Below are 113183 nucleotides of genomic sequence, written 5' to 3' on the forward strand. Positions count from 1 at the left end.
GCCTGGTGTATTAACTGTTTCAAGTTTAAAAGGACAACTGAGACAACTTACCAGAAAAAAATCATGGGGAAAAAACCTTTTCATTGCAAAGAGAAAACACTGAATTAAATTCTGCTGTCTTAACTGCTGTAAATTTACATTGTACCAATGCACCAAATTCTGTTTTTTATCAGGATGAAGATTATTAAGTCATCAAATTATTCTACAGCTTCCTTGAATTCATTATGTTGAAAAATTATGGGACATCCAGTAACATTGTGAACTGGTAAACAGAACGACAAATGTCTTTCTGACTATGTTGAACGATCCTGATCACTAGAAAAGGAATCGCCTGAAACCTCCCAAACTGCAGAGAGCACTGGATTGTTTGAAAGTTAAGTTTAGGACTCTGAACCTATACTGTAAAGGTAGAAATATGGACAATACGCGCATAAGCCTAAACTACTTATTTTTAGGCAGGCTTTCTGATTGCTGCCCAGAGCATTTCCTATTGCTCTTAAATGCCCAAAACACTTCTTATTTTTCTTTTAAATAGATTTTCTGAAGCTTGCATTCAGCGCTGCTATAATAGCAAACTCGCTAAATAGCCAGCAGAACTATCTGTTGGCGATAGAACAAAAAAATGGGAAAGAATGTTGGGGGGGGGGGGGGCAAAGCAGAAGAAGGAGAAGATATTTTAGGGAAATACCAATGTATATATCACCACTTGGACATTTCTTATAATATGCTGAGTAAAACTGGGGTTCAGTAGTAGTACAAAAGGGTAAGTAAAGCATCCTTCAAAGAACAGTCTGCATCTCATGTTACTCTGAAGCAAAAAGAGAAAAAACTATTATTATGATCAAAAGACAGGCTGGATGAGTCACTTCAGGATCTCTAAGTGCAACTAATTCCACTGCCCCTTCCCCCCCCCTTAATTTTTATGGCTCTGTTCATATAGATATGTTTTAGAAAAATTGCTTAGTTTGAGCATAAACAAGCTTATACTGTTTTCCACAACATTTATACATGGCACTTATCCTTTCTGCCCTTGTAGTCTGCAGTCTGGCAACCAATGCTAGCAGGAATTTCAGGGATTCAGAATCTCAAGAATCTCAGAATCTCAAGACTGAGGCCTTTATTTTTTTCTGCCTCCTTTCACTAAAACCTTTGCTCTATCAAACCATCTTATTACAAAGAATGACTTCTGCTACGTTGCACTTTGATAAGATCAACCTTCTGCCCACCTCCATTCTTTCTCCGTCCCCCTCAAACTGTCCTGGTAGATGTAAACCATTTGATTCCGCACTGAATGGAAATCACCGACCGTGTAGCCTTGTTTAACTTTTTGCCTTCTCCATTTCATTTGTAGTGAGCTTGAGAAGCATAAACTTGAAATCAAATATCCAACCATCTGCAATTAATACCATTACTGAGATACACACTATTTCTCAGATTAAAACTACCTGCAATACTTTGTACCACAGAATATACAATTACCCATGATACATACCAGCCATCCTTGTAGTCAGAGACTGTAATGCTAGAAATCTTGAGTGCGATCATGCCTTTCATTTCAGCAATAAGTCAATAATAAGGTCCTCATGGATGCAATATCAAAAAGAAAATTAAGCACTTCTTGCTGAAGAAACGAGAAAGTTTGCTAGGAGATAAGTCAGTAGGGGTATGATCCGCAGGCCACATAGGTGGGGAAGTTCAAGAAATTTTTTTGTAGGAATGAATCATGAATTCTTCACTAACTGATTCATCTGTAACACAAGAAATTTTAAAGAGGACACATACAGAACACTCTGTGTTCTTCATGGAAGGCTCAGAATTGGAGAAGAAAAATAGACACTCCAGAGGAGAACTAGATTTTTTAAATTAGTGTGCTAATCTTGGGCATGATTAAGAGAATGTTTGTTTAACTTTTTGCCTTCGGAGAGCAGACCATAACTCGTCACAAAACAGAGACTGTTTTTAAAGTAAGAGTAATTGTTGCAGACTATACAGCCTTAAAATCATCTAGAGTAGAAATTCACGTTAATTAGAAAGCTGTTCACATCTCATGCACTACTGCTTGTTCTGTGTTGCTTTTGGAGAAGGGAATCGATTTCGTATTTATTTATTTATTTTACATACCTTATTTAGGTGTAATTGATTCTGTTATTTCAAACCTGTGCAAAATTAAGTGTATGAAGTAACAAGGTGATGGAAGCTAGTATTTTCTAAAAAAGCAGAAGTCTTAAATATTGGGCTATGCCACAATTCCTTCTATGTGCATTTTGAAAGCTGGTTTTGTATATTTAACCAATGGCAGGCAATAGGAAATTACAGAGATGGTGCTGATTTTTATGTGCTTATTTCTTTGTTTAACCAAGCCTGTACAAACAAATTCAGTGAAGTCCAGACCAGAATTCTATGTGAATTTTTAACTCTTTTCAAACTTACTGAATGGAAAAGGACATAGACCAAAATCAGGAGTTCTGCTGGAGGGCTGTGCCCAGGTAGATCGCTACAGTAGAGTGGCAAAAACCCCATCAACGACAAAAAAAGACATAACCTTCTTCACAGTAGGTAGGTGTAGGAACTCTCCTTTTCCCCCCCTACTTCTTAGTTGAGCTAATCACAGCTTATAGTAAACCCGCAGAGGAAAGCTAACTACTAAGCACCTCCTGTGGCATAATCTTATCCCAGTGCACACGCAGTGGTCTTGCTCTACATGGTTACAGAGCGGAGAGCAGCATGAGAAAAGCTTCTGCACCTCCCACATTGGGACGCCATGTTTATACAGAGAAAACAAGGAAGAGGTCACCTCCGTGCCCCTTGACTACAGAGCCTATAGCTTTGCTTGCCCGGACAAGGGGGAGCAGAGCTCCCAGTATTGTTCTCTTCTCTTTACCCATGCACACAGACAAGGGTTAGGTACATAGGGCCACTGAGGGATAAGCAGATGAGGGGGATAAGCAGATGAGGAGGAGAAGCGAGCAGAGCATTCTTCCCTGCAGCCTTTGTTTTGAGAGGTCAAGAAGGCCTGACACATAGTGGTACCAGTCTCCCAAAACACAGCCACGGACACAGTCTTCCTAGACCTCATGTGGAAGTGCTTGTGTGTGCTGGGTCAACCCTGGCTGGATGCCAGGTGCCCACCAAAGCTGCTCTATCAGTCCCCTCCTCAGCTGGACAGGGGAGAGAAAATATAACAAAAAGCTCGTGGGTCAAGATGAAGACATTCACCAATTACCATCACAGGCAAAACAGACTTGACTTGGGGAAGTTAGTTTAATTTATTACTAATCAAATCAGAATAGGGTAATGAGAAATAAAAATTAAATCTTAAAACACCTTCCCCCCACCCCTCCCTTCTTCCCAAGCTCAACTTCACTCCCGAATTCTCTACCTCATCCCCACCAGCAGCACAGGGGGACGGGGAATGGGGGTTGCGGTCAGTTCATCACACGTTGTCTCTGCCACTCCTTCCTCCTCAGGGGAGGACTCCTCACCCTCTTCCCCTGCTCCAGCGTGGGGTCCCTCCCACAGGAGTCAGTCCTCCATGAACTTCTCCAACGTGAGTCCTTCCCACGGGCTGCAGTTCTTCAAGAGCTGCTCGAGTGTGGGTCCCTTGCACGGGGTGCAGTCCTTCAGGAACAGACTGCTCCAGTGTGGGTCCCCCATGGGGTCACAAGCCCTGCCAGCAAACCTGCTCCAGCATGGGCTCCTCTCTCCACGGTTCCACAGGTCCTGCCAGGAGCCTGCTCCAGCGCAGGCTTCCCACGGGGTCACAGCCTCCTTTGGGCATCCACCTGCTCTGGTGTGGGGTCCTCCATAGGCTGCAGGTGGCTATCTGCTCCAGTGTTAACCTCCATGGGCTGCAGGGGGACAGCCTGCCTCACCATGGTCTTCACCATGGGATGCAGGGAACCTCTGCTCTGGCGCCTGGAGCACCTCCTCCCCGTCCTTCTTCTCTGGCCTTGGTGTCTGCAGGGCTGTTCCTCTCACATATTCTCACTCCTACCTCTGGCTGGAGTTTCTGCAGCTTCTGCGCAGGTTTTTTTCCCCCCTTCTTAAATATGTTATCCCAGAGGCGCTCCCACCGTTGCTGATGGGCTCGGCCTTGGCCAGCGGCGGGTCTGTCTTGGAGCTGGCTGGCATCAGCTCTGTTGGACACAGGGGAAGCTTCTAGCAGCTTCTCACAGAAGCCACCCCTGTAGCCCCCCTGCTACCAAAACCTTGCCACACAAACCCAATACACTGTGGGAACATTTTGGCCCTTGAAAAGGGCACAGTGGAAATCCCTGGCAGACAGCTGTGTAAGTCACAGCCATGTTGCCAAGGGCAAAAAGGTAACCCCACTTACTAGAATAGGTCCTCTTTTAGCCTAAGGCACCATTGCTTGAGTCACTCTGCAACAGCTTAGCTAGCATATCACCAGGGCATCTGCTGAGTTCCTGTGAGCCTAACTCCTCTGCTACAAAAACTGAACAGAAGACAGCCTTTAATTTCAGTGAAATCAGGGACAGATCAGTCCTGGGGAAGGTTATGCTTCCAACATACTGAATCGCAGTTGTTTCTTGCATGCTGCTTTTACTTGGTCCTGCACAAATTCCTTGCCAGTTGCTCTAGAATATTCTGGTCTAGCAGTCCTCTTTCCTTAAAAAAAGAGATTTCAGTAAGTTTAACTCAAGAAGTGGTATGGAAAAGGGAGGACCTGATATTTTTTTCAGATACAAACAGTATGATGCTTATGTAGTAAAAATAATCCTGGGATATGTCATACACATTGTAATATCTACCTAAGATATGAAAAAGGAATGTAACAGTTCAAGCAGTAGCTGGAATAACGATAGATGGGTTGTAATTCTTGAGCTGCTTCCCACCATTGTAAAAGTTAAAGTCAAACTATTTCAACACTAAGTCTACTCTTTTCCCCTCTTACCTAACCTTACTTATTTACACTTTTAGGTTTGCATTTCATAGATGTAACAACTTCCAGAAATAGAGACTTCTTGTTTGAAGGACTACTTAGTGGTCATTGAGTTACTTCTTGCCAAATTCTCGAATAATTGCCTCAAAGGTTTCTGTAAGGTAAAATATATTTGGCATGCATAGTTGGAAGAGAAAACATACAACATACATTGCATCCTTTAAATAAATAATTAAAATATTATTGGTTTACACAAGACTACATAAACAAGTATGCAAGACTTTGCTGGCAGACCTGGCTGGCTAGGTCATTAAAATAATTCTACTTCCATGCTTCTATCCTTCACTGAGAATCAGGCTTGGTTTTGTTTTTTTTTTAAATATAAAATGACTACTGTTATTCTTGCAGATAAAAACTTGCCCCAGCCTACTGATGTTAGACATGAACGTCACAGGAACACGCTTCTTTTAAATGATTCTTGCAACATTCTGAACAGTGCCTTTTCTAACCTAGTTTAGATTTTAAAAGCTCCTTCAAGATTTTCATCTCATAATGAAGTTCCAATAGTAAAACACAGTAAAACAAAGGTAACTGACAATCAAGCATGATGTCAGAGAGTAAGTACACAGTAAACAGATTTTTAGTGATTCTAAATTAGTTGATGCTTGTATTTCTTCAAAGAATCTTAGATCATAGTTTACTTACTGAGAAAGCATTCCTTCCTTGGATGGGTAAGAAAAAAATGTGTATCTGACAGTTTTGCCTTCCGCTGGGATAGTACAATTTACAAAAGAGTGAATTTTCTATTGGTATTGTTCTATCAAGATTTTCAGCAATAAAAAGAGCTGTACCATTAACTCTGACTTGTACCATATCAAACTAAGGTAAATTCCAACAGTGGAGCCTACCACATGCAGTTCGAGAAGAGTGTGGCTGTACATTCAACAGCCAGGACTACCCAAGTCCTTCTCTAACCTAGTAGAAATATAGGCTCTCTTTGGGGGAAAAAGATGCCTCCTGCTGCAGTGAAAGCTTTCCTAAAGCACCTACATTTGTATAATACACAGTGGGAACTAAGGGTCCAGTGTAAAGAAGACCAGAGCATATAACCATAGCTACTAGGGAAAGTCACTGTAAATTTGATGTGATTTCAGACCAATTTAGTTAGCAGCACACTAATCTGCACAAAACATTTATGTCAGTGAGTGTGACAGCAACATTTACAAAAAAATGAGTGTCTCATGCAGGTCTGTGGATTAGTCTAATTAAATTGAATTAACCAACTCAAAGTTTGATTTTAAGTACAATTTTCTCATGAAGACAAGCCCACTTTCTTGGAGTGTTGCCCACATTTATCACACTTGGACATTTTGTTCAGAGCAGACATAACATTTTTGATAATTTACAGTATGTAGGATAAAGGCGCAGCAGTTTGTCATGGGTGGGCTGATCCTCGCCCACTTGAGTTAGACAGGTTTTGGAGGACTTGTGAGAACAGCAGAGAGCTTCTCTCGTGATTAATAAGCATGCAGCATTGTTCGATCTCCCGGGAAACGATGCTGTTTGATTTGGGGACGCTGTGATGAAATGGCAGTTGGATCAGCCCTGTCCTTTGTTCCACTGTCTCCTATCAGATGTTTAGGAATCACCACCACTTCTTATATGAACAGCTTCTTATAAGATTATCATTACATCCTCTCTCACTGCACCACCCAGACCTTCAAAATAAGCGGCAGCCCTGATGCCTTTTTCTCCAAAAGAATAAGTGCATGAGATTTATGATTCATCAGTGGTAACAGTCTTCAGTTTCTCCTCTAACAGTCATCTTGCCTAGCGTCTGTGGTCAGCAATTAGGGATCTAGCTCAGAGAACAGTAGGGAACACAGTGTTAAGCAGCCCACCAATATTAGCATTTGGTGGCTTGTTATACTCCACATCCACAAGAAGCCTGTTTTGCAGACTGTAGGAAAGAGAAGGAGCAGTCTCTTTCCCAGCATAACTTCAGCTGGTCAGCTGGTCACAGGAATGAAGAATTCTGGTGATGTCCTTCACTCCTGGAAGTCAAGGCAGGCACACTGTATAAAGCTAGTAGCAAATTTAAGAACTGGGTAAACACTTGTCTCAGTCAAGCAGTAAGAAGTGAATAAACTCTTCTAGGCATTAAAAACATGGAAATATTCTTCACTTGTGTTTACCTTTGATCACCAGATCTGTACAGGGCAGTAATTTAACATGAAGACATTTCAGAAGATACAGTAGGAAAGCTGATATTAGAATTCAGGAACCAAATGAGCACTACTTTACACGTTTAAACTGGACACCTCTTGCTTGCAGGGTCTCTTTGCGCATGGCTAAGACAGAGCGTAACAGTTTGCCAACCGCACATATTCCCTAGCTATGCTTCATCTGCCACCCCATCCTCCTCCTGTATTAGGTATTCTTTTATATTGTCAGTAATACAACTGGCTTTTTATCTCATAAGCCCACCGAAATACTTCTTTAATGCAGAAAAATCCTTTTTACAGTTTTTTTAATGCAAGCATCTGATTTTATTTTAGCTTCATCCACAAGCTAAGAAAAAATATTTTAAAATTTGAGTCCTCACTTTTAAATACAGTAATTGCCTTCAGTGTTTAGAACATACTAATTACTGGTAAGAGACAGAAATGGGATTTCTTAATTTAATCACTGGATTAAATCATTAATCACATCTATGTTTGATATATTATACAATGCAGAAATAACAATAGCTATTCTCCCTCAGGATCTATTATTTCAACTAATTGCAAAAAAAAAAAAAAAAAAAAAAGAAAAGGTTTTCCAAACGTAATAATGCTCTATGTATGCACTTTTTTCTCTCTCTGTTTGTGAAATAGAGATCAAAATAATTACACAAAGGTGTATATTAAGTACTTAAGCTCAAAACCACTGGAAAATCAGACAATGGTACAGCATATAAAAATGAGCTTAAGAGAAAATATTTTTTTATAAAACATACTTTGCCACTTTCTCTCCTATAATTCAAGTTTGAATCGTGCTACATTAAAACCACAAGGTATTGGTCAAATTTAAGTCTCTGTAAGGAATACATTTCTGGTCTTTTCTACACATCAGCACTTACAGAGAACTGGAACTTTGCTGCAAGATTCGTGGAACCTGCTTTCTTCTCCTTTTGGAGGTCATCTTTCATAACAGATATCACAGATCTAAAAAAGGGCAGACATTTCTCTATCCTCTTCATATTTTTTTTTACAAGAGTGAAACGCAGTGTTCTCATCTCTTCTCAGTATTTCAGGAAAATAATCCCAATGACTATGACAACCAAATAATGGCCAGCTTAGCAGAGCATCTCATTGGACGCCAGTGTGACTTTATTCATTACCTAACATCACTCTTGAGGGAGTCTGCTCCCTCCCATGGAATCACAATAAGCAACTTGCACTGTAGCTAACACTCAGTCACGGTAAGATGCACTCAACGTTGTGCAAAAACCAGGACAGTTCCATTCTGGAGACAAGTCAATGCTAGCACCTGGAAAGCTGTCCCCAGGACTGTTTTCTGCAGGATTGTTCAATAGCCTCTAAAATGCTGCATTCATGAGGTGGCTCTGTACCTCTGCCACACACGTAATCAACTCACCTCCTCGTGACCACTGCTCCCTCCTCATCTTCCCTGGACTATGAGTGTTTGGCTTTAAGAGAGAGTTTCCCTTTCTGTCATTCAGGAAGTCTACAAGCACAGGAGAATATAGTGGTTTTCCCTTTTAATACATCTAGTATGAACCCTACAGGTATACAAAGCAGACTTGGCCTCCTTCCAGATGTCTTTTTTTTTTTTTGTCTCCTTCAAAACATAATAAGCTCTAGTGCCTTCCATTAAACACTGGAGAAGTAAATCTTTGCCCACTGGTAAAAAGCAAGATTATTATTTGACTGTTTCAAGACTCATCAGTTCTCATTCTCTGGTTCCCATGGAAACTATCCCCAGTGAAGTTTGAGAGGGGCTATGTGCGCAGCAGAAATGCCGATAGTAATGGAGAGAATTAAGTTTCTGCAGGGGAAAATCTTAAGTCATTTTCAAATTTTGTCCAGGCCTTGGATGGCAAATCATCTGCTCGTTTCATTTTTGCCAAATAAAAAAGTAGAAATGAGTATTTTGCCATGTTGATTTTTAGTTCATGAGATTTTTAGGGGAAAAAGGTACTGGAATAAGGAAGTGTATTTTCTCTGAACAGAGACCGATGTAATCAGCATAAAATAGAGAGTACACTATTAGGCTTAAATTAGTCCAGTAAATACACGATGTTTTCTGGGAGATTTTGTATCTAAATTTATGGATAAAGTTCTGTCAGCAGAGGTACATCTACAGTCTCCCTTGAAACAGTGAGACTGTTTCACTGAACCTGTACTATAAATTAATTTGATGGAGCAAGAAGTAATAGATTGCAGTTGGAACTGGCCCAGCATCCTCAACAGAAAAATACAGAGGTAAGGGGATACAGTAAAAAAATGAGAGGAAAAAAAGTGTTCACTTAAATATACAAAATTTTGTAAAACGTATGAGCACTCTGATCCTTGATGAATGAAAAGCAGTAGGTTCAATAATGACAGTACTTCATAAAAAAATCCTATGCTTAAAATTAAATCTAATTATCTTCTGTAGAAAGAAGTTATACAGATTTAAAACAAGCTGGATGATTGAAAGAAGTGGTTATAATGATGAGAAGTATTACAGAGACATGATTATCAGGTAAAGTATTTCAGAAATTATGATTAGCAACTATTTTATATCTTTTTTTTTTTTTTTACAGATTTGGAAATAGAATAGCAAAGAAACAGGAAAAGGAGCAAGGGCACTAACATGGGGCCCTAGGCAGTTAAGGCTACATTCAACAGAGAACTTAAACACCTACATAATTGTATAGGAATTGAAAAACCACAAACCAGGCAGCTGCAAGTGCCTACTCCAAGGGGCACCTCCCACTTAAACCTGAAAGTTTTCTAAAAATTCTGCTTCTGTGCAAGCAGAAAATGAAGCATCTTGGCAGCTGTGTCATTTGCCTATTCTAACTGAAGACCCCAAAACCCCAGGTGTCACTCTGGCCCCCGAGGAGCCCAATACCTGTACTTAAAACATACCCAGCCTACAGCAGGAGCCCAGAGTACTTCACAAAATGAAGAGGTGAACATTTTCTTTTAAAACACAGCCAGAGAGGAAGAAATTGTTGCAAGTGTTCATTTTCACACAGTATCCTGCTGGTTAGAGCACTCACTGGAAAAAACAGGAGACACCTGGATTAAAGGTCTACTTCAGCAAGAGGAGTTTCCTCTCCTGCTTCTTCTCTGTCTCCTGCCTCAAAAACATGCTTAAATACCAGGCTGGAAGGTAGGCTGAGCAGGGGGAGGGGAACAGAAGACATGAAGGAGAGTATGTTTAAGCCTGAGTAGTTAGGGCTGGCACCTGAATGACAAAAATACAGACTGCACCCCTTGGATTAGTTTTGGAGTTGCGTTTAAAATGCACAACCAAGTCTGGAAGCTGGGAGCGGAGTCCAGAAGTTACCCCTCCCTGCCGGGAGAGCCAGGCCAGGAGTCATTCTCCTCCCAGCCCCAGGAATCCCGCATTCCTCCCAGCCTGCTCACACAGCCTTGGCAGCACCGCTCCCTCCCCAGCTCCAGCCTCCCGGGCAGCCCGTCCCGTTGGGCACTGCCCCAGGACCCGGGAGATGCAACTTCAACGTGCTCAGGTGAGCAGCAAGCCCTCATAAACTTCTCAGGTTAATGCTCAAACTACTGATTCACGTATAAGCGGTGTGAGGAAGAGGGAAACCACCATGGGTTTGGTGGATTTTTGTGGTTTGGTTTGTTTTGTTTTTTTAAACGAAAGACATAGAAGGATAAAAGCATGGACCAGAGCTCATAGAACAAGCCTTGCATGCACTGGAGGAGAGGCGGTGTGCCAAGGGAAGGAGGTGCCTATTGCCCACAGAAAGCTAAGTGCCAAAGCTGCAGAAGGAGGCAGGATTTCAGAGACATCCCGGTTCTTGTTAATTGGCTCAGAGTGGCTTCCTGCTGAGAATGCCGACTCTTTCAGATCACCCTTCCCCATACGCAACACCCATCACCCCAACTGCTTAACAGAGGTAATTAGGGTGCCAAACACCTGAAAGTTATGCACAGGAGCCCATTTTCCATTTCTTCACTCTGTTTCATCTAGCCTTCAGCCTCTACGGACCACTGTTTTCCATTTGTTACAAGCAGACAGAAATAAGCTTTCTGTTCCACAGGGGTGGCAAGGATAAATGTACTGAACATTGAGATGCTCAGACGCTACAGTAATGAGGGTTGTAGCACAGCAGAAACCTCACAGAGATAAGATCGCTGTCTGAAATCTCAGCTATGCAGGCAACAAACCTAACCAAGAAGAAAAGAGTAATATGAAGTAATACCAAATGATTAGAATATTCAGTTGGTTAAAAAAGACTGACCAACCAATGTTGTGGGAGGAAAATATCCCTACAGACTACGCTAAAACCACAAGCTTTCTGCACAAAAGCAAACAGCAGCAAAACCACCCTCAAAATTCTCTCCCAGTTCTGCTGCCTAGATGAAGGAAAGACAGTAATAGCCTAGGCCAGTACTTATCCCTCCATAGCGGTGCAGCGCAAGTAAGGAAGGGGAAATCATAAGGAAGTGGCACAACCAAAATGAGATATAAATTTTTTATCCCTGGAATGGGGAGGGGAAGAAGCAGATGAACAACTGCAGAAGTGAAAAGCTTTGGCATAAAACAGAGTGGGGCTCAGACTTTGACCCTGCTGCTAGGGCTGCCTGGAGAAAGACATTTCTGCTTCACAAAAGCTGAGATTTCAAAATCTGGCTTTAAGCCAAACCAAGATGGAATTTTCCAAGCTAATGGTTTCCAAACATGACTTTTGGAAAATAAGCAAGATGTTTGATTTTCCATCAAGTAATGATCCTGTAATACAAAAGCAGCATTTGTTATAAAAACACAGAATTTAGACTTTAGCATCCGATTTTTCTATTTTTGTCAATGCAACTTCAGTCAAATCTACAATTTGATAAAACATTCTAAAATAACTGCATTTTTTGATTAAATGGTCTGTGATGTTTCTGTCCTTACCTACTCACAAGTAAAATTCATGATGAAAACAAAACCACAAATGAAGCAGGAACTGGACACAAAGATCAAATCAGAAAATAAGTACTAACCCAGAAAAAAGATGGATTTTTGAAGACATGAGAATGAATGTAGTATGAAGAGGCTATGTACCTTATCATGTCTCAAGTGAAAGAGTATATGCATCCAGAGTTATACAGGGTTTCAAAATGGTAGCGATTACCATTTAAAGTACACTGATACGGACATGACTAGTGGACTGTGTGTATAAAGCCTTAATAATTCAGTAAGATAAGAGCAAATATACTACAGTTCATCAAATTAAATATTTCCTTTCTCATGCTTTTGCTGAACTGTCTCTGCTTTATCACTGTGCCACAGGAGCATCATTTCAGCACAGATTGATAGCAGAGCCTCACTCCTGTAGATAACAGACGTCACAGACTGAAACCCAGAGACAGTTGATCTAAGGTTTCCTATCCTCCCCTTCCTTCAGGCACAGAAATACATTTGAGAAGTTGCCCGTTTTTTAACTGAGTCACATAAATTCTGTTTTATATGTAGAAAAATATGGAAAATAGGATAGATGGATAAAAATAAGCTCAGTCTGGGAGAACCCAGAATTCTCTAACATTCACCACTGTGAACTGTTAAGAGCTGCAGAGCTGTTCAGCAGAGGCCCCAGTTTGGAAGCCTAAGGTTGCCATCTTTTGGAATTGCATGCGAAGTGTGTAGCTCCCACTCAGTGCCATTTCATGAGGTCAGGAAACAGCAGTAGCTTAGTGAAAGAAATTCGGGATCAGACAAATCGTGTATACTGCTAAAAAGTCCTTAGCTCAAAGTGTTTTAACCAGTAGTAGCATCTGACTTCAGAGGAAATTGCTATGCTTTTTTTGTCATCAGTACTTACATCACCTACGTAAGTTCAGTAATGGTTCTACAGGTCAGTGAGAAGGACCCCAAATCAGCCCGTGCCTTACGTGGAAATGCCACACCATCTACTTTTTGAAGGGAGCTTCCTCAGCAGCTTTCCCATCTCCCTCCTGGTATGGGGTTCCTGCTACCACCCTTACTCCCTCCCTTGCATGTCCCACCCTGCACTCCAGCCTCCCCTCATCGTGCAACTTGCGCTGCTCTCACAGAAGGTGCCATCTTCACTCTCCCTCATCCAGTGTGCAGCAGATGGGACAACAGGCAGCCTGTTTTCCTCTCCTGGCCAAGATGCCCCCTTTCCAGCTCAGGATCCACAAACTGTCAGCAGATTAACTAAACTATTTTCCAGAATCACGAGATTCAATTCTGTTCCTCAACTTCAACAGGAGTTGTTCCTGAACCTAATGAAATTTTCATTTGAAGACAGTATACAAAAGTCATATGCACCACCCTAGTGACAGAAGTAATATCTATATAAAGCAACTTTTCTTACTAACACCTCATGGTGGGTATGCCTGGTACAGCTGATGACTGAGAAAATTGGATTAAAAATGACATGGGGATAATACCACCCAAAGTTCACTATATTCATACTTTAATTCAGTTCTCCAGCTTCTGTCAGGCCAAACTTTGTAAGATTTTGGCAAAAACAGCCAATATCCTTCTCAGCTGTATTAAGAAGATCATTGCAGCAGGCTGAGAGAAGTGATCCTTCCCCTCTACACAGCACTGGTGAGACACATCTGCAGTGCTGAGTCAAGTTCGGGCTCCCCAGCGCAAGATTAACATGGACAAACTGGAGAAATTCCAGTGAAGGGCCACAAAGGTGCCTGAGGGATTGGAGCATCTGTCATGTGAGGAGAGGCTGGGAGAGCTGGGGCTGGTCAGCCGGGAGAACAGAAAGTTCAGGGAGATCTTGTCAGTGTGTATAAATAATAGAGGGGAGGGTGTAAAGAAGATGGAGCCAGGCTCTTTTCAGCGGTACCCAGCAACAGGATAAAAGGCAATGGGCACAAACTGAAATACAAGAAATTCCACTTAAACGTAAGAAAACACTTTTTGACTGTGAGCGTGGCCAAACACTGGAACAGGTTGGCCACAGAGGCTGAAGTCTCCATTGTTTCTGATACTCGAAACAGAACTGGACATAGCCTAAGCATCCTGCTCTAGGTGACCCTGCCCTAAACCAGGGTCTAAACTTCCCATCAGTTCATAGCGGCCATGTATTTGCTTTCCAAACATATGTCTCCATGCCTCTTTCCCCTCAGAGGCACTCCTCTGAAACATCCTCAAACTTACAATCCTATCTAACTTCCAATTCACTCTGTAAAGCTCTTTTGCTATGAGGTCTGCAAAACTTTATCACGATTATTGGGTTGTTGATGGGTTGTGACTACTACTGACCCAGGCGCTCTCACTGCCCCTTTTAATCCTTCCGTGTTTCTGCATTCTTCTGTCATCACAGCTTCAAACACCTTATGCATACCTAGAGTTCCTAGATACTATGGTAAAAGCAAACAGTAGTAAAACTGATCCGTTGATGTGAGTTTAAGAACGAACATTATCTATCACTTTTATTTTTAGATACTTGTTCAAGAAGGTTTTCATTGTGGAAGACATTCATTTCACTTAAGTTTAGCCATTTAACTGCCACAGACCTCATGGAAAGACAGATAAGCATCATTAGCAAGGCATTCATCTCACTTATCTCAAGAGACTTATCTCAGCCTGGTATCATCTGCCTCTCTTCATTTATTAGAAAAGGAGCATAGAGACATAAAATTTAGTCAGCTGAGATTATGCAAAAAGACAACCTTTTGACTAGACGTGAATCTACATACTCATCAGTAAGCATCTAGCTTTGAAAATTTTTATTTAGATGGCCTGGACAAAATCTTTTCTTTTTTCCCAAAGAATGGCAGGGAGAAGAAATATCAGATCGCGTATAATACATCATTCATATGATTTAGTTAAAAGATTATGCTTTACTTCTTGCAGTCTTTCTTCACAGAAGCTAAGAGGAGATTCCAGTGTGCATCTACTTCTTGTTGTACACTGACCCCGCTTTTTGAGAAAACAGCTGTTTTTCTCATCGGAGACTGTAAAGCTGCTATGAAACACAAAAAGCCACTCAACTGAGCTATTCAAGTTTCAGTTAAACACGCTTAAGATCTGGCTTAGGCATTCCTAAAAGATACTTAAATGTTTTGTAACTTAGACGATATTGGAGTGGCACCAATAACCTAAAATTCTGTTGAGGACTCCGAAAGTACTGCTAGAGTAACTCCAATAGTTCCGGTAATTAAGTGCTCCTGTAAATGGCATTCAGTATTCTGACATTTATGTTTGGGTGAGGAAACAGCCTGTTAGAAGTAATAATGGATGACTGTTGTGATATAGAAAATACTCAACTCCAACAGTCTGTTTTTAACAACTTATACAGCCATGCAATTAATATCCTGCCTTTTCAATATAACTTAAGTTACACAATGACAGTGAGAAAAATGAGTTTTTTCCCCAACAAGCTGACCAAGGCTGTGCAGTGTCCTACACAATTTGTAGCTAATATTGAGTAAAAGAGCTTGAGAGAGAGAACTTTTTGTTTCTTTGTTGTGAAATTCAGTCATGCAGAGAGAGAACAAGTGTTTACTATTCTTTCAGAAAAAAGAAGCATCTGTGATGATTGCCAAGAAGGACTCGCTTGCTCACTTAATTATGTGCAAAATCTTGTTCAAGGGCTGGAAATATTTTAAGTTGCATTTGAATTTCAGTAGGAACAGTGCAAAACCCCCTTTGTGGATATATAGCGGTCATCTCCAGGGCTGGCTACTCAAAGGAGACTGAATTCATTTTGGAGCTTGCTATGCTTTGTAAGTTCATAATAATGTAACTGCACCACTGACAAAGATTAGACCTCTTCATTATTTTTTGAATCGGTGGAGGAGGGGAAAAGGGGCAGGCAGGATTTAGGTTCATTTTCAGCAGCTTTAACTCATATCTAAGCATGATTTTACTCACTAAAAAGTCTTAGTGATCTGAACATTTAAGTAGTTACAAAAGAGTGTAATTCTTCATAAGTAAATGTAGAGGGAAAAAAAAAACAACAAACAGGCTTTCAAACATAAATATCAATTCAGGATTTAGTGGCACCTTAAAATCAAAGGACAACTTTGCTGGCAGCACACTGCTCAAGAGTATTCTAAAGAATCTCATTTTGGAAAATAATTTATGTTCTTCTTCTTGATACGCACTCATAAGGCCAAAGCTTTGCTAAACTGTTTCAAGACAGAGTTCAAGTTACAGACATTAAGAAGGAGGTGGTGAAACAAAGTCTTTTGTCTCTGGCAAAAATACTAAATATTCTCATGAATAATGGCTAGGTGAACTCAAAGTAGGGAGTGAAGTGAAATCAAACATTATTTCCTTGGTTTTGTTTCTTTAGTAATTATAGAAGTCTGTGAATCAGTGAGATCTTTTAGAGAGAGAATCCACTGTATTCTGTGAATGTTCCCATCCCAATATTTAAAGCTTTAAGACAAAGCTCAGCCATATTCTGGCAGTCACACTACCAACAGGTAGCTGAAGTCAGGTGTTACTATTACTGAATAGTAATTTGATCATGTGAGCTCTTACTGCAAGCTAGGGCCTATCTTGTCACACTTACACAAACTTGCTATACTTTCTGCTTGCACAAAAACTATGCACTTCGCCTACACAAGCCAAACACTTCTGTTACATGATTATTAAAGGTTCTTTGTACCTAGCTCCAAAGCGTAAACAAGAGAGAAAGGCACAGAAATGCCAGTTAAGAGCCATAATTTGCTATGTCACACCTACTTAAACATCAGGATGTTCAATCTGGCAATTCCAACGGGAATATTCAGCTCTGTTCAACTACACTTACCACCTGACTATGTTTATAATATCACAGCAGTTGTCCCCATTCAAAAGCACTTTTCTGTGCTTTTGCAGCTACAACATCCTCCTGTTTGTCAGAACAGCACATCTATCATTTTGTAGTCATTCTTCTCTCCCACCACTCAGTATTTTGCCAAGTCCTGTCGATTCCCCCTTTACAATATGTCCTTGAAAAATAAGCAAGTCTTTTCTCTCACTCTCTGTGGTTGAAACCTTTGAGCTGTGATCGTCTGTCTTCTGACTGCTACCTCCTCTCTTGCTTTTCCTAATTCCTACTTGGTACTCCCACAGTTGCTACAAATCCTTTCAGAAAAGCATTCCCTCTTACAAACCATGATTCACCTCACTAGCTTCCTCCATCCTAGCAAGCAAAGATTTCCAGTTTTGCTTATCCCATTCTTTCTGATATTTCTGATTTTTCTTTCGATCCTATATTCAATTGTATTGGCATTTCTAATCTGACTCCATTCTGGCATTGGTAATGCAAAGTCACTTCCTACCCACTGCAGCAAACTTCCACCATCTCCTTCCCAAAACATATCACTACCAAACATATCATTATTCTACATACATCCTTCTAGGAATATTTTTTTGCCCAAGAAAAGTTGGGTTTGAGTATTCCTGAACCAAACAACAAGAACTTCTGCACACAGCTTTCTACACAGCCTGTGCGACAGGCTCACATTAGAACTTCACAGTGAATTAAATACTGTAATTTCTAGCTTAATGCAGCTGATCTGCTACATAAAGGTCCTCCTACACAGTAAGATCTCTCATGCAGAGACTTTGTCTTTGTTCTGATATGTTGCTGAGAACATATGTGTTTAGTTCGTATAATATAGGACATTTATTCCTTGTAAAAGCAAAATAACTCCCTGCCTTTCCCTTCCTTCCAAAAATGCAAACTATCCTCCTCCTCCCCCCCCTCAAAAAAAAGCTAATCAACAAACCTCTAATTAAACTAAAGGACTTGAATCGTTAGCTTGCCTGGTGGCAATAATTTTACAACACAGGGGATGGTACATGCTTAAAATGGAATGTTACTTTTACAGGGAAAACATTCAAATTTGTTCTTCAGATAGACAATTTGAAGTGGTCTAGCCTTTATAAAATCGTGTATTCACAATAAAATATAAATTTATCTTCTTGTATTCTAACTAAGCTTGTAGTTTCAAATTAAGCTACTTGTGCTTTACTGAAAAACCCACCAAAAATCTTCTCTGTATGACACTGCCCCAAAACTCCCATAACTGGGCAGGCTGGCAAGGATCCAACAACTTTAAAAAACAGTTGGGACTTGATGATCTTAAAGATCTTTTCCAACCTAAACGATTCTATGATTCTATGAAAACAAGGAGGACAGGAGTGTTTCCCCGCACTAGGGCAAAAAAAAAAAATTCAGTGTACAAAGTCACTTCTTTGTAACTGGACTGGAGTTTAAAATACTTCAGTTCTACTCTCTGTCTGGACCCTTACAATCATAGAATCATAGAATGACTACTACAATGTAGTGCAACTTCATACAAGTCACATCATTGAATTCCTCTCTGCTCTATCTTCATATACTCTGTGTGGACTCTTCTCCATAGTTAATATACATACATCGTTACTACAACAATAGGTGGCAAAATCCTGGGCTTTGCAGAAATGACTGATCTGCTTCAGAGTATCTACTCTCTTTACATGTATTTTTAGGATTCCATTTACTAACTTGTAAAACACAACTGAAAGAAAGTTTTGTAATCACTGCTTTCCCTGAGTTCCAGAATATCCCACAGGTTGTGTACAGCTCATGATTTTATTGGCAAAGTTATTATCTGTCTGCTGGTTAAAACCTTTTAGCCTAAAGATAAACAGAACTGTCACCTTCAGTACTGTAAATAAACACTTTTGTCTTGGCATATACAAGGTGCCTGAGACTTTTCTTCACTTAGTTCACTCCTTCAAGCTTGAAGAACCAGACTGACGGTGTGTATTCACAAGAATATACAGAAAGGGACTGTATCATAGAAAGGATGAAAAATACAAATGAGTCAGGCTAACCTTCAAAACTTGGGCACTAACCCCTCCCGCCATCATTCTGGGCATACAACTCCCTCCTCCTGGCAGCCAAACTACATTCTCTTAAAAGAGTGCCCTACCCAAAAAAGGTTGCCCTGTGCATAGTTACAAAGCAAATGTATTTATGGAAATGCTATTGTTGTACAGAAGTTTAAAAGCTGAATTTTATAACATGGTCTGTTTTCCTCACCCTTTTTTTATCTTGTCCCCTCTACGCATTCCCACCTGCCTTCCCCTACCTAGCATGTACTGCTTCCAGCTGGTGTTCTCACACCTGTAATCCTTCCTCACATGTTAGCTAGACAGTCATAACTTGTCTCACCTCAGGAGTCTTCCCCTTTTGTCTATGCAATATTAAAGGGTACAATCTAACCGGAAGAACAGATATATGCAATATTCAGTTCCCTCTACAATCACATATCACTTCTAAAAAAAATATATAGCCTTTCTTAGTGTCAAGAAATGAACAGCTCAGGGTACCATGCTTCCTCTCACACAGCAGAGGTTGGCAGACACTACCATTTGATATGTACCAGTAGCCACTGAAGAAAAACAGCAGACGTCCTCTAATTTTTGGTGATAAATTATCAAGTAGGACATTTCCAGTAAACCAGAGTAAATTCCTACTATAACTAGACAGACTCCTGTAAGATAGAGAAAAGCTGTTCACAGTGAGCTATTGCCCTTTAAACACAAACACTAAGCGCCCCTAGAGAGTTCACATTGCAAATCTGGACATGCTTCACACATCACATCCTTCACTTGCAGGGATGGTAACTGTAACTTCCCTGACACAGCTCTTCTAGTCTAAACAGCATCCCATCTACCTGTAACACACAACCCTGCAAAGAACCATGCAGGGCCAGCCTGTTGCATTGCTTGCCAGCATCTTTTAGCAATTGCCTACTTGCTGCAGCTATTCATTAAAAGGTCAGAGCTAGCACAGTGCTGACAAAAGGTCTCTTGCTCTTCTCAAGATGACAGCACAATGACAAGCCCGAGAGACTCCAATCTCACTGTGAAATCTTGACGTGGCAAGATGGTTTGGTTACCTCTAAGAGAAGGAGGAAGGAAGAGGAGGACCAAGAGCGAGAGGAAAAAAAACCCAAGCTTCTAAAAGCAGCTTGGAGGGAATGGTCATTCTCAGATAAGAAAGGCAGGCTGGGGTGTCAGACTATGGCCTGGGAAACATTTTATAGAGGAATAAAAGCAGCCCTGCTTCTCTCCTCTGCCTTTGGATTTTGGCAAACCAGAAGCAGGTATGCTATCGCCAGTTCAAAAGTCATCTGAGCTGGCTTCTGAAGCATGGTGATAGAGGGACACCCCGAATCATGTCCTGACTACAACCAAGTAACTGCGAAGGGTCAAACGCTAGCAGGTATGTGCATGTCTGTAACACTGACCTGTAGGGGGTATTGAAGATGGTCAGCACGGTCCAGCCCAGACTCTACGCTGAGGTGCTTATTATGCAGACTCTGGTTGCCTTGCCTGCCCTAGGCTGGGTACTCAGCCAGTAACACAGAAGCAAGATTTAAACTCAGAAACACTGTAAGAATTCATCATGTGGTAGAATGTAGCTAGAATGGATTAAGTTTTATAGCACTGTGTTAATTTCCCTCCAGTGGACAGCATTACCATACCACAAATCAGAAAAACACAGAAAAGCAAAGACGTTCCTTTAAAATGAAAGCAGAGCAGTGGCAAGAAAGAGCATGAGAGGTTGCACGCAGACAAGCAGAGAGGTCTAAATACTGTTCTGCACTTTTTGCAAATCTGTACAGAAAAGAGCAAAACCGTTTTTGCAGAACATGTTGAAGAGAGCACGGTACATTTAATACATTTAAGGAAATGCAGTACATACACTATCTTGCAGAGTTAAAGAAGGAAGAGATTGACAAGGAACCCATAATTAAAAATTGGAACATTATTTTGAACCTTTCTGTACTAAAATTTTATGCATAAATTAAGGTTGAGTTTTAAATATTTGAAGAGGAGCAACTGAGAGATTTAAAGGTAAAAGTTCTAATCAGATGGGAGAGGAAGATACGCATGTGCTAAACAAAGATTTAAAACAAATCTTCAAAATAATTCAGAGTTGCTGTGGGAAATTGAGGTCTTACTCCATAGTTAAAACATGCAAAACATTCAGAACATCAGCAAAACCAACCTATAATATTAAATCAGGAAGATTTATATCTATGGTCTGTGTTTGGCAAAGAATTTGTTTTGTGGGAAAAAATGGAACAAATCAAGATTTTCATTGTGCAGAACAACACTTCAGAACAATGAAACTCAACCTCATTTAAAATCCAGATTTGCTAACAATGTAAAAACTACGGAAATGACAGATCACGACCACAATTTGACTTAAAAATCTGTAATAATGCTGTGCTTAAGTTCAATCTCTTGCAAATTACTTCAAATCAAGAGACAGCTAGGGTCTATAAGAAAATAATATGAAAATGCTTAAAAGAATTCTTATAAAAACCCGAGGAATCCATTGTAGATCTTATTTGGAAGTACTACATGACAACACTTGTGAAATCAGGCCTGTCAGGTACTAATGATGTTTAGTGGTCAGATTTATTACCCTGATGTTGTTGCAAGAATTTACAATACTCAGCTTTTTGCATTAAAAAATCCAGAAAGATGATGTATAATATGGGTTCGCATAATCCAAAACCTTTGCATGCATATGAAGGCAAAAACAGTGGGCTGCCAGGAAGGTGTAGCTTATTTCCCCGTGACAATTATAGGAGCAAACCTAGAAGAGTCAGAAAACACCTTCCTTCTCCTGTTGCAGAAAAAGCCGAAAACATTAATTTTGAGTCCTACAGATCTGAAGCAGAACATGCCAGCAGCATGTATGGAAAGGACTAGATCCAAATATCTGGCTATTAAGAAAAGCTTTGCCAAATTTTCAGTCCTGCACAAAACAACTCTAAATGTGAGGATCACAGACTTCTGACTTCCATATCACCCCTTCCTTCTCCTCCTCCTCCCTATTATTATAGGCCTAGATTTAACAGCATTCCCAGTTCACAGTGGTCATGCCCACCTTCATTCACTAGATAAAAGCACTATTTGCAGTCTACTGCAATAACTGTCCTTCATCTACCTTGGATACTTCAGCATTCACATGATTTACTATCATCAGATATGAGAACTTTACCCACAGAAAGCAAAAAGCCTGTCCAAGTGAAAATCTTGAAACATGAATGCCCAGGAAAAGACTAATGCATTAACTCTTTGGTCCCCAAAATTTGAAATGATCTAATTTTCCAGGGTGCTAAATTCTCAATTCCTACTGAAGTCAACGAGAGTAGTAAAGGACAAGACCCTGTGTAGGCTGTTCCTTCCCAGAATCATTTCTAGTTTCTCTGATCACCTGCCTTTAGCTGGCTGGTCCTCCACCTCTCCAGATGAAACCCTGCATTTCCATAAATCTTTATGTTACATTTTTCCCCTCATGATCTGTGGTATTTCATAAGCCCAGAGGTTTGGCAGCTGCTAGTTATTTACTTTGCCAGTCAGATAACACCACAACACAGTGATACAGGATTAGCTTCTCCTAAACAAAATATGGCTTACTTGCCAAAAGACATAAGCACTCCATGTGCGAAGACATGGAGTTAAACAACAGAGTCACCTGAGCACAGTCTTGTTTATATGTGGCATTTCTCGTGAAAACTAAACACATCTGGTACTTACTCTCTGGGGAACAAATTTGAACGTTTGCTGCTCTCAGTCAATATACATCCCACAAAACCAAAAACAAGACACAAAACTAGCCTAAGATCCTGGATATGAACTCCACACTACTCAAAACTATTTCAGATATGTTTAGATAAGGCACGCCTTTGGATCTCAGTTTAGACAGAACCTCATTCAACAATCCTGAAACTACAGCTGCATTCCACCCTTCCAGCGTCCATGTTCTCCTTGCTGCAAACTTGATTATTGTACTCTGTGGCATGCTCTTTATTTTTTTTAGTCTTTCTTAACTGCTACCCTTAAACAGCCACTTTCAACCTGGCTCTCTCCACATAAGGTAGTACCTCCCACAAACACAGTGGAGAGCACATGATACTTATTTAAAAGAAAATATACAAGTATTTCACTGTTCTTCCAAGCAAAGCTTGCTCTGGAACAGAAAGAAAACTTGTTCTTTGTTCTGTGAAAACCTTGGCCCTTCTTCCTAGCGTCACTTTCAAATTTCATGCCTTCAGGCTGAAAACATTCCATTTTTCATCAAACTATTTTCTTAAATGTGCACATAACCCTCACATCTGTCACAAACATTTGCTCTGATCCTTTGAGGTGTTTCTGCAACTCCCACACTCTTGGCAAGGACCGACTCCAGGTACAAATCCAACACCCTCCTTTATTCATCATCTAGGATGTACGATTAACTTGCATTTTTCAAAGTTGTTGCCTTAAGCTCTGGGTGTTGACTACCCCCCATATAAGGAACTACACCTTGTTCAGTGTTGGCCCATGTTTCCGCTTCTTTGGGCTGAGAATTCATGATGAAGCTGGATCTGTGTGTTGCATAACCTGGCCAACATGATACTGGCATCCAAGGTTTGGCACCTGCAAGAGTTCCTGCTAGGTGTGTTCTATCCCCTAATTTATTCATAGACTCCATCTTGACATGGAAACTATTTCTCCAAAGCACCACTGATTTATTGCATCAAACATAATAAAGGATTTAAGTTCACAGACATACGCCGTCTCACCTATGTATGACAATACACATGAAACCCCTCAACAGAACGTGCAATGTTCAGTATAGATCACGTTTCACAGGTGCTCAGTTACATTTGCTACAAATCCTGGTTCTAGGATAATGTCTGCCCTTTCCAGTAAATTTTGTAATAAATTATTTGGCCAAGGGAGAAGAGATGGACATTAATGCACAGAAAAAAAAAACAACCAAACTTATTGCCAGAGATGAGGATTTACTCACTCAGCTTACATTTGCCAATGTGCTCATCTAGCCCATTGTTTTCTCTAATAATTTCTTTTGAGCTACTTCTGTGCATCCAGGGAGTGTATCATCATGCAGCTGCATTGCAGGGCCTATCCTCTGCTAAAAGGGGGGGGGGGGGGGGGGGGAGTTAATTCAAAGTATAAATATTCTCTTCTTTCCACAAGCAGGACCTCTGAAGTGCAGAGAACCTTACATAGTTACCTTATCCACCAAAGGTGCATAGCTTTGGGCAACCACATGTTAGCAGAATTTAGACGTTCTCATTTTTCAGCCATTAACTCTGATAATTGTATTTCACATATGCTTTTGAACAGACACCCACTCTTACCTTCCCAGGTGGGGGAGGTTTGCCTTGATGTGGATTACAAAAAAGGCTGAAACAAGGAATTTTTGTAGATAACTTAAGAACTGATGAACAAGACACAAGAATTAGTTCAGAATTTTTAACTAATTCAGTCATCAAACTAACTTCTCTATGCAGAATTTACAAGAAATTAAGCCAAATTAAAACCTAGAGATTGAAGAATGACAGAGCTCACAGAAAGATGAGGAAAATATTAATTTAGTGATTCTTATACTGGACTAAGTAGCTTACTAATCTGAGTACTACAGACAGACATTTCAAGAGATTCAGATAATGGTTCTGGCACTATTTTTTCCCCCATGATAAATCAGTATATGTACAGTATTTATTCTCTGTGCCATTCTACAAGATGCAGCCTTTGCCAGTACAGAGCAAGGAGAGAAAAATCAAACTTACCACTGTCTAGCTATTTTTGTATCTTTCTAGAATAGCAGTTAGAAACACAGATAGAAATATTAATTCTTTGAACCAACATGCTCCCTAAAAGCTTTGACCACAGGAAAGATTGCGTTACGGAAATCCCGGTCAATACTTTTTTCTTTTAAACTAAGGCATACGCCATCAGGGAGCACGCAGCAGCAAGTATGTTTGAAATGGAAGTCTCTCAAAAAAGAAAAGCACACTTCAATATTGTTTCACTCACTACTGCCCGACAGTGCCCTAAAGAGGGAGAGAGGGGCAAACATGGGCCATTTGTACATATAAAGAGAGTGAAAGCTCTCCTATAATGTTGACAAGAACCAATATTTCAGTTGTGGTAGTGCACGTCTGAAAAGCCACAAGAACTACTCGGACACGTGAAACTATAACCTCTATAATAAGGCCAAAGCCACTGACACAGAGGGCTACTGGCTATACAAGTGCTGGTTCAGCAAACTGAAGTTGCCTGTGGGCTGTTTTAACTTACAGTGCGCTTCTTATTTCTTCCAAGTTCTTTTTTTTTAATTTGTTCTTGTTTATCACTTCCATATTTGGACATATATAACCTCCTTTCTCTGAACGCATGGTATTTTCCGGAATAGATGCCAAATTCTAGACAAAACTACTACATTACATAATTCGATCTTTTGAGCTCCTCTTAACCATTTAAAATTCCAGGAACAGATAAAACACATGGGTTAAATCAGCTAAAAACACAGCTCATAAAAATTATTTCTGTTCAACTCTGGAAGTTAATTTTGAATAACGTGCTTTGTTTCAATAAGCGTCTGTTGGTTGTATTTCATATAATATTAAAATTCTTAAAACCTTAATTTTTGAATAATTTTGTTGTGTATAGTGTCCTGTAGCACTGCTGCATATAAAATACATAGTTAAACACTACATAAAAACTAGTAGTATACTGCAGTCACAAATTACCACATTAATATGCCAAAAGGCTTCCAGTAAACATTAGAAAGACAGAAGTACGAAAGAAGTAAGAATCCTTGGAATGTAATGAAAGGTGGCGTTACAAACTCCTCAGGACTTGCAAACCGGAACAAGAATTATAGTTGTTCTTTTTATGTCTTGCATAATAAGTTGGTGTACTAGTTGCTAACCTTACTAAAAGCTATATAGACAGATATACAAATATTTTCCCCACAAGAGTGCCTAAAAAAAAAAAAGGAAGAAAAGAAAAGAAAAAAAAGACTACACTTCCTTCTTTTGTTTAGGTGGGCTGATCTTCAGAAGCACTGAACAGTTGCAAGCATTCAGTATCTATAAAGATGAAGCTGGAAGCAGCTGTGCTGTAAAAGACAGAGAGGCAAATGGATTAGGTTGTATTCCTTTGGCATGAAGTCGACTGCCAAAAGTGTCTGAAGAACAAAATAAACCTTTGAACCAAGTCTGCAGAATGCATGGGGAAACAGTAATTGTCACTATTGCATCCCTGAAGAATGAGGGGTTTATACTCTGGAATTAAAAAGTTTTAGCTAAAAACTGTTGTAGTAAGTGTTAGAAGCCAGCTCTTCTACTCGCCAAAGCAAATGCACTATATATGGAATATAGAACAATTTCTGTAAAAATGTCTCATCGCTGCATCCCTTTCCATTCATTTCTGTTACAGGTAGTCTGTTAAATTATAGTGCAAGGAGAAAGAAATACAGAGGGAGTATTTCTAACCACTGTCAAGTCATTGGTGGCTGATTTAAACAAGTTGTTTTGTCCATATCACTTCATTTTATGAATGTAAAGGCAGAATTCTTAAGAAGTGCATAGCATTACCCAAAGTTTCTCAGGCAAGTCGAAGTCTGTCTTGCAGGGCTAGGTCAGTGCTGTATGCTTTGGAATCCCAGCCTCAAGATACAACTAACGAAAAAGACATAGATACTCACCCACGCCCAAGGGCTGCTATGAAGGAAGCAGTGGGATAAGGCAGGCCCTTGTGGCTCTTCTTTACATATCAATGACACATAACCATTTCTTCTCAGGCAGCGTATCTCGCAAACATGTTTTAGATAAACATAGCCTTCTTTCTATGCAGAGGTGGCAAGCGCTGAACGCTACTACACTGCTGCTACTACATTAAAAAAAATGATGCTGACAGTTTTACAGTGTCTATAGGAATAATATCTCAACGTGATATTACTTGGAAAGAACACAGTAATTAATAAGCTGATGACAATACAGATGTTTACAAAAACGAGACACTTTGTTAGCATAAAAATTATTGTTGGAAAGCTACCAGTTTTCTCACTCATTAGTCTAAACATTACCATCACAGGATGAGCTAGCTATCCAAGACCGCTATGGCACAGCTGCACCTGTATGGTTTTGTACGCTTCCATAAGGAAATGAATCAAAAAATTACATATAACTTCAGAGTGGAAGCAGGCCTACTCTAAATTATGAAGGGCCATGAACAAGAAAAGTACTTCTAGACAGAGGTAAATGAAGGAGTGTGATTTCTGCTCTTAAATATCTATGCAGTCAAACTGAAAATGTGAATATATTCTGAAATAAAGTCTCAGTGGAAAGAGAATAAAAAATCCTTTATCTGAGATAATGAGCTGGCTGACTAAAACACCAGAGTATTTTGCACCTTAACGTCAGGCAGAATTTCTATACTGAAGAGCCTCTTACTATGTAAAGTTCCCCTTCATGAGATGGATTAATGGAAATTTAGAGCTGTAACAAGACTGAAGCCAGACAGGATAGTTTTCTACAGTTGTCTTTTTCCCCCCTGCTTATAAAGAGCTCAACAGGGTCAATGCAATTTGAGTAAGCCAGATTATATTTCTTCCTTCCAAACCTCAAAAGCATACAATTATTATCATTTTTCACAAATGCATTTGGCTCGCAAGAGTGGAAATGCATATATGAAATTTCATGAGAAATCAAAATTCGCTATGCAAAACAAAGGAAGGAAGGTTATTTCTACGGATAATGGAAGACTTCCTGCAATTTGCAAATATCAAACATGACAATCCACCAGAAGGAGAAAATAAAAGTAGAAACAGATCTATTTGTTGAGCTGGGGCTTTAGTTGTGGAAGGCAAAAATAATCTTCAACTGCCTTCTATCCAATTCCAAGCAAATATTTCACAGAAACTCTCCATCCAAGTCTTGTCCCTATTTAAATGTACTTCCATATTAGCCTATACAGCAAAACATTTACAAAGGATTTGTCAAAAAATCTACCCTCTCATGCATAACTGCCCTAAGATATTGCAAGTTTAAATAACGAGTTAATCAATCCTACCAAATAATACATAAAAGCAGGCGTGGCTCTAGGTGTGGTTCTATATGTGGCTCTGGTACTGGGGCTACTTTTATGTACATCATATAGAAAGCTGAGAGCGTAGCTGCCTATAAGAAAATGCTGTATTTACATAGCACTGTGTCTTAAGTGGTTATATATGACATATACATACACCTACCCACAAAATACATCACCATTGCCAAGAACTGTATTTGACAATATTCTTCCTTCCTACATGTGGGGATTTGCTTCCACAGTGGAGCAAATAGTGTCGTAGCTTTTGGGCTATGCTGCAGACATGAAACGGCAGTGAAAAATCAGCAATTAGTCCGGAAAGCATAATGCAGCCAATATGAAGCGAGACAGCACGGAATGATCAGACCTGACGTAGGAAATCGGGCACAACCTTTAATGGAGGCCACAAAGCTGCAGGACAGCAACGCAAGTGGAATGACAAGCCTTCATGCACAGGGGAGCCTGGGGCTCGGCCTCCTGACCACCCCCTTCAGGCTCCCTACTCACAACGCCACTCGTTGCAGGTGCAGCTGCTGAACATTGGAAAAAAAAAAAAAACACTTTGGATTTACGTGTAAAATAGGGATATAGACTTAAAAAGGGGTAAGATGTTCAAAAAACTGCTGTTGCACGGACTTTAGCCACGATGTCCTCCAAGAGCACACCACACCCCTGTGCACCAGGCAAGCTGGCGAGGCGTCCTGCCCTGCCCTGCCCTGCCCTGCCCTGCCGCTTGTCTCCCGGCTTCAAGGGAGGGAGCGGGGCTGCAAGCAGCAAGGTGCCCCAGCCGCTGCCCTCCCCTCCCCTCCCCGCCGCCGCATCAACAGCGCCTCCCTTCACCGCGACTTCGTTCCCGCCACCTCTGCACCGCGGGCCTGCGGCGAGAGCGGCCGGGCCCCGCCGCAGCCTGCGCCCGCCTCTCCGCTCAGAGAGCGCCGACCGCGGCAGGGCAGGGCAGGGCAGGGCAGGGCAGGGCAGGGCACGCACCCGGCCCTGCCGGGGCGCACAGGCCAACCCGCCCCCGCCTTCAGGGGAAACGGGTGCTGCGGACGCCGCTCGCCCGGAGCCCCGCACCGGGCAGCCCCGCTTCCCCGCGCCTCCCCGCAACATGGCCGCCGCGGCCGGGGAGCGGCGGGCGGCCCCTCCCGGCATGCCCCGCGGGCAGCCGCGCTGCCTGGAGACCGCCGGCGGGGCGGGGCGGGGCGGGGCGGGGAGGATGCTGCGGCCGCCGCGGGGCGAGGTGGCGGCGGCGGCACGGCACGGAGGATGCGGCGGCGGTGGTGGCGGCGGCAGGAGCAGCAGGCGGAGGAGCGGGGAGCCATGCGGTACTGCGCGGCGGGGCCCTGGCCGCACAGCGGAGGCGCCCTCACCACCCTCCTGCTGACAGGTCGGTCATGGCGGCGGTTCGCCGCGGCAAGCGGGCACGGGCCTCGCCGGCAGCCGCCGGCCTGCGCCGCGGTGCCCCCCTCTCCTGCGGGCTTCGTGTCCCCTCCCGGCGGCGCCGCTCCCTCCCCGCGGTGCCCTCAGGCTGCGGCTCGCTGTGCCCCCTTCCCCCCCACTCCGTGCCCCCGTCGGTGCGGGGTCCGAGCTGCCCCGGCATCCCCCCCCCCCGCCCCCCCCGCCCGCCGCGGCTCCGGCGGCTTCCTGGCGCGGCGGCAGAGACACCCCGAAGGCGGCGCAGGGATGGCGGCCTGCCCGCCCCTCGCCTCCCCCCTCCCCCTGCGGAGGGGACCGCCGCAGCCCGCCCCTCCCAGCGCGGCGCCGCGGGGGGAGCGCCCCGAGCGGAGGGAGCCCCGCCGCGGCGGGGGCGGCCGGGCCGGGCCGGGCCGGGCCGGGGGACGAGGCCTGGCGGTATGGGAGCGGGTTTGCCGGCGGGGCGCGGGAGCGAGGCCTGGCCGAGAGCCGCTGGGTGGCGGGGGCGGCTCCGCTCCCGGGGACAGGGCCGGGCCGGGCGGCAGCGCCCGCTGCTCTCCTGCCCTCCCTCGCCCTGACAGGGCTGGTGCCTGTCCCCGAGGGTTGGGCTGTTCTGAGCACAGGGGTATCTTTCGTATCCCCCCCCCCTCCCCCCCCCCCGAAAATTATTTCCCAGTTTGACCGCTTAACCCAACTGTGTCAGAATTAAGACTGCAGAAAAAGTCTTAATCCTGCTCCCTAATGCAGGTAGATAATAGCTGTCATGCAGTAGGCGGGTTTCACACCCACAAGGTTCTTCACAGTGCAGTACTTCAAACGAGTAACACTTAGTAGCAGCCCAGTCACAGGAGTGCCTTTCTGAGACCGTCGCTACCCCCAGAGCAAGTTAACAGCAAGAAATCTATGTCTTTAGGTTATTTTGTGGTCTCAGAGGTTGGTGGTGTGTCATCTGAAAGCTAACAATCCACTCAGTGTCTTCTCAAATAATATCTAGGTACACTTCTAATACTTTTAAGTATATGGCCATACTTGTCATAGCGTACTGACAGCAGAAATGACATGAGGCACTGGATATATTAAAGATGCAGTTAGCAGCTAAGCGTTAAGTTGTTCAATGTGAGGATAAAACTTTGCATTTGTTAGGTGCAAGATACTGCTTTCTCCTTATGTGGAAATTCATCCTGCTTCTTCTGCCTCCCTCTGACAAGACCAGTTGTGGGATAGCAACCAAGAAAGAACTAGGACGGTCTTAGGATAAGCTCTCAGTGTCAACTAAGATATTAAGTTTAAAAAGTTCAACTGAAATGAGCTTCTAGAAGCTGCGTTGTGATCTTAATCCACAAGTCCCTTCCAGGCTGCATGGTAAGGGAAGAGATCTTAAGGATTTTTTAGTGTTAACTTTTCCACTTCAAATTCAGACCTTTTTAAGCTTGCTTCAGTTGGATTTCATTAGTTAAAACAGGAGAATACACAGTTTGAGACTGATGTAAAAAAGGAAGCATGAACTTAAGTTCAGTTATTTTAAGAGATATCTATATAAAATTTATTCTTCATCAAGGTGGAGTTTTGTAGTATGTTCCTGGTCTGAATTCAGGTCCAATACAAGACAGCTTGTAGAAGTTGAAAGATGCAAACTGTCACAGGAGCTCACCTGAGCTCCCCCCCCGCCCCATCCCCCTTAAGCAAAACAAACCCCAAACCACCCCAAGAAAAACCCCGTTGTTTTCATGGTAGCATCTTCTTGCTTTCCCAGAGCTTGACATCTCAATTGTGACCATGTGAAAGACCTTCCAGCCTCATCTGCTGGCTCTGAGACGAGATTTCAGAAGTCCAACATTTGCTGGAAAAAAATGGGACATTGTTGTGAGAAGTGACATTTAGGGTTAAGCATTGCTAATACAAACTAGGTAGTTGTTCTTTGACTCTAGCTTCACAGTAACAGACAGGGTAGAAGTTTACTAGATTAAACTAGTAGAGATGTCTGCCTTATTAGTTTGGCAGAGCAACGAATTGCCCCTGTATTCTGCTTCTGCAGAGAGTGATCATCAAAATGTTGTTTGAATGACTGTGGCCATTTTATGGTTGTTGCCCTGTATTTCTCCACTTAAAGAATTAGTTGTCGGTGCCTGTGTTGTCCCTGGAATCCCTGTTTTATCCCAGGAATAGGGAGTTGTAGAGCAATGGAGTCATATTCCCTCTTCCTTATAAAGGGGTCAAAATGGGGAAGGAAGGAGCTCATTAGTTCTCACTTTGGAAACTGTGATTACGTGGTCACATTAATTTGTCATAAAGCTGCGCTGCTGCCAGAAGACATTCTCCTGCCCTGCCACAGCTAGGCATTTTTCACTGCTTCCCTTGTGGGTGCCGAATAACTTGTACAGTGATACTGTGAATTGGGTCATCTGGCTGGAAGCTAGTCCACTCACAAATAAAAATTGTTCACTGAAATCACTTTACTGACCAGGACTGGTACGGGATCATTTACACTGGTGTGTGCTGGGTGGCCAAGAATGTGCTGGGAATCCCCCCTTTCAGCAGGGCTGCAAACATACGCTAGTTTAAAACAACTGAAATCACGGGCTAGGACGGGTATTCAGGAGACTGAACTAGATCCCTGCGCTCGTCCTGCTGTTCACAGCAGAAGTGCCATTGGCAACACGCAGCTTCTCAGCCGCACCCTGCAAAGGCAGGCAGAGCATTTCACGATGATCTAGTGTTTTCAAACTAATGGCATATCTATCCTTTTTTCTTTTGTGTGTGCAACCATAAGGGCAAAGAAACAGGTTTTCTTCATACAGGGCTCTGAATCTCTGTCTGTCAAGATGTTGCCTGTCAAGTCTTTGTACTAATCTGACCCAGATCAGTAAATAAAACCTATTGTCAAGGTGTACTTGCTTGAATAAATAATTCTAGGAGGGAAAAGCTAGCCATTCTGTTAGTATGCTTTTCGTTACAGAAGCATGTTATTTATAGGTGGTATAGCTTACATGGAGACATCTTAGAGGTCCTAAAGCAGGACAATAAGAAGTCAGCTTTATAGCAGGAATTCATGTTCTAGATGTAACTTTTAGTGTGTAAAGAGAGGCTTATTTTTGCTCCTTAATGTTTTTAGATTTGGTTAGAAGTTGATTGAAGTACTTCAGGAGTTACAGTCACCGAAGCAAAACCCTTTCTTTAGAAAAAAGAGTGTTTCCAGTCAAACAAAGAAGAAGAATTTCAAACCTAGACAAGAGTATCTATTTCAGTACAGCTTTTGGGCTCTTCTTGAATAGATACTGATAGATTTACAGCAGACACTGTCAGTGTAGAGTGCCTTCTTTTTGGCAGAGCTCTAGAGGAAAGGAGGGAGTTGCTAGTTTTAATTACTTCCGTAGGAGTTTGAAAGAAACAGAGGAGAAGAGCCAAAAAACCAGAGAACACGTATTAGTTTTCCTCCTAGTCAGTTGAACTGCTTTTCAAGCAAATAGTAGCAAGAAGTAATAGAACCAAGCAGTGCTCTAACCTGAGAGGAGTTTTTACATGACTATCTTGCTGAAGTGTTTTCAGTGCAAAACAGGGTGCTACAGATTGAGGGCTGAAGGTACGGATTTCAGTATTCACTGGTAAGTATTGCTGTGTTGGAATTAGCATGAACATATTACATAGGTCGAAAGTATACATTGTTTTGTTAACAGCATAGTTATGGTGCTCATTATGTAACACTAAAAAAATTTGTTTACGTAAACATTGACTGTGTCTAAATGTTGTTGCAATTGCTACTCAAACCACCAAAATGCCTTTTAAATGTAAATTATTTTTAGCAGCAGTCCAAGCCATGAAGATGAGAAGTTAGAAGAACAATCTAGTGATCAGACAGAAATCTCAGCGTCTTGAAATCTATAACTTTTCTGAATTCCTTTAGTCTTTTAAATCAATTGCTACCTCAGAAATTTGGCATGTAATTGCAGGGATACCCTGATAATTCATATCAAGAGATGATAGAAATGGAGGGGGCATCCTGGAATAGCAGGCTTACAGGGTGACCCGGCCGTACCCCTTCGTTAGGCCGTGGGCTTGGGGCTGGACTGCAGGAACTAGCCATGTTTTCCTAACCTTCATGGAAAAGCTAATCTAATTTGGTTCCCTTGTCAGGTCTGCAATAGGAGGGAGAATAGCGGTGGGTAAATGTTACTATTAATAAAGCATGAGGTTTTTGTTCTCTCAGTACTTAATTTGCAGCATTCCCAAGAATGCAAATGGCAGAGCTTCACAGTGAGACTGACAAAATGCCTTATTCAGTTACTTTTCTCGAATGATCTTGGAGAAATATTCTGATATTACAGTAATCAATGGGGAGCACAGAAACGGGTAGAAAACCATTACCTACTGAACAAAGATGAATAAGTATAGAGCTTAGAAACATTTCTGGGTTTGATTTGAACTTTTACAGAGTTATAATAAATGGAGTGCAGAGGAACCTGAGTAATCCACAATGGAGAACTAACACAAATTCATTCTTATTTCTTGTGTAGTAGCTATCGCTGGAAAGGATCTTATCTGTTAGAAAATACCCAGTCTCGATGTGAATTTCCACTGAGGGAATCCACTGTAATTCATAGTAAATTTCTACAGTGATGGTTGCTTAGGTACTGCATATTAGGTAAGAGGAAGGGGTGTGGAGGTTGGAAGAGGAGGGTGAGTAGGTGGTGGTGCAACTTCTGCCTCCTCTGGTGGACTGTGTGACCAATTGGGCAAGTATCTCAGTGCGGACACCAGTGGATCCTCAGTAACTGCCTGGGTACAAGCTCTGATTTGAGCTGTGGGCTAAGCACCTCCTTGCAGATGGTTCCCTCTTGACAGATGTTGTGTTTCAACTCGGTGGTGTCAGTTTCTAACTGCTCTGCTCCACGGTTCTCAGCAGCCTGTCCGAAATCTGTGCCGTGTATGGACCTGTGCTTCCAGCTCAGGATGCAGGAGGGACTCCGAGCCAGATGGGATGTGCGGTAGAGGAGTGCAGGGGTAGTTTTTTGGAGCAGGGTTGTGTGGTAAGAGAGTAAGGGGTAGTGGAAGCATGGCCTGAGGTCCTGGTCTGTGGCGTGAAAGTAACAAGCACATGTTTAGGTCAGGTCCCAGGTGGAGGTGTGGGAGAGAGGGGAAATGGTGGGGTTTGAGAGCTGGAGCTGTGTGCCGCATTAGTAGCGGGAGAGATGGGCTTGAGATCCTACTTCAGAGAAGCAATAAGGAGGGTAGGTAAGGGTGCAGGATGGTGTGTGGATGTTAGAGTGCAATAAAGGAATGGGGAAAGTGAAGTTGGTCCATGATACTTAGGTCCTTTTTTGATTGTGAGGTGGGCAGAAATTCTTGTGGGTATCTTCTCTGTTAAATATTCTGCTGTTAAACATTAATACTTAACACCTTTATATAAAACCTATGCAAATATAATTAAAGAGAAAATAGTATAAAATAAATATAATTTATATTTATAAAATAATACAAATATAATGGAAGAAAAATAAAAAATATTAGGGAAAATCAAATTAAAGGATTAATTAAAGAAAAAAGAAAACACTGTAGATGTACTTCACCTGGGCACGTTCAAGTCCTAGGCACAGAGCTGAGTTTCTCCTGCTGTTAGAAGCGCTGGTGGGTGCTGCAGCAACTGTGGCAATACATGTAACAAACTGAAGAGCCTGACACTAGTCTCATTTTTTTTTCAGCGTGAGTACAAGGCCGATCAAATTAATTCTAAACTGTCTCTTTGATAAAATGCATAGTTTGAATCCATGCATTCTGTAGTATAAGGCCTCTTTTGTCATCTTTTAATCATATTCACAGATCTTCCCTGAGCTTTCTTCATGTTGTCACTATGCTTCTTGAAGGCTCTATGTAAGTACTAGACACATATTTGAACAGCAATCATATCTGTGTCAAGTACAAAAAAAAAAATCTCCCTGCTCCTCCTTGATGTTGCTGTTTATGTATCAGCCGCTCTACCCAGTCTTCTGCTGAAAGCCTCTGTTCAGCCAGTTATTACCTGACATATGTCCCTAGTTTTATATAAAAGTTTAGCATCCCTGAAGTGCATGCTCTGTAGCGTGTGTATGGCATGCCGCCTTTGTTCCTGGGTATGCATTTACATTTATATTCTATTGAAGTGCACATCAATCATCACCTTTTTACTAAACAATGCAGACTGTTCTGTGTTAGTAGCATGCCATCTCCATTATTTGTCAATCTCCTAGCTTTTGTTTTTACCTGCAAATTTTATCAATATATATTATACATCCAGGTCATTTTATTGCAAAGTCAAATTGCATAAGGCCAATGCCAGAACCTTGTGAGGCCCACTAGAAATCTCATATAACAAATTAACTATCCAGTAGCCCTGTTCTCTTGCTTGAGACTGCCATTCCTGTGGTGAAAGCTGTTGAATGGGCACTGTGCTCCTGAATTGTTTCATTTCACACCTGTCATTTGAAATCAAATAGATGGTGATATATATTTATATTAAAACATCACACTGTAAACTCTAGGATCTGAAAACAGGCATGCTGGTTGCTTTTCCAGTTCCCCTGTGAAATGCAGTGTAGGATGGAGAGGTGGACAGGTAACCTCTTTAATCCCCACAGCTAAACAACTTGTCAACCCAAATCAAAGACACTTACTGATCATTTATATTAAAAAAATACATCTTGGAACCTGTCTTTCTTTTCTTTTTATTCCATTTAAATATGCTAGAATGATTTTGTGTCTAGTTTCTCAATCAAAGTGCTAGGTGATAGGCTATATATCTAAGGGTAGCGTCATTACTGTTATCTTTATCAGAAAAATCTTGTAGGTTCAACAAAAGTGTCTGAAAAGATGCATTAAATCCTTGTTGACTGTGATAAGTATAATACTCTTCTCCATTTAATAATTCAGTAATCAAATCTTGTATTAATTATTTTGCTTGGTGCTGGTTTGTAGCTGACAGGCCTCTGATTGCCCAGTTCATCCTGTTGAAATATTGGAACAACTTTATTTTACCTTTTTGGAATTTCTGGAGTGTTCCAAGAATTATAGAAAATTTACACTAAAGGTCATGTGCAGTACTGAGTTGGATAATCCCTAGGATGGTATTATATTAAGACTTGCAATGTATGCAGATCAGTTCAGCAGGGAGAAAGTTGTCCGTCTTGCAAGACAGATGTAAAACAGTGGATGTGAATAACACCTTTTTGTTAAATCAGAGCCTTTGTGTATATTGAAAGTCTAAAGAAACTTAACAGAAATTCATAATTTAGAAACATTATTGTGTTGGTATGATAATTTGAACATGTAATTTTTTTATTATACTTCATCCTCAATTATCATTAATAAATGGCTCACTGACATGCATTGATGGAGTATTTGTGTATCTTGACTACTGCTTAAGCCAGCTCTGTTGGGCCTCCAAAATTCTGTTTGGAGAATGCAATATCAGTAATAGCTGACCGGTGTAACTATGTCGGCAAAAGTTTCCAGATGTTTAAGCTTCTAGTGTAAACGATATTTGCAAACTTTGAGTGTTTGCCAATAGCTGTTGATTTCTTCCTGCAAACTGGTGTATCTGTATGCGAGTACTGCTACTTGATGTTTCTGATATTGCTATTGTTACAAGGAAGTTAAGGTGTTAATCTGACAGCATTTTTTTAACTGGGGTTTGACACGAGTTCTGGCTCCCAAACTATTTCAAAAGAAAGACTATTTATTACGGCCACTTTCCCTTTCCTAGCATCTGACTGGAGCTCCTTCCCTCTGCACTTTTCAGATGGCATGTAACTATACAAACAGCTGATTTCTCTATTATTCATCACAGAAGAAAGGGAACAAAAGAACAAAAACTGGGGAGTGAGAAGGGAGCTTTCTCAGGCAGTTCTGCTACTGGGGAAATGGAGTCTTTCTGTCAGCTCCACAGCTGCTTTCTGTCTCCTGTAATCATTTGCTCCTCACCACATTTAAACCTTGTACCTTCAGCTGCACTGATCCAGCTGTTTTCAGGCTGTGTTCTAGCTGAGTGGGTTGAAGACCACCATTTTTAACTGGTTCTTTTTTCAAAATTGGTTATGCCTACAAGGCCAGGCAGTCAGCCCATGTGTCTCTATACAAGCAAAGCATCCTTATATAAGCAAAGCTGTGCCTTTGGTTATATTACTTTCCCTATTTTGGCCAAAATATACTATGCCAGTGAAAGTAACTTCATGTGTGTCTTTGCCTGTATATGAGGTTTTACCAGTGCAAATATATTTATCAGAGAATGCTCTTCATCATCTTTATTATCAGTATAATTATGTCAGCAAAAGTGTCTGCAGAGGTTTAAGCATTTAGTGTAAACTTAGCTTATTTGGAAAAATGAGTGTCAGAAAGGTGACTGTCAGAAAGATTATTATATGTTTATTCAAATCAAACACCACCATTTTTTTAACCTGAGGTTCCTAAACTCTGACTAAAACCAAAACCTGGTTTAGAAGGCATCTGATCCCATTTGATACCGGTTTGGGGGAGTCTGTTGATCTGACTAATTTTTTTTTTTGCATTTGTTTTATTCTGAAAAGCTTTTTTGTTAAGCTCTGCTGATGGCAATAATGGAACAGTTAACTGGACGACTAAGCAAGCCCACAGTTATATTATCAGCAGAATAAAGGCTGTTGAGAAGAATGGTGAGTTTAGGTTGTAAATTTAAATCCCATGTTGGTTCAGTCAAATCTGCTTTTAATATTACTCTTGCTTTTTCAGTCATGTCCTTGTTTTAGCAATAAGGTGTCATTTCAAGGTAAGTAATTTGGAAAATTTTACATTTCTTCAATCTTTTAAACATTCATAGACCTGCGTGTCTTTGTGAGTCTTCCCCAACTTTTCCTGTTCCTATAGCTTTGCTTGAAATAATGGCTGTGTGTATACCTAATACTGCACATTTTCTTATCACAGCTGGTTGTTTGGAGTTACCTTTGTGGTTTGCTTAATACAATAACTTGTCTGTAACAATTTAGAAAAATCTTTTCATATACGTATGTAAAAAGACTATTTTACTGTCATTTATACAAGTACACATAGAATATTTTAGCTAGTGTACACTAGCTGAGAAAAGGCTTTGCATTGATTGCCCATGCAGGCAGGCAATCTGGATTAGCTCCCAAGTCAAGTTATTCCTGGAATTGTGCTTCATCTGCTAAAAATCAATGGGGAGAGAACCCATTGAAATTTCCAGAAGAAATTTCCAGGTGGATTTTTTTGTGAAGATCATCAACATACAGGCTTCAATGAACATGGTAAATCTTCTGAAATTTCTGGAAACGGGGCTCATCTGTATCTGATAACAGGCTCTGGGCTTGGAGGGTGATATAATCCTAGATGAATTCCTGGCTGTGCCCATCTTCAAGACCTAAAAGAAGAACAACTGGGACAGTTTCTGTACATGTTTCAAAAGGAGTGATGTGTGTTTTCCAGCCTTCAGTTCCCAATTAATCTACTTCTTTCCCAATCTCCAGAACTTCTGACCTTTCTGCACAGATATATCTTGGGATCTACAGAAAGTCTTCCAAGGGATCTGGAAACAAGAAAGAAGAAAATAGTGCTGTCAAGGTAGCTCATACTGTCTTTTTTCCTAGCAGGGATCTGTTGTGATCCTATGTAGTGAAGATTTTTAATTTCCCATGGTGAGTTTTACAGAAGCCTTTCACAGTCCCCGAGATTTTTGTCTACCATAGGGAATTTGCCCAGGCAATTCACATCTGGCAGTCTGCTGTATTAGATTAGTATCTAGAAGTTGATAAGTATATTCGGTTTCATCCATAGATCACCTAAGATGATTACACATTCATCTTCAGTCTCAGGCAGTCTTATGAAAATAATTGTGGGGTTTAAAGCTTCTGAAGAAAATAGCATTTCACTTGTTCCATTATTGAAAAGCAGTGATTGCTGTAGTGGGCTGAAGACACATTATTCTCCTTCTGATTTTGAAGGAACTTCAAAAAAGAAGAGGGCTTCTCTGACAAGGGGGGCGAGAACTTTTGAATTCTTTATCTCCATATTTGTGTCATTACAATGTGTTTTCCATTACCAGATAAAATAGGTTTATGGGTTTGTTCCTTCTGAGAGGCATTTTTAGACTTCCCCCAAGATCACTGTTTATATCTGCATGAAATCCTTATTGGTATGCTTACTTCAGCAACAGAGAACATGTCATTACTAGGAATGGGCAGGCATTTGGTGGTGGCAATAGATTTCCTCTAACCGACAAAAGAAATATGTTATATGGGGTTTTTTTCAGTAACTGCTGATTCTATTATCCTTCTTCCTTTCTAAAACTATTGCTTATGGAGAAAATACACATTACTTTTTCACTGTTCTTCCTGTTTGAAGTGGATTTTCATTGTGGAGTCAAAGTATTGGAAATGGAAAAATGGATTTTTCTAGATATTTGATGCATTTTCAGCCAGCCATCATATTTTTGTCAGCTTTTCTGCTCTATTAATCTTATAAATTGCTTTTTCAGCTTTTCTTGAAAATATTTTAAAAGAAATTAATCATTTTCCTTGCTCTATTTGCAGGTTACTCACAGAAGTGAGTGCAAAAGGTTTTTTTGGTCATCAGTTTACTAATTTTAATTATACAAATCAGATAGCTATGTTACTGTACTTAAATCAAGTCTACATAATTAAAATTACAGTAACTGGTTTATTAACCACACAAAATTGTAAAAAACTATTTAAATTTCAGCATCCATTTTAATTTTGTCTTTAAGATAAAATTATTAGAAAGATATTCTGTTCAGTACCATGTTAAAAGCGTTTTCCAAAAAGTGGGAAAAAGCAGCTGCTGTGGAATTTGATCAGTAGTATATCCAGAGCTTGAGACTATTAATTCTGCAACATCAGGCTCAAAGAGTGGGAAGTATGTAACTAAATGTAGAGGTCTACATTACAGATGTCTGCAGCTCCTCTCAGCTGCCTCTGCAGTCAGTGGAGATCTAGTCAGTGCAGTCAGGAATCTAGGCCATGATTCATCTCATTTTACACGAGAAATCAAATTAATCAACCGCTAGAAGCATCTGTTTCTTCTCCGCTGACTATAAAAGGAGCCTGACTAGCTCAGTGGTGGATGTTGTTTCTGTAGGCATCTAAAATTAGGTGAGATAGATTCCACACGGAGTACGTGGTGCGAGGGATGGAATGTCTGTGATTAATGCCTAATTAGCAGTGGCTTTTTAAGCACATCTCAAGTAAGAAGGCTGGTATAATGATAAGGCTGGAGAAATTATACCAGGATTAGAAAACTACATGAGCTTGATCCACATTTCAAATGTATCTCGCTTATTGATCCCAGTGTTGAAATTAGCCTTTATACCTTCCAGGAGGTACGAGATTGTTCCTGTAACTTTGTTACGACGACTCTGAAATCTCTTTCAGAGTTGCTGTTCCCTATGACAGTACCCCCATGCTGTATGGCCTATAATCTTTCTTCAGAGATGTGACTTCTCATAGCTTCTTTCAGTTTAGCAAGCGAGGCAGGTAGCTCTGTGTCTCTCTATCTGTAACTTATCATCTTTATTTACCACTTGTGTAATCCTCATCTCATTGACAAAGTTTATCAGCAATTACTGATTCTTTCAGGGCATTGACTTAAAATTCAATAGTAATATGGAATAATAATATGACCTACAATCAGTTCTGTTAAGACACCATGAGAAACACCTATTCGATCAGTTTTCTCCATTTATGCTTAAATTTTGAAACTTGTTGATAGAGTGGTTTCTTATTTAATGTATCATAATGATTTTTTATTCTTCTGATTCATTAAAATGTGTATCATCTAGTACTGCATCAAATGCGTTATACCCAAGTAAGATTTGCTTTTATCAACTAAATTTGTAATTACATAAAAAAATAGCATATTGCTTTTACATATGCTGGTTGTTCTGAATTAAGTTTCCTTTATGTTTTTAATTCTGAGTCCTGTAAAATGTGGCTTCATTTTTTTGTTTGGAATCAGTGACACCTGATGGGCCTATAATTGCTTATGTCCTTCTGTTTTATCTTTCAATACAAGCACATCATCTTCAATAAGGAGCTCTCTAACCAGCTTTTTAGATGTACATTATCTGAACTTGCTGGTCTAAGAAAGTCTAGCTTTAAGGACTCACAGAAATCCTCAGCTGAAGTGAATTGCTTTGTCCTTTTCTGCACAAGATCTGAAAAATCTGCCATTTCCATTCAGTGAGGAATCAGTACCATTGATTGGTAAGGTTCCTCTGTATTTCTCATGTTCCTTATTTTTATGTAAAATATCAAGAAAACATGATTGTATCAATCATTTAATGTATTTTTATTCATGTAATATTACAAATAAACCAACTATAAAATTACAATAGCGTCCCTTGGTTTTTTTTTTTAATTGCAATAAAAATAAAGGGCTCGTGCAACTTCTGAAATCCTAACATAGCCAGGTTTGTTTATTGGAATGTTGGAAGGGATCCTGTTGGGCAAAGAGAGGGTTTGCTCTGTGTTCTGTTCTTAAATCTATGCAACCTTTTAAAAAACTTATTAACAGTTATCTAATATTTGTTGCTTTCCTTCTCCCAGATTGCCCACATTGCTGTTGAAATGCATGCTGTATTATCCAGAGCATGTCTCATTTTTGCTTTTTTCTGTCTCTTATCTTTCCTTCCGCTTTTCAGTGTACACGATTCTGTCTAAGGCGCACTCTGATCGGAATGTATACCCTTCTGCTGGAGTTCTTTTTGTTCATGTTTTGGAGAGAGAATACTTTAAGGGGGAGTTTCCTCCTTACCCAAAGCCTGGTATGAGATGCTAAGATCTTCCATATTATATAAAAATGTAGAAAAAAAATTGTTTAAAAAAAATCAAGTCTATTTAGCATACCTTACAGTTCAGCATATAATATACAAAGGACAGTTTTTAGTTTCTGTTGAAATATCTTCAAATGAAATAAAATATGTGGTCCTACAAGTTTAAAATGTTCTGGTTTGTGATCATCATTTGTGAAAAGATGCATATAATTGTGGATTGTGAAAAATGTACTTAATAATTTGGGAAGGTGTAATAACACATTGTATATCTGAGATTAGGAAGTATACCTTTTCTTCACTTTCGCATTAAATATGAAATCATGGAAGTTTGATAATTATGTCTGTTAAAAATGCCATTTATTTGATCACTGTTTCAGACGTATGTATCAGGCTATATGAAGGAACACTTTGAAAGCGTATCGTAAATGTGAGACAAAATATTAAATTAATATAAAATATTAAATATGAAACTATGTAATGATGTTTTCTTTCACTTAAATGCTCCTTTGGATTCAGCCTTCTTCCTATCTTTAGGAACAGTTCAGTGTTAGTAAGCAGGTTTTTTAGAGAAAGAGCTATGATTTGCTAAATACAGTGGTTTGATGTACACCTAAGGCAAACCTAAAGGACTGATCATTGGTGGGTTATAATGTGTATAAGCAGTCTAGGGGGGAAAGAGAAAGAGAGAACATTCTGCCCCACATGCTTATTCACAAAGGAAAGGAATAATAAATATATAAATATATCCTATTTCCCTATAGAAATTAAAAAACCTATAATAAATGTACAGTGCACACATAATCAAAACCTGTTTTATTAATAAGCTTTTGAATTGATTTGAGAGTACTATTTTCAAAACTAAAGAAAAAATAAGCTTCTGTTACCATTGGTTAAATTTTGTCATGAATAAAACCAAATGTATTAAAAATTTCCTCTTCTTGAAAAATGGATGTTTTTCCTGACATGCATACCTGAGTGTTCATGTCATGTAATAGTGACTGGCAGAGTGAAGTTTGCCTCCGTCCCAGTTTTCTCCCAATTTTGGCACATAGATGGAAGGAACCTGGAAATTTTACTGAAGATGGATTGTCTTTCGAATCCTTACAGCCCTAGCCTGTCTTGACGTTCATGTGATTCAAAGACAGTATGAATCTGATTTCAGATACTGCTGAAATTGTTGTACCCATAGATGATGGTGATCATATCAGAAATTCACTGTAAGGCCAGCTGTTACCATGGTCCTTTTATTTTGTCTGCTGTGCTGGGTCATTAGCATGGCCTACCTTGATGAGGGACAAACCACAATGTATCACAGGTGGCCTTCAGATTTTTCCACAAATCATTTGCGATGCTGGGAATTTTATTAGAATGGAATAGATTAGATTACTGGGACGTCCCAAGAGAATTGCGAGGAAAGTTGCATTACACCCTGCTGCTGGTTTGGTGTGGTTTTGGTCCCTTTTACCTACAGCCAGATGTGTAAATGCGTACCTGAACACTAGTTAGCCTTTGGCAAAAGGTCTCAATCTCTTTGTTCCTCTCTGGAGGAGATGACAGCCGTTCTTTCTTCACTGGGCTCAGTTTCTGCCTTCCGTGCCAGCCTGCCTGTCATCTTCTCTTGTCACTTGTCCTACAATTGCTGCTGTTGCCATTTCAATGGCGAGTTGGAGGAGCGCAGTGCAGAGATGTCTTCGCAGGCTCAGACCGGATTTGGCCGAGTTCTGTGCCTCAGCTGTAAGGTGGTGAGGATCTGTTAGTGCTTACAAAAGCTAAACCAAACAGAAGTAAAATCCGCCCATTTGTAAGAGTGTCAATAAGAACCACCAGAACTGTTGTACTGGTTTAACTTCAGGGGCTTTTAGAGATTGCACCTGGACCATTGTATTTAGTAGCCATCAGTGGATCCATTTTGCAGAGACGTCTGGTCCTTTGTTGAATTTGTTCTGTAAAGAGAAAGTACTGCTAGGCTGTTGGTGCTGAAGACCTGTATGTGTATCCTGATGCGAAGAGAAGCTTTCAGACATTGATGATGACACAGCCACTCTTTACAGTAAGCCCGCCCAGGTACATTGGGTCTTCAGAGCTGTTACTGAAAACATAAATAAAAGAAGGTTTTTTGGGGGAATTAAAGGACTAAGACCTTTGTGCTTTTGTCAGTAAGGAGGTTAGATGCTTCAATTCTAGGTGGAGCTGACCTCTAAAAATCAAACCTACTAGTTAACGCGTGCAAGCACACAGAGGTAGCCAGGACTCTAAGGAGTAGAAGCACATTCATCTCTGCAGTTGGTTACACTTTCCAGATACGAATTTCTTAATACTTGGAAGTGCTGAGTAGGAGTTCACGTATTTCTGATATGTGAAGATGAGCAATTTTTTTTTTTCTTTTTGGAAATGTTTAGAAGACATAACAAGATTTTCTAACAGAAACATCAAAATCAACGTGTATGGTATTTTCTTGTAAATACTCTAACACAATTTTTCTTATCTAGGTGAAATAAGTAATGATCCCATAACATTTAATACCAACTTAATGGGTTACCCTGACAGACCTGGATGGCTACGCTATATACAAAGGACACCATACAGTGATGGAGTGCTGTATGGCTCACCAACTGTAGAAAATGTGGGCAAACCAACCATCATTGAGGTATTTTCTTTTAAAGGTTCAAAAAGATTTATTTTGTTTTAGAGTATAAGATTCAGAATTGTCGACAAGCATTGCTTCTTCTGTTGACAAGTTAATTACAATTGAGAAAAAAGAAAGATTATAAGGCAGGGAGAAGGACTTGTGACATTAACATTTTCTCTTAGGTACCATTGTATTCTCTTTTGAGAGAAAGCCCAGCTGTATGACATTTCATGTTTTACTTTTAAGGTATAACTAGTAAATAGCAATAACCATTTAAGCTTAGTATTCCTAGATGAAATACCTTTAGATTCTTGCCCTTCGTCTTTCTAAGAGGCATTTCATTTCAGTAAATTATGAATATATTAAACTTGTATTCAAAATATAGGGGGGAAAAACCCTGTTATTAACCACTGTACTTGAAGAATATCTGAATTCTGAACTTTGTAACATTCTACCCTAAATATGGGCCAGACTTTTCCCCACTGGAAAACATAGTGTTCAGTCAATAAACAGGTTTTGGGTTTGTTTTTTTCTTTTTAATTTAAATTTTTTTTAATCAAATGTTATCTGGTTCATTATTCATGTTTATTGATTGATTTAATTAGCACTTACATGTATTTAATTCTATTCTTATAAGTGTAACAATGACAAAACCCACTACTTTATTTTTGACAATTAGCTATCCAAATGTTTAAAAGCACCAATTATTCGTTGAGCAGCAATTGAAAGGGAAAAAGGACTATATTTTCTGCCATGCATATCATACACAGCAGGCTGAATCAGACACTGTGTGGTTCACAGCGTTAAGGAAAATCTGCTCATTAACTTGTTCCAGCCGTTTTGCTGCTTCAGCAGTGTATTTGTCTTAAACGCTTGATGAGTTTCTTTTTTTCTAAATTGCATTTGATATAGTTGTTCTTCCTCAAGAGTGATATCTCTAAATGTTAAGTTATACTGTAGATAATTTCACCCATGCTTAATTCTATATACATGATTCAGTTCTGATTTCAGCAGGACTAATCATATCTGTAAAATTAATCATGTGTGGAAGTACTTGCAGACTCCGCTTTGCTTTCTGTAGAGGAAACCTTTATTTAAAATTGCCCTTTCTTTAAGTGGCATACGCTTTTAGATTCTAGGATCTATATCAAGACCTCCATTATAAGCATGACCCCAAGCCTATATTTGAAGTAAATCTTGCCTAGCGTACAAATTAATTCATTGCAGTCCCCTCTCAGATGTGGCTTTTAAATTAATTCTGTAGTACATGAGGAGGGCAGATTGCATTTGATCCACTTCCTAGTGCTGTCTGAGAGGAGCGGTTGCATATTCCTGGCCTGAATATAACTTTATCATGTTGTGATTCCTGAGGTGATGTCGTGGGTAGGTCAATTAACTGAAGGAGACCTCATGATTGGAAGAGCCTAACATGCATAGCACTGCAATAGAGCGGGTAACGTTCTTGAGTTCAGGCTCCTTTGAAAGCTGCGCAAAGACAGTTTGTGTCTGAATGAATGTTCGGTACAGAGGCAATCTCTGCCGCTGTCACCATTACTCCGTACAAGTGCATGGTCCACATGGGCAACTCTGGCTGCTGGACTGCAGACTCAAAGTGGGTACTGTCATGTTCCTGTAGAGAGCTTGGACAACCAGGGAGTTAGGTTCTCTAAGTATTAATGTTTAAACTACTGTTGAAACAACCCTTTGAAAAATTAACAGAATCGAGGATTTGAAAAATCTCAGGAATTTATTTTCTATTAATTTTATAATGAAATTGTTACATTACGTAAGATGTAATTGTGTCACGTAAGCTTTTCCCTCTACACTTAAATGAACCTGCAGAAGATATTGCAGAGCATTTTTCCTTTTCCTGTAAATCCCTTAAAAGAAGTGCAACGTCTATTACTTTTGTTTGTTTAATTATCAGTGTCAGAATGCTTTGTAGCTCTGTTTGCTGCGAAGCAACATAGTTCTGTTACTATTGCCACTCCTTTGCCTCTCCTTTGTCCCTGAAATGAATGAACTAAAGTCTAAAAATACGAAGAAAGTTAGTCTTTTTCAGTTTGTTTCGTGAAAGATTTATCACCTATCAGGAAAAAAAAAGAGATGATAATACATAATTATACTGATATCCAGCCTCGTTCTGTATTTCTTACGAACAAGCACTTAATCACAGTGCAACTTCGGAGTACAGTCACCACTGAGGAGTAACCACTTGCGAGCATTTCAGGCTTCCTGTACATTTCAACTATAAGATTGCTATCCTTATGTAATTTGATCATGAATCATAGAATCATAGAATCGTTTAGGTTGGAAAAGACCTTTAAGATCATTGAGTCCAACCGTAAACCTGACACTGGCAAGTCCACCACTAAACCATGTCCCCAAGCACCGCATCCACATGTCTTTTAAATACCCCCAGGGATGGGGACTCAACCCCTTCCCTGGGCAGCCTGTTCCAGTGCCGGACAACCCTGGCATAAGGTTCCAAAAATAAGAGTCATGAATGTTGCGTCTCCCTACTAGTTTTCAGTTCCCCTACAGTTACAGATTCCATGATTTTTTTAAAAACTACTTGTGTTGGAGCAATGCTTGTAAATCCATTCATGGAGTATGACTTCAGTGGGGCTAGAGCTAAAACTAAATCCCAGTCCCAAAGATGAGAATTCCTGGGATCCCGACACTCTCCTTTGAATGTCTCCATCTAGTTTAGTTCCCTAGGAGCTACCAGTGAATCTCTATCAGATCTTACCAGATCTAGTGATCTCTATCAGATCTTAGAGTATTGGTGGAGGAGGGTGGAGGGTGGAAGGGGAAATGGAGAAACCAGTCTTTGCTTATGGTTGTTCTTAAATCAAAGATAGCAGAAAAAAAAGAATACGCATGCATGGCAGAACACTTTCATCTGGACCAAAATATATTATATTCACATATATTCCTTGGATAATTGTATTTGGCTATAGACTGGTCGAGAAGATTCCGGTATCCTGACTTGAAGGTAGTACTGCATCAAATAAATTGATCTTACCTTTCAAATTTTATATTAATGAATGAATGTTCATACATTTCAAAATAAGGAGGCAAAGCATTTAAAAGGTGATAAGGATTTCTAAATTATCAATTTAATTTTCATTGATGTTTCATTTATCTGATTTTCATATTTGCATTGTTGTTTTGCAATCATATCTTTTTTTTACTCTAGATCACGGCATATAACAGGCGTACCTTTGAGACAGCAAGACATAATTTGATCATTAATATAATGTCAGCAGAAGGTATGTACAGAAAATAGCTTGTTGTGTTTTGAACTGAATAGGCGAAAGCATGGGCTCCTGTTCTTTTAAGATTAAAAAATTAATGTAAAATAGTTGTCTGGTGTTCAAGCCAAATCTGGGGGCACAAAGAGGGGAAATAAGAGAGTTTTTCCTCTTTTGATTCAATTTGTTATCTAAGTTATTTCTGTCAGGTAAGACTATTATTCCTCATTCATTAAAAAAAAATGAGGAATATGTTTCCCTTTTTTTTATAATTAATTTCGATTTTTTTCCCCGTCTTTTCAAATGGACCTTACATGAAGGATTTTACTCTCTTTCTGCATGTTTAGTTTGCTTAGTTCTGCATGTTCTTTATGCAGAGAACAATTTATAGGCAGATTCAGAAAACAACAGATTATGGTATATATTAAAAAAAAAATTAAAAAAAAAATAATAGTTTGTGTCCTTAAAATCAGTTCTCTGCATCATATTTATATATTTATAGTCTGGAGTATTACAGGTTGGAATCCATTGTCACTGCTCATCAGTTTTGACCCCAAAATTAGCATGAATGTAATTTTATCTGTTTAATGAAGATTTACCAGCTGAGACTCTTTTCCTCTACTCCACTGCTTCATCTCTCAGTTGCTTATAAATAGCCAATGGTTTTCAGCTTAAGTAACAGTTAATAGTACTATTTAATTAAACATAATCACATTAGGTTTAAAATGAGCTAGTTCAAATATAAGATTTTTGGAAGGGTGTATCAAAGTGGTATTATGTTAATCATTACTTCACATTCTTTGTTATGGAGCCTTTGTTTAAGGCAAAACTCTTCTATTTTCGTCACAACTAGATTTTCCTTTACCGTATCAAGCGGAGTTCTTCATAAGGAATATGAACGTAGAAGAAATGTTAGCAAGTGAAGTTCTTGGCGACTTTCTCGGAGCAGTGAAAAATGTGTGGCAGCCAGAACGCTTGAATGCTATAAACATTACTTCAGCCCTCGACAGGGGAGGGAGGGTTCCACTTCCTATTAATGACATGAAAGAGGGGTAAGCACATGTGTCAGTCTAATTTCTTTGCTTTACTCTTTTTTTTTTCCTCACTGAAAAGCTTAATATTTTTCCCGGTTTTCTAGAAACTTTGCAATTGCTGTTTTATATTTTGGAAATCCGGATTGGTATTAGATATGACCAGTTTACTGATGTTCCGAGCCCCCGTTATACTATGGGTTTATCGTGTTAGGTACCATTTCAACAGGCAGCAGTTGCTATATATTGATTTTACAGTCCAAGGAATACTAATAAATTCCATTAATTATAAAACAGTTGGTAGCAAATACGCTTATTTTGTAATTCCAGTCTTACTTCTGAGCAGTCGTTTGGCATACTTTTCGAGTATTCAGTAGTTCCCAATTCACAAAACTCAAAATTTTGAAACAAGGTGTGATAGAGCATAGGTTACAAAAACACTTAGATTTCTAAGAGCATTTAGCATGTAACAGTGTCATTTGTAGCTGTACTCTTACTTAGTGAAATTTAGTTACATGCTTCAGAAGCACTGTGGACTTTCATCTGAAAGTGATAAGCTGAGGTATCTGGGGGATTCAGGTTACTGAGTGTAAACTGCAGGAATGCACTATTCCAGTTGCGATTCATAACCATAAATTCTGTTCTGAAACATGACACTTCAATTAAAAACTAAGAAGGATTCAGTCTTTTCAAAATATGGTTGTGGCAGTGCTTTTCCTTGGCAAAAATAAAGATGCTGAGTTATTTTTAGATGTTTTGTGTCAAATAATATCTCAGAAAGGGCTGAGGGTTCAAAATCCGAGATGTATGCAGAACAGGTTGTTGTTTCAGAGCGCTTTTGTGCATCTGGAGTTTCTGAGCACATCTAAAGAAGGAAAGTGACTTCTGTACTAGCCAGAATAATAGCAGAACCACAAGCAGCTACACTGCAAACATTTAGTCAGGTAATGCCTTGTATACCAAATGGCAGCCATGACCTAATTTACGTTTGAGGATCCATTGATACGTGATTACCTGGTGCAGCAGACTGTATTTTCCAGCAGCATTCTACATACTCAAATATGGAAATTAATACTACAGTTAGTGCAGTAGCTCTTATTTTGTGTACTGTAATGTTAAATGAAGTATTAAGTTTACATTCAGCTTTCAGTATTCTGCAAATTTTGTTGGCAGTGCATAGATACAGTATGGAATCTTTTAGGAGAAGCTGGGGGCTTTGGCGGCTTCATGTTAGTATTAGGTTTAGAAATAACTAGTCCTTGTGAATTTTATTTGAAAATGTGGGGAGAACTTCTTTAAAAATACTATGCTAAGCAAGACTGAAGATTTCCTTAAGATAAAATTATACACTTTTAATGCAGTTTTCAAAAGTAGTACAGATTTACTTATGTGAGGAATTTACACTTGGAGCTCTGGGATGTTATGGAAATTGACAACTCTGATGGTGAGCAAACATTTACATTATGCAGCAAAACAGAATAAGTTGTAATAAGTAGCTAGAAAAATCCATTTGATTTCAGCCAGTTATTCATATGCTTAGATAAAGTATACTATCAAGAAAAATGATAAAAAAAGTAATTTTAGTCTTTAAAGCACAGCTGAATGTTACCGCGAACAATAATGATGTTTGGAAGAGTACGTCATTGTCCTTTGGGGATCTGCATGAGGTGTCCTGACAGTCCGTCACTCTTCCTTTCTGCAGGGTGTATGTTATGGTTGGGGCAGATGTTCCATTCTCTTCCTGCTTACGAGAAGTGGAAAACCCACAAAATCAGCTGAGATGCAGTCAAGAAATGGAGCCCGTAATAACCTGTGATAAAAAATTTCGTACTCAATTCCATATTGACTGGTGTAAAATCTCTCTGGTGAGTTATTTTATTATTGCATAAAAATGATGTTTGTAGAAGTACAATATTTTATGCCAGACATGATTTAGGTAAGAATTTTTCCAGCCTGGCCAGACGGCTCTGCCAAATTCCACTTTTTCATGACTGATGGACATTGTTTTCCGTCTAGCAGACACTCTTAAGATAGTGAAAGGATTTTGCTGTGTGGGCTGAATTCTATTCGAGTTGAGCACCAGTGAAACCACCATATTCATTTTCGGTAGTGGTGATTTATATAAATGGCCAGAGAACTCTAGGGCTTACAGAGCTAAAAGTAATGAAAGAATTATTTAGATAGGTGTAGTTCATTAAATCAGCATGCTAATACTGCTAGTTACACTTTCTTTCCTAAAATGTGTGTGTGTTTATATATGTTTTCTCAAATATTGAGTCTACAGCACTGGCCAGTTAAATAGTGCTTCTCTGCTGCTAAAAAAAAAATCTTTCTGAAAATTGTCTGAAACATATTTCATGTTAAAAACAAAATAGACAAAAAAAAGAAACCAGTGTTGACTAATGAAATAAAAATAAATGGGAACATTCTTCGCAGTCAAATACAAGAAAAATGATAACTGAACACTAATCTATTTGCCATGGAAGGAGTATAATTCCCAAAGAGGCTTTTTAAGTTTATTTTTGTTTAGTTCTGGTAAGGAAAATCAACAAATGATGCAGTATTGGAAGAGAACGTTGCAGATGAGTTTGAACAAAGACGGTGAAGGTACATACACTTAGGTCATTGTTGAGCTACTTCAGACATCACCCTGAAAGATTATTTACTGTTCATTGGCTTTCTGTTGAGAAATTGCAAAAGGTACATGTGTACATGTGTACACAGCAATACTTACCAGCACCTGAAAAATAGTAGAAGGCAGTCAGTCTTCATCAAGAACAAACTATTTCAAGTCTTTGATTTCCTTCTACAAGAAAGAAGTAGAACTTCTTTCAATAGAGTAGTGCAGCAGCAGATGTTATTCCTTTTTGGTAAGGTTTTTTGATGCTGTCTCATAAGCAAGCTCAGGAACATGGCCTAGGTGAAGCTAGGACCTAGTGGAGAGCTGGTTGGATAGCCATAATCATAGCAGAATTATTAATAATTCCTTGCCATTCTTCATTAATAAGCTGGGTGATGGATTATGCTTTTTAAATTAAATTTGCAGGCACCATGAAACTGAAAGCATCTGCAGGTGCATTGAAGGACAGGTTAGAATTCAGAAAGGTCTTGAGAAATTGGAGAAACAGCCTTGGAAAACAGGGTGGGTTTCAAAAGGAGCAGCAGAGGAATAGTGCGCTAATGCAAGAATAATCAACAGTGCCCATGCAGAATGAAGAGCAGCTGGTTAGGAGTACTTCTCCAGAAAAATTGTCCGGTAGCAACAGTGGCACATAAACTAATCATGAAGCAGTGTTGTCGTGCTGTTTCGAGAAAAGCAGAGATTGTGTAACAGGAACAGGCTCTCAAAGAGAAGCCTAATTTTCTACAGCAGCCTATAACCCCGCCTTCTTGAACTTGGCACTTGTTTTGGCAGCATGCCAAGATAACTGAATTTGAACAGTCTTAGGGGGGTTTACTGTTGCCAGTAGCATTGCTGCTGCATGCTGTAACCAGGTGGATCAAAGGGAAAACAGAGCCAAGCTTCCCTCTACGAGGCAAGCCAAGGGGCAAGAACTCCCTCAAGATCCATGGATGGGGACGGAGCTGAGCTCCGTTTTCCATAACCACAACAAAGACCAGTGAGTGAAAATGCAGCCATCATATCCTCTTCCTCCCACTTTTTATAAGGTGATGTTGGCGGTTAGCACCTAAATGGGAGTAGATTTAAGCTTGTGGGTCCCAAATACTGAAAAGAGGGGCAACTTAATACATGCTTCCTCTTAACGCTGCTTTCTGATAGCTTGTTCTCACAGTGTGTATGGGCTTCTGTCAGTCACATCAGTAGCTGCATACATCTTTTTTGTGCCTCTGCTTAGGGCTTGAGATTCAGCTGAGCAGGCAGGTAGAATTCGTAACATAAAATATACTGCAGAATTTAATGAGCGAAGAATACGTAAATTAATTTTTGTCAAACTCCCTTGCACTTAAAATGTATATATACCTGTATATGCATCTGAAGCTCAACATAACATTATTTCTAGCACTCCATTAAGACCTGTTCATCCATTGCATAAGTTTTAATACAGCATTTTAGGACTTAAAGTGTAAATTATAAAGAAATGACCATCAGTTGCAAGATTCCTCAATGAACAGTCAGGAAGAAGGTCAAGCATGTAAGCAAATATAATTTATTTTCATTAATGATCTGGAGAGAGATTTAAAACTAACACTGGTAAAATTTAACAGTCATATCTAACTGAAGATAACAAGAAAATGGAGGCAGAAAATTGAAAAGTCATGTGGGAAAGGCAGTCAATTAAATGAAATAGGAAATTCAGTAGCAAAAAAATGTTGTGTTTCTAGGAACATTAGATAAGGACATAAAAAAATAAATAAAAAATTACTTGTGACCAGAAACGCAGCCTTCTGGAGGTTAGTTGAATTAGGAGACAGAAAAACCTTGGAACTCTGGCTCTGATCAACTAAATGCCCATCTCATGTCGGGGAGCTTCCTGCAGCGGGTGGGTGGGGAGGCAATAGAGCTGCTCAGTCCTCAGCGGCTCTGTTCATGCTTCTTGCTTTTTTGAGCACTGGATGCGAAGCTCAAGAAGAAGGAGGAGGAAGAAAATCCATAGGTGCTCCACTCTTCGTATCTACCACCTTCATACAAGAGAGGGCAGTGTTGTTATTTAGGAAGACTAGTAAGAAATGGATTAATTAATCAAAAAGAAATCAGTATCAAATAATTAGTTTGCAATAAAAATGTTTACTGAATTTTTACTCAAATAATGTTTGTGTGAGGTATCCCTAAAATTAATCTGTAAAAAACATAGTTATCTCTGGTAGGCACAAAATAAAGTAATAATGTGATAATGTGATAAAGTAATAAAGTGATATTACATTGATCAGAAGCTTTCAATGAAATGTAAGGTTTTATTGGTTAAAAAATAGTGATTGGATGAAATTGTGTAGCATTTGTCAAATGTGTAATATGGATTCTTTTATATGTTATGGCTGGTTAAATACTGCCTGATTTTACACTCTGTTATTTTGTTGTTATATAATTGTCTTTTTTTTTCTTCTTTTTTTTTTTTTCCTGGGTATCAGGTTGACAATACAAAACAAGTATCCACCTTTCAGGAAGTGATCCGTGGAGAGGGGATATTACCTGATGGTGGAGAATACAAGCCACCTTCTGATACACTGAAAAGCAGAGACTATTACTCGGATTTCCTAATTACACTGGCAGTGCCCTCGGCAATAGCACTGGTGCTTTTTCTAATACTTGCCTATATCATGTGCTGCCGACGGGAAGGAGTGTGAGTACTTTAACACACTAATAAGTAATTGTAGATTTTTCTAAGATTATAATGCATAGAAGACTATTTATTAGAAGAATTCCATTCAGTTCATTAAAAACATTTAAAACAGGCCAAAAGATATCTGCTTGAAATATTGAACTGTTTTTCATCTAAGCACATACAGTAATTTCCAAGAGAATGGATATAGGGCCTTTAATTGTTCTAGCTGAAAGGGTTAAAAATCTCAACATATGCACAAAACCCCACAAAATCTCCACGTATGCACAGCTCTCCAAAATGCCCCAAACAAATAAAATACTAATAAAGGATCATTGATTCAGGAAAATATTAAGTAATTTCTAAAATGCTAACTTTTATAAAATAAATCTGATTGAGGATATGAACTGAATTTAGACATATTATAAAAGAAAAACATAAAAGGAAAGCAGCAAGTAACGTAATTTCTGCCATTTCTTACGCAAACTACAATTTCATTTTGTCACAGAATTTATTTTAGCCAGAAGCTTGTTCTTTAACTTGCATTTTCATTTCTCTGTGTGTGTGTCTGTGTGTGTGTGTGTGTCTGTCATCAGTATCACATCTCTGTACGTGCGTTCATCACGGCCTCGTCATAAACCCAGTTGCAAATGCTGCCAAGTTGCGTTTAGCAATAACCTTGTCAGCATTTCTACATCATGTACTATTTTCATCATCAGATAGATTTAATGTTCCAACTATCAATGCTATTATTTAATTCATAAATTTTGTTTTGTTTTTAGGGAAAAGAGAAACATGCAAACACCAGAGTAAGTGTCTTCTTTCCTGTTATTTTTCTTTTACCATTTAATTTTCATTCTCAGTAGCTTGTCATGCTTCATACATGTGTGTCATAATCTTCTTTCATTCTCTCTAATCCATGGTTTAATTCATAAATGTGAAAGCTGCTTTTAAATCAGAGTCTTGGCAAGGATAGAAGACCAGAATAAAAAGGGTTTGAAATTAACAGCTGTCAACTCAAAATAAAATAGTGCTGTTAGAATAAATATGTTAATATATAATTTATACTCCTGGTTATTGGACTTCCCAGCCTGTATCTTAAAGGCAGTGGACAGGAGAACAAATATCCGGGAAGGTATCCGGTGCCTATACTATGGAGTGTTTTAAAATTAACCTATGAGTTTTTATGAATCTACCACAAGAATCAGGAGTTAACCAAAACTTTTATTTTAACTGCAGCAAATAAATGGAACATTAGCAGTAAATTGCACAGTCTTGGATCCTAGGAATCATACTTATCCAGACAGCAAGATCTAATGGAATAATTACTGCCTTAAAAATTAAATAAATCCAATATTTATTAAATTAACTATGTAAAGGTTTACTGTAATTGCTGCACTACAGAGTCTGTAGCATGCATCAAAGTCCTTGTATTTTTAAGAAGAACAATTATGAAAGTCTATCCATTTTGATGGAGCATTTAAAATATGTATTTACTGCTTTATTTCCTTCTGTCATAGCATCCAGTTGGTCCACCACAGCGCTATACAGAAATCAACCAAAGAGCTTCGTGACATGTCTAAGAATAGAGAGATAGCATGGCCTCTTTCAACGCTTCCAGTGTTTCACCCAGTTACTGGTGAGATTGTGCCGCCCCTTCACACAGACAGCTACGATAATACCAGTATGCCGCTGATGCAAACACAGCAGTAAGTAGACAGATGTTATTTTATTTGTTAATACTCCCTACGTTGCACAATTTAACGATGGATTCCAGTGCTTGTCATCAGAAATGTGTTTATTATGGGGGGATCGGTAATGATTCTGTAGTTGAAGATTGCTCTGGTGTTTGCATTTCAAGCAGAAAGAAAGGCCTTCTGTTATAAAATCAAATGGCTGGGTTTCAGTCTGCAGACTTGGCAAGAAGCTTTGCATGGAACAGTTACATTTCTGCATATTTTGGAGAAAAACTACTTTTGACAGAGGAATCAATTAAAACTGTTCTATTTTAGACACCCTGCCTCTTAACCCATGTCTTTGGAGTTCTGATATAAAACTACCACCGGGTGGGTGGTAGTTTCATACCAGAAAATCCAGACTTTGTAAGTAGTTAGTCATGTTCCTGTCACAAATGGTTTATGTTGGAAACATTACCATTGAACAGAAGAGCATATTCCATTACGCAGATAATAAATACAGACTTGCCAATGAAACCGCTCCGAGCTCTCAGCCGTTTCCATTGTTGCCAGCCTCTCTCCAAGACAGAAACCAGAAAAATATTCATTTCTTTTCCTTAAAGTTCATTTATCAGTAACTTAATGAAACTGTCGAGACAGACCCATCTAGCGGTTTGCACGTGTTCTAATTCAGACAAGTCGGTTGTGCTGTAGCAAAAAGGCATTTCTGGAAGGGCTTGGTGGAAGTGTCTGGGGTTGAGCAGATCTGAGGCAGTGGTCTCAGAAGTGGATGGCGTCGTTTTTCAGTGCCGTGTTACGACACTAGCTCCAGTCGGTAGCTCCTCAGCGGGCCGGCCCGCATGGCCCCAGTGATACCAGTCCAGTGCCAGCACTAACTTGGCCCTAATTCACACATGCTTGCCCTGACTTCCCTTCATAATGTAGATATGTGCTAGAAGAGTGTTTTCTTCTCCCTATCCCAAAGCTAAATTCTCCAGAAAGTACAGCTGTATAAATCATCCCTGGTACAACTGCTGCAAGTGCTCTACCCTGTCTTTTACGGTTTCTTCCCTATTCAGAATAGCAATTTTTTATGACTGGGTGCGAAAGCCTGTACTAAAGGCTTTCTGAAGTTGTACATAGAGTATTTATCCACTTCACGGACATTCCAACCCCTAATTCCTTTCTGTAAAAACAACCTTAATATCTGGTAGCTGTTAAAATAAACACTTAAGCAGGACGCAAAAATGTAATTTTGCCTTGATAAGTGGACTGCTCTGATGTGTAAAACTAGTTGAATGTTCATTCATTCCACAGTCAATAATTAAGTAGCAAAGACTGTCATCTTTTCTCTATTCATCACTTATGGAAACCAAACTTCGCGTAACAGAAACCTCTGGTGACTCTTGTTACCTCTGGCATTTCACCGAGTCTGAGCCTTTGAACCTACTTGACAAGTAAAATAATAGGAATTACCCCATAACACTCATTTTCTCTTTCATTGACTTGGCTAACCTTTTGACAACCGTATTTGCATCGTGAAAGCGGATTATTGCTTTGCAAGCAAAACCCTGAATTTTAAATACTGAACTTTCATGTATAACATACTTCAGAGTTTGTCTGGAAGCATTAAAGATACTCAGTTGTTTTTTGTAGGAACCTGCCACATCAGACTCGGATTCCACAGCAGCAGAGTGCAGGTCAGTACTGAGAAAAGACTGTGACTAGTAAGTGACCAGTGCGGAGGAATCAGTAGTCAAAACACATACAGTCTATGGACAGTGGGAACCATTTTCAAATACAGTAAAGTATTACAGCATTGCCATTCTAGAATTTTTTTGATACATCGGTGAAAATTTTGGGATGGAACTGATTGAACAAGTAGGAGAGATGCTACATTAGGATGCAGCATGAGACACTGGAATCTGGTACAGCTACATTGGAAAACTTGTCATATAAATAATTTTTCATTGCAACATGAAGCTACAGCCAGATTCCCAAATGCAGTTACACTCTTTAGAGTGTAACACTCTTTAGAGTGTCTTTTAGAGACTCTTTAGAGTCTCTAAAACTTGATAGGAAATCAAAATTTCTAATTCCTGCCAATACTAGTTAAGCTCTGAAGAAGGAGCTTTTTATTGCTGTAACTGAACATAAAGAGTTGATATTGGGGAATCTGTGGTGAGGCAAATACCTATGCTGCTGGTTTCCTGTGTCTTCGTCATCACTTTTACATCATTTTCACAAATCCTAGTGTACTGACTGAGGTCATGAATGATCCCATCAGAGTATCGACTAATGCTGATTGTTCTCCCTAGTTAGCCTGTCAGGTCTGAGAAAAAGCTACAGCCATCGCCACGTGCAAGGGGATAAGGATCATACAAGGAAAATGTAGAGGCCAAAGTGTAATTTTGAATATTCAAGGAGGTATTTAGGCAGAACTCCAGGTATATATGTATTGAACATAATACGGGAACTACAGCTCCAAGAGGAGGACTTGTGTTAACTTAGGAGTTACATAAGCAACTCTTTCTTTTCATTCAAAATCCTTCTTCTTCATTACTGCTTTCGGGGATTAAAGGAGAATTTCGTATGACAACATTTCAAAGATTTGAGGCAAGTATATAATAGACGCTTCTGCCCATGTGTTTTTTTGTGTTACCTGGAAATTAAAAACACATTTATAAAAAAACCTGACTGCAGTTCTGCTAGCTTTGCTACTTGTGTGCTTTATTATACGTATATTGGAAATGGCAGATGGCCCTGGCACTGTCCGTCCAGAGCCTCCAGCACCGGTTTGGGTTGACATTTAGCGTAGCTCTTAACACTCACTACTGCAGGCATTTAGAAGGCAGAATAAAAATGTCACACAGTTCAACCCTTCTGTTATGACTGTTTTGTTACAACAATTCCAGTCTGTCTTGCAGTAAAAAAGATGCAAAAATCACCTGGTAGTACTGCATGTACTGTGAAGCGGTGAGAAATTTTTAAAAAGGTATGAAATACAAGCTAGCATGGGTTTGCTGCTCGCAATTCGCAATAAAGAACTGCCATAAAACCAGATTTTAAAAATCCTCCCATGTCTGTATTTTCTGTAGTACATTATTTTGGTAGAATACACCTGTTCTTCCATATTCATCACAGACGCTGCCTGTGATAAGCTCTCAGAAATTGGGGCGGGGAAGGAAACATATTTGGGACAGACAACGCTTCCTCCTCTTTTCTTAGTTTACAATGACACCTTCCTCCGTAGCACAGATACGCAGATGACACTGCGAGCACTTCCATGACGTGATGGCATGTGCCTCTTGCAGTTTATCTTCTAAAGGATATCCATGACTTGTCAGAAGGTTAGATTTTTAGAATGTTACGATGTAAAACAAAATTCAGGTGCTCCTAAGATTTTTAGTAGCATCAGTACAAACTTAGCAATCAATTCTATTGATCTGTTCAAGTAAGAAGTTTACAGAACTAAAACACTTAAGGCCAAAAAAGCTATAGAACTGGACATTCATTGTTTCATTTTTTTCCTTTCCTAGAGAGAACTCCCAATAATTTACTCAGGATTATTAACGTACTATCGGTCACCACCATAAATAAGAATATATTTCTATTTTAAAGCTCCAGTAGACCATGCTTAGTAATTTGAAGAACAGACTGTGTCTAATAACCACTGCCCCCTTCAGGAACTATCCGAATCCCCAAAAAGAAACAATTTTTTTTTTTTAACCTTATTTAAAAATGCAGACTTAATAGCTGACATAATGCTCAACTACTTCACAAAGTTAAAACATAATTGGGAAAGAATTGTATGAAAGATGACAACTCACATCTAACGTTTGTATTACACTGCTGAAGATTGCTACTGGTCTCTAGCATGAAAAGGTATATTAAGTTTTGTAATTGTCCCTCTGTCGGTTGGCAAAATTCATGAGGACTATTTTAAGGTGCTTAGATGAAAAAGTTTATAGGATATCCCTATAATGCAAAAGACTAAATAGTGCATGCACACTCTGTACTGCATTTTTCATTTTGAGCTTCACAGTCTCCCTGTGAAGTCTGTTAGATCTCAAATAGAGAGAGAAATTCCCAGTTAAACAATCTTTTCCCAGGTCTCTCCTTTCCCAGAGGAAAGCAAGCAAAGCTTTTTCACATGTATGTTGTCTTTTGGTCCAAGTCGTACTTGTGGTGTTTCTCCAATGTGGTTCTTGATAAAGGACTAAAAAATACTATTTATGTGCCGTGCTGCCAATTGACAGTTCAGTATTGTTGAAGCAGCATCTGCCACTGATGGACTGTATAAATTCTCATCTATTTGCAGGTAAATGGTATTCCTGAGGAACGAAAACTAACAGAAGCAATGAATTTGTAACCAGAGAAAGCAGCAAACGGTCTTATTTCCTTTTTTGTTCTGATTGATGCATGAGTTTTTCTGGTGTATATTGTGCATGCCCACAGTATTAGGATGGTTTCAGTGCCAGAGAGTACAATCACTTCCATATAACTAATGTACTGTATCCTTTTGTACTTTGGACATTTTTGACAATTTGTAAACACTGATAACTTTTTATATTTGTTACATTCAGAAAATAATCTTTCAAATATATGTATTAATAAATACCAAACTTTATTCCGTCTTGTGATCTCTCCTGAAAGTTTTAACAGGGAAATCAAAACTTCAAAATAAGCACCAGGTTCAAAGGATTTCAGACCCTGTTCAGTGGGATGATACAATTACCTTACATTTGCACACGGAAAGCAGTAGTGTGTAAGCATGGAAACTTGTGCAATGTGATGAGGCTCAGAAATAGTATTCCAGATCTACTAGGCATTAATTTTTTAGAGATTATAAAAATTTAATGAGCAAAGTTATTTTTTGAAAAAACAAAAAAACAAAAAACAAAAACAAAACCCAAAAAACTAAAACGATTCCTGTTGAAAATTGGATTTCTGTTCCTTTACCAGATATTTAACCTATCTGACAACTTGTATTTATTGTAAGCAATAAAACGTTTAAAATCTGTCCATTCATTCATCTGGTTATGTTAGAAGAAACTGTTACAAACTACTGGAGGCAGAAATTAATGTCTGCAAGTAAACAAGGGTAAATTTTGTTATGCAAAATTTAGTTGTTGTACACGCACTTTTAACTCTTTTAAAATATTTTCTGTGATGTTCCCGATGCGGTTTATTTTTTATATCCTCCACATTCTTTGTTCTTTCTGGAGCAAAAAGAGTTGTGGGAGAACTAGCTATCCAATAAACCAAGGATTGTTTTTTAGCATCTTAAAAAGGAGTTGATTAAATAAATACATACTTTCCTGGAGGTGGTTATTTGTCTGTACAGCTGGAAGCTTAATAATATGAAGGATCTGAACTGAGGTTTCCTTATTTTTTAATAGATGGTGATAATTTATCTCCTGACACTTCTCTGCGTATTTTAAATGCTTTTTTCTGATGCTTCTTTAAATCCTCAAATACAGCACAACACAGGATTTCAGGGTCTCCAGCTGTAACAGCTCACACCAACAGCTCTTGGGGTTTTACCTCAAAGCATCATACGGTTTTAAGCTGACTCTTAAAGCTTTGTCTTTTTTTCTGTAATATCGTCTCTTTCAGAAGCTGTGTGTTCATCAGGACGTTGCGTTGTAAGCAGAAAGCTGCATCTGCTTTAAAATTGCTAAATGCTGGCTACATTGCCTTAGCTGCAGTTTCTGAAGTCTCTGCTAAGAGAAACTGAGTAATTTAGAAATTTAAGACTGAGGCTAAAAAGAAACCGTAAAACAAGGTTATTAGAGTTTGTAAAAAGACCTAAGTAGTCACTGGCTTTTTTTTTTTTCTTTTCACAGTTATGACCCTGTTCCTTCACAACGCAAAACCTTATTTTATGTTCGTTTTTAAGCAAATGATGATGTGTTTGTAGGCTTGGAGCTGAATGCAACACCTCGGCAGATAGTTAAGTCCTGAACTGCTTTTTAAACCCATTTTGTGCAACAAGTGTGATAACTATTGCAGCAAAGTATATAATCAGTGCTCAGTACATCGTGCATACTTCTGTATTGTCAAGCTGCAAACGTCAGAGTTTGCAAGGCTGCCCTAAATGCGAAGCACAACCGGCAGCACACCTTAATAAATACACCTCGCCCCAGGAGTAGTGCCGGTGGTTATTACACTACCAGAGGTCGCTCAGGCTACAGTCAGAAGTTGAAAAACTAAGTCAGGTTCTGGAACAGTTGGAATAGCGAGCCATTCCTACGCACCGTCAAAGTGGCACGCGTCACGGCCACCTACCTCACCCAGGAGGTACCAGGGCACAGATTTCACCAGTCAGCCTCCTAAGAGACCCCTCCTTTTTTTCCAGCAGCTTGGATCATTATCGCTGAAAAGTAAATTAGAAAACTGCACATGGAGATTTACAGTAAATTAAAAATTTACATCTTTCATCCAAGCTGTGAAAAATTTGAGTACAATTGGCATTTGGTTTCTATTGGTTTCTACTACTATTTTCAAATGTATGAGCTGTCAGTGCTTTGAAACAGAAATGAATGGAATGGATTTTAAATATTGATTTTTAAGCAACATTAAACTTTGTAAATAGTATTGGTTTTGGATCATAACAATTTCGGGTAACTTGAGGATGACATGACAATCAATTAACTACCAGTTGAGCTGCTCCTGTCTTATTTGTATTAATATGTAACAGTGCCACTATATTTAAGGAAATTTCTTAAACTGTTAGGCACACGCATCGAGAATCAGTTTGTACCAGTGGGTGCCCCACCTATTCCGAAAAGAATCTAATGAATGGGTATTAAGCACATAACTATTTTACGATTGAAAGCTTCATTTATTTGAGGTAAGTTTAATAACAAATTATTTATTTTTACTTACTAAAACAACTACTACGGAAGCACAGATTTATAAAGCTGGCTGAAGACACTTAATGGCTAAAGAACTGGTAGGAGGTAAAGGTGCTGATAATTAAAACGGTGAATTCACAGCCTCTTTTAATGATGTACAATGACAGTATGAACTGATATTGTATTGATTGACAGTTGCAACCAAATTAAATAGAAAGCACTACAGGTGTCTTTGTAAATATATGAAATGTGAAATCTAATAAATAAATAGGAAAACATTAAGTAGTGCTATTGTTGCCTGATTATTTTACGTAATGATGCTGAACGGCTTTTTGTTACAGGTGTTAACATTACGGACAGTGATACTGGACGGTAAGTGTCGAAGAATTGAAGTGGAGCTGATTGATTGTGCAGGGTTTCTGTTTAACTGGGGGAGACGCCTAAATAGGTGGTGGAACTGGAAAGCATGGAGAGTATTTGCACCACTTAGTTCAGGTGCCCACGTTCGATATTATCTATCTATCTATCTCCCCAGTTACACAAGGAGCTGCAGGGATAGGAACTACCACTCTGAATCCTTTGCTTAAGGAGCCCCTTCTTCTATTTACTGCGGGACTTAAGCAGCTAAATTAAAAGCTAAATTCCTTAATCCAACCAAAGCTTAAGGGTGGGTTTCTTGAAGAAAAGCCAAGTCAGCTCCTCTGCTTTCCTGCAGAGCTCTGCCGCAGCGTTTCTAGCTTGTAACCCTGGGGGGAAAAGTGTCCGAGGCCTCCGCTGTGGCGTCCTGCTGGAGGCCCCCGAGCTCCAGGGGCGGTCTTGGCTGCTGGAGCTGCGCTTCCATCAGGCCTGGGACAGTGCGATTTACTGCAGAAGGATCTTTCCTCCTGTGTTGCACCTGAAATAACTTGTGATACAAGTGAATATCTGCCCTGCATTTGAAGTAACGGTATCCAGAATATCACTTTGGAGAAACTGCAACACTAATCTGTAACTTAAGGTAGGCATAACAGTGAACCGTAGCCCAGCTAGAGTCAAGCAATTAAAAGTTTCTACTTAATTGATACTGCTCCCATTACAAAAATAAGCATCCACAGCACATTTATTTAATGTTTAAATTACTTCATATTTTTACATAACCTGAAAAGAAAATATATTTATCCCACATACAGTAATAGTAAACAAGTGCATTATTTCAAACATGAAAAATAAATCTTTTAACCAAGTCTGTACAACAGATAAATAAAATTATATCTACAATACTTAAAGTTGTGAAGAACAAAACAAAGATTATCCCTCAAACTCACAGCTCCCCATTGCTCCTAATACTGGCATAGCTGAAGGTTACGCGTCCTCTCCCCCACTGCAGTGTTCACCTATATCGTTTCTTTCAGCCCTTCAAATGTCCTGATCCAGGAGGTTAACTCTCCAAACACTGGAAGTAATGCACAGAAAGAACAAATAGTAGCTTCAAAATAGGTGGCAGACTTAATAAAACTGCTGAATCGGGGGGAAGCGAGTGATTTTTTTTTTTTTTTTATGGTGAATGACTGGTCATTCTTTAAAAGAAACTGTTCTCCACCAAAAAAAAAAAATTTGAAGCCATTCTTTTCACAAATTTTTTTTGCACTCATTGGTGGCTGCAAGATTGAATTCAATTTTTTAACTGGGATAAGATCAAAACCAGGTACATGATAGTACATATGGTGCAAATTAGGATTCATATTGTTTATAATCATATGTAATTGCACATATGCTTGGAAAACAATTTGTGCTCATGCTTTTGACTGCTAACAAGTAATCAGTAGAAGAATAAAATGAAAAAGCAAGTAGAGGTCAAACTATCACCCGAACCAAAACCACAAACAGCAAAGAAATGACCAGAACTTCACCCAATAAGTGGAACAGAAATGACAGCTTGTCAGCGCCACACTGAAGGGCTATTTCTTTCAATTTTACTTTTTATGCTAAAGGAAGGCGTTAATAAGAAAGATGGGCACTGCTAAAAAAGATGGGAAAAAAAGGTTCCTCCAAACAGCTCCCATCGCCTTTCCTTTGTAATTCTGAGACTCAGCCACCTGCACGCAACAAGATGAGCACTCAATCCCTCCTCCTCACGATATCAACAGCTTGTCCTGCATCCTCGGCGCGCATCCTTTTAAATGAAAATATTATTACAGGATAGAATATGGCACCAGTTCCCTACTGAGACCTAGTTCAAGGTCACCTACAAACTCAAGAGAGAGGTTCGAAGATCACCGTTCCCGTTCTCCCGCTTCCTTAAGATCTGACGGAGTGGCTAGGATGGGATTGCATCTGACTGGAAAATGCTGGAGGTCTTCCAAAAATTCTCCATCTTGAATTGAGTCTCTGAAAATTATTCACCTGTTTGTTCACCGGGGCTGTACAGAGAACTGCACATAGTTAAATAAATTAGTGGAAAATTTATGAAAAAGCATTTTAGGGGGGAAAAATAATCAAATTTTCTTTATAAAAATATTTCACCTCAGAATTCACCATATTTCCGAAAACATCTTAAATTTCTAAAAAAACCCCCCATAAAATATTATGTAAACTTGTATATAGTCTTAATTTACTGAATTGGCGATGACTTTTTATTTCCACATATAAAGGGTTTCATAAAACATATACTATCTTCACCCAAAATACTCACTTCTAAACAAAAAAGTACCATTTTGTTCAGAAAAATGCCCTGGTTTACCAGTAACTTCACGTCTCACATCAGCTAAAGGTGACCATTAATGACGCATCCCAAGTTTGTTCTTTTTTGTTCCTTGATGTGAATGATTACAGCACGTGTTATGTATAGGCGGTACTTTAGTAATATCCACTCTTCATTCGGCTGACCCAAGGTAAAGTTAATGCCGTGATATGCACATGATGTTGCTAAACCATTTAACTTCACTTCTTCATGTCACGTTTAAACAGATATGTAAACAGGAACATATATCCAGTAGAAAAGACTCATTTTCACATGCAATTCTGTACAGTGCATTCTTGTTTCTCCGATTATTTGAGAAGGCTATTTCCACACAAAATATGTACATTCGCACTATATACATTTTCCACACACTTAATTTAAATGTCTTCTTATACCTCCAGTTGAGAATATTTGTTCAGGCAGACACAAAGTAAACCTGAAGAAAGTTTCTAAGAATCTTTTCAAGTTAATGCCTTGCCTGATCTTGCATTGCTGAGAAGAGGAGCAGTCCAGAAAAAAATCCAGCTATGCATAGCAATCTTTTCAGCAGAGTTGAGTTATCTTTAGGAACCACAATCTGTGCTAGATCATTAGTGATCTGAGAAATTTCATGTGCCACACACACAAATATAAAAGTGCTGACAAGAACATTGAACATCGGATATCCAGGAATGAGCACCAAGATCCCCTTCGTGTCTGCTGCCAGCCAAATATGGTATTGGCAAATGAAAAGCTAAAAGAAAAAAGAGTTTGTTTAATAATCCTTATACATAAATATTTTTACTTATATAAAAACACGTAATTATTACTATTGCATCAACGGACACGCTGTACTTCTGCTTAATTCAGACATTTGTGATTCAATAACGTACTTGAGAAGCGGTTCTCCACGTGTCTATGCTGTAAGACGTCTGTTACAGTACACAGTAAAATGGGTTTGCTTAGCCCTTAACCACATACAGCATAGGGGAGCATCATGTACATTATGTCAGAACAGATGAGGAATATGCCTCCGCTCAGTTACTGTATCTCTGGTGAGGGACTGAACTTTAAGGGGCTGCTCAACTCCAAGGACCTTTGCATTCAAATTTCCAAAATTGCAGGCAAAATGCCTGCAAATAAAAGATGGTGCTTTAACTGCTGATGACTGCAAAGGTCCCTGGAGTTGAGCAGCCCCTTAAAGTTCACCAGGAATCTGAAGGGTGAAAATGTGATCCTTTAAAAAAAATTCAAAATCATGTACTACATATACATTGTATTACAATGAGTTTCTCCTGTAAGTTCCTTTCCCTTTTTAAAATGTATTTTAGTAATACAATAAAATTAAACATTTAATATTACTAAACAGCAAATAAAATGGAAAGCAAGGTAATTCCTACTGTTTCAAAATACACACTCAATGGAACAAGGTAACGTTTGCACTAAGAAGGGTTTTGTTTGTAAAGTTACATTTGTACTGCAGGAAAGCTTTCTAGGGCAAACCCATTTATAAGTGTACTTATACCAGTCAGTATAATTCATGCTGACTCTTCAGCTGGCTTAAATTTTTATCTTCCAACTGCATACACACCACAGCTTACTCCAGCATTAAATCCCCACTCTCACAACCCTAAACTCTCCCCCTGAAAACAGCCTAAGAAATAAGTTTGCTACTGTGAGACTGCTACTTCAGCTATGATTTTTAAGTGTAGATGGAAGCTACAATGCTAAAAGAGGTCAAAACCAACAACATGGTATTAAATAAGCCAATAAATGTTTTCGCTATTTATGTGTTATACTACAATTTAGATAATAAAACCACCTTACATTTCTAAGTTTCAATTCACTGTGCTTCTGATCATTCTACTTACCTCTAGAGAAATTTTGCCAAACCAGGCAAAGAATGAGCTATACACAGATCGGACATATCCAGGAATGTTCCTGATGAGGACGAAAGCTAAAATCTTTTTTTAAAAAAAAGTAAAAAAAGAAAAAAAGTGACTGTGAATGACAAGCAGATTACACACACACACAAAAGGTTTATTCATTTTCATTGTCTAAACTGAAGTGCATCATGCATTAAATTCTCTTTAAAATCTGATAAATATATAAACCAAACAAAAATCCATGCAGTTTATACTTAACAAAGTAGGTCTCGAAAACTGCAAATCTCCTACACATTCTTATAGCATAGCAAGTCACATTTACACCTTCAGTAGAATCATGGCCTTGATGTTAATACGTATTACTATACACTTACTAGGCATGGTCGCAGAACATGTTATACCATGCCAGACTAAAATGAAGGTGGCCACAGATCTCAGTTAACCCTCAGTTTTCAAAGAGAAGGTGTCAAGATGGACAAAGTAATATTAAAAAACTAAGTCACACATGCTGCCCCACAACAGTGCAGGACAAACAATTAAAAAAAAAAAAAAAAGGAATCGGAGGGATCAGAATCAGACAGCTGGGGTATAGCGCGGCAGGGGACACAGTAAAAGGAAAAATCTAAATTTAAGAAAACCACATGCTTGCCCCTGTGGCCCACCTCTTCTCTGCCTAAAAGTGACTACAGGGTCCCATAGGTTGCTTCCTACCCTAATACCTCCCAAACAGTCACGCTTCCCTGCAACTTTCTTCTTTTCCACTGCTATGCAATTAGCTAAAAGTTGGGTTTGGAGTGAAACAGTGCACATGAAACCTACACTAAGGACCCCAAGGTTAATCAAAAGCATAATCACAGTATGTGATTTCAGTGCTTAAAGGCAATGAAAAACAGCAAGCAATGTAGTTAAACCCTTTGTCCCTTTCAGACATGAGAATGAAGCTCAATATCTGTCATTCCATGCTACCGCAAAAATGTTTTTAAAAACAATTTTTAAAAAAGCCCAAACGAGAACAGACTAGATTCTATCACTGTAAGGAAAAGGATGATAATTACAGTTACCTGCACCACAGAAACAGAAGGATGTAGTTCATTGCACTCTGTCTTGTTTTTACAGCTACTAGCCCAAATAGAGTAGGTCTAAAAGATATAAGAATCAGTCTGTGTAGCAATTATATATAACATTTAAAAATGAAACAAGAGGTAAGCAATTTTGAAGTGCTTCAGCAGTAGCTGGTGCACTAAGATGCAGGACAGTAACAGAAAAAACTACATTGTACTTAGTTTTGTGTTTCCCTCAAATTCTTCTTTGCAACTGATGAATACCATACTTATTCATACCCTAAGATACAGCCATACTGTTGACAATTTTTCCATCAGAAATAAACAAGCAATCGAGCGGAGATAAGCGCTGCGTTATCTACTGTGTTATATCTATGATCCAATTTTCTTGTAACCTTTGCAATGAACTGCAAGAGTAATGATGTTCTCATCTACAGTTAACTGCAAGGAAAAATATTTTAGTGAGTAGACAGGTAGGCCTTGCACAAAAACACAGCTGAAGTATCTCCAGATCAAGATTTGATTTTTTAAATCAATATATTTTCTAAACAAGAGCTTCGGAAAACTTATTCTTTAGAGATTTACAAACCTGATTATACTAGTTATACTAGGTACGTACCAAAAAGGATACAATTGAAATAAATAATAAAACATTTGAAACTCTGTTGGAGAAAAGAGGATCCCCCTTTCCTTCTGATATCATCTGACGTTTCTGCAATGCCAGATAAATAAAAGCAAACAGCATCCCATGAAAAACCACCTGTAAAAGACAAGCAGAATGCAATGAATATTTCATGGCTTTTACAAGTACTTCAGGTACAAACCCTTAACAGAAATGCTACAAGATAAACTGTTGGTAATACCAAAGCTTAGGTGTCAAAAGGTCCTTTTCCAGATTTACTGAAGCAAACAAACACAGGCTTTCTACACTATGTTGTCATAAGCTGCATTTTTAACTCAAGTCAAAAACTACAAATAAAGTACTCTTACTAATGCTTCACAGAGCATTAAAGACATGACAACGAAATTTCAAGAAGCTTTCAAGTACCTACTATCCCCTCCGCAACCTATGCCAGCATTGAAAAGGGCTTTCTCTGGGGAAAAACCATGAGTCTCTGGCCTTCTTCCAAGCTGGCAGGTGAAAACATTCAAGAAGCCCTACAAGTGCTTCCCTCTCTCACAGACACAATTCTTCAACAGTGTTTTATGATCTTATGCCAAGTTCTCATTAGCTAGCAACACGATGCTGTTTCAGGCCCATGCGGTGCTTGTCTTCTGTATTTATTTTGGGACTTTGTCTTCAGCGGCATCACAGAACACACACTGTTCACAAGCAACAAAGCTCCAAGCCTGCAACGTCGCAACGCAGCGCGCACTGCTGATGGGAGCAGCCCAGGAGGTGGCAGCTGTGTGCTCCGCAAATTTCAGTTACAGAAGACTGCCAGAGGGAGAGGCGTGCAAGTGATCCCCTTAAGGATAAGGTCAGCAGATAAATGCTCCCATCTTAGAAACTCCACTTACCTTACCAAGAAGGCAAAAAAAAAAAAAAAAAAAAAAAGACCAGTGTTCTATGGTCCATAGACCCTGTTCTATGCCCCCACATTGTAGGGTCAGTAACTGGAAAGAAAGCACTTTGCCACTGGAAAACCATTTAAAAATACATGCAAGAGTAGTACGGTTTGGGCATCAAGACCTTGGTTTTAAAAGTGTTTTAAAGGTTACCTTAAAAGAAATATATGCTTAATTGATACAGTTTTCAAAAAATATTATTAAGAAAGCCACCACAATAGTTTGCCTTGTATTTCAATAGCCTGAAGTGCTACAGGTGTTAAATTTTCACAGTAAAATTTTTGAGAAAAGACAAATCTGGGTCACTTTATGACTTTATTTTTTAAAAGCAAACTAAGCAGGATCCAGCAGCAAATCAATCAACATCCATCTTTTGAGCTGTGATATTTTGACAGACATTTGCAGAAGTAAGGTGGATGCAGCTTAGTCTTCTATTAAACAATCCACTGGGACAAACTCCTATTTTCTCTGAAGGAAAGGAAAACAACTCCCCCTCCCCCCAAATTAAAAAATGCACTTAAAAGACCAGTATAAATTTATGTAAATGTTACGTACATAGCGATCCAGCTTCCACCTGAACCACCATTCATAGACATTCCCATTCAGTTCAAAACACTTGGACAGTGGCCAAGAAGAAAATATCTTCTCAAATGCGCCCTGTAAAAAATAAACATGGCAAAAGCATTAACACTGATGTCAACCATGTTTATTACATTTAAACCAATATGCTGTCTTTTAATATTATCACATCCCTATTTCACTAGCTACATGGCATTACCAAAATAACAGGCTTCCTTGGAAGGCACTCCCCGCTACAAAAGAAAAAAAAAAAAAACCACAACAAAAATACTTCTTCAGATGAGAGAGGGTTTCAGTTTTGCTTCCCATATAGGTATTGGCACGCCCTCCATTTTGTACTACAGGCTTAAACAGGGAGATCCACTCGTGTTGGGATAGCAAATGCATACTCTACAGAAGACTACAGTTCAACAGGCTTAAAAGCAATCAGAGATTAAAAGCACACACCCCCCCCCTGTAAAATCCTCCCTGACAAACTCTGCCCTTATTTCTGTCAGCTTTACTTACAGCATGCAGTAAGGCGCTCTGGTTTAGCATGAGAACCAGTCTTTGATAAGGTATCAAAGCCAACACCAGGTCTCTAAGAGACACAGATCTTCATATCACTATACCACCATATGTATCACCATATGCTAGCAAAACCCAGCAACTTTAAGCACATCAGAAAAACCCCACCCCAAAACCAAAGCATAGACCTTTGTATTTATTCCATTTGTAGTAGTATACTAAAAACATGTCAAGCGTTACAAACAAATGAGTAACACAGAGAATTGTGTTTTTTCCAGCATTTACACCAATTCAAATATGAAAAGAAACTGAAAGGTTCCATTTTTTTCTTCTGTATTTATGATACAGAAGCAACTACACAAGTCATGAGCACATTAAAAAGTAGAGAAAGGTAATATACTTTTAGGTCGTTAAGGATAAAAATAGTCAAAACTTACAAACCTGAGAATATGACAGAAAATATATACATGTCAGTAAGCAAATCAGTTTCAGCAGTAAACCAAAGTGCCATAAGCAGTTCCCTGAGGAAGAAATAAATTAATCAGTACACAGTCATCCATTTTTCAATAGCAAACCCCAGGACACATTAAATAATAATTGCCAGTTATTTAGTGTGGCTATGCTTAGCAATAGATACATTCATAAACAAATTTTCAAATATTACCAGCCACATTTTATCACTATCACTATATTAAGTTTTATTTTAAGCAATAAAGATAAACATTCACAGCAATTAACAACCTATTAACCCTAAATTAAGCCTCATGTCTAAAACAGGGACAACACACATAGAGGAAGAAGAGAATTTAGGTGTTCAAACAGAAATACTATTTTAAAGCCTCTGCTTTCCCAAACATTCTGCACAGGCAGTCCTTATTCTAGGTGAATGTAAATAAATAAATAAAACAAAATGCCCAACAGCTTTTGTCATGTGAAATAAGTAGAGCATATATTATTAAACTTTGAGGTACCAGTTGTACTCCAAAGCTCAATTGCAGGTCATTAAGGACAAGTATCTTGTTAAGACAAGCCTGAGAAACTGCTCCTCAAAGCTGTCCACTGGTACTAAGCTCTATCCAAGCCTCAACATTGCAACAGAGATCATCTCCCTCTCTCGCCATATAAAACAGGGACATAAACAAGTGAAAGTTGTCATTGAAAAATTTTCTAGTTTCACAGTACACTATTGCTCTAAAGTACATAATCATCATTTCTCTGTATCTGGAACAGAAGTGCCTTTGTATTAAAAAAAAAAATAATATTGGAGCTATTTACCTTCAAGATATCTTGTAAAACTACTCTCCAATTATATTTTTGCAGCATCTATTCCTAGCATGCATTTGGTATATTTCATTGTCATATCTGCAGACTATAAAATTTGGGTATTACTCCATCAATAGGGAAGGAGGATCACAGACTCTTAAGGTTTTGGTTCTAATTTAGGTGAATTAAATAATAAGCATTTACCACATGATGACAACTCTTCAATGAACTGCAATGCATAAAATAAACTGGGATTTCACTTCAATTTTTATTTAAAATATCCATATCACAAGACATAGTTCAGATAGTTCACTTAATCTAAGATACTAACATAACAAACCCCACGTTCTTATTTGGCAGGATATAGAAGAATTAGTGCTGAAAATGGATGAGACATGTTGGCAATGCAGAATAGGAAAGTCTAAACACTCACTGTTCATGTCGTGCCTGTTAGTACACTACAGCAACAATCTCAGCTAGCACAGACAGCGTAACCTATGTTTTTAGTTTGCATTCAGTAATATTACAACTCTTGATAAAACACATTTCTGATGGTCAAAACCTATCAAAGAGTATTCTAATATGACTGCCACCAGAGAGAGACTTTAGTTATCAGCTGTTACATTTTTCAACTGACATATAATTCATCTATGACAAATCATATTTCTGTGAATAGCTGTTTAACATATTTTGACTATGTTAAAAAGAGACCGAGATGTACTAACAATATCATTTTCTGTATGGTTATCATTTGTAGTAACACGCAAATGTTTTATAGCAGAAGAAAAAAAAAAAAAAAAAAAATCTTACCATTTGCTTTCTTCTGGACTATCTGAGGCCATATAGCTAAGGTAGCATAAATGATCATAAACCAGACAGTAACTAATGGCACAAAGTAGTAGAACTGGTAAGGTCGGTCCATCACTATGCACAGTACCACAACCAAGAAATTGAGACGAAATAAAACCTGGAAGGAGTCAGAGGAAAGAAGACAGAGGATATATAAACTGGGAGGCAAAGCTAAGAGAGGTGGGGGACATGTTTCTTTAGCACTATATGAAAACATCTACATATTTTACATCTTACATGCCGATTATATTTTAGTTGAAACACGGGTAAGTATCTCAGGGAACATCAATAATGCAATATAAGACTGCAGGCTGATTATGTAGTACTGGACCTGTCCTATGCTGGCCTACTTGGGTAGGGAAAGCGATGAAAACAGGGTAAAATAGAACTGACTCCAGGCTGGGGACTGAGTATTCCAGTTGCTGGATGCTCTGAATGCCTCTCTGCTTTCACTCCCATAGCACCTGGGCTGGCTCAGTTAAAGCAAGGGTAATGTCATTACCAGTACCGCAGTTAGGCTGCAGCCATACCTTTCGTAAGCACGATGACCTGAGGTACATGACAATATAACGCTTAACAGCAGTTAAAGATCTATTTTTATTTTTCAAACTGCTACAGCACACACTGCAAAACCTGGGAGGGAAACCACAAAAATAGGTATGTTCTCCAGTACTGTCACAGTGCGAAAATCATTTTCTTTGTTAATAAACGTAGGCTCCAATACACCGTCTTTGGAAAAGAGAATAACCCATGGAATCAATATAGCTGACTAGAAAGTATTTGTTTTCTCGCTATTTTGCACTTTGATCTGAAAACTCAAACCCATAACTGAAAAGGCTTTTTTGGACCAAGAAAAACAGCAGTTTTTAAATGAAAAAAAAAAAAAAAACCAAAACCAAAACAAACAAAAAAACCAAAAACAATTAAGAAAACCCAAAAACCCCAAACCTTGCATATTTGTTTTTCAGACGAAGCAGATACATCTGATATGTTTGTGAAATTTTCATCTGTTTCTAAAGAAAAACTGTAGAGGGGCGTGGTATTTCTGACCACATTCTATTTATCAAATGGTTAAACATTCTGTACACAGAACAAACTGTCCCAACAAGAAAACCAATCCAACAAATTTTCAGTTGAGAATGAAAGAAGTAATGTACAATATTTGGCGACACTTCGCTATGTCTTGAAAAATGTAACAAATACTACAGTGATGCCTCTTGTTCATGTATTAGCAATCTACTTCAATGCAGAACAGTTGGATACTTAATAAAATAGCAACGTAAAGAGTTTCTTTAATGGATCCAAACGATCACTCATCTGAAAGAAAGAAAGGTACCACAAGTGCTTTGGGGCACTATTAATGGCCCCAACTAACCAGCCAAAAAGTTTTTCATTTCACCAACAAGTGAGGAAAAAATGCAGAATGCATACAAAAATTAAAAGCTTTCACAATTTAAGCAAGTGGAAATTACTTCAATTTAAATCAGAGACAAGACAACATCTGTTCCATCTACACTGCCATGCTGGGAGCAAGCAAACCAACGTGCTGGATAACTTGTTTCATCATTACCTTTACTCACAGAAGAAGACAAAGAAAGAAATTCCGTACACAACTGTCTCTTGGATTCACCAAACATTTATCTACTTGTATAAAGAAAACTCTAACAGACACATACTAATAATTAAAAAAAACCCAAACACAGGGAAAATATCAACATGGAGCAGACCCATGTTGTAAAAACAAAGGCAAGAGAAGCAAAATGAAGTACTTCCAATGGCTAATTTGGAAAACCATATTTTTTTTGCCAACGGGGAGAGCCAATGAGAACATTCACACCACCTATCTATTTTCAATAGTAACTGGAGAAAGGCTGTTCCAGCGGGCGATTCAGAACATCACAGCTATCCACGTAAACCTCTTACTCACCAGTGACTACAGAATAGATCTAGGAAGATTTAGCAAATAAATTTGTTGTCAATGATACCCCTCTTTATTGCCTGGATTATTACTTACATGTTGCTATATATTGTCAATTGCTACTGCAGTGAAAAGTCCATTGCTATATATTTGAAAATATTTGTCTTGATATTTTAAAGCCTACATACTTGCATTTTTTACATTGCAAGTATCATTTATATCCTAGATGTTTGTATTAGATAAACACTACCGATTAAACAGGTCAGATTACATAGAAACAACAGCCATTATTCATGTGCAAACCTTGATTAAGTAATCTCATATCACATTATTTAGGAAGTACGGATATATTATGGATATTCTGTTATCTGAACAAATTTCTTTACAAAAATGGCAAGTAGATATTCTCACCTGACACACCCTGTACACACCAAAGTCCCCTTTCATCCAAAAATATGAGAAGTGTCCATAACCTGTCTGGAACAGATATGCAGCAACCAGAACTCGAATGTGCATGTATACAGGCAAAAACTGTTGAGAAAAATAAAGTACCTTTTATAAATGGCCACAGAAATGCTTTTAATTTTCCTTTCTTCCCCCCTATTTTATCTTTTTTCTGCATTGCACTAAATCAGGCTTACCTAAGAAAAGAAACAGTATGCTGCATTTTCCTGTTTCTTACTAAGCTCTTTTGTTGCCCTAACCTCTCTGATGTTAAAATAAGTTTCTGCTATTTATTGCTCTACACTTTCCATATTCTGTAACCAGTTACGAGAGAGTTAAGACAGGATCTTTGAAAGCTTACCTTCAGCGTTTCAAGTTCTGAACATAAAAATAAAGTGTTGCTAGCAATTAAAAATAAACTAACACAATATTTGACACCGAGGAAACAAGTATATTTTTTCATTGGCTAAGTAACACAAAATGCTCTTATCAATGAAATCGACACTTAGAGAGAAAAACTAATTCTGCTAATACCATTTTTAAAACTACAGGAACAAGAGAATGAGTTATTAATTCTATTCAACTCTAATATCCATTTGCACTATCTTTCTTTTGAAATAACATACCCAAACTGCATTCCCACTTAAAAAAAAATATGAAATTCTAATCACTTACAGTGCTTGCTCCAGACATATGATAAATCAAAATAACAAGTTGCATCCAGCCCTTCCATTCATCAGTCTGTTCTCTATTTAACACTTTAGTCTAATGCAAAACAAAACAAGAGTGTTGCTATTCCAAAAAGTACAACGAACATCTACAAAATGAGGAGAAAAAGTTCAAAACAATAAACCACTTTATGGGTAAACAGGTCTCAGTTGTAAAATACTTCTGTCTAGTGGACACAGGTCTATCAGATTTTAACGGGCTCTACACTCTCTTGTATCTGAGCTATGCTCACTTCAAATGTCACTGAGTGGCAATAGCTAGAGGCCCTCATACCCATATGCTTTCAAAAAGCTTCTGCATCTAATTCCATGCAAACGTCACATTGCTTGTGAGTGCATTTTTTGCAGATGAGTTATACTGACTTTGAAAATTTAACTTTCAATATTTAGTAATTAGTTATTTACACTCAAACTGGGAAACAACATTTTAAGTAGAATGTCAACATGATCATTACCTCTTTGGTATTTTCGGTGTAAAATACCCCCAAAACCAAGATATAGACGATTGGTATGAAGAAAGATGAATGTGTATAAAATTTATTTTCCTTCATGAAAAGATTTGCTCTGTCACACAGATAAAAATAGGTCATGATTAGACCAAGTTTGCAAAAGGAGTGTAAGAGCATCTCTAAAGTAGAAACATTAGGAGTGCTGATGGCAGGTTTCTTCTCCTCTCCACTTTCCAAATCGGTGCATGATTTGTTCTTCCGAAAATTATTCCGATGAATTAAATTGATAATTAAATATCCAATAATGGACAAAGTAAAAAAACAGAAAGCTAACTTCTGTATCAGAGTGAGAGGAGGTTGAGGCTGGCAGCAGGAGCCATCAATGGGCTTCATTATCTTATTGCAGTAGACATTCATAAGAATCATTGCATTCTGTCAAAGAAATAGGCATTTTTGTCAATCTCTAATAAACACGTTAACATTTTCATCATAAGAAATTTTCTTCTAGATCATGCATTGACAATAAAACATATGCATTTCTCCCTTATCATTACATAGATAAAATTTCACAGTACCCCCATATACCTAGTTGCATTCAACAGTACAGTCAAAACACCTCTTCCAAACAGGAAACCCTGGAGCTTCTTGAGGTACGCAAAAAGAGCCAATCCTAATCCTTACAACAGAACGGTTCTCTCTACTGGCTATAAAAGGAGCTATAAAGAGCTAAATGGACTATACGTGAAAAGCAGCTCATGAACTTGGGTCATGGTAATGGAAGTCTCTAAAACATGACAATGAGACTGAAATCTGTGGTGAGATGATGTTTAGTTCATCCAGTACTTGAAAGCAACTGAAACCTGCAAAGAAGCGGTACTAAAAGTGACACGGTGGGAGAGCTCAGTCACAAGAAGGGCAGACTGACAAAGCTCAGAGGGGCTCACTGCATGCATATATATATAGGTAGGTTAAAATAAGCAATCAAGTCAGTGGCACTCCATGCAACCAGGAAAGTGTGTATTTTGTGTTTTCTTATCCTTTTCATACTCCTTACTAAACAAAATTATGTGAGCACACAGGGGAAAATTTAAGACTTATTTCTTAGCACTGCTTTACAAATCATTATCACTCTAAGTCAGGCAGAGGAAGGCAAGAAGTTTGCACTCAGGATCTAAAAGATCTAGCAGATTAACAGCTACTTTAAAATAGCTATGCACTAACGTGTTTGCTATTATGTTTTTTAAACATTCTATATAACTAACTGCCCTTCCAGCTAGTGAGATCTTTGAAACAAAATTTCCTGAGAATGTGTAGGTTCTCATTATATTCATTATATTGTCTGCCATTTCAGAACATTCACTGAAAATCCCGTTTTACTATTATTACTTTTTAATGTTGACCAATGATAAAAACACTTACTGTGTCTCTGCTTGATTCGGGGAGATGCAGGCCATCTGCAGACTTCATGATAGTTTCTTGCGCTATCAGTTTTGATACACTGAACATTTTAACTTTAGCTTTGGAATTTCGGGAGCTGCTGTTCAGAATACGAACAGCTGCTTCATTATAAGCATCGATTTTCTCATTAGTGATCATTTTCCGACTTTCACTCAGCATATCTTCATAAACAGGGTCTGAATTTGAAAGGACAAAGAACAGGCACATTAATCCTCTACTCGACAAATACTTAGCTCAAGTTGTACAGGCTGCTTTCATTTAGATAGTCACGATTGTTTAATGGTACAGAAAAAATGTACAATGACGAATGAGTGACTGTTACAGTAACTAGAGCAGTAACGAGAGTTGTTTATGATGAAATGTTCTTATCACCATTCCCTAGTCATGCATATGTACTTACACATTAGAAAGCTTTAGCCAGACATGAATGCCTGTTTTCATTTCCCCAAACCCATGAAGAGCGTATAACGTTGGAGTGCAGAGCTGTTTATGCCTTCTCTCAGTAATGGAATCCCCCGAGGAAAGACTCCAAAGCCAAGAGGACAGAAGGCAGGCAGCAGAATAGACACGTTGAAAAAAGATATCTCTCAAACCCTCTAGTTACTGCAGAAGAAACCAGATTCTCATTTCTTTAAGTCACAGTCCATAAGCATATTCCACTTTCTCTTGTTGATTCCAGTTTAACTGATGGCAGAATTTCAGCTTTTCAGAAGAATGGAACACCACTTAATTGCCTGCAGGCTTCAGGAATTATGTAGAGCTTAACACAAGGCTACACGGGGTTCTAGATCAAAAGGTCAGCCGGAGATCAGGAAGTTGCTATGAAAAGCTACTGATGTTCATAACTCTGGTGAAGCACACTCTACAAGCTCTAAGTTGACTTACTTTAGCTACCTCAATGCCTACTTTTGGACAATCAATGTTTAGACAACTCAATGTGTACAGACTGCTTTTCCTCTTATTTGTTCCGTTAAAGAGCTCAGAGGTGACTTAAATGGATGGCATCTTTATGAACAGAACGTTGGGACATGTCTGACAACTACCTGCTTCTGTTATAGATAAACATGGTTTTGAAAGGAATGCGAGAAGATTAATCTGTTGATTCAGGTTAACCCCTAGAACCATCTTTGATAGGAACTTGGATGTGACTGTAAGGGTACAGCTGGGTATATTCCTATCTGGGCTCAAAATCTGCCTATGTTTCTAACTAAGGTGATGATAATCTAAAATGCTATATTCTATGGCAGATAAACCAGGAGCACATTCTACCTATGAGCTCATTGCTCAGTGTCAGACACACAGCCTTAGTTTTATTCAAGAAAAGCAAAAGAATGTAAGCTTGGTGCCATAATAAAAATATCACAGACTCATTTTGAACCATGATTTCTGGCTCCTGATCTTAACTCATCAGTGCTCAGTGTACAGAAGCAAGTTTCATTCTAGAGACGTAAATTCTCTATATTCTCTACAGCATGTCCGTTCATTCTAGACACACACAGAGGATGCACTTGTTGAACCTCTCCTACTATTTATGTAATCGGAAAATTTAATTGAACACAAACACAGGAATACTGCTGGTTTGTGCACTTCTGCTCTTGAACCCCAGGAGGCACGTATGGAGCACAGCACAGGGAGAACAGGCCTGGCATATTGGGTCTGAGAGTAAGCTAACAAAGAATTAAGAGTTCAGAAGGCAAAAGATTTTCCTGAGAGAGCTTTAAAATCTCCACTGCTATTAACAGCTAGTTAGGTACCAGCCAGTTAAGGCTGCAAGAAAGGCCAGATTGGAATTCAACCAACACCCTTCTTACTCGGCAAGTAAGCAGTATAGACTAAGTTTTCCATATCCTACAAGATAATGATTCAACAGACAGTGACAGTACAAATTGTTACCTACTGTTCATTACTTTACCTTGTAAGACCCAGTAAACGTCACTACTTTTTGCTAATTTTTCCAAAAGAGGTGCAATTGAAGTGATATTGATTTTATATTGTGTCAGGGCTTCGTTGCTGCCATTGTGAATCTTGATAGACCACTGGAGAAATAGAGAGATATTCAGAACCTGTATGTCTGAGGACCCTTAATTAAGAGATTACATTGCTCCGTTAGTAGCTATTTTTCATTATTTCTATAAAGCTAGATTACTTCTTTAGTCTTCACTTCTAAAGTCCTAAAAAATTTCTTTTGGATGAAGCAGCTGTCTAGACAGCTCATTATATTCAAACAGACCATTTAAATGTGGAGTATATAATATTCCACTTAACATATATTGGATTTTTCATAAATTAAATGATGCAAGGTGTTTTAATTAAAAGCCCCTTGACTTTGAACAATGATGAAGTAGCAAAGCCAGTCACATTATATAAAAATCATGGCCAATTTGGTTGATTTTACTCTAGGAAAACTGACCACAGCAACAGATGCATGCAAGCAAAACTTGACGGTGGTATCGAGTTCCAATATTTCCATCTGTTTTGCAGATATCCACAAAGAAATAAGAAAAGAAAAGAAAAAGAGCCATTTTAATTTCTGATTTAATCGTCTATATGAAATGATTGGGAGAACGCTATAGCCACCCAAGAATTTCTTCTAACTTCTGAAAAGAATCTCCCATGCTGTAGGAAAAACAGATTAGCATTTTTTTTAAATTATTATGTATCTATACTGATTTAGTCAAAATCTGTAAAAAAAATAATAAATAATTTAGTCTGAATGTAGTGAACTCTCTAATTATTTCTAAATACCTACATAAAAATTTTGATGTAAGCCAAGTACACTGCTTAATTCACTTCTTGAGAATACTATTGAATATAAACGAATACTTCATGAAACCAAATAACATGCAGCTGCTCTGAGAATTCACACTCTGGAAAAAAAGCAGTTTCTCCCAGTAGCTAAATCTTTACTCATGAAACACTTACAGTATTTAAACAGACGTTTTAAGAAGCATATTCTATTCAACAGGAAGTCAGGAACTAAGAAGCAGAGCACTGCAGTGACATTCTCAGAGCATCTCCTTTTCCCAGAATAAGCAAGCAACTGAGTTTTGTATTAGCTGGAGCTCCTCCAGCTTATAAGACTTCACTTCTATTTATAAATGCAGTTGACATCTTAAGACAGACACGTCCAGACCAAAGTAGCACGACCCAACCGAGAGCTAAATTAAAGATACAGGTAAGTTTCAAAATGCTGACAAGTCCAAGGGCACACACACCAGCTTAATCTAGTAGCAGGTTACCACACTAGTGCTAGCCATGGTAATGTTGCTGATGTGTCAGATTTTTGAAGCACTTTATTCTTCTGTAAGTCCCTTAAAATAGAGGATGTTTTAATCTTTGGCCAACTCTAGATATCACTATTAACATTTTGTGTAAATATATTAGTGTTATAAAGAGCTGAGCATCACATACATATTGTTGGTTCATATCTCCTGCTGTCCACGAAGGACAACAAGCTATGACTAATGTATATATATGAGTAAAATGAAGTATTTAGCTAAGAGTCCTGTAGTTTTGCAACCTGACCTTCTGCATGCGAGAACCCTATCCACGTATAATGGCATTTTCTGTGTGAAATACGACGACTCATGCTAGTAAGACATGCTAGATTCTCAGGCTGAGCAGAGATATTCTAGGATTGCCAAGATTCCTAAAGCTCAAATATTTACGCGGATCCTACAAAGGAAGAGAATTTGGGGGCTTTACCTGTAAGGGAACAGAGAATTTCTGATCCCTCAGGAAATGTGTGGAGGTCTGCATACAAATATGACCTTCCCCTAAAATTGGCGGAATTCACCGAGATTGGCAAGCCCAGGAGCTTCCAGATTGGTAGAATGCCTGAACTGTCTCTAAACCAAACTGCTTTCAAAGGATTTTGTTTAAAATGGAACACATTTTTCCCCTTTCTACATTTGAGCTGGTATGAATTTACAGTTGCTAATTCCTTTCAAATTCCAGTTCCAAAATACTTGGAAGTAAGGGACATTAAATGTAGAATTAATGACACGAGCAGTTGTTCAACGCTTGACCCCCAGTACCAGCTACTGGAACAGACTACTTAGGGGGGGCTGTTGAGTTCCATCCCTGGAAGTTTTAAAGAATTGCACTGACTCTTGTCAAGTACCACACAGGTATAACCAATCCTGCCTTGTGGCAAACTGGTGGGTTAGGAGACCTCTTCAGATCCTTGTCAGCCCTGTTTTCTGTGATGCTGCAGCTCTTAGCAGTGGTGGAAACTTCCAGTGGAACAAGAATCAGGAAGTGCAATCTCTTTGGTTGTTGAATTATTCTTGTAAAATTCAGGGGTTTGCCCACATAAGTCTAAAAGAAATATGTGCACTCAAAAAGAGCGTTCCAGATTGGGCCATGCTCAAAAGCAGCATTTTGTGACTGCGTTTATTAAAAATGCATCGCAGTTAATACACAAGTACTTTTATTTAACTTTTTAAATTAATAATCTGCTTTTAACAAAGAAGCTACTTTATTTATTAGCTAGGTTCAAGCTAATCAATGCTTATCAACCAGTATTGCTGCCAAAAAGCAAGTACTGTACATCACACAGCTATAATAAAATGTATCTGACATTTTAGAACTACTTGTTATAACAGAAAATTCACCGAGAGTATGTTTTTTATTATAAATTGGGTTTAATAACTTCATCATGTAACCAACTTCAGAGCATAAAAGTTATGCTACTAGAACTTCCTTCTTTACTAAAATACCCCATATATGTATAACTTACCGTGGCAGCTCCTGCTACAATTATATGAGGTTTTGCCACAGAACCCTAAGACACAAAGTAAAAATATTCACAAATTATTATTATATTGAGCAGGTTAATTAAGACTCATATCTTAATTAACTGTGACTCAACCTGTCCATCAGTTAACGGTTACAAAAGAGTAGATTGCAGATATATTACAGAGAACATCAATTTGTGATATACCAGAATTTTCACATACCAGAATCTGCAAAAGTGCAAAGCATCAGTAAGTGCTTACAATCACTATCAATTTAGCAGCATAAGTTTAAATGCTATCTAAACATCTCCTAAGGTCAAGTAAACTGTAGATCATACTATGGAAGTACTTTTTCTCTCAGTGTCTCTCAGCATTCTCAAACATCTGTTTGGGCTGTTCTACTGACTGAAGTGACTAAAAACCCACTCCAAAAACAGAACAAGGACAACTGACAGTTGTTGCCCTTGTCTGAAAGTCACGTCTAGGACAAGGAACACAATATGTACTCAAACAGAAGAGTACAAGGAAACAAACAGTGCTGATCACCTCAGTATGAGTTTTGCCTTGGCACAGCAAGGGTTTAGCAGTTCTCAATTTTTTGTGGTAATCAGAGAAAAACAAATAACTTCAGCTATCTCGATGGAAGGTGTTGTGCAAGAATGACAAACAGGGTAGCAAAAGAATCATGGGGGGCTATTGCTAAATAGTTCCAGGCTTTTTAAAGGTCATGAAAGGAAGAAACACGAAAAATTTAGTTGCCAATCTGTAAACATATTACTCATTATCAGAATTACATATATAATTTTATGCTGAATAACATGACAACCTACATCATAACTGAAACACGTAAAGTAATTAGTACGTAATTTGAGGGAAATATTGGGGAAAAAAAAATCGAGGCATTCTTGACTTTCCAAATTGCCTTTGTCCTTCAGTTTGGAACACTTAAACATAAATATAAAATCATACAATCACAGAATATCTCAAGTTGGAAGGGATCCATAAGGGTCAAAAATGTTTGGTCACATAAAAGCAGAGCCATCACAGACACAGACGAGGAATGTCACATCAGAGTAAAATCCTTTCAGCTCTTAATAGGATGAATCAACCTATTTCTAGGAAGTAGGGTTTTCTGGTTTGGTTTTTTTTGGCCCAAGTGAAGCCAACCTCGAGACCAGGAGATGCACAGAAACATATACACCAGTAAACATCCCCCCTTCACTATTTTGATGTCAAATTTCAGATCTCTGGTACATAACTGACTGAATATGTGATACGCTGCAGCTGCTGGACTCCTAGTAATTATAGTTGTGTGTAGTAAAAAAAAAGAAAGGTAGCAGTCCTCAGTCAGTTGCATATTTTCCTAAAATAAACTGTTTTTAAGACAAACCTCAGTCCAAGATTTGATACGTTGCCTCATAGAGCCATTAACTTCTGGATACCACAGGAAATCCTGTAAAATAAATGCAGGTTTACTCTGTAAGCTTAAATACAAGCAGTAGACTAATAATAAAAAATAAAAAAAAAAAAACAAACCTAATTGCCATCAATTCAACCATGAACGAAAAACATTTGGCCCAAAGTGAGATTTCCTTTATAGTTAGCATGAAAAGCCTGACATCTCAGTCTAGCATTGAAAACAGGAAGAAAAAAAGAAAAAAAAAAACAACACATAAACCCCACTTTCCCCCACGAAAAAAGGAAGAAATCTTCATTTGTATTTCAGAAGTTGGGATTTCACCAAGAAGGTAATTTTTTAGCTTCTGCCAAATGAGATGTCCTTGAGCTTCCAATGCAATCAGGGCTAAAACCAAGCTCACATCTATAACTTATTTATTACAACTTGCTTTTTGCTCAATTTCCTTAAGTTTTTACCAAGTTTGTTTTTTTTTTCTTCCAGAACTTCACATACTATGATTGATAGCTTGAAATCACAATTTTCAAACAAAAATAAATCCTAATATTTTACATTACCACTTCATAAATTATTAGCTGTTTAAATCTAATAGTGCTATGGACATTAAATGCATTACCTACTGACATTTTTTTAGATACCAGGAGTAGTGCCCAACCTTCATCTAGAAGGACAGTCTAGGCTTTTACTAGTGCTACTATGTCTCCCAGGTAAAGCTGAGACTACCTAGCATCTATTTACTCCTCAACTGCAGAACTATCGGAAGGACTACAAATACACATTAAAGTGAAATGGCAGGGATTACATATGCAGAAATTACTGTGAGGAAACTTTATCATGCAGAATGCAGAAACACTACCATCAGAGAGGAAATCTCCACCTGCACAGACCTAAAGATTTTGGTAGTTCCCTTGACTACTGTCAGTTCACTATTTGGCAGGAATCTGTGAGCAATCAGGCAGCCATCTTGTCGCAAATGGGTGACTTAGATCACTTAAAAAATCACCGTCAAAGGTATTAGCAAAAGTGGGTTTAATATGATGTTGTAAAAGTGTGACTTAACAAAGTTCAATGGCAAGGTTCACTCTATTACTCTACGGCACAATCATTTGAACAGTGACTCAAGACTACCAAGGCACAAATCAAAGTTACCAAGGCACAAAATCAGCAGTGGCTGAAGGACGGAAGGGTCAGTGCAACGACTAGAAAGGGCAAACTTAAACTCTCCACTTGTTCCCAGTGATTTTTGCTTTTGTTTGTCAAGTATTTTCTACATTTAGATTATTGGGTCACAGCCATGCTCAATGTGAAAGTTCAGCTACCGTGCCGATAATGTCAACAGAAATATGACATCAAAACAAGGCAGCAGCAGACTAGGAATATATTCTTAGCTACCCAGACATCTCCCAAAAGCCCAAACCTGCCATCTCAAATCTTGGTGGTTAGCCACCTACCAAGGCTTAAGGAGTTTTGAAGATGTAGTTCTGTGTCAGACTACATCAACATAAATCACATTGCTTTGTCCTGCCTTGTGTTCTGCCCCTCTTTTCCAGCATTCGCATAACCATATGATGAGCCACACCAGACCTGACCAAAAAGGAACCCTACAAGGTAAGTTTTTGCCTGAACTGACTTCTAAACCATCCCACTCCACAGCTGTACCAGGGCTAGATACAGCAAAAACACGGGAACAGACTGTGAAGAGCAACAGAGTGGGACAATATAGGCTTAAATTGCCATGGGCTCACACCATAAAATGTTATTCTGTACCCTAAATCTTAACCATGTACACAAACAGGTACTGAAAACTCACTTGCAGACAACTCAGCAAATACACTGCTTCTTTAGTTTTCATGAACAGAGAATGAGTTGTCTCCAGGGGATAAGCAAATACATGACTAGCAGAATCCCAGCGCTGCTGAGAGCTGTCATGGGAAGCAAAGAAAGCTATTGAGGATACCATCTCAACTGCCAGGGCAGAGGAGAACAGAGTCCTTCACAGAACCTACCCTCAAGTACTTTGTTTGTTTTCTTTTTTTGAATATCCACATTATAATCAACATTGTGGTTATTTCTCCATGTGGAAAGAATACTTGCTGGGATAGCATAGAGAGCTTGATGGCAATTATGACAATTACCATTCCAAGTAAGTGAGCCCCAGATACTTATTCTTACAGCACTGGAACAGTGAACTTCCTGGCAAAAGCTATTCTTGGGAAGGCCAAATTATAAGATCCGACAAAAAGAAAAATTACACGTGCTTCCAGAGCTTATACCCAAAGCCAACAGAGAATACTCAAAGCCAAAATCTCTCAAAGAATCTTATTCAAAATATAATACGTTAAGATACACTCTGATATATTTTGTGGAAAAATGGTAAAGAATGTTGATGGTCTAAAGCTTCTTTTGACTTTTACAGCATTTGTGGAAATTTGAAAAATCCAGCTCTGACTGCAATTTGGATTACATTGTATGAAATAATAATATGCATTATTATGGCTTGCAATTTAATGCTAGATAAAAAACTTACCACTTTAATTGAAGCAGATTTATCTTCAAAAGGGATATTTCCATGCTGTCAAAAAAGCCAAAACAATAAAACCAGAGTAAGACAAACTTTCAGAAGGAAAAAAAAATATTTACATTCATATGTTAATTTGCTCTCACCCAAAGGTTCATCTTCAGTAGAAAGGATTTTTCTTGTATAAACTTGTAAGTATACTCATGCAAAATGTTTATGTTACTTTCTTGATAAAACAAACTACTCGCATAAAGGGTTATTTTTCCTGGAAGAAATCTATCCAACAAAGTCTGAAACACTTTCTGTTCACTCTGTTACAAAAGTATAAAGTATTTTCCTAAATCTAGCCTCCCAAAATGAGAAAAACTAAGACTTTTTTTCCTTTCTTTTCTTACATTTCCTTTTCCCTAGCCTTTCTTTTCATTTGCCCATCTTCTTGGCACAAAAAACCCAAAACAGTTTTAATTAAAGAATAAAAGAAAATAATCTCAGGCAGAAATAAAGTCTGGAATACATTATTAAATTTGCCGAGTGAGACTGTAAGAAATCAGAAAGGAAGCAGTCAGATACTGCATACATAATCTTCCTTTAAAATATTACTAAATGCAATATTAGTTTCAATCCTGGTCCAAAAGAGCAAGTGTGTTTCTCTTCCACAAACTGAGATCTTGATTTCATAAATACTTGACAAAAGATACCTCTCAACTTAAAAACCAGTTATAGCACTCTGTCATATCCTCACTTTTGGGCAGCAATGTTGACATAACCAAGAAACTAGGAAAAACAGAGTTATTCCATCAATCAAACATCTTGTTTTGACAAGTGAAAGTGACTGCATGCCACCTGCTGAAAAAGCTGCCAGCTTGCACTTCTGAATGACAGAAGTACTAAATAATTGACAAATCTGATGTACAGTTGAAAGTGAAACATCTTTTCCCTCACATATGTACATATATCCATAAAGGGACATACCTAAGAAGCACAATATAGTAAAAGGAATTAATATTCTGTTCAACAAATGGCACAGCTAAATCCTTTCTTACTGCTTCCACCCTGCAAGCTGCAGTTTACATTCTTCACCTTATAAAATTCAAACAGCTCTTCAGCAGCAATCAAAAGAAAGGTAAGACCAGGAGCTATTTTTAGTTTCACCCTCAAGTTAGACCTGGAAATCTGTCATTGCCCCAAGGATTTTTATGAACAGATTAGATCAGCAATTTAACTGACATTTAAAATCACAAATTATAATCCATGAATTACTACTATTTAAAAACACACAAAGGAGCAATCATTTTCTCATCAAGAAGCCAAATATGAAGCATAAGTTGCTATGGGACAAGTCAGCTTCATTAATTTATTCCCAGACTGCTGCAAGCTTTCTCTCGAGCTTCCTGGTTCACTTCTCAGATTCCCGATCGTCTCATTTGTACCCAAACAATTATCTTGGTCTAATCTTGCTCTTCTCCAAAAGACTTTTCTATGGTTCTTCTTCCTCATGGCTAGGCCAGCAAACAGCATAATTTCTTGCTTTTCTGAAGTTCAGAGAAGAGTTATGAGGTAAATTAGGAAGAAAGAAACAAAAACATCATCAAAATAAAGTAGCTCACCTTATTTCCTTCCTCTTTGACTTGAGGATTTATGAGTTTTATAAATGAATAGAACAGCTGTCGAATTCTAGAATCTCCTATAAACACAACATGTTTGTCTATGAGGCAATTTTTTGCTTCACTGTAAAACAAAACAGCAACATTCATGTTACTGGAAACATATATTTTAGGAAAAAGTCTTTAGAAAATCTACAGAGCAATACAGATAATTCTAAGCATTATATCCAGCTCTAAGGAACAGTAAATCTTTTTTTAAACATGCTGAATTAATAAGAAGTTTAGTGTAATTTGCATACAAATGAAAACGAACTCCTCTGCTAATGTGATTAGGCAAACAACCAAGAAGGCTTTCCTATACTGTGGTGCTACAAACAGAGTAGTTTCAAAATGGTAATATACAGTGTTAATTCTAAAAAGTAAAGTTCTCTTACTAGTAGGTGAAAAAATGTGACTGGTAATTTTGTTTGGGATTTTTTTACTTGCAATTCTACACATAAGGTCAGCATTTTCCCTTTCAGCAATCTGAGAGTGACAAATGAAGCTACGCAGTCTTTTGCAGTATCTTGTGGCTCTGCATAACACGTATCAGTACTGCCATCACCAACATTTATTTGTAGTTTTATATATGAATACAACTATGGTAAACACTGTAGACACACAGATAATGTACAAGGAAAAGACTGCCTTCTCATAAATGTTGCATATTTTTGAAAGCCTAGAGAACCAGCTATAAAGTGAAAAATACATGACACTGCAATTACTACAGCTGCAGTCAAACAATGACTCTTCTTTCCAGGCAGATAAACAGAAGACATCAGCTTTCTTACCTATTTTTATACTTATGCATCATGCAACTGTGCGGTTGCCATACTTTTTCTCCAAGAAATCTCCCACTGGACAGAAGATACTCACACGTATCACCACCTTTAAAATGTTATATTAAGATTAGAATTCAGACACGTGGAAGTTAAAACATAGCCCCATTGCTATTAAAAAAAATATTTGAAACACCGGAATTGAAACAATCAACAAATTTAACTTATTCTGAAAACATCTTGCACAAGTTTCCGCAAATTGCCTTCTCACTTATTATACCACACTTCTCTGTAAATCACTCCTCTATCCACAAACTTTTAGTGATCCCACTTCTGCTGTCAGAAAGCTGTTGTAATCTAGAACGGCATTTCCACCAAAAGATACCAATCCACTGTGCTATCTACTATCCAGAATACACTAATATGAAATTAAAGAATACAACAGTTCAATATAATAATCTTCTACACAGAATCACCATACACATCACCTTGTACAGAACATGAATCTCAACAGGAGATTTGCAAGAAACTCTATTACATCTCCTTGCTTAAGACATAGCGGTCACCTTAGGACAGGTGAAATTATATGCTAGGTTAATAGGCAGAACAAAAAACATTTACAGGAGAATTTGCTGATCATTCTGAACTGCAGTTACCTTTTCCAGTCAAGAAGTTTTACACTAATTAAGATTAATCACTTTACGGGTGGTGATGTGTCAGGTCACTTTAAGTTCATATAAATAAAATACCTCAGTTACGCAATCAGTGAGGTTTATCTTCCAGCAAACTTCATGCCAGATTCTGCTGCCTTGTAACTGAACACAACTGAACAGTGTTCGCTGCAAGAGAAGTTGCCCTCCAACATTTTTGTCATACTTGGCAATTCAGAGCACTGACAAAGAGGGAAATGGTGGTGAATGAAATGGCAAGTACCTGTGCTAGCTTGTACAGAAACAATGCGTGACAGCCCATACTTAACATCTTCTGTGAAACCTTGGCCTCATTAAACTCAACAGAGAACTGCTCTTTTACTCCACTGAAACTTGCACTAATTCTAAATAGGGCTTTTTCTTTCTACTACCTCTTTTCAGGGCTTCTGGGAGCCACACATTACAATGAAACAGACTTTCTGCTTCAATTATTACGAGAAAATCTGAAGCTTTATCTAGAACTGCAAATTAGACCAAGTGAACAGAAAGAGATGCAAGCAGTGTGAGGTCTGAGGTCCGTAGGAATGGGAATTTACAAGGCACCGCTGATGTCTACCAAGACTCAAGCTCACAGTCCTCAAAGATCAGTACTATAGTAAAGCTTTTAGGAAACAGAGACAGAGCTGTGGTATCACTTCCCTTGTGCTTAAGCAAAGGCTTCCACACGGCCACAGTCCAATCACTAAAAAAATGGGGGCGGGGGGAGGTATATCGTATAAAGAAAGGCTTTCTGTGTAACATTCTGATAAGAAAACATATCCTAACTTAGGGTCCTAAGATCACAGCGAAAGCTAACTAATTCTCAATGCACTGAATCAACTTTGTTGTTGTTGTTGGGGTTTTTTTTTAGTTGGACATAGGATAATTGGGAAAAGTACTTCTTTCCACAACTTCTCAATAGTGGGAAGAATGACAATAGTACCTACATTGCAATGTTTTGTCTATAAGCATTTTAAACCTATGGGTAATAAACTTCAGAAAACTAATCATTACACGGGTGATGGAAACATATCTGTATTTCCAACAAACATGGAACTAGGATCTTTATAATCCTGCATGACCACAGATTTTTTCCCAGGTAATTCTTGCATTAACATTGGCAATGATGTTGCTACTCTAGTTCATGAGCTGGTACTCAGCTGCCTGCTCCTTCACAATCCACCCAGAAAAACAAAAAGGTAAGGTTCCCATCTATGAAGCTGGGAAAACGTTACAAAAAGCATAAAACAAAATGCATGTTTAAAGTATAGCTGACACCCAAAACTCTTAGTTTTCACTTCCTTCAAACCTCTAACTCTCTCCTACTTAGGATGCATGAAGAACATCTCAGATACAGACAACGCAGCTCATGTATGCTGCTTCTTGAAGAAGAATATAAAATTAGCTTGGAGGAAGGAAGAAGTGCCAGCTGAAGACATCTTCTATCCCTGCCTTCCTCTCTGAAACTCCTCCTACCTGTTTTCATGAAAATCAGAAAAGGGAATGTAGAACAGACTGCATTATGACTGTTACTCCTTGGCTCATTTATCTAACCAAACCCAGCAGTGGTAACACAATCAAGCAGTATTATTTACCATGATCTAAGGCTCCTCATTCCCTCATTTCAAAATGCAACTCTAACAACCGGACTTATTTTCTTTCCTGGAACTTCAATTACTTACCACTGCTATTGCATCGTGACTACTAAAAAAAGCTGGAATAACGTGAAGAATTATAACAGTCTTGAAAAAGGTCTGGATAAACATATCAGAGTCATAGCTCTGGGTTTGGGTTGGTTCTCCATGAGCAACCCACACGTGACATACTCCTAACATGCACAATAAACTGGCTTTGTTAAAACTGTCATTCTTTACTCCTTATCTCTCAAGTTTTGGGAGCTCTTGGTCAGGCAGATTTTGACACATAGAAGAACAATGTGTTTAAAATTTAAATAAAATACATACATATGGTGATAAACTATTTTTATCATCAATAAAATTGTATTAATCACCCTAGGGTAGTTCAGGAATTCCCTCAAATTGACCAGTAACCTCTCAAGCAAATCCTTCAGGTACCACAAGTGAAATCAACACTTCCTTCCTCTTCTCAACACACATGCACTATCCATGTCAAACTGATTAATTACTGCACAGCAGCAATGGGATGTGGCAAATGGCCAGATGCAGAGGGCCACACGCTTCTGAACCTTTAAAGGAGCTCTCATGAAACTATGCCAAGACCATAGATGTAGGCTGAACTCAAGATGTTTCCATAAAGGTAGTCTCTGTAACTCTCCTAGTTTTCAACCAGTACAGGTAACTCCAGGTCAGCAACATCATCTTTTTTTTTTTTTTTCCCCCAGTCCGTGGCTCTTTCATTATTCAGTACAGTGCCATTTCTGAACAGATTAAAGAATGGATCTTCCGGAAGCAATTTATCAATGCTGTTCTGCTCCTCTTTCAAACGTTTCTACTTATAAGACAGCTGCTGATCCTGCTGCCAAAACTTCTGCAGAAGTAGCTCAGAACACAGCAGATGACATTCAACCTACTTTTTACCTACATTTTAAATACATTGGCATAGCTCAGATTTGCTGCACAGACATCTTTCTAGTAGAAATCATAAATTCAAAATTACCATAGTTTCAGTTTTTCTTAATTGTTTCAAATAGAATCCTGTTTCTATACTTCGGCTTTCAAGCAACATAATTTCCTTGATTCTCAAGCATATACACTTACGTAAACTATCGTTTCTAGTAAGTTGCATAAAAATTCAACTGTCAGAAATAATAAAAAAAATCATCAAACTCATGCTGCTTGTGATTAGATTATGAGAATAAGTGACTTGCAGTTATTAGAGCTACTGCTACAAAGCCCTCCACTTTGCAGATGATGACAATTAGGAGATATATCAGAGTGATATCAGAGCGAACTATGTAAAAGAGAATCCACCACTAATTACACTCCCTCTGAAATCCATTAACTTGCTGAGGAAGATGCATAAGAAAATAAGGACGGTTATTCACGGTCAGACCAATGGTCAGTCTAGCCTGGTATTCTGCCTCCAACAGGGGCCATAAGCAGATGCTCAGGGGTGAGTAAGAAAAGGGCAAGTAAACGTTATGTTCTTGTCTTCCAACAATATTCTTCCAACTGTGTTCAGTCCAAGGACTTTCTGAGTTGGATACGGTTTCTACATATTTTGTAGAACCTTCCACAGATTTCTTTCCAACAAAGTCATGCGGTCTTCTCTTGAATTTTTTAGCATCCTCAGGATCCCTGTACAAGAGTTTTCCACACCCGCAGCCACTGCTTGAAGAATCACCTCCCTTTATTTTAAATATGGTTTCTACTAGATTTACTTGGCACTCCTCAGTTCTTCCATAGGAAGAGACAGTTCGCACTCATATCTATCATGATTTATAGACCACTATTAATCTTTCCTCAATCAAGTTTCCAAGACTGAAAAACCTTAGTTTACTAACCCTTCATAGGAGAGCATATTCCATATCTCGAGTTCATGACCCAAGCTTGGTAGCTCTGCACTCCACGGCACTCCCATCATAACTACCCACAAATAAAACAATCCTCCATCCTACAGTATGTTTACTGAAATAACATTCCAAACATCACACATTGTACACATTTTAAACATAGAGATAATATTTTAGGCCAAGGAGTTATGTCATCTTTCCCAACTCCAGATACCGAATATCCTACTATTTCCCTGAGCAACATTAGAAAGCTCCTGAAACTCATTAGGAGTATTACTGATGTCTGATGTCTTTATACATAATACTAGAAGTTTGGGGGGGCGGGGGATGATGAGGGAGGAGAATAAAACAAGACTGAAGCAGCAGCCAAGAGAGTAAACTGGAGGTTACAGACAAGGCAGTGCATCTGGAAACGCCCAAGTTGTACTTAGGAGATGAAATACACAGCAGCGAAAAAACCACTCTCATTTTAATATACCACATCTTCTTCTTAACCATGAATGAGACCTTAAAAGAACGAAAAAACAAAACCAAAAAACTAAAACCTGAGAAAAAGAGATCTAAGTGCCATTCTATACACAAAACACAGACCATTCTTCTTAAGTTCTTCCTTTGTGCTTTGCGTAAATTACCTTTTATTTTCATCAAATGTTGCGCTTAGATGCACTACGGTATAGTTATACAAAGAGTATAATTTCTCTGAATTTTATTATGCTCATTATTCTAATTTATCATTCCTCAAAATCATGTTGTTTCCATTGAGACTGTGAAATCTCAAAGTCTTCATTCAGTGCCAGAACAGACTATGTTTCACAATACTTCCTCTAAAAGGCACACTCTCTATTTTGAAGAGAACAAATGAATTTCCATTTCTATTATTCCAATTAAAATATAGTTTTAAACAGGATCTATCAGTGCTGATTTTAAGAATGCAAAATTTTAAATTAAAACTTATTTCCAACAAGGTTTAGGACTGTACCCTTGAAATACGATAATAACTGAAAAATACACAGCACTAACTTCACTGGATAGTATATAAACATTCAGTCCAATTAACTCTTCACAGAAGCTGTACACAAGTTAAAGACAGTCCTTCTCTTAACTTACTTTAAGTTTTGCAAATAACGTAGGCGACCCCTAAATATGATAAGCCTCCCTGAACATGAATTTGACCTTCCACAACCCCAGTCCGGCATTTTTTCATACAAGTAACTTTTATACAGCAAGTTTTACTGGGAAGTGCAGTGGGCTGCTCCTATCTATAATATTTATTTGAGTCACCGAGGCCAAAATTAGCCGAAAACTTCACATGTAAAGACAATTAGACAAAACAAAGGAGTCCTAACTGAAGTCTCAATCATCCAAAAGCTCCCAAAGGAAGCCAAGACAAAAACAACCGCTTTATAAAACAAATGCATATTCTTAACTTTAATTGATGCCTTGTGAACTTTTCAATATTGCAATGGGAGAAGAAAAATAGATGGCAATCTGCACAACGTGGGTTTCTAAACTGAGCAAGATAAACTAGGCTAACTACCAAAAAGTTAAAAGCATCCAATTGCCACTCATTTGAAAACTTAAAAAGTACAGACACACTGCAAACAGAAAATCTAAATATTAATACTTTCACTCCTACCTAGGGATAGTGAGAAAAAGGAAGAGGTATGAAAGAGGCAGGCTTTATGTGCCTTTATCACTTTCAGAATGTCTTCCTCAAAAAGTTTTAAAAATAACTACTGTCTCTCAAGGAGTTTGAGAGACCATGCTTGTTGCACAGAAAGCAGGATTAATCACTGACAAACCGTCTTCACATGCACCATTCTCTGTCTGGTTATATACATTGGTGGACTTGGCAGTGATAGGTTAACGGTTGGACTCGATGATCTTAAGGGTCTTTTCCAACCTTAACGATTCTATGATTATTTGCGGCTTTCTCCTTCTGGCTGAATTGTCCAAGGGAAAAACTGCAGTAGGACAGGCTAGAAGTCTCAACACTGTCAATGTGCTTCTGGGGCATAACTTTGATTTTATAAATAACAGAGGACATGAAATAACAAAGTATTTTGACTTAAGACATAATTTTTCTTCAAAGCCAACTGTCTTTGTCATCCTTTGTATACAGTACAGGACACCTATACACCAGGATCTTGTCTGTATCATCAGGCATGTCTAACTCCATGCACAACATGTCTAATTTCAATCTCTCTTTCTCCATTATTCAGGCAGTTGCCCTTTCAACTAATGCAAACTTTACGTTATCAGTTTCTTCAGACAGTAAAGATCCGGGGGGGGGGAACCCCACACCTCCCACAAAACAGATTTCACCACTATTTGTTCATATGCAGCTCTTGCTCATTTCCTCCATGTTCCTGGACATCTATGAAAGAGAGACAGTATCTACATGGGTGGTTAATTCATTGTTAAATTTCTTGTTTGTTCCACTGTGGCAGAACATATGTTCACGTGAACGAGTTGGTCTTGCCTGCTCTCCTCTTCCTGACCGCAGCTCACAACAGATGCTCAAAGACAAAGTATAAAAGCACGACAAACCCAGAGCAACCCCTTCCCTGGCATGGCCTGGCCTTCACGGCTCAGCAACTTCGAGCCAGAGGGTCTAAGGAGTGCAGCATGTTTGCAGTCCACCTCATCCACCCTCTGCAAATCAGGATAACTCTTTTTGGGGTATTTTCGGGATAAAATCTTGGCAATGTGTTTCAAAACATCTTATGTGGAAAAAAGCTCTTTCTTCTGATCGTTTTAAATATACTGCCTGCTAATTTCATTTGTCAGTTGATGCTTTTTGTGTTATGACACAATCACAATGAATCTACCTTCCCCCAATAATTCATATTTGGGACAATTACCAGGTTAGTCATTTTCTGTCCAAGCCACAGAATTTTAATCTATTTCACTACTTCTTGTACAGAAGCTGTTTCATTCTTCTGCCATTTGTGTTGCTCCTTTGTACGCTTTTTCCAAGCTCTATTATACCACTACTAAGAGGGGGTGAGCAGGACCACTGACGATAAGGAAAGTACCGGTTAGCTTTAGTTGTGCAATATCACAGTGAAATCTTCTGTTTTGTTTTTCATTAATTGCCAAAATTACCCTAACATTTGCTGAATTTCAGATCTTTGAGATCACTGAAGGGTTGCAGAATGATCTCTCAAGCACCTCTGCTTTTATCTATCCTGAATACTTTTGTATTTGTGCTACAAATGCTCCACCCTCCTTTTCTAAACTATTTGTGTCTTTCGAATGTTATTTGTTCGAAGGAGACCAAACTGGTAACTTCTCTCACTCTATGCCCTATCTTTTCAACAGTTACTGGAAAGCCTCTCTCCTACCCTGTAACAGATTAAAGAAACTAAAAGCCTTAGGCGCAGGAACTTGTTGAAAGCTTTTTGAAAATCCACACAGACGATATCAACTTACATGAAGGCCTGCAGATTCTCACCGTTTTGCGATTTGTGACTCAACCCCCATATTAACTCTCTATCATATATCGTATTTATGCACAATCCAGTTTCCCTTGTAATCTGCTTGATATGGCAGTCCCTGTTTCTATAGGCCAGTCCCACAATCTCTCTTCAAAAAAGTATCACATTTGCCACCCTCCTTCCATCTAGTTTTGCAACTGATTTGGGCCTTAAGGAACACAGTGCAACAGGTGAGTTCAATTACTTCGTGCTTGTGCTCCTCTAGAATTCAGTAAATGCTTCTGTGTCTTGCAACTTGGTACTATTCAGTTTACCAGACTTACTGACATGCCAGCTGGAGGCTGAATCTAGGGCACTGTATCCCTATCAAAGGCTCCCTACCCCTTTTCCCGTTTCCACAATGAACTGCCTCAGCCTTGTCTTCCACAACGCTGGCAGCAAGTGTTAGAATATGCCGACACCAGTTATCCTACAATAAACAGAGCTGCGGCGATCTCTCTTTGGATCAACTTTTTGATTTACCCACAAAAACATACTACTTTTTTAGCATGAATCGGAAACAAGAAAATATTTCCTTTAGCACTTCCATTAGCATTTACGGATCATGCCAAGATTCACAGCTCCAGGGCCAAAACAACCCGAAAGAAGAGGAACCAGCAAAGCTCCCAGCGCCCCCGTAACCGCCGCGCACCCGCGCACAGCCCCGTCACGTTCACCAGCGACGGCTTCCACGCCTTGGTGACCGGCTTGTCCACAGCCCCTAACAGCACGGGGAAGCAAACAACTCTTTATTTGCCTCCATACACCAAAGAGGCTGGATTTTGTTATGCTCGAGACAACGGTTCAAACAGTAAAAGAACATATACCAAGTCTCATACCAATTAAGATATTAATCACTAATTGCCAGGTAAAGGTCGTTAATCATCCTGTACGGGAACAAGTGACGGGGAAGTCCCCCTCTACCCCTGCAACTTCACCTGCAGCCGTACAGCTGCTATACGCGCCGCAGGCGAGGCCCCACGAGTTGGGCTGTGCCCACGGCAAAAACACCGCATCGCACCGCCGCCGGCCCCGCCGGTCACACACGCCCGACCCGCGGGGCCTCGCCCGGCCGGCGGGAAGCCTGCCGCAACCCCGAGGCCGGGCTCTGCGGGCCGGGCCCCGCTACGGGGGCGCCGCGCCGGGTCCCCGCCGCCGCTGTCCCCGGGCTCGGCTCCGGCAGCAGCGAGCGACCTGCCACGCCGCCCTGCCCTCCCCGCCCCAGCCCCAGCCCCAGCCCCAGCCCGCCGGGGCAGGGGTACGCGCGTCGCCCCCGCCGCCCCTCGGCCCCGACGCGGTCGCTCCGGGCCGGGGGACCGCCGCTCGCCCTGCACGGCCGCGGTCCCCGGGCTCCGCCGGGGCTCCGCCTCTCGCTGCCCGCCAGCCGCGGACCCCCGCGGAGCGCCCGCGGCCGCCCCCTCACCTCGGTAGCGGCGGGAGGCGGCGTGGCAGGCGGTGAGGAGCAGGACGGCGGCCAGCGCCAGCGCCTTGGCGCTCCTCACGCTGAAGTAGTAGTTGATCTCCCGCTTGCCCAGGGTGTAGGCCAGGGCCGCCATCTTGGCTCCTCCATGACAACAGCGTGCGATGGAGCGGGCGGGCGCAGCGGGGCAGCACTGGGTCCCCGCTGGCGGCGAAGCCAGACCCCGCCGCTGCCGGCTGCCACCGTCCCCAGCGCCGCGGCGGAGAGAAGCCCGACAGCCCGCTGCCGGGGCGGAGCCGCCGCCCTCCTCCTACCGTCGCCGCTTCCCCTCGGCCGCCAGCGGGCGGCCCCAGCGCTCGCCTCCCCGCCCCGCGGCGGCCGGCGTGGGCGTGCGGTGGGTGCCGCCGGGCTCGGTCCGAGGCCCGCGGCTGAGGGGGCGGGGGCGCTGCCGCGGCCCCATGAAGGAGTAGCTGGGCGAGGTGCTGTGCCTGACCCGGTCTGCGGCAGCTGGCGCTGGGCAGTACTGGCTCTTTTCCAGGTCGTTTTTACGATGTTTAAACACTTGTCACTCTTCAGCTGACATGGCAGCGGTCCGCCCGGGCTGGGAGGCGCCGACTCCCTCTGAACGCGGGTAACGCCGTACAGGGGAGCTGAAACGCTCACAGATTGAGCTGGGTTTACAGGGAAAAAACAACAACGACAACAAAGGGTGGGTGTTGCGAGTGGGACGCTGAACTCCTACAAAAGGGAAGTCCTGCTCCCCCCAGGCAGCTGCCGGGGCCGGCCCGGGGGCGCATCGGCTCCCGCACCCCGGGCGTCCATCTCGGCTGGCTGCCGCCGCTGGCAGGGCACCCGCCCGTGGGCGACCGAGCACCGGCCTGCCCCGGCAGAACGGGTGGAAGGCAGGCGCCGGCAATTTACTCGCACATGAGAATAAGGTGGATGACGTACCACTGGGAATGGCGACTCTCTGTTGAATTTAGATAAGTTTAAATTGGACAGACGCCAATTACACAGGTATAATGTAGGTGAGGCAATTCTTCCCTTACTGCTTCCTGACTTCCCCTGGCAGCGTACATGGAAGGAGAACTTTGTGCCGTGGGTCAAACCCGGTATGCCCGTAGGCGTCTGCTGATAGGCTTCGTTCACGGGAGCTCTCCTCTTGATGTACGCGTTTTCAGCGTTACAGCCGCGCGTGGCTCCTGGGGCTAGATCTGCTGGCCTCGGGCAAAGGCGCACGGCGATCCCAAGGACTGTAAGCATGTAAGACAGGTGAAGGGACTGCTATAGTATAAAGTCAGCTATTACAGAAAGCTGATATTTAAACATTCTCAGTCAGAGGAATACTATGGCATTCTCATATTTCCCCTTTAGAGTTTCATATGCTTATAGGAATGGAACTAATTTTTCACAAGTGTATATATAGTAAGGAATACAGGCACCAGAGCTGGAAGAAAAATTATGACTTACCTCTAATCTGGAAGTTTCATAAGGAAAATGTTCATATGTTCATAAGGAACATACTGCTTGTTATATACTAACTGGAATATGCCCTACGTTACCTTACAGGTTAAGGGTTGAATAATTAATCAGTAGGATCTGCCGTACTCCAAACCATATCGCATCTTAATTTAATTTGTGCAGCATTGTCAGATTGCTCTGGTCATATTGTAATTCCAGAAATAAAGCCGTTATCTCCAACAGATTCCTGGGCAGAGTGATATTTTCAGTAGTGCAGCTTTTGCTTCAGCAGTTTTTGTGTACTTGCCAAACGATGGCATCAGACATTTTTAGTTGCTGAGTTTTCAGCCTCATAATGGCAATCCATCTTTCCATAAGCATCAAGTTTCCATGTGGCATGTTCATGTATGGTAGCCACCTACTGCAAAAATTTGATTATATTAATGAAGAGGGAGTACAGAGAGTAAGAAGGTTTTTTCCTCAGTGGACTTGTTCAGTCAAGCAGTGTACCCTGAGTACTGTCTCAGCCAAATACTGAAAAAAAGATGCCACCAAACCTGTAAGATCTTGGAAATTCTATAAAAATTTACTGCTTTTACAGATTTTCAATTTAGATGAGTTTCTTGGTATGCATGTACTGTTTTTTTCTGTTTCCCCCCTCTCTTTTCTTGACTCCTGGTTGAGAGAAAATGGCAGTCACTGTGAGTTCCTTGTCAAACTGAGTTATTCTTTTTTCATCAACACTTTGTTTTCACATTGTTCCTCTTCCTGGTTCCCCCTTATGCTCCCAGATGTGTCTCTTTAAAATTCAGAATTCTTTATCTTTATGGGGCAGTCTTTGGAAGCCTACACAGCCACTGTCCAAGCTGTGTCACATTCGTGGAGCATTAGATACCACCTTCTCTGGCTGCCAGCAATACAGATGCCATCCTGTAATTACCATGTTCTTTTTACAACACAGAGAGAGAATATTATTTCCACTTCTGTCAGTGCGATCTCTAGTAAAAATCATTAACACTAACCATCATTAACATTCTGTGCAGTACATTAGTAGTCTGTCTGATACTGGTACATTAAAAAATACTTTGCCTTGAGTTCAAAAAGTCCTCCATCAAACTCTCAGGCAGCTTATGCTTAGTGTGCAGCTATAACATACCCTGCCTCAACAGTCACCTTTGTCAGAGATGTTAGGTAAGGGTACTCTGATAAAAAGGCCAGGTACCTGTGTGAGTAAGAGTTGGTTTTCGTTTATTGACTACCCTGACATGAAGCTGAGAGGCAAAGAAGTTCCAGGAGGAACTTTACAGAAGATACTAATTAGAGAATATAGCAAATGAACTAAAACAATGTAATAAAAGGTTGCATGGAAGAAATACATAGGCAGAATAGTTTTTATAAATTTAATGGAAGGGAAAACAACTCGGTACTGATTGTTTCTACATTTTAAAATGTTAAAGAACATTACCTAAAGAAATATTAAAAAAATACTAGTAGGTGGTCCAACTGTTAAGTCTTGCCCAAGATTCAGATGATGAGCTGTAGGAGATTAAAGATTCAGTCCGTCTTGAAGTGCAAACATCTGAACGAGCATGGGATTCATCCCAGAGGAGCAATGCCTGAGTGCACATCCCTTCTAGGGGTTAATATCTAATCACTAATATAAAGTTGCATTACTAAAAATCTAACAGGGAAATGTAACTGACTTTTCATCCCGTCTCTAGGCCAACTGGATACAGTCTTTAGCCTAATTTTTATACTTTGTGCAGACTGGACCAGTCTGGTCTTGTTTTGTGCTCACATTCCCGCTTCCTTTCTCTGTCCCATGATATCATCTCAAAATACTTCAGGCCTAAAGATGTAGTTTCTTAAATATCATTTATAAGATATTAGAATTCCTATTAAAAGCTCTTTAAAAGTCTGTTGACATGGCTACTTGTCCTCTAGCGCTCCTTGGACAGGCTTCACTCGTTCTGCTCTAGGAGGAATCTTTTTGCGCTGTGCTTGCCCAGCGCTGACTCTTACAGCTTTGTTCGTGGCTTGTGCCTATCGATACTGCTAAAAAGGCTTGCATGTGACAGGACCTTTGGCTGCGTAGATGGCACGTAACCTTCCAGAAGCTGAGGAAACGGCACAGGTCGGGGAAACAATATTTGGTGAGAGTAAGAGAGAGATCAGGCTGCACTTGATGTGAATGCTGGTTGAAGGTAAAGCATCTCTGTAAAGCGGTTCTCTTCAGTCCCTTAATTCTTAAAGAATCAGTTCAGTTTTCAAAGCCTGGAGTCTGTAATGGGGTCAGCAATCAATATAGGGCAAAACACAGCAAGAAAAACAGTGTGATTGACAGGAAAACAGTCGAAACCTAGAAAATGATCAAAAGAACATCATGAAGAGGCTTACATGAAGAGGCAAGCTGGATTTCATGGCAAAACAATATTCACAATCATAAAAGCAGTATAAGAAGGGAGTGACATTTTGAGAGTTGAAGGCAGGTAAAAAGCTGGAACAAGAAGGTGAAGCTTTTCTGTTAGAAAAGAAAGCAAGAAGTGAAGCAGCTATTACTGCTTGCAATAATGCCTGGAACACTGGGGCAGGACAATGTTCCAGTGGGTAAGAAAGCACTGGGATAGGAAACGAAATCCTTTAATCCTTGAGCCTGGACAGAGGCAAACTTCAATGTCACAAAGGCCATTTGGCTAAAGAAAAATCGAGGACGATGTAAGTATTAATGATGAATGAAGTGGCACCTCCTACTGGCTATGAGAAACTGGCAGACTCTTCCACCGCGCTTCAGACCCCAAACCTACCCGACCTGTTTTCACTCACGTATGATTGCCACTATTTTTGTGCAATTCAGTGTTTCAGAACCTCTCCAAAATAGAAAGCAAAATATTAAATACACCTCTGTCAGTCGGCAAATACTTGACTAGGTTATTTAATGCTGCTGGAGGGAGGCTGCACAGCATCCTTCGGCTGGTCACTGAGAATACCCCAGCTCCGCAGAGCAGCTCTTAAGCTGCCCTCATTCAGCAACCTTCCCTTCATATTCTCAGCTGATGTTGCTTTATCCGGCAATATTTCAGACCGTGATGCTGGGTGATTGTAAAAGTAGCATGTATTTCACTGTGGAACCAGCTATGAACAAACTATGGAATTTATAGTGTAAAAGCAAATATAAAAATGGGAAGGTCTGACTAGTTTGTGGGACAAAAGCTAAAATGGAAAAGTCAAAGTATGAGAAGCTTTATTTGTGAGTGAAAAATTGTAATTGACTGTTATGGATGCCAGTGCAAAAATACACTTTTTTGAAAGTGCTAAATGTCTTGTCAGCTCTGATTTTTCCAAGCAACTGATATTTATACACTTGATTCCATAATATTCTTTTAGGACTGAAAACCAAGCTGTATTAGAAATGGAAAAAGTCAGTTTTTATAAAGGTATCTCCCGAAGGTCATTTCTCGCTGAACTTGATATAACTCTGGATCTTTAGAGTTATGCTCATTTCCCAAGTTTCTTTAAATGGGTTTGAAATTTGGTGGAACTGGGCATGCTTGACTGAGGTCAGGGAGGAAAATATCCCTACCTGTTGAGTTTCATAGTGAGATATCAAGCCTTTGGAGGTGGGCTCTTTTCTCACTGCTGATAGGGAAAACCTGCCAGCCAATATCATTTCTCCAATAAGAACAATCTTATTTATTTTCCGTTGTAATTTCTTACTGAAATTTGCAGGGTGCTGTTGAGTAGTTTTCGCATTTAAACACTGAATTACTTAGATCCTATATGAAATAATCGACTACAATGAAACATTGTATTGTAAGGTTTTTTTCAGCTTGAAAGATTCTAGGATATGGTAGGATTTAATGCAGAGTTTCTCTGCTACTTGCAATCAATACTTTTAGGAAGGTAATTTTATTTTAGGAAGGAAAATTATTTTTTATTATTTTTTATTACAAAGAGAGTTGTACCAAGGGAGTCTCTGTGGCGCAATTGGTTAGCGCGTTCGGCTGTTAACCGAAAGGTTGGTGGTTCGAGCCCACCCAGGGACGGGTTCTCCCCTTTCCTCTGTCCATGGCGGGGGGGGTTGGAACAAGCTGACCTTTAGGGTCCCTTCCAACCCAAACCCTTGTATGAAACTTTGGATAAACGCTGTTAGCCTCCGACTCATGAAAACACTACTTTGCTGAAGTATCAGCAATGGATTAACAGACTAAAATGTTTCCACGGGTCATTATTTAAAGATGCAATTGCATAGAAAAAGTTTAATTTAACCAGAATATTACAGGGTATTCCTTAGGGTTCACATTGTTCTCTAGTATCTGCTTGTCTATATGGTGCTCTGTTGGGTTGCTGTGAGATGTAATGGGTCTATGTAATTTTATGATGTTGAAATGTAAACATCTATATTCAAAATATCAACATGGGCTACTGTGCACCTCAGGCGTAGCAAAGATTTGTCATTTAGGAATTAACAGAGAGCTGAGCAGTTGTGCCATTTCCAGAAATTGTGTGTAAAAGCCTGGTGGGTTGGAATCTGCAGGACAGCTGTTATTGTTTGCTTCTAGCTTTAAATCTCCTGTGCATGGCACACTTTAATAATTGCTCTAATGACGGGCATATGGATCTAAGTCTTTGATGTGATGTTTTTTGCTTATGCTTTAAAAACACTTGTACTGAGAGGCTTAACTAACAGAATATCACTTTCTCTAAAGCCTAAAACCAGAACAAATCCGTATGCAGTGAAACCACTGAAGCCTATGTCCTTCAGCAGCTTTCTCCTGTTACCATTTTATGAGTCAGCCCTTGTCTCACAGGGAAAACTGATAGGGCTCCCTCTCCACTGCCCATCTGCCTGTTTTCATGGTACGTGGAAGAATTTAATCTTTTTGAGATGTCTTCCTTTCTATGGTGCTGGAGCATAAGGATTGATATACTAGGAAAGAGGCAAGCAAAATGCTATTTTCAAAGCTGCAGGCAAAACCTCTAGCATTCCATCTGCTTGGGAGCGGGAAGCAGACAATTAGCTGGTCAAGAGGTGAGCCAGCGGCCGAGAGAAAATGCTGGCCTTGATCTAGATGCAAAAGAGCAGCTAATAAAAGCAGAAGAGAGCTTTCGTCTTGCCTGTTGGCTTTGAGTGCTTTGACGCTACAAATAAGGCACCAGTCTTAAAAACACCTCCCGGTTTTCAGAAGATGGCTCTGTGCCCTCAAGGTGGCAGAAGAGTGCAAAGCAACTTGAAAATGGAAAGGAAATCCCAGATGTTTTTCGACAGACTAGATCCAGATCATATCAGATAACCAGTTTAAAACTGATATTTTTTAGAAGATCATGCTATCATAAATTTCAGAACTTTCAGTAAAAGGTTATGAGTTTAACTGAAATATCTATTAAACTTCGTAACCATGCTAAGAAACAGATGAAGGAGTCAATAGGAATCAATGCGATTATTCTTCATGTTGTGTTTGAACGGTGCACTACCATGTTTGTGGCAAAGATAAAGGAGTTGTTTAGACAAAGCCCACAGAAAACAGCTACTGAGTTGTTGCATATGAAATTTCTGCTGTATTTATGTAGAATTGGCATAGAGAACATGTTTACAGACTAAGCTTCTGGAGCAGAGGATAAGGAGAAGACGAGAACATTGACACGGACCAGGAAAGAAGGCGAGAGAGAAACTCAGTTAATCCAAAGGTTAGTCCTTGGCCCGTGATTTTATTAACAGTGTGGTCACACCTGGAATGGATACCCAAGTCTTATTACAAAGAAGCGATCAATGAGATCCTGATATACAGAGAACAGTAAAGGCTATGGAGATGATAATAGCACTGTATACAGGGCCAGAGAAACACTGGCTTAAACATGAGCAAGGTCTTAGAAACAGTATTGTTTACTATTGGACATGCTTGTCAAAATGCCTATTTTCGCCTTTGGCGGGGGCTGGGGTGCGGGGTAGGAATGTCATGCCTGAATCTCCAGGAAAGACAAAGAGCTCGTACTCCCAAAGGAGCTGAGGGCATCCCCGCGCAGGAGGGGGGGCTGAAACGTTAGTTCCTCTCAGCTGGCAAAGAGCAGGCATGGGGAATGGAGCCAGGCAAGGACCTTCTCATCTGTAGGCACAAGCCACCAGCTCGTCTTGCACAGGGAAGGAGTTCTTAACTGTAACTCTTAAGATATTCAACAAATTGGAGACTACTAACTAAAACAATAGTTTCAAAAGTTATAGGAACTATATGAAATCAAGTATTTGAAGTCTGTGCCCCAGAACCAAATATGGAACTGAAAAAGTTCAAAGGACCTCTTGTATCTCTTTGCAAATGAAAGTAGCTGAGAGAGATGAAGATAATACACACTTTAGTTGTACTCTTTGTCTCCTGTGAGGTGGGTGCTCTGCGTGGATGTGGTTTGCCCTCTTTGCTCCTCTTCAGAAGAATAAGCAGAGGTCCTTTGGATCTCATTGCAGAGTCTGAGGAACCAATTATTTCAGGTATGTGCGGCTTCTGTAGGAACTGAAATTTTAGGGGACTGTGGTAAACCAAACATGGTGTAGAGATGGGTACAGCAGTAATAGCCATGGATGTCCTTTTGAACTGAGGAATTAGAGTTTTATTCCTTGTTAAATGCTGAAAGATAAACATTAAGGAGAAGGTAAAAAAGACTATCAGCCAGAAATAATTGTATACATGAAAAGCATTTTGCCTAAATTAAGGAAGGCTCTACTTGGATGACTCTTCTTGACACATATTGTAGGCACTGTGTAGAGAATTTACTGGGAATCAGGAGCAGAGACTAACTCTAGCTAAATACGTTAACAAAAAGTAGTGGCAAACCCCTTTGGACAAAATTGCCCAGAAAAACCTATAATCATTATGGCAGGAGGATTTCATGAGGACACAACCCTGTCCTTTAAACCCCTAAGTAGACAAGATCATTGCAGCAGTTAGGCTATTGCATGATTTTTCCCAGGCCTGAGAACCTGGCCATATTTACTGCTTCTGGGAGGAGTACAAAAAGCATTTGGGTATGGCAGTGGGGTAGGCGAAGGATCCACTTTTAGAAAAAAATCTAAGTGTGGAAGTAGAGCTGGTAGGGTAGTTTGCCATGCTGGCAATAAGGATGGAAGAAGGTGTGGGAAGAAGAAAGGGACAGATATTCCTGCAACAGTCATGAACATGGTAGAACCACTTGAACAGAAACCCAAAAGCAAATTCTGTTTTTTAAGGGGAAATGTCTAATTATCGCTTTATATAATTATTTAATTATTGCTATTTAATAGTATAATACCAACATTAATCAATAATGTCCTAATTAAATGTAGTTAAATGGTTAATTGATTAATATCATTAATATTTACAATAATTATAACAGCTAGTTATTACTACTACATTATTTAGTTACTCAGACATCCTATTGATCCTGTCAGTTTTTAGGTAATCTAGATTTTTGTTTTTCAGAAAGAGTATGAGTGGGCCGAGGAAATGCTGCTCTCCTGGATAGTTTGAATTTTATCAAAATAGTTAAACCTCAAGACACGGGATCAAAGATCCCTTTCTTGCTTTCTGAAGTGAGAACCACCTCCTGTTTGAAAAAAAGATGTACAATGATAGAAATACGAGGTCTGTGCCCTTGCCTGCCTTTGCAAACAGTAAATCAGGGCCCAGTTCTTCCCTGCTCTGACTCTGTGATATGGAGGAAATATGTTCTGCACTCCTACTGTGGAATTAATGCTTCAGGAGCTTGATACAGATGTTGTTCGTATCAAACACCCAATAAATGCTACAGCCGGTGTGTTGTCATGGTAAGAGTCTTGGAATACTGGCATTTCTGAAATAACCCAGTCTGTTGACTTCTACTGTGGCAATTTGTGGAGGAAATTTGTGCCTTCCATCAGTGATGAGAGGGTATCCAAACCCATTCTCGCCTCAAACTGGTTTGCTACCATTTTCCCCCATTATGAACATCATGTTAACCCTGTATATATATTTGTGTAAAGCATAATTGTCAATGCCCAAGTCCCACTGTGAGGTCTGGAGGCTAATTTGTCATAGAATCATAGAATCGTTAAGGTTGGAGAAGACCTTTAAGATCATCAAGTCCAACCGTTAACCTAGCACTGCCAAGTCCACCACTAAACCATGTCCCTAAGTTTACTCAATCATGGGTGCAGTTGTTAATGGCTTCCATTTATGCCTCAGGACAAGGCTGTCTTTGCCTTGCAAAAATAACTTTTAACCTTTCCAGAAGTGCAGGCAGACAACAGGAGGAAAAAGTTGAAACCTAGCTGTGGATTAAGATAAAATTAAATAGTCCAGAGTGATTCCAGTGTAAATGGATTGCTTAGGAAGAGAGGTGGTATAAATGCTCTACTTCTCCAATCGATTTTCTCATCTGAAAACACAGGGTATGCTCAAGGGCTAAGGCCCTGACCATGGGAGCTGAGTAAGCATCTAGCCGTTTGTTAGGAAGATGGAGAGGAAGAAAGAGACGCCTGTGAGGTGCCATCTTGAATTTCCTTTCTGCCACCTGTGTCCTTATAAACCTCAGTGTGGAACAGAAGGAACCCAGCTCTGCAGTTCCTCTGTAAATTAAATTCTTTTTGCTCTGACCTGTTCCAGATCACTACCAAATGTACTGCATACCTAAAATGACAGAAGTCCACTTACCAGCAGTGTCTTTGCACAGAGGTGGTTGCAGGAGGCTGATGGGTGAGTTACAGGCAGCGTGTTAACAAGCATTTGCTTCATTGGGGAGCGATTAATCAGATGAATTTGCATCTGCTGTTTCGGATTCATAGAACCTGACAACTAAAAGACTAAATTATTATTGTCTTGAGTCTTTTCTACTCCGAGTGAGACTGCAGTTTGCTGCCAGGAGCTTTCCTGGTTTGGATGGGTGTTCTGATAACCTAATATATTTTTAGGATGAGTTGTGATGCTGATATTTTGCAGAAATAGCCCTTGGGATATTCTTGGCCACAGGCAACTCAGAAGATTTGGATAGTAACCATGACAGTGAATTCAGGGAAAAAAACTAGAAAAAGATTCTTCAGGGGCCGGTAATCAGTGTCTAAGTCAATAGGTGGTGCACTACGCGTGTGGGAATGGTGGCGAACTGCTCGTGCTGTTTCACTGAGGGTCTTAAGGGAAAACCTGTTTCATTTCACCCAAGGAACCAGTTTCATTAGCTTGAAAGCAGTAAGAGAAAGTAAAATATATATGTGTTTTTACAATGGTGTTGACAATAATTATTGGAATGTATTATATGTATTTCAAACGCTTGTGTTCAAGATGGCGTTCGAATGTTGTATTTGTTTGTTTTGATACTTATATTTGGCTTAATGAGAACCATCATTTCGTGAGTAGTTGGAGAGTATACTTAAGCATGGAATCATGTTTAGGAAATTTTGCTCATGTAACACCAGTATGCAACCACCTATTTTCCAGGAAAGGACAAATTTACTCCTAAGAATATGGAAATGCAGTCATTTCTGCAGAAGATCTTCATTTATGCACCATAGATTGCATTCGTTTTGCATCTGAGATTTATGGGGGAGCAATACATAAAATTAGTGGTATTTTAATGAGCTCAAAATGAAGCCTGAGTAAAGCTAGATGAATTAGCTATTACTTCTGGTAGCATGTCTAAGAATTTCTTATTTGAACTTGCTATTATCATGTTGTTTGAAATTGATACACATTATTCTAATACTGTAAAACACTGCATCGAGTGGGTGGTAGAAAAACAGCTTCTAGGTGATCCTGTCTGAACGCGCTAAGCACAACAGCAAAACTTACCAAAAGTCACGTCAAATCTAAAAAAACTAATCAAAACTAATCAAAAGTCACTGCAATTTGAAGCTGTGTGGTAGAAATGTAGATCTGTTAATCTGTTAATGTTGTTTTGTCCCTTCCTTGCGTTAAAGGAAATTTGTCTATTCATAGTCTTTGGCACAGTGTTCATATGTTAAACTGATAAACAGAGATTTTTAAGATACTTGTCAGTGGGCTCATGGTTCTCTTCCCAGTGAAGCAGCCTGCACAGTTACAGCCGTCCCTTCTACAACAGCTTTCCAGGTTTTGAAGTTTCTTTTCACTCTGCCTTGGTTGAATTTACTGTGTTCTCGTCACCTCTGTTTTTTTACCTGCTTGCGCCATGTTCATGCAAAAGCACGTGCTCCGGGGAGCCCGACGTGCTGCCTGCTGGAACGGGAAACAGCCTATGCCAGCCCGACACTGGGCCCAGGAGAGCAAGTTACGCTCAGGAGGAGCGAGGAAAGGGGAGATGGTATTCATCACCCCCTGGCAACTGCTGTTTTCGTAGAATCATAGAATCATTAAGGTTGGAAAAGACCCTTAAGATCATCCAGTCCAACTGTTAACCTAGCACTGCCAAGTCCACCACTAAACCATGTCCTCAAGCACCATGTCTACCTGTCTTTTAAATACCTCCAGGGATGGAGACTCAACCCCTTCCCTGGGCAGCCTGTTCCAATGCCTGACCACCCTTTCGGTGAAGAAGTTTTTCCTAATATCCAACCTAAACTTCCCCCGGCGCAGCTTGAGGCCGTTTCCTCTCCTCCTGTCGCTTGTTACTAGGGAGAAGAGACCGACCCCTCACCTTTGTGTGGTTCCCGTTTATCCGAATGATTCCCCTGCATACTGGGATCACAGGCTGACTGAGAGGGAGTTGTGCTCATGGAAATACATGCTTATAAAAGTGCAAAGCAGCCCCAAGAGCTGTTGCCCATCACAACTAGTAAAATTCAGGTGTCAAGAGGACTACGTAGCAAGCCCAGTTCCTACAGACAGAGACCCTTTAAACACTTCTGAAGACTTTGTAGTAAGATTTATGGATACAGTAAGGAATATGTGCACTGGAGACTTCAGGCTTCAGCGTAGATGCAATTCGAAGCACCTACTGAGAGGAGCCTTTTAATGTCTTTTCATCTCCTGGGGAGATGGCATAAGGAACTGACAGACAGGACGCATTTATTGACCACACAAGTGGGTGATCAGCCCCACAGAATCCAGGGAGGAGGATGGTCTGAATGCCGCAGTACTTTAATTGACACGACCGTACCACGGCCAAGCACGGTGTGTGTCAGTGGCCCCTTAGTCTCTCCGGCCCGCCTTACGCAGCTTCCCCAGCAGTTCTGTTCCTACACAGCACAGCCAGGGCTTGCTGCAAACTTTATCTTTCAGGCAGTTACTCCAGCTATTTTCCTTTCCTTCCAGGTTTCTTTAATGTTCCAAATGCAAACCTTAACCTATTTTAACCCTATTTTTTTATGCTCATGGTCTAGTTGCATTACTGCTGATGCATACCTGCTTATGAAATTCTTAAATTCTCCAGAGAGAATCCTTACAGGGAGGCAGACCACTCCCAAAGATGATTAAACTCACTTCACCAGAAGTTTACTCAACATTTTATATTCCTGAAATTAGACAATATGAAGGTTCCCTGTGCTGTCTGCAGTTCATCTCACCTATTTTCAGCTATGGTCCTTCAGAGGAAAGACAGTTTCTTCAATATTGTGCATAGCATAAACAAAATGGGTTATTGGGTGGTAAATTCTGAAGAGCTCAAAACCTGCAGGCCAAACTGAGTATCTTCTTGGTGCTAATGAGGGTAGAAGTTGTGAGGTAGGTGCTATGTATTTTTTCTGGTTTAATTTCCACGAGTCCACTTTTATCGTGAAGGTGTGAAAACATGGAAAAATTTGGATGTTACCAACGGGCTGGTAGAAAGGAAGCGTTCTCTGCCTAGCAGGGCATGCCGTGGAACAGATCACAGAGAGCAAAGGAGAAATCAGAAGACGACAAAAGAGAGAGCATTTGCCCTTTGTAGTTTCCTTTCTAAACTTCAAGTGTTACTTTATCTGTGGGAGCTTTTTTCCTTACCAGGCAGCAGTAGTTCACCTCTTAGTCTTAACAATAAGCTTTGCATACATCCTAGTGGATTACATAGACCGAGGGATGTAATTTTATCTTTTCAGCCCTTGTAGGAACTTCCTGGCATGTAGATAATCTACGTGAGAAACGAAACTCTTACCATTTTAAAGCATTTAATTATTTTCTTTTTACAACATCATCAAAAATTATATTTTGAAATAATAAGACAATGATTGAAATACTAACACTTTAAGAATTGTCATGGTCCAATGAATAAATGCAGGTGTTTACCTGCAGTATGTTTTACTCACTTAAGAAAAAAGGGGCTATATTTTATCATGGCAATTCCCCTTCTGTTAATCCAGCACACAGCTGTGGGCACTTCCCCTTTTACTAATTCAGCACACAGCTGTGGGGACACAGCAGCTGCACTTAGGGCCATGTTTTGATACTTGCCCTTTTTTCCTTAATCAATTCATTGCAAGCAAGAATGAAAAATTTTCTTTAGGAACAGTTTTTAGTGCTTATTCCTCCTTGCACTGTTTGGAGCTGCCTTCAGACTCTCAGCCACTAACCTCTGGAGTGGTGCTTTCTTTGGGTTACAGGGACCTTCTTCGGGATATGTCCTTCATGCGTCCCTGTGGGGGTTCCTGCTGCCTAAGCCTGTCTCACCTCTCCCCTTACCTGCTCTTGCTGTTGTCCTCATGGTCCTGCGTGTGTTCTCCCAAGCGCCTTCCCCGTTCCAAAAACATGGCTGTTGGAACTGCAGTTCGGTGAGGGTTTTCAGAAAAGCTCTGTATGATAGCAGTCTCTTAGAAGGCCTCCGATAAAAACAGTCTTTGCTTCTTGTGGTGGCTTTCGCAATAGTAAATTACTAAGGTTAGCAACAGCAGATAGTTCTGTGTCTCCTACAGAACTGAATGCACTGTAAGGGCCTAACAAACCCTGATCTTCCTGACAAGACAACTAAACGTAGAGATTCCTTGCGTGGACTTCTGCACATCGCTTCAAAAGCGCACAGCGCAGTTCTGCCGATTACAGCACGGCCTCAGCCAGCACAGCTCTCTCAACAGCAAGGAGCTTTCTGTCTTCATGTGTAAGACAGAAGCCTCATTTGCCTTCTTTTGGCGATTAATCCTGCTCAGCATTTGGAAAAAAGGAAGGAATTATTCTGCTTTTGAACTTCTCATACTATGAGCACAGAGTTTCTTGTGGCCTTTTCAAAAGGTTGAAAGGGAGAGTGGAATAGGCAATCACACCCATAAGACAGTTGTAGGCAGACCTCGTATGCT

At 39.5% G+C, this 113183-nt stretch overlaps 2 protein-coding genes across 4 annotated transcripts; one reads left to right on the plus strand and one right to left on the minus strand.

The window, feature by feature from the left end:
• Positions 1–29278: 29278 nt before the first annotated feature.
• SGCE (sarcoglycan epsilon) lies at positions 29279–63308 on the plus strand (the record flags this gene model as incomplete). 2 transcript variants are annotated; one of them, XM_082311057.1, is made up of 11 exons in its annotated part: positions 29279–29399; positions 37978–38082; positions 44720–44877; positions 48062–48134; positions 48970–49168; positions 50850–51012; positions 54236–54447; positions 55209–55235; positions 55947–56135; positions 57759–57802; positions 60424–60948. In XM_082311057.1, the coding sequence occupies 11 exons, from the start codon at positions 29279–29281 to the stop codon at positions 60438–60440; spliced, it is 1308 nt and encodes a 435-aa protein (XP_082167183.1). In that variant the 3' UTR covers positions 60441–60948. The 2 variants fall into 2 exon arrangements, with proteins under 2 accessions (XP_082167183.1, XP_082167182.1); XM_082311056.1 differs by lacking the exon at positions 60424–60948 and adding an exon at positions 61952–63308 and having other exon boundaries at positions 29301–29399.
• Positions 63309–63930: 622 nt separating this feature from the next.
• Positions 63931–98816, minus strand: CASD1 (CAS1 domain containing 1). Of its 2 annotated transcripts, XM_082305704.1 has the most exons (18): positions 98552–98816; positions 89480–89576; positions 88653–88773; positions 87055–87099; positions 84501–84563; positions 83113–83157; positions 80284–80407; positions 78333–78547; positions 76920–77345; positions 76412–76501; positions 75704–75823; positions 73336–73492; positions 71704–71783; positions 70732–70833; positions 69227–69367; positions 68608–68685; positions 67532–67624; positions 63931–66414 (listed from the first exon to the last, which is right to left on the minus strand). In XM_082305704.1, exons 1-18 carry the CDS (start codon positions 98682–98684, stop codon positions 66148–66150), a joined length of 2397 nt encoding a protein of 798 aa, XP_082161830.1. In that variant the 5' UTR covers positions 98685–98816; the 3' UTR covers positions 63931–66147. The 2 variants fall into 2 exon arrangements, with proteins under 2 accessions (XP_082161830.1, XP_082161829.1); XM_082305703.1 differs by lacking the exon at positions 76412–76501 and having other exon boundaries at positions 98552–98771.
• Positions 98817–113183: the final 14367 nt, after the last annotated feature.

Source organism: Platalea leucorodia, assembly GCF_965183815.1.
Source record: "Platalea leucorodia genome assembly, chromosome: 1".
NCBI classification, from domain to species: Eukaryota; Metazoa; Chordata; class Aves; order Pelecaniformes; family Threskiornithidae; genus Platalea; species Platalea leucorodia.

Excerpts from the sequence above, each read along its gene's own strand:
- CASD1 (XM_082305704.1), bottom strand. The coding sequence starts at position 98,684 with ATGGCGGCCCTGGCCTACACCCTGGGCAAGCGGGAGATCAACTACTAC. Across the intron at positions 83,158-84,500 it reads GTATCAAATCTTGGACTGAG|GGTTCTGTGGCAAAACCTCA; the intron begins GTTTGTCTTAAA and ends TTTGTGTCTTAG. Across the intron at positions 71,784-73,335 it reads AGTCCAGAAGAAAGCAAATG|GGAACTGCTTATGGCACTTT; the intron begins GTAAGATTTTTT and ends TTTCTTCCTCAG.